We start from the raw sequence: 144179 nt of genomic DNA, 5'->3' as shown, positions 1-144179 counted from the left end.
AGGAATATCTTCAATCTTTGGCTTCGGCTCATCAATGGTAACTTGTGCCATATAAATGACACATCCTTTCTGCATGCACCTGGATGCCTTGAGCATGGACACTTGCTCCGGCAATCCATGCTGGGTGTCTCCTTGAATAGTAACTGACTCACCAGACGGAGTCTTCACTATTACTTGCTTTCTATTGCACAGAATCTGGGCTTGGTTACTCGACAACCAATCCATGCCTATCACTATGTCGAATCCAGCTAGCTTAAAGGGAAGCAAGGATAACGGGAAAGAGTGATTCCTAATGGATATAACACATCCATCTAGAACAGTCGAGGCGGTTTCTATGGTTCCATCGGCTAATTCCACCTCATATTTCACACTTAAGGTTTTAACAGGAAGGTTCAATAATTTACAAAACTTATCATCTACAAACGACTTATCGGCTCCTGAATCAAACAAGACTCTAGCAAAAACATCATTTACAAGAAACGTACCGGTAATGACGTTGTCGTCAAGGACTGCTTCCTTAGCGTCCATTCTGAAGACTCTCGCATTAGTCTTCTTCCCATCATCAACCTTCTTCGCATTCTTTGGGCAGTTGGGCCGAATGTGCCCCTTCTCGTTGCAACCAAAACAAGTTGCATCCTTCATCTTCTTGCAATCCACAACTTTATGGTCTGTGGACTTGCAGATCCCACAACGTTTCTCGAAAGACTGGGACTTAGACTCCTGCCTGCATCTCCCAAAATGATGCCTCTTACAAACTTTGCATTTGGGTTTCTCACCCGACTGATCCCCTTTCTTGAACCCCGACCCTTTCCTATGGTCGTTGTTTCCCCTGTGTCGTTTCTCAGATCTTCGTGAGGTGTCATCCTCACGTTTCCTTTTGTTTTCTTCTGAGCTCTTCATAGCTCTAAGTCTAACGACATCTTGAGTGAGGGAGAGGGATAGATCTGCTACTGATCTAAATGTAGTAGGCCTTGAAGCCTTGACGCTTGCCTTTATCTCCGGTGCCAGACCCCCAATAAATCGAGCAATCCTACGAGGCTCCGGGGTCACCAGATAAGGCACTAACCGGGATAAGGTGTTTAACGTAGTAAGATACGCTTGACAATCGAGATTCTTCATAACCAGAGACACAAAATCCGATTCAATTCTTTCGACCTCGTGCTGAGGACAGAAATTCTCCTTGATCAGTGCTACAAACTGATCCCACGTCATGCTATACAGGGCGGTCTTTCCAGCAGCTTGTAGAAGCGACTTCCACCATGCTAACGCGTCACCCTTGAACGACTGGGACGCGTACTTCACAACATCCCTATCAGCACACCCGCTGATCAACCACAGTATCCATCTCATCAATCCACGTCATACAATCGACGGCTCCCTTTTCCCCGGTGAAATCCCTGGGCTTGCAAGATACGAAGTATTTGTACGTACAGGACCTGCTGTGCGTATCATGGTTCATCTTAACTTCTTGCTTTGGGATGCTGATGTGGTTGGAGGAGTGGTTATCATCCTCAGCTTTCTTCGGCTCACTCTTTTTAGAAGGTGGCTTACTATGAGCCTCAGAATGAGTCTTGGGCTTTGCGTGCGGTTCTGTTCGGGTCCTACTCCGAGTACCACTAGATTCCCTGAATTGCCTATCCATAGCTTTGGCAACAGCGTTATCTATCAGTGCTTGCAACTCTGCACCGGTGACGTGAATCTTTGCATTATCTGAGTGTTCCCCAGAATGACTGTTGGTCTCCTCCGATTTGGCCATTGTAGCTTTAAGCTACAATAAAGGACAAGGTCTATTTAGAAACCTAACAGTATCATCGTTCTAGACGATTTATTAACCATGGTATCAAGAACCTTAACAGTTAATTTAATAAATTTCATTCAGGCTCTTAGTAGCAATCAAGGAATGAAAATACATATATTGGCACCATAGGCCTAGTCACATGGACAATTACTAAATTATAAATTTAGATTTTTATAGGATTATAAATTGTATAATTAAACAAATAATCCTTTACTAGACAGAGAGTCATAAACCACAACTGTCACTATATGACATAGTCATAACCCGTAGGTATCAAGCCATTAGTAGACTTGTGTACAGATAAAATCTGTAGATAATTTATTAAAAAGGGTGGCTTGTGTGATTCTACCGATCACGCTTAGCCAGGAATGTTAACATGTTTTCAGATGTTAACAGGGAGTTGAATCTTTTCAACCAGGTTTTACCATCAGGGTCAGGCCTGTTAATAAGGCATTCAAGCTAGGTTATACCTTACTAAGATTCTTATAAATGGCAAATCAAATAAAAAAAATTGATATTTTCCATTGTTTAAATATTATATTCATGCATATAAAAATGAGAAATTCCAATTAACCATTTCAAATTTCAAATAAAGTACTAGTACATCTTTGCCCTAAACGGGACTTTAATTCAATTAACACGAATAACATGCCCGCGCAGGGGCTAAACAACTAACAACAACAACAACAAATAAAATAAAACAAACCCACGCAGGGGTTAACAGAACAACATACCCTCGCAGGGGTAGAATAAGGGAAATATACCCACGCAGGGGTAGAGTACGGGAATAGATGTCCACGCAGGGACATGAGTAAATGAGATAACAATCAAAGGATTCAATGATCCTTCTTACTCTTACCCTTGAGTAAGTCAAACACCTTCTTGAACATACCACTGTTGCGTCGTCGATCAGCTCGCATCTCGTGTTGCAACTCACGTCGCATACTGTTAATCCCATGCAGGATTTCTTGAACCTGCGGCGGCGACATCATAGGCGCCGGTGGCGGTGGCTGGTACTGCTGCGGCTGCGGCGGCTGTGGCTGCTGGTAACCCGGAGGATAACCAAAAGTAGACTGCCCAGGAGTCCAAGTGTCTCCAAATGGACCACTAGGTGGGAGTGAGCTGTAGTTCACAGCTTGCCAATAAGGGTCTCCTGTGTAATCATAACCCTGAGGGAAAACCTGCTCGAACGGGTTAAACTGAGCTGCGCTGGCATAAGCCGGAATCGGCTCTCCATAGTTCTGCGGCGGCAGAGGCGGGATCGGTACTGAAGTGACCTCCGATACGGGATGCTGAGACTCCCCCGTCTCGGACTCCTCGGGAAGAGGCGTGTAGCGGCTGCTACCAACATGTGGAGGGGTGCCTATGCGAATCCCTCCGCGCGTAGACATACGCGCATTCCTCCTTGGCCTCTGAGGCGGAGGAGGTAAAACTGGTGGCGGCGGTGGCGACGGAGTGATCACGTCGCGCCATAGGGCCTCAGATAGGTCCTGCTGTAGAGGCGGCTGCTGCTGAAGCTACTGCTGCTGAGAGTGGTGCTGCGAGTGCACCGGCGAACCATGGCGAGACTGGAGCATCGGAGAGTTGTGGCGGCTGGGGGTGTAATACCAATCGTACTGCTTAAATCTCTCCTGAAAGCTGTCCACACCATTGTAGGGTGATCCCCTAAATGGCGACCCATCCGATATCTCGATGGGATGGTTGGGCGTACCTGACGGTGGCAGTGAAGGGTCCGTGTCTTCATCAACTTCCATCTCGTGATCACCAGGAAAGTGGTCCTCCGGTCCTAGTGGGTTATGACCCACTGGCTCATCCACAAAAGCATCAGGGTTATACAGACCCTGGTAAACTGGTGCTGGGTATTGGTGAGGTGACTGATGGAGCGGTATGTAAGATCCATGAGAACCATGGGGCCCATTCTCCGAGTGGGGCCCAAATGATTGGGGTAGTGATGGCGAAGTGCTCATAGACACCGAGTGTCTAGCCGACTCGGCGAATGATCCCCAGAGATCATTGGCTGCGGTGTGGTGCGTAGCTGACGGAGCTCGTCTGTGTGAGGGTCCTGCCTCATGATCGTGCGATGTAGCGAATCCTCCTCGACCTCTCATCCGTGGCGGCATAATGATCCTGTCAAAAATTAAACAAGTTGCACAACAAATATATAAGACAAAGCAAATAATGAAAATAAATTAAAATAAACGAAATGTTGAACATTTCCTAAGTTCTTTGTCTAGACTCGAAAATCGAGGATTGTGCAATTATGTACTGAGATTAAACACAAAGGACTAGTGTTTAATTCACTCAGCGTTGGCTCTGATACCAACCTGTCACACCCCGATTTACACATGTCACCGGTGGGCCCGGTGTGGGGTACAGTGACGTAGTTGGCATCGTCATAGACAAACACACAATATAATAATGCACAGCGGAAGCAGAATAGATACATTTCAACTTTAAATAAAGTGCAATAATAAATATCACAGTAGTTGAAACGGATCCACAGGCGGATCAAATAAAATAAGATAAAAATTGTTCAACAGATATTTGTCGTCCGAGCTTACGAGACTATAGTGGACGCTCTTAGGAAACAGTCAGCCTATTTTCGTATAGTACCTGCACTTAACCTTTTGGGAAAAATACGTCAGTTTACACTGGTAAATACAAATCAACCGACTCATTTTGAAAATGATTTAAAATTGATTTAAATGCACAAGGCATAAATATTTTTATTAACTTGGGATAATTATATAATATAAACTTGTGAACGATTTACATGCACTCGTATCTTTGGTGGCCCGGGATCTGCTGTCCGGGCTAAGAATTAAATGACACACCACATTAAAGAGTTATACACGCCGAGTGTACGCCTACACCCCGTGCTCTGGTCGTGGCCATCTCGTAAGATAATGCCAAGGATATCCGGGACACGGTCAATAACCCCCCAAAGCCTAAAGTAAGACAAGACTGTTTAAACGAGTCGCACAAGCTATTCAAGACTGTACACCCATAAGGTGCAGGACTTGTGCGCCCGATCAAGCGGTATTTTAAATACCGTACCCCAAGCCCGTATAGGGAAAATAAGTCAAAATGTATTTACCTGAGCAAGTATGTAACACAAACGGTAAGTGTGGTAGCTTTTACTGGGCCTCCTAATCTGGAACAAAGGTTTATAATTAACCTATTAGATTCCTAACGGGTCTTTTATTTAAGCCTAAGCTTTGACCGGTTAGTTTTAAGAATGATACGGTTTACGCACGATTAAGCGAAAGACCGGATAGAATGTGATTTAGACCCGACAAGTTTAAATACTTGTATAATATGGGTATACTAAATACATTCTGGATTTTGAAATAAAAATGATATCGTTAGACCCGTTTCGGTTAATTTACGCAAACTAGTTACGTAAACCGAACCGAACGCAAAAAGGGCGTTACGGGTAGCCAAAAGAATCAAATGCAAGTTTCCTGATATAATACGCTTTAAATATGATATAACATCAGTAAGTTATGTTCCATATTGCCCGGAATAAGTTTAAACTCAATTTATGCCTTAGAAGGGCATTTTGGTCATTTAAGAGATTGTAAAAGAGTTAAATTAGAAATCTGAGGTTCGGGTCTGGTCCATACAGAAAATATACTTAGTTTAACATGTTATAACAGTAGGGTATGACCCATATATCAAATTTATCATTTAAAACCAAACTATGCACCGTAGGGGTATTTTAGTAAATTCACAAGGGCTAAAACTGCCAAAACTGGAAACCTGAGTTCAAAATATTATACTTACTGTTATTATATGAAAATATGCAATTTACATCAGTAGGTATAAGTCTTATATGTTAAAAACGGGTATAACGCTTACTATGCGCTTAAAACGCTAAAAATGCGATTTAGAGCCGTTTCCGGGTTTATATATGAAAGCTGAGATTTTTATATTTCCAGAAGGCTCAAAATAATTTATTTAACATATAAAATCAGTAGGAAAAGGTTTCGGGTCAAAAGAATGTGTAAAACTCATTTTATGGCTAAAACGGTCAAAACCGACATAAGCCGAAATAATTAAGCGATCTAAGATACGATCAGCCAAAAATTAAATAAAAATCATCTAAAATCCCAAAATATTATATTACATCTGTTGGTAAAAAGTTTCGTATCAAAACGTGGCCAGAAACGGGTTCTACGCGAAAAGGGCCGTTTATGTAAATTTATAATATAGTTTTACGCTAATGGCCATAACTCACAATCTGGACCACCAACTGATCCGAAATTTTCGGTGCAAGTTTATATATTAGAAATAAAGATTTCTATCCTTTCACTTTTCCAAAAATCACGTTTTATATCAAAAAGGGCAAAATAGTCAACTTTTAAGCATAATCGGAAACATGCAATTTAATCGGCTAAGCATAGATTCAAACAATAAAAAACTCCAGAAAGTTTTACCAAAATAAAAATGGTCAAAAATACTTTCCAATACAGATCTCGAACATGCATGTACGAATCCGAATCGATAGTCTACGAAATAGTCGTTTTATAGGACTTTCGGTTCCGATTCGTATTTATACTATAGATTGTCGAGTTGATCGTGGTAAAACACATTCTTATATTCATAATAAAGCTATCTATGATGATCAAACAGATTGCATGTCATTTATTTTACCATTTAAGCTATTTTTCTCAAAAATCACTTCTGTTGACTTTTTAGAATCACGTTTGACTCGACAATTAGCATGCATGTAGTGGGATTCAGATAGTACCCTTTAGAGGGTTTGTTTCCCACATAAATACCAACATAAATCTGGTTTCAATTCGAGAAATGACTGATTGAAACTTGTTTAATCAGAAAGTCAAAGTGTGTGATCAAACAGTTTGACTTTTAGCAATAATCAAAGCAAGAACGGATTTGCGATCGAATTAGAAGCTTACCAAGGTCCTATTGATGTTAATCTAACACAAGAAATCGGCCTTGATGTCCAGGAATGCTCCAGAGGTGCTTGAGAGCTTTTGCTAAGTGAGAGCTTCTTGGTTACAATTGCAAATGCCCAAGAATGGATGAAAAATCTGATTTAAAGCTGGAAATTCAGAGGTTACTGTATCCTAGGCATGCATGGCATTTCATTGGATCAAAAGGAGGTGAAAAACAGCTGTTTACAACCCAAAATCGGACCCAAATCAACCCAGTTCGCGACTTCTGTCGCTGGGCGCTGGGTCGCGGCCCGCGTAGTACCTCAGGCGGGCGCCTGGGGTCTGCAGATCCAAACTTCGCTCAATTGTTGCAGTTTTAGTCCCTGTACTTTGGTTGCGATGATTCGGCTACTTATCTTGACCCGTAAACCCCCAAACTTGGTTTCTAGGAACCTTAGGACTTTTACCAACATGGTAATGTCCTCGGATAATTTTGCGCTCAACCGAAAAGCCATGAAATTCGACGTTGACGCTTTTAGTCCTTCAAGTACGGTTTTGGCCATAACTTTCTCATACGTTGACGAAACTTCACGAAATTTTAACCACATATTCTAGTGAGTATATTTTAGCTTCTCAAAGCTTCGGGTCTGCCAAAAGTTCACTCAGAGGTATAAATTCAACATGTTGACACTTTTGGCCCCTATAGTTTGTAATTCCTCACTTTTGTGCAATTTCCGCGTCGTATGATCCATGAACCACCCGTTTAAGGTTATAAACATTATGTAGGGTTATCATAGAGTCTATTTATCCATTGTTGACACTTTGGACCCTTATGTTCCATAGTTTTCACTGTTTGTCACTTTTAGTCCCTTTAAAGTTCATTTTCACATACCGGAACCTTATGACACGTGTCAAGACATTATTGGACGAAATTTTTCGAGGTGTTACAATTACCAAACTCCCGCGCACAAAGAAAGGTCATGATGCCATCTAGGTAGTCGTTGATCGTCTTACTAAATCAGCGCATTTCTTGCCAATCCGTGAGGATTTTTCTGCTGACAAACTTGCTAAAATCTACGTGGATGAAATTGTAGCTCGACATGGTGTACCTTTGAACATCATTTCTGACAGAGATGCTCGTTTCACTTCTCATTTTTGGAGAACCATGCAATCTGCTATGGGGACCCAACTTAATCTGAGCACAGCTTATCATCCGCAAACGGATGGTCAATCTGAAAGAACAATCCAGACTCTGGAGGATATGCTTAGAGCTTGTGTGATCGATTTTGGTGGTAGTTGGGATTCACATCTTTCGTTGATTGAATTCTCTTACAACAACAGTTATCACTCCAGCATCAACATGGCTCTTTTCGAGGCTCTCTATGGTCGAAAATGTCGTTCACCAGTCTGCTGGAATGAGATCGACGAGGCTCAACTTACTGGACCTGCCCTCATTTTAGAGACAACAGATAAGGTAAAGAAAGTTCGTGATAACCTTCAGATAGCTAGAAGCCGTCAAAAGAGTTACGCGGACCTAAAACGCAAGCCCTTGGATTTTCAAGTCGGTGATCGGTGATCGTGTATTACTTAAGGTCTCACCTTGGATTTTCACCTTGGATTTTCATGAGATCGGCGAGGCTCACCTTGGGAACGCGAAGATCAAATGAAAACTTGCACCTAGATACGTTGGACTATTCAAGATCGTCGAAAGAATCGGTAAGGTAGCCTACAGACTTGAATTACCTCCTGAACTTGGAAATGTTCATCCAACCTTTCACGTGTCCAATCTCAAGAGGTGTTTAGCTGATGAGAACCTCCACATACCGCTTGACGAAATTCGTGTTGATAAAACATTGAAATTTGTTGAGAAACTGGTGGAAATCATGGAACGTGAAGTCAAGTGGCTTAAACGCAAGCGCATTCCTTTGGTCAAGGTTCGCTGGGAATCTAAACGTGGACCCGAGTTTACTTGGGAACGCGAAGGTCAAATGAAGGCGAAGTATCCGCATCTTTTTCCATGAGTTTCCTCTAAATAAATTTCGGGACGAAATTTCCACAAGTAGGGGAGACTGTAACATTTGTGCTTGAAATAATTGTGAACAGTTCAATTATCAATAAAACAATGTTATTTGATCCCAATGTGTGTGTGACAACTCGAATTTCCAAGATTCTAATTCGCATTTATTGCACGTCCTTGTTTTGTTTAGTTGTTAATTGTGCAAATAATTGGCTATGAAATTGTATACGCTTTGGTGCAATAAACCGTAGTGTGTGATTGTACTTGGTTGTTTGTTAATTATGAAAGATTTGTCATATATATAAACTTGGTGATGAAACTGTGAAATTGTTGTGAGATGGTGTACTTGTGTAAAATATAACAATAGAGGGTGTAAAGAGTCATTAGTGAAACATAAATAATACTTAACCCTAATTTCCTTCCCTAATCATTCACTAATCATCACAAGAATCAAAAACACGTACTTTCACTTCCTCTAATCCTCTCTTTAACACCTTCTCATCATTCTTGGATTCACAAGTTCTTTGCATCAAGTTTGATTGCCAATCCATCTAGAATCGAATCAAGGTAATTGTTTAATCATTGTTTGTGATTGTTTGATTGTTATTGATCCTTGATTATGTGATTGATGTTAAAAACCCTAGTTCTCCATATATGATAGTTCTGTGGATGTTGATTGAATCATGATTATTGTGAAATAATATTGATCAGTGGTGTAATCGTATGCTTATGTCAAGATGCTTTGCATGATATAACTGTTGAATGAATTGGATGAATGATGTTCGTAATTAGGGTTTCACGATCAAGGAGAAATGAAAACGTAACTGATGGAATGATAGAACGTAACTGTTTCAATTGTGTTTGCTAGTTGCCTGAGTTTTAACCATGAAATCTTGCCCGACTTTTGAACATGTCCGAGTTTTATAAAGCGAACATTGTCTGAGTTTTATAACATTATGAATAGTCCGAAGTATATATATATATAAGACTTGAAGTCCGATCTTTATAATACACAAAAGGCCCGAGCTTTTGTATTGTTTGATGTCCGAGGTTTATAAGTAGCAGATGGCCCGAGTTTCCCTTACAATTTGACAAGTCCGAGTTTCACTATGGTAACACCTTGTCCGAGTTTATAAGAAGCTATAGGTCCGAAGTCCTTGTTATGCTTGATATCCGAGTTTTGTGTGTCAACATGAATGGCCGAGCTTTAACAATGTGGAGTCCGAGTTTCATAAACACACATATGGTCCGAGTTTTAGAAGGCCATATGGTCCGAGTTTTGTGGTAGCTAAGTGTCCGACTTTTGATTATTATATTGGTCCGAGTTTTGGGCTCCCAATCTTGTCCGAGCTTCTTATGCATAATGGGTCCGAGTTTGTTATTGTCAAGTGATCCGAGTTTGTGGCCTTCTTCCCCTTAGCCCGACTTTTGTGAAGGGACACCCCCTGTCCGAGTTTTGAGGGGGGGTGTTACTCTTATCCGACCTTTGTGGATGTTAACCTATCCGAGTTAACTCATGGGTTGTCCGATTTCCTCTGTTGAGCCTTGCTTAATGTGTTAACTTGTGTTATGAGTCCGACCTTCTTTAAAGACATCACTAATCCGAATTTCGTTGCAATGATGTTTAATATGACTTGTGTTAATGCCGATATAATCTGAGTTTACCATCTGTGTACTGTATGATACAATAACAGTATGTTGTGTTCTGTTCTGCATGATATGATACCATATGTTGTGTTCTGTTTTGCATGATATGATACCATATGTTGCTGTAATTATTGTATATTACTGTGTTTATGTGCAAACCATGTCAGATGAGTATGTAATCGATTATCACACACAGTCGATTGAACACCAAGACTTGTAAACCCTAATTGATAATTGATTTCAAACACTTACATCATATCATGTGCAATATATCCTAGGTCGTGGGTAACGGACTTAGACATTTGATAAACCCTAGAGCATAGCATACCGAGCAAACCAAGGTGAGTTCACACAGCCAAGGCATGGGGTTCCCAGGGTGGGAATGGGATTGGATTACTTTATTGTACGTACTCAGTTGATAGAACCTAACGATAAGGATACGACTAGACTAGTAACACTTATTGAACTGATCTTCGCACACCTGCCAAGGGTTGGCCGCGATATTATGACTGACTTCGCACACCTGCCTTTGGAAGGCCGCGAACTGAATTTACTAATCTCCGCATACCTGCCTGGTAGGCCGCGATACAGGTAAACCTAGTCTAGAATACACGGGATGAACATCCCCCTAGTATCTTCGCATACCTGCCTGGGAGGCCGCGATGGAAACTAATACGATACATGACATAACGAACGAACATACTACTACTCACACTAAACTATTACTGAACTGTTAACTGTGAACTCGCTCAACTAGTTGTTGATCCTCTGTTACATGCCTTGCAGGTCGTTAGATACACGGGGCTTGCACAGGGAGGAGCAGGTCGTTGTGGAGCATGGATCGTGGATGTTTTGCTAAACTTTATAACACTTAAACTTATTACATACTTTGGGTTTCATGATTATGCTTCCGCTACTTAAAAACTATGATTATGTTTTGATCACCTATCGTATTGAATGATTGGTTTATATTTATGATACTTGATATTAATTACATGTTCAATATGATTGGTGGCTTGATCCTCGTCAGTCACGCTCCCAAGTGGTGGTACTCCGCGTGTGGATTTTGGTGGGTGTGACAGATTGGTATCAGAGCCATTGGTTATAGAGAACTTGGTTTTAATATGGGAAAACGTTTTTATTAAAACCAGACTATAACCAGAACAGTGCTCTCAACGATCCACAACGACGCTTCGCTCCACGTGCAAGACTCGACATACTAGGTAATAAGGTTTATGTTTATTACCTGCTTGCTAGAACTGCATAGAACTTTGCTCATAGTATGCTTACATTACTTTGCTCACTACTTGTTATTGCTTGAGAACACCTATGTGCTTACACTCTTCTGTCATCGCACTATTCGCGAACCTTTCTCACTTATGTTGCCTTTGATGTGAAGATCAATGGCCGGACGAATTAACATGACTCAAGCCCAGCTAGAGGCTCTCGTTCAAGCTCAAGTTGCTGCGGCACTTGCAGCTGCTCAAGCAGGTAGTATACCCTGCAGTATAGACACACACTAGGATCTTTAGATCCTACATTAACTCTCGTATTTAACTTTGTCCTATTCGTGCACAATAGGTCAACACGCGCAGCAGCCTGTCTGCACATTCAAGAACTTCATGGACTGTCGTCCAAGCTCATTCAATGGCACCGAGGGGGCAGTGGGACTCCTCCATTGGTTCGAGAAGCTAGAATCTGTGTTCGAAATGTGTGAATGCCCTGAGGCTCGCAGGGTTAAGTACGCCACTGGCACTTTGGAAGGAATCGCGTTGACTTGGTGGAACGCGCAAGTACAGATCCTAGGGTTGGCAGCTGCTAACGCCACCCCTTGGAATGACTTCAAGGAATTGATCAAAAGGGAATACTGCACTCGTGAAGACATTCACAAGCTGGAAGATGAACTGTATCACTTGAAAATGACTGGGTCAGAAATCGAGGCTTATACCAAGAGGTCGAACGAGTTGGCTGTGTTGTGTCCAACTATGGTGGACCCTCCATACAAGCGCATTGAGTTGTATCTCAAGGGGTTAGCGCCAGAGATCCAGAGCCATGTGACATCGGCTAATCTTGATAATATCCAGGCCATTCAGCGCCTTGCTCATCGTATTACAGATCAGGCAGTGGATCAGAACAGGCTGCCAAAACGTATCAAGGCTGCCACTGCTGCTGTCACCACTTCTGCTACTCCCAGTGACAACAAGAGGAAATGGGAGGGGGATTCCAGCAAGGGATCAGTTTCTGTTCAGTCTCAGCAGCGCAAGACAAATGACTATCAGAATTCGAGTCAGCAATCATCTGGCAGTCAGGGGCAGGGTGGATATCGGGGAATTCACCCACTGTGTAATAAGTGCAACAGACACCACAGCGGAAGATGTCGCAGGGAACGTTGTCAAAGATGCCTCAAGATGGGTCATGAGGCTAAGGATTGTAGAAGCTCTCGACCTGCAAACCAGGATCAGCAACTTCCGCCACAAGTTCCTCAAAACCCACAGCAGCAGCAACCACAGCGTGGAAACCGGGGATGTTTCCAGTGTGGGACAGAAGGTCATTACAAACGCGATTGCCCTCAGTTGAACCAGAATCAGAACCACAACAATAACCAGGGCAACGGGAACAACAACAACAACGGGGGAAACAACAACAACAATGGCAACGAGGCAAGAGGTCGAGTTTTCGTGTTAGGACGAGGAGACGCAATGAACGATATTTGAACTTATAACTTATCTTAGGTTTTCATTATTATGTTTACGCTACTCAAACAAAGTTTGGCTCGAACATTAATCGTATTGGGTTTTATGAATTATTTTACCTACTATATTTTATGTTTGATATGATGGATGGTTTGATATTATTGAACGCACCTGCCGTATTTATGGACCTTACGAACAGGGTGTGCAAACCCTATCTTGACAAGTTCGTCATTGTCTTCATCGACGACATTCTGATCTACTCCAAGAGTTAGGAGGAGCACGAGCAGCACTTACGTCTTATCTTGGAACTTCTTCGAAAGGAGCAACTGTACGCAAAGTTTTCAAAATACGACTTCTGGCTTCGTGAAGTCCACTTCTTAGGCCATGTGGTGAACAGGGATGGGATTCACGTCGATCCATCCAAGGTAGATTCGATCAGGAACTGGCCAGCACCGCGTACACCGACGGAAATACGCCAATTCTTGGGTTTGGCGGGGTATTACAGACGATTCATTAAAGACTTTTCGAAGATCGCGCAGCCGCTTACACTACTGACACAGAAGGGTGTCACCTACCGTTGGGGAGATTCCCAAGAGACCGCTTTTCAGTACCTAAAGGATAGGCTTTGCAGTGCACCTATTCTCTCATTGCCGGAGGGCACAGATGACTTCGTGGTTTATTGTGACGCATCGATACAGGGTCTTGGTTGCGTATTGATGCAACGGGATAAGGTTATTGCTTACGCTTCGCGGCAACTCAAAGTTCATGAACGGAATTATACGACGCACGATTTAGAGCTGGGAGCTGTTGTTTTCGCGCTTAAGATATGGCGACACTACTTGTACGGTACCAGGTGCACGATTTACACCGATCACAGGAGTCTCGAGCATATTCTTAAGCAAAAGGATTTGAACATGCGTCAACGACGATGGGTCGAACTACTGAATGATTACGAATGCGCTATTAAGTATCATCCAGGCAAAGCCAATGTTGTGGCTGACGCCCTCAGTCGAAAGGACACGCTACCTAGACGCGTACGAGCCTTGCAGCTCACTATTCAGTCCAGTCTTCCCGCACAGATACGAACTGCTCAGATAGAAGCATTGAAACCCGAAAACGTCAAAGCTGAAGCTTTACGCGGCTCAAGGCAACGAATGGAACAAAAGGAAAACGGTGCATACTATGTAACGGGGCGTATTTGGGTCCCACTTTATGGCGGTTTACGAGAGCTTGTGATGGACGAAGCACATAAGTCTCGCTACTCGGTACATCCAGGGTCGGACAAAATGTACCACGACATCAGAACTACTTATTGGTGGCCTAGCATGAAGGCCCACATCGCCACCTATGTTGGCAAGTGTTTGACTTGTGCCAGAGTCAAGGTTGAATATCAGAAACCCGCAGGCCTACTTCAGCAACCCAGGATACCACAGTGGAAATGGGAAGAGATTTCCATGGATTTTGTTACAGGCTTACCCAGATCCCAGCGTGGGAATGATACTATATGGGTGATCATGGATCGACTCACCAAGTCTGCACACTTCCTGGCTATAAAGGAAACGGATAAGTTCTCCACTCTCGCAGACATCTATCTTAAAGAAGTTGTTTCGAGGCACGGGGTGCCCACCTCCATCATTTCGGATCGGGATGCACGATTCACGTTAGAGCTATGGCAAGCGATGCACAAAGCGTTTGGTTCTCGTTTAGACATGAGCACAGCATATCACCCTCAGACGGATGGGCAGTCTGAGCGCACGATTCAAACTCTAGAAGACATGCTTCGAGCGTGTGTTATCGATTTCGGCAACGGCTGGGAAAAGCATCTCCCGTTAGTGGAGTTTTCGTATAATAACAGTTATCACACCAGCATACAAGCCGCTCCATTCGAGGCATTGTACGGACGCAAATGCCGGTCACCTCTCTGTTGGGCAGAGGTGGGGGATAGTCAGATTACGGGTCCAGCGATTGTAGTGGACGCCACAGAAAAGATTGCACAGATACGACAACGCATGGCGGCAGCACGCGACCGTCAGAAAGCCTACGCGGATAAGCGTAAGAAACCGTTGGAATTTCAGGTCGGGGACCGGGTTTTACTTAAAGTCTCACCCTGGAAGGGTGTGGTTCATTTTGGCAAACGAGGCAAACTCAATCCGCGGTATGTCGGACCATTTGAGATTATAGAACGAATAGGCCCAGTAGCCTACCGATTGAACCTACCAGCTGAACTCGGTGCAGTTCACAATGTTTTTCACGTGTCTAATCTGAAGAAGTGCCTGTCAGATGAGACCCTTATCATTCCTTTTAAGGAACTCACTATCGACGAGCGGTTGTAGTTCGTCGAGGAACCAGTTGAAATCACGGACCGGGATGTTAAGGTCCTCAAACACAAGAGAATCCCTCTTGTTCGAGTTCGTTGGAACTCCCGACGTGGCCCAGAGTACACCTGGGAACGCGAAGACCAAATGAAAGAAAAGTACCCCCAGTTATTCGGAACCAATGCATCCACTACTGAGGCTGAAGCTACTACTACTGAATTTCGGGACGAAATTCCAAATCAACGGGGGGATGATGTAACACCCCAGGAAAACCAGTGAACAATACAGCTTACCTAGCTTCCTCAGTGAGTGCGTACCAAATTTCGGGACGAAATTTCGTTTAAGTTGGGGATAATGTGACAACTCGAATTTCCAAGATTCTAATTCGCATTTATTGCACGTCCTTGTTTTGTTTAGTTGTTAATTGTGCAAATAATTGGCTATGAAATTGTATACGCTTTGGTGCAATAAACCGTAGTGTGTGATTGTACATGGTTGTTTGTTAATTATGAAAGATTTTTCATATATATAAACTTGGTGATGAAACTGTGAAATTGTTGTGAGATGGTGTACTTGTGTAAAATATAACAATAGAGGGTGTAAAGAGTCATTAGTGAAACATAAATAATACTTAACCCTAATCTCCTTCCCTAATCATTCACTAATCATCACAAGAATAAAAAACACGTACTTTCACTTCCTCTAATCCTCTCTTTAACACCTTCTCATCATTCTTGGATTCACAAGTTCTTTGCATCAAGTTTGATTGCCAATCCATCTAGAATCGAATCAAGGTAATTGTTTAATCATTGTTTGTGATTGTTTGATTGTTATTGATCCTTGATTATGTGATTCATGGTAAAAACCCTAGTTCTCCATATATGATAGTTCTGTGGATGTTGATTGAATCATGATTATTGTGAAATAATATTGATCAGTGGTGTAATCGTATGCTTATGTCAAGATGCTTTGCATGATATAACTGTTGAATGAATTGGATGAATGATGTTCGTAATTAGGGTTTCACGATCAAGGAGAAATGAAAACGTAACTGATGGAATGATAGAACGTAACTGTTTCAATTGTGTTTGCTAGTTGCATGAGTTTTAACCATGAAATCTTGCCCGACTTTTGAACATGTCTGAGTTTTATAAAGCGAACATTGTCTGAGTTTTATAACATTATGAATAGTCCGAAGTATATATATATAAGACTTGAAGTCCGATCTTTATAATACACAAAAGGCCCGAGCTTTTGTATTGTTTGATGTCCGAGGTTTATAAGTAGCAGATGGCCCGAGTTTCCCTTACAATTTGACAAGTCCGAGTTTCACTATGGTAACACCTTGTCCGAATTTATAAGAAGCTATAGGTCCGAAGTCCTTGTTATGCTTGATGTCCGAGTTTTGTGTGTCAACATGAATGGCCGAGCTTTAACAATGTGGAGTCCGAGTTTCATAAACACACATATGGTCCGAGTTTTAGAAGGCCATATGGTCCGAGTTTTGTGGTAGCTAAGTGTCCGACTTTTGATTATTATATTGGTCCGAGGTTTGGGCTCCCAATCTTGTCCGAGCTTCTTATGCATAATGGGTCCGAGTTTGTTATTGTCAAGTGATCCGAGTTTGTGGCCTTCTTCCCCTTAGCCCGACTTTTGTGAAGGGACACCCCCTGTCCGAGTTTTGAGGGGGGGTGTTACTCTTATCCGACCTTTGTGGATGTTAACCTATCCGAGTTAACTCATGGGTTGTCCGATTTCCTCTGTTGAGCCTTGCTTAATGTGTTAACTTGTGTTATGAGTCTGACCTTCTTTAAAGACATCACTAATCCGAATTTCGTTGCAATGATGTTTAATATGACTTGTGTTAATGCCGATATAATCTGAGTTTACCATCTGTGTACTGTATGATACAATAACAGTATGTTGTGTTCTGTTCTGCATGATATGATACCATATGTTGTGTTCTGTTCTGCATGATATGATACCATATGTTGCTGTAATTATTGTATATTACTGTGTTTATGTGCAAACCATGTCAGATGAGTATGTAATCGATTATCACACACAGTCGATTGAACACCAAGACTTGTAAACCCTAATTGATAATTGATTTCAAACACTTACATCATATCATGTGCAATATATCCTAGGTCGTGGGTAACGGACTTAGACATTTGATAAACCCTAGAGCATAGCATACCGAGCAAACCAAGGTGAGTTCACACAGCCAAGGCATGGGGTTCCCAAGGTGGGAATGGGATTGGATTACTTTATTGTACGTACTCAGTTGATAGAACCTAACGATAAGGATACGACTAGACTAGTAACACTTATTGAACTGATCTTCGCACACCTGCCAAGGGTTGGCCGCGATATTATGACTGACTTCGCACACCTGCCTTTGGAAGGCCGCGAACTGAATTTACTAATCTTCGCATACCTGCCTGGTAGGCCGCGATACAGGTAAACCTAGTCTAGAATACACGGGATGAACATCCCCCTAGTATCTTCGCATACCTGCCTGGGAGGCCGCGATGGAAACTAATACGATACATGACATAACGAACGAACATACTACTACTCACACTAAACTATTACTGAACTGTTAACTGTGAACTCGCTCAACTAGTTGTTGATCCTCTGTTACATGCCTTGCAGGTCGTTAGATACACGGGGCTTGCACAGGGAGGAGCAGGTCGTTGTGGAGCATGGATCGTGGATGTTTTGCTAAACTTTATAACACTTAAACTTATTACATACTTTGGGTTTCATGATTATGCTTCCGCTACTTAAAAACTATGATTATGTTTTGATCACCTATCGTATTGAATGATTGGTTTATATTTATGATACTTGATATTAATTACATGTTCAATATGATTGGTGGCTTGATCCTGGTCAGTCACGCTCCCAAGCGGTGGTACTCCGCGTGTGGATTTTGGGGGTGTGACAGTGTGTTTGTTTATGTTTTACATTTTCCATGATTTGACTTTTGTTCGACTTTAACTCTACATCGCTTTCTAGAGAATTATACGCAAACTGGTGCGTAAACATACTCAGTTTAATGCGACAAATACTCCGGAATATCAAAATATACTCAACATACCTTAAATAACCTTTACATAACTTAGAAATAAGTTTTGAAGGCTTTGATATGGTAAAAACAAGTTAATTATTCGCTTACAGGGACTAAAATTGACAAACTGCGAAAGTATGCCAATTTGAACTGTAACAGACGTTCCGGAACATGACCATAAGTTAAACATAACATAAATATCCTTTACATAGCTTATAAATAGGCTTTGAGGGGTTCGGTGTGCTAAAATAAAATTTTGGATCATTCAGGGACTAAAAGTGTCAAAAAGTGCATAAGTTTGCATTTTCGCGCATAACTTACGTTCTGAATACATCCGGACATCAAAAAATGTATGTACGCATCATAATATTATGCCTTAGTGTTTGGCATAAGAAAAATCCATTCGTCGCGCATTTTAGATCGTTTTTCACGCTTGTGCGCATTCCGTCGTAATTAACCGAACATCGCGATCGTACGGCCAAACGAACCAACATCCGGCATATTTTTGAGCATGTTTCAAGTCTTCAATGTTTAAGCATCAATTTAGGGCCTTAAAGATGGCTTAACGGGCCTTAAACATGTCGGAAATGGCCTTAAACCACAACAGGGACCTAAACTATCATTTCTGGAAGTTGGTTGCAGATCAGAACTCCCAGGCGGCCCGCGTAAGCCCAGGGTGATCTCTTACGCGGCCCGTGTCAGCCTCCCAGACCAGATTCAATGTTTTTAAACAATTTGTAACACCCTTTCAATCACCCAAAGGGCAATGCCACTTGTCAAATTCTTATGGTGGGGGCAAAATAAGTTACCACAACACTGCGACAAGTGTACGGGTGGGATCGTGGCACGATATTCAAGAAACGATCCTAACGGTCTTGCATATCCTATAAATACCCCCCCCCCCCATTTTGGTTTAAAACCCACAAATCTGATCTAAAAGCTCTAAGTTGATGCCATTGCTTCATACCTGAGCTCCTGGATCAAGATTAGCTTTCGGGAACCCTTCGTAAGTGTTCTTTCGTTCTTTTATCGCTTTCTAGTCCTAAAGTCAAACTATGTTTGACTTTCTGTATTGACCAGCTTATGGTCAACACGAAGTTCGTTTGAACTTCATAACGTGAGCGTGATCACAATGGTTATAGTCCCTAGTGACTACACCTACTGATTACCACGTTATCTAGGCTCAGTGACGAGTCGTAGTTTCAGCCAACATGCGTATTCTTATGTATTTTGTAACCAAACTACTCACTGGTATCAAAACCGATTGTTTTGATACCAAACCTGTTTTGTAAACTTAGTTAAGCATGTTTTAACATGCTTAGCTCATCACTTTTAGTTTAGTGCTTATATAGGGTCGTAAGGTAAGCGATCTGAACAATCGCTTATACTTTTGAACCCGACCCATTTGGTCAATCATTAGGATCCGACCAAGCACATTAGGTGACCATAGTTATATAGGGAATAACCTCCCGAGGTTATACCTTATGGTCACAACGTTAGGCGTTCAAAACGCGTTTTACGCGAACGACGCGTTAAAGTAGCATAAGCTACCTAAACGGGTCGTAATGGGTCGTAAGCACTTAGGTTAGGTTTCATTTTAGTATGTAGGCTTTGTTAAACCATATTACACGAGTCTCTATACTTGTATGGTTTACGAACCCTCATTCTATCCAATCCTCCGATATAGGTCCGGTATATTAACATAGTTACCTATTCTAAGGTGCCATTTGATATCCGTGATCTCTAGCATTGTTTGGTTGTTATACAAGGACTTCAAAGCAATCTCAGGTGAGTACATTGAACCCCATCGTTTAAATGTTTTCAAGGTGTATATGTGAGCACATATACCCCTCTTTTACTGTTTTCAAACTGTTTTGGGGTGAAACACATGTGCCTACTTGTTACTTTCGTGCCTTTCATGCTTTTACATCATATACTTGCTATGCTCATTGGTACACTATTAGTACATGATTTACATTGCATTGTTTCGCTATGTATGTTTACTTAGCATACTTAGTACATTGTTTTACTTTACATTTCTGCTATGTATGTTGACTGATAGCATGCTAGCACATTGATTTACACGACTTTTCTGCTTTGTATGTTAACTTAGCATACTTAGTACATTGTTTTCATATAACATGTTTCACATTTGCTATGACATTTGGTTTGCACAAACGGGACTTATATACGTTCATAAACATTAGCTACGCCGCTCGGTAGTAAGTAGTGGTACCATAGGACTTGACAAATCCCATTCCTGACATCCCGGGTTTGTTTGGATGTAAGGAATGACTGAATCCGAAAACATTTCTTTTGATAACCTTGACTTAGGGTTATCCGACTGTCTCAAGGCTTGAATGTATGCGTTAACTAACCACATAAATGTTTGTATCAATGTAACATGCATTTACTTTGCAAAACATAACTTTTCGATTTATTCAAAATACTCTGTTTTGTACACTTCTACATTTGTATTATGTGATAATACTTTACTTACAATACATAACATTTGTTACACATTACTTGACTACATTTGGACTTCTTAACATTTGACTTGGTTTATACGAGGACTTTTTGACAATTGGTTTAAACAATGGATTTTATACATTGGTGGTTTGTTTAAATGATTTAAGTAACGAGACGTGTAATATGATACAAGCATGGTGGATACGCCGCTGGTACTTCCTATATATAAGTGTTTGTATGGTATTACATATAGTAGCGTTATTTGAATCATTTTAATTTAGACAAATAACATGTCACACCCCCAAAATCCACACGCGGAGTACCACCGCTTGGGAGCGTGACGTGACCAGGATCAAGCCATCAATCATATCAAACATAGCATTTAATAATAATAAAAGTCATTAAGTAGTTCATCAAGACATGATCGATGTTTCAAACCAAGCATTGTTTAAGTAGCGGAAGCATTGTTATAAACTCAAGTTAAAATACTGAAATGTCATAAGTGTCCAACAAAGTATTACGATCCTTGTCCACAACGACCGGCTCCTCTTTGTGCAAGCTCCATGTACCTAACGATCTGCAAGGCATGTAACAGAATGATCAACAAACTAGTTGAGCGAGTTCACAGTAAGTAAGTGCGTACAGTAAGTAACGGGTGGCACTACTGGGCCGATAGTAAGTTATATAGGTGGGGGCTTCCCATGTTATGTGACCACTAGACTATTCGTATTAACTACTCGTATCATCCCTGTTCTTCTTCCGAGAACAGTAGCGCGTATGGGGTGTACGTAGGTTTTACGTACGTATCCTTCATAACCGAGGATAGGAGACGCGGGGGTGTACGTGGGTTTCACGTACGTATCCTTTGTACCGAGGATAGAAGTAAGTAATGCGTACACGTAGGTTTTACGTGCGTGCCTGACATCCGAGGCAGTAATTGGCATATGACCACGTAGGTGTTATCCTAACCTACGGAACCGTCCTGACATCCGAGGATCATGGTAGGTGATAGTCTAGGAAAGCATATGTACGTTCTTAGTCAATTGGAATCTTTATCCCATTCCCACGACCCGGGAATCCCATGCCTTAGTAGGAGTGTGAACTCACCTGGGTTTGCTCGGCAGACAGTATAATGCTCAAGTATACAAGTAAGGAATCAACCACGTCCTATCATGGTTACTATGCAAGTTAGGTTCTTATGTAGCACGTTTGTATCACGTATGGTATCAAGTATAATCATGGCAAATCACATAACAGTATCAGCAGTTCATATCAAGTAACGAGTCCAAGTAGTCGGCCCAATTAACATAAGCAGTCCAATTAGCATCTATGCAAACAAGTCCAATAACATAACAGTCATAAGGTTGGGCCCGTGACAGCGTAGGCCCAAAACAGTGTGCGTGTAAATGATGGTCTCGAGTCGCAACGGAGATCTCGAGTCGCAACCGGAGATTAGGAGTCGCAACAGCTGGTTACGAGTCGCAATGGAGATCTCGGTTCATCATGGTCTGGTTACGAGTCGCAACGGGACTCGCAACCGTGGTCTCGGCTGGTGCTGTTTGTGGTCTCGAGTGGGGTTCCGACTCGCAACGAGTGATACCGAGTCGCAACCGTGTGTGTAACTGGTTTTCCTGATTTCATGCAGATCAGTTACAATCACATAATAGTTTCCAATTATACTCAACTCAATCAACAGATTTCTAACAATTCGTTTAGCATGATATCGATCAAACAAGGTATTTTATCAAGAACTCTCAAGAACCCTAACAATCATATGAACAATTCTTAACAATTCGCATGAGCATATATCATAACATTTAATCCGAATCGTCTAGCACATCTACTGATTACAAGCATTCCGATTACCATTTAACTTATATCATACCATCCGATTTCTTGTGACCCTTGACTATACACATGAGCCGATTAACATCATACAAAACACATATATCCGATTTCATGAGCAAGCCAATTACATGAACCTTATCTATCATCGACCCAATCTAATAATATCATACACAACAAGTTTCGGTATCAAGCAATCATCAACATACAAATCATAACACACAATCAATCAATACAAAATCACTAACCGGATTGGAGAAGAAACAAGGGTGATCCAAATAGAATTCTTGTGCCGTCGGGTTCCAAGCAACGAGAGGGAGAGAGAGTTTGTGTGTGTGTTGCAAAGATTGTAAAACTCAAACCCTAAGATGTGTGTATGAACATATACGTGTGAGGTGAGGGTGGGCCGAAACCTCACTTGGGCCGGCTTGTGATCTCGAGTCCCTTACATGGACCGAGTGGGTTTGCAAACAATAGTAAAGCCCAATTGATTTATGGATCGGGTGTAGTGTTGTGTGATCCAATAACGCAACATTTAAACATTTAACCGTAACATTCATTTAATCAAATAAGGTTCACATAAACACATATCGTTACACAAAGCAAGTCTAAAGTTCGAGTTGTCACATTATCCCCAACTAATTGGAAATTTCGTCCCGAAATTTGGTATGCACTCACTGAGGAAGCTAGGTAAGTTATAGCATTCACTGGTTTTCCTGGGGTGTCACATCCTCCCCCCGTTGATCTGGAATTTCGTCCCGAAATTCCGAAGTAGTAGCTTCATCCTCAGTAGTGGTAGCATTGGTTTCGAATAACTGGGGGTACTTTTCTGTCATTTTGTCTTCGCGTTCCCAGGTGTACTCTGGGCCACGTTTGGAGTTCCAGCGAACTCGAACAAGAGGGATTCTCTTGCTTTTGAGGACCTTCACATCCCGGTCCGTGATTTCTACTGGTTCCTCGACGAACTGCAACCGCTCGTCGATAGTGAGTTCCTTAAAAGGAATGATGAGGTTTTCATCTGATAGGCACTTCTTTAAGTTCGATACGTGAAAGACATTGTGAACTGCTCCGAGTTCAGCTGGTAGGTTCAACTTGTAGGCTACCTTGCCAATCTTTTCTAAGATTTCGAATGGTCCGACGTACCGCGGATTCAGTTTGCCCCGTTTGCCAAAACGTACCACACCCTTCCAGGGTGAAACTTTCAATAAAACCCGGTCTCCGACCTCAAATTCCAAAGGCTTTCTACGCTTGTCCGCGTAGGCTTTCTGACGGTCGCGTGCTGCCGCCATGCGTTGCCGTATCTGTGCTATCTTTTCTGTGGCGTCCACTACAATCTCTGGACCCGTAATCTGACTATCCCCCACCTCTGCCCAACAGAGAGGTGACCGGCATTTACGTCCGTACAATGCCTCAAATGGAGCGGCTTGAATGCTGGTATGGTAACTGTTATTGTACGAGAACTCCACCAAAGGGAGGTGCTTTTCCCAGCCGTTGCCGAAATCGGTAACGCATGCCCGAAGCATGTCTTCTAGAGTTTGGATCGTTCGCTCAGACTGCCCATCCGTCTGAGGATGATATGCTGTGCTCATGTCTAATCGTGAGCCGAAAGATTTATGCATTGCTTGCCAAAGCTCTGACGTGAATCGTGCATCGCGATCCGAAATAATAGAGGTGGGCACTCCGTGCCTCGAAACAACTTCTTTGAGATAGACGTCTGCGAGAGTGGAGAACTTGTCCGTTTCCTTAATCGGCAGGAAGTGTGCAGACTTGGTGAGTCGATCAACTATGACCCATATTGTATCGTTCCCACGCTGAGATCTAGGTAAGCCGGTAACAAAATCCATGGAAATTTCTTCCCATTTCCATTGAGGTATCTTAGGCTGCTGAAGTAGACCAGCTGGTTTCTGATATTCAACCTTGACTCTCGCACAGGTCAAGCATTTTCCAACGTACGTAGCGATGTGGGCCTTCATGCTAGGCCACCAATAAGTAGTGCTGATGTCGTGGTACATTTTATCTGACCCTGGATGTACTGAGTAGCGAGACTTGTGAGCTTCATCCATTACAAGTTCGCGTAGACCGCCATAAAGTGGGACCCAAATACGCCCCGTTACATAGTAGGCGCCGTCTGCCTTCTGTTCCATTTGTTGCCGTGAGCCGCGTAAGGCTTCAGCCTTGACGTTTTCGGGTTTCAGTGCTTCTGTCTGAGCAGCTCGTATCTGAGCAGGAAGGCTAGACTGAATCGTAAGCTGTAGCGCTCGCACGCGCCGTGGTAGAGTGTCTTTTCTAAGGGCATCAGCCACAACATTGGCTTTGCCTGGATGGTACTTGATAGCGCATTCGTAATCGTTGAGTAACTCGACCCATCGTCGTTGACGCATGTTCAAATCCTTTTGCTTAAGGATATGCTTGAGACTCCTGTGATCGGTGTAAATCGTGCACCTGGTACCGTACAGGTAGTGTCGCCATATCTTAAGCGCGAAAACAACAGCTCCCAGCTCTAAGTCGTGCGTCGTGTAGTTGCGTTCATGAACCTTGAGTTGACGAGAAGCGTAGGCTATCACTTTATCACGTTGCATCAATGCACAACCCAGACCCTGTATTGATGCGTCACAGTATACCACGAAGTCTTCTGTGCCCTCTGGCAATGAAAGAATAGGTGCGCTGCAGAGTCTATCCTTTAGATACTGAAAAGCAGTCTCCTGTGTGTTGCCCCAACGGTAGGTGACACCCTTCTATGTCAGTAGCGTAAGTGGTTGCGCGATTTTTGAAAAGTCTTTAATAAACCGTCTGTAGTATCCTGCCAAACCCAAGAATTGGCGTATTTCTGTCGGTGTACGCGGTGCAGGCCAGTTTCTGATCGAATCAACCTTGGATGGATCGACGTGAATCCCGTCCTTGTTTACCACGTGGCCTAAGGAGTGGACTTCACGAAGCCAGAAGTCGCATTTAGAAAGCTTAGCGTACAGCTGTTCCTTCCGAAGGAGTTCCAAAATAAGACGAAGATGCTGCTCGTGCTCCTCCTGACTCTTGGAGTATATTAAGATGTCGTCGATGAAAACAATGACGAACTTGTCGAGATAGAGTTTGCACACCCTGTTCATAAGATCCATGAATACTGCAGGTGCGTTCGTAAGTCCGAACGGCATAACCAAGAACTCGTAGTGACCATAGCGAGTTCTGAATGCTGTCTTAGAGACGTCCTCCTCGCGGACTCTCAGTTGATGATATCCTGACCGTAGGTCAATCTTGGAATAGTAACACGACCCTTGCAACTGGTCGAATAAGTCGTCTATGCGTGGAAGAGGATAACGGTTCTTCACCGTCACCTTGTTCAGTTCCCTGTAGTCTATACACATCCTGAACGTACCGTCTTTCTTTTTCACGAAAAGCACTGGAGCTCCCCAAGGCGAAGAGCTTGGACGAATGAAACCCTTTTCCAAGAGCTCTTGTAGCTGCTTTGACAGTTCCTCCAATTCTGATGGAGCTAGACGATATGGTGCGCGAGCTATGGGTGCTGCTCCTGGAGCGAGCTCGATCTGAAATTCGACCTGACGATGAGGCGGTAAGCCAGGTAAATCTTCAGGAAACACCTGAGGGAAGTCACGTACGACTGGTATATCCTCCAATTTCTTTTCCTTTACTGATGCGTCTGAAACAAGAGCCAAAATGGCTGTGTGACCTTTACGTAAGCACTTCTGAGCCTTCAAGAATGAGATGATGCCAACCACTGCACCACTCTTGTCGCCTTGAACTTCAAAAGGTTCCTGAACAGAACGAGGAATGCGAATAATCTTCTCGCTGCATAGGATTTCTGCCTGGTGTTGGGATAACCAATCCATCCCAATCACGACGTCGAAACTTCCCAAAACTATGGGAATGAGATCAATAGAAAAGGCTTGACCAGCTAGAATAAGGTTACAACCCTGAACTACGTGCGTGGCTTCTAGACTTTTACCGTTAGCTAACTCTACTACATGTTTGGTGGGTAAAAGTGTTGGTGCACGTTTTAGCAGTTGACACATTTTCACAGACATATAGCTTGTATCCGCACCCGAATCAAACAAAACAGTAACGTAAATATTGTCGAGGAGAAACTTACCCATAACAACGTTGGGATCGTTCACTGCGTCGCCACGACCTAGTACGAATGCACGGCCCCTTACCTCGTTGCCGTTGTTGTTTCCCCCATTGTTGTTGTTGCCATTGCCCTGATTGTTGGTGTTGTTGTTCTGGTTCCTGTTGAGCTGTGGGCAGTGTCTCTTGATGTGGCCTTCAGCACCACAATGGTAGCATCCCTTGTTGCCCTGTTGTTGGTTAGGCTGAGCGTGAGGCTGCTGCTGATTTTGGTTCGCAGGACGAAGGCTTCTACAGTCTTTGGCCTCGTGACCCGTCTTGAGGCATCTTTGACAACGACCCTTGTTACACTGACCGTTGTGGTGCTTGTTGCAGTTGTTGCACTTTGGAAGATTTCCGCGATATCCACCCTGCCTGTGGCTACCTGACGACTGCTGGTTAGGGCTTTGATAGTTGTCAGTCTTTCGCTGCTGATTCTGGGACTGAACCGAAACTGATGCTTTGCTTGAATCCCCCTCCCATTTCCTCTTGTTGTCACTGAGAGTAACGGGAGTAGCTGAAGGTGTGACTGTAGTAGTAGCGCTGGCACGCTTAGGCAGTTTATTCTGTTCCACTGCCTGATCGGTGATGCGATGAGCGAGGCGTTGGATTTCCTGGATGTTTTCGAGGTTAGCCGACGTCACGTGGCTCTGAATTTCTGGCGCCAATCCCTTGAGATACAACTCAATGCGCTTGTATGGAGGGTCCACCATAGTTGGACACAGCACGGCCAGCTCGTTTGACCGCTTGGTATACGCTTCAATCTCCGACCCAACCATTTTCAGATTATACAGCTCGTTTTCTAGCTTGTGAATATCTTCACGCGTACAATACTCTCTCTTGATGAGTTCCTTAAAATCGTTCCATGGGGTGGCGTTAGCAGCTGCCAACCCAAGAATCTGCACCTGCGCGTTCCACCAGGTTAGCGCGATTCCTTCCAAGGTGCCAGTAGCAAACTTGACCTTGCGAGCTTCAGGGCACTCGCACATCTCGAATACTGATTCTAGCTTCTCGAACCAGTGGAGGAGTCCAACCGCTCCTTCTGTGCCGCTGAAAGAGTTTGGACGACAGTCCATGAAGTTCTTGAAAGTGCAGACAGGCTGCTGCGCGTGTTGACCTATTGTGTACGAATAGGACGAAGTTAAATACAAGAGTGAATGTAGGATCTAGGGATCCTAGTGTGTGCCTATACTGCAGGGTATACTACCTGCTTGAGCTGCTGCAACTGCCGCGGCAACTTGGGCTTGAACAAGAGCCTCTAACTGGGCTTGTGTCATGTTAATTCTTCCAGCCATTGATCTTCATGTCAAAGGCGAAATAGGTGAGAAAAGTTCGCGAATAGTGCGATGACAGAAAAGCGTAAGCACATAAGGGTTCTTAAGCAATAGCAAATAGTGAGCATTGTAGTCTAAGCATACCACGAGCAAAGTTCTAAGTAATTCTAGCAAGTAGGCAATAAACATAAACCTTATTACCTAAAATGTCGAGTCTTGCACGTGGAGCGAAGCGTCGTTGTGGATCGTTGAGAGCACTGTTCTGGTTATAGTCCGGTTTTAATAAAAACTTTTTCCCGTATTAAAACCAAGTTCTCTATAACCAATGGCTCTGATACCAATCTGTCACACCCCCAAAATCCACACGCGGAGTACCACCGCTTGGGAGCGTGACGTGACCAGGATCAAGCCATCAATCATATCAAACATAGCATTTAATAATAATAAAAGTCATTAAGTAGTTCATCAAGACATGATCGATGTTTCAAACCAAGCATTGTTTAAGTAGCGGAAGCATTGTTATAAACTCAAGTTAAAATACTGAAATGTCATAAGTGTCCAACAAAGTATTACGATCCTTGTCCACAACGACCGGCTCCTCTTTGTGCAAGCTCCATGTACCTAACGATCTGCAAGGCATGTAACAGAATGATCAACAAACTAGTTGAGCGAGTTCACAGTAAGTAAGTGCGTACAGTAAGTAACGGGTGGCACTACTGGGCCGATAGTAAGTTATATAGGTGGGGGCTTCCCATGTTATGTGACCACTAGACTATTCGTATTAACTACTCGTATCATCCCTGTTCTTCTTCCGAGAACAGTAGCGCGTATGGGGTGTACGTAGGTTTTACGTACGTATCCTTCATAACCGAGGATAGGAGACGCGGGGGTGTACGTGGGTTTCACGTACGTATCCTTTGTACCGAGGATAGAAGTAAGTAATGCGTACACGTAGGTTTTACGTGCGTGCCTGACATCCGAGGCAGTAATTGGCATATGACCACGTAGGTGTTATCCTAACCTACGGAACCGTCCTGACATCCGAGGATCATGGTAGGTGATAGTCTAGGAAAGCATATGTACGTTCTTAGTCAATTGGAATCTCTATCCCATTCCCACGACCCGGGAATCCCATGCCTTAGTAGGAGTGTGAACTCACCTGGGTTTGCTCGGCAGACAGTATAATGCTCAAGTATACAAGTAAGGAATCAACCACGTCCTATCATGGTTACTATGCAAGTTAGGTTCGTATGTAGCACGTTTGTATCACGTATGGTATCAAGTATAATCATGGCAAATCACATAACAGTATCAGCAGTTCATATCAAGTAACGAGTCCAAGTAGTCGGCCCAATTAACATAAGCAGTCCAATTAGCATCTATGCAAACAAGTCCAATAACATAACAGTCATAAGGTTGGGCCCGTGACAGCGTAGGCCCAAAACAGTGTGCGTGTAAATGATGGTCTCGAGTCGCAACGGAGATCTCGAGTCGCAACCGGAGATTACGAGTCGCAACAGCTGGTTACGAGTCGCAATGGAGATCTCGGTTCATCATGGTCTGGTTACGAGTCGCAACGGGACTCGCAACCGTGGTCTCGGCTGGTGCTGTTTGTGGTCTCGAGTGGGGTTCCGACTCGCAACGAGTGATACCGAGTCGCAACCGTGTGTGTAACTGGTTTTCCTGATTTCATGCAGATCGGTTACAATCACATAATAGTTTCCAATTATACTCAACTCAATCAACAGATTTCTAACAATTCGTTTAGCATGATATCGATCAAACAAGGTATTTTATCAAGAACTCTCATGAACCCTAACAATCATATGAACAATTCTTAACAATTCGCATGAGCATATATCATAACATTTAATCCGAATCGTCTAGCACATCTACTGATTACAAGCATTCCGATTACCATTTAACTTATATCATACCATCCGATTTCTTGTGACCCTTGACTATACACATGAGCCGATTAACATCATACAAAACACATATATCCGATTTCATGAGCAAGCCAATTACATGAACCTTATCTATCATCGACCCAATCTAATAATATCATACACAACAAGTTTCGGTATCAAGCAATCATCAACATACAAATCATAACACACAATCAATCAATACAAAATCACTAACCGGATTGGAGAAGAAACAAGGGTGATCCAAATAGAATTCTTGTGCCGTCGGGTTCCAAGCAACGAGAGGGAGAGAGAGTTTGTGTGTGTGTTGCAAAGATTGTAAAACTCAAACCCTAAGATGTGTGTATGAACATATACGTGTGAGGTGAGGGTGGGCCGAAACCTCACTTGGGCCGGCTTGTGATCTCGAGTCCCTTACATGGACCGAGTGGGTTTGCAAACAATAGTAAAGCCCAATTGATTTATGGATCGGGTGTAGTGTTGTGTGATCCAATAACGCAACATTTAAACATTTAACCGTAACATTCATTTAATCAAATAAGGTTCACATAAACACATATTGTTACACAAAGCAAGTCTAAAGTTCGAGTTGTCACATAACATTTTATACAAATAACATATCTTCCACAAGACATTGCTTTACAAACAATTCCTTTTACTCAACTCATTTTACTTGGTTATTTCTTTAACCGTGTATTACTCTTTTACGTATACATATCATCTGATCTTGTCGCTTTTCATACGATTTACAAAACAAAACAATTTACAAGGTTCATGGCTGACTGTTATTAAACGTTTTCTTTAAACCCAAGTCATGAATCCTGTTTTCACAAAACCTATGTATCTCACAGGCATTTTTATGCTGACGTACCTATTTTCACATGTGTTTTCAAGAGCTTTTGCATAGAACGATGATCATGACACTAGGGCGGACCTGTGCCTTAGAGAGTTAAAACGAAGATAGAACTAGACTAATTATGTTCTGAACTCTTTATTTCCTGTTTTTGAGACAATATAACACTCTTGTTGATAAATAAAATATAACTTTGTATGCCATGGTTGTGAAACAATTAATTCTATTACAACACTCCCCGACGTTTCCGCCACGCCTGGTTGTCCCACGTGGTCGGGGTGTGACAGTTACTCATTCTTAGAACGGAGTCAGTCTTTTCTTCCTAACAAACAAATGCAATGGCACCTCCTGTGCCATCAAAATTCAATGGCTTGCAGTCCCGGAACTGTTTATAGGTGCAGCCAGTTGGAGGGTTATTTTTGGAAGTGCCACCACTGTGTTCGGAGCGGAGGGCTTCATGTCGAGCAATTGCCTGAGAGATGCATTCTTGAAGCTCAGATTCTGTCCTTGGTAACGTACTGGTGTCTATGTCTCGTCTGGGCGACATTCTCTTCTGTCAAAAGGTATGAGGTAGGTTAGACAACATTCCATAATTGTCTATAAGGTACATATCACCATAAGCAAACATGTAATCACCCAATACCACATGCATATATAATCAACAATGTATGAGCGAGGAAACAATTACTGAGCTTTCATATTGGCTTGGCATCTTGACTTATTGTTTGTAATGGAAAACAAAATGAACTCGAGGCTACATCGCCTCGGTCATACAAGTTTCATAAAGTGGTAGTTGTTCACGTAGGGGTGATAGAGAGTGTAGCGTCACTAAATCTTTTTGAATGTTATCCATCTTCACTTGCTTAAACATCGGTTCTCCAACGTCTCGTACACGGGTAGAAGTGTCAGACACGAAGTAGGCAAAGTCATGTTTCCTTCTTTATAAAGTGCTAAAGCAATAGTCTATGTATTGTTCTACCAGATAAAGGTGTGAACACCTATAGATTATTTTTGGAGGGATGGTGATCATTAACCTGACCTACAGAGTCCACCAGGATTTCCATGCACTACAAGTTGTTATTATGTGGGCCCCCGTAATAATAAATTGTCTTGCACAGTTACCCCAATTTTCTCTCGTCCAAGCAGATGATCAATCAAGGAGGGGACACTACTATCCTTATACCTTTGTCATAGAAAGGACCATTACGGTGGTCCACGCACTAACACTCGTTATCGTTACGCACGAATAGGCACGATGATTAAACTTAATAGGAATAAGGAGAATTCGTAGTATTTGGAGGGGCACCTTCAAGATGAATACTTCATCTTCCTTTTCTGGTCAAATGTGTCGTTAATCTTGCTTCACAAATGCCGCAGGGATCTCGTCCCGCTGATTAAGAAGTTGTCCAAGGTTGCCGCCTCTGCCTCGTCGTCACCACCGTAGTCAGGCACCTTCACGATCAAGAGGGAAGAGCAGCCATCTCTTACAGAAACAAGCTCAGAATCTCATTTGGTGATCACTCCAGCCATGAGCTTTGCAATGAACGCGAGGTCGATAGCTTCGTCGTGCGAGTTAAGTACAGTAATAGAGTTCGGAGTCGAAGGTATCTTGTTCACGTCAACAATTATTCCGTACGCTTATTCGTATGTATGTATCAGTAAACAACTATGTTACTTAGCATAAACAGGAATTTCGATGCATCATATCACGTATAACTCTCGTTTATCCTTTGGGGGGGGGTGGGTCATTTTCTCTTTGGCAAGCCTAACTCATGTAGATTATGCCTTAGTTGGCACCTTATTTTGGGGTATTCCCTATTAAGGTCCTTGCCTTGTCTCTTCTTTGAAAATTGTTTGACTCATGGATCTTGACACTTATGTGAATGCAATGAAAAACCTTTTTGTAAAAATGTTTTTGTGAGAGAGTTCTAGTGATTGTAGTCTAGACTCGAGAAGGAATCCAAGTTCACTACAATTGAAGCTCTGATACCAAACTGTCACACCCTGACTTTTGCGGAAGTGTATGATGTGTGACTGGTTTAATATCATTGCATTTAATCGTAATAAACAACTACATGATCAAAACGATGTTCATCCATTCATAAAATTTGGGTATTACAAACACCGGTTATTTGAGTTTTTAAAACACAACCTTCGACTAGGTTACAAACCAACAAAAGTGGATGACATCTAAACTTGAAGTCTACTTCTAGTTACGACACCCGCGCCCAAGATCCATCGTGTCACCTGAAATACATGTAATTTTGGAAAACATCAATAAAAGTTGAGCGAGTTCATGCGTTTTGTGTGAGTACTGTAATCTTGTAAATCCTTGAGAGACTCCTTTGTAAACAGGTATGAAAAGCGTGTATGAACATAAATATTTTACAAGGACTTTAAGGCATGTGAGGACATAGGGAGTACTCGTAATGAGTAGGCTTAAACCCTTGTCGATTTCCCTCGACCATGTAGAATTTCCCTTCGACTATGTCAATTTACCTTGACTATGTCAATTTCCCTTGACTATGTCGATTTCCCTTGACTATGTCGATTTCCCTCGACTATATCGATTACCCTCGACTGGGACACCGAAGCACTTAAGAAATCACATGAGGATCATGAGTGGGGCTCGGCCGTACCTGTTAGATCTAACCTCCGTCCTTAATTAAGTATTAATGGCATTTCAATATTAAGTCTATGCTCACATGATCTTGTATTTCATAGGCATTTCATACCGTTTAAGCATTCATAACATGTATTTCACCCCCGAGAGTTATAAAACAAAAAACAATTAAGAGAAAAGGGGGAGCATGAACTCACTGGTTTGCGTCTTCGGTACTCGTAACTCAAATCTCGTCAGCAAACAGGACTACCTACAATGTGCTAGGGTCTATTAGACGAGCGGGCCGTGCCTTGCCTAAGTATTCATGTTTTGAGTTACGTTTCTTTTATATCTTTAACATTATCCAAAGTTATAATTACTTGTTAAAATAATAATTATTTTAACTTTAAATTATTTTTAATTTTGGAATAACAGTTAAACAATATTTTGTAACAATACTTCTCAAGTATTTATTTTCGTATTTCCTTCCCAATGATGGGGGTTTTCTCATGTATGTGTATTCGTATTCTCGTATTTGCAGTTTCGAAAATAATATTTACCCAAAAACGTATTTATAGTTTCCGGAATATTTTGTAAGTTACGTTCTTGCGTTTGATTTCACAATATTAAGTGTGTAACTTATATATTTATTCCTTTGATATTCTTGGTATCATGTTAAGTTATATTATTTTACCCTAAAACAATATAACTATTTCACAAAGTATACAAATATTCACACAAGTGTCTTAATATATATATAGGGGAAGTGTCTTAACTTATATATGAACCTTCCACTTATTCCTTTGTATTTTTGTTACAAAAATTATGGCAAAGTTTATATTGAACACAATAGTTAAAATACACTTGTTAATATTTGCTAGAAAATATTTCTTTAAGTGTTTATATTTTTAGAAAATTTTGCCATAGTTTCCCTTGAAAATGGAGGTGTCAATGCTATCAAAACATATCATTTTCTTTTCAAAAATCAACACACAATAATCAACAATCAACCCTAAACAATATTATACTTACCAAGTGTAAAAACTATTCAATTTACATAACAACATGAACTTAATTTTTCATGAAAACTTGTAGTAACTTGGTAATGTTTTTAGTAGGTCTAGTTATCCTTTAAAGTGTGTTTATTTCTTAATAAACTTCATTCTTGAAAATTTTAGGTGTTTACAACTTGTAAACATATTTTACAAAAACGTTTCTTTATTAAACCATCTTGTTTCTCTAGTGTTTCTACACTTATTTTATCACTAAAAATAGTGTAAGTTTAAGTAAAAACCAAGATCTTCTAAAAATCACATTTTAGACTTGGTTCTTTTAGGAAAACCATTCATTATTCTTGGATCTATAAGTTTAACAACTCACTTGATTATCATTTTTCAAGAAATCATTTTATTTTCAAGTTCATGTTTACACATGAGGATGATCATCTTAATTCTTTAGATAATCATCCTCTCACTTGCTAGATCATGTGTTTAATCACAATCTAGCAAGCTCCTTATGATGATTAACATCACAATCTCAAGAAAACAACAATAAAATATCATTCATACACTAAACAACACTATTTCATCAAGATTTCATCTTATGTAAGCTTTATGTTCATGATTCATGAATATGTCTTTTAGTGTTCTTGTGATTTACAACATAATGCATCTTTTAACCAACTAAAATAGAAGTATCAAAGGGTTACAAAGATCTTACTACTAGCTCTAAGCTAAGTAAGAACACAAGATGAAAATGGAGTGGATAAAAGAAATCGGGAGAGGTCCTTGATGATCCACAAGCTTCACACCTCGTTAGACACCTTCTTACACCTTGTGAATACTTGAGATTGGATGATTGAAGTTGGATGATGATGGTGGTGTGGAGAGGGGTGTTCGGCCGAGAGGAGGGAGAGGGAGAAGGAGGTTGTGGTGTTGAGAAGATGAAGATGCTTATGCCTACTTTTAATCCCTTTAACTCTATTAACCAATGGTTCTTGTGTCTTCAATAGTACTAACAATATCTTTCACAGTCTAAGCAAGATCAAGGTAATCTTAAGAGATCTAGTGAAGATTTGGGGTGGGCCACTCCCCTTGGTGACCGTAATTGTGAAAGGGGGGGGGGGGGGTTATGTGTAAGTTTGAATGAAAATGTAAGTAGTTAGTTGGAGGTTAAGTGTAAAAGTCTAGTGTTTTAAGTGTATCATGCATTATTTAGTATGTTAGAGTGTTCGGGAACCATAACTAGCTCAGAAAAATAAAACAATGCTTCTAGTGATATTTTGGTGTTCCGGGTAATGTCCGGTTGTTCGGTTATATACCGGTTCGTTAAAGTGTCAAACTATTTCATTTAGTGTTCTTTAAGTACGCTTTTGTGACACTTTTAATTCCTAACACTTAGGGAAGCATACAGGACCATTTTGCCATAGTTTTGCACATTACTAGTTTATTAAAATGCTGAATTTTGCTGAAATATGCAGAATTCTGCACTTTGGGTGGATTTTAGGCACTTCCCGGCACTTAAACTATCACCTAGAGAAGCAGTTTTGTGGTCCTTACTTCCCTACACACTAAACTAGTGTAATACGTAGTCTCTGGCTCATACTGGGCCTCAAAATATTGTCTGTCTATGTACTGAACTTCGTCAGCATTTTTAGTTTGTCTGATAATGGTGCCAATTCTGTTCTGTGCATTATTAGAACTATATCATGTTGCACGTAGCATCGATAAAAGTCTCGTAACATGAAATGCCATTGTATGTATATAACAGTAATCAGAAATTCATTTGTCTTGTAAATTAGATCATGCACAGTTTTTAAAGCACAGATTACTGTTTAATTAGTGTACGAAATGTACGGAAAAGTGACAATTGTCACAGTTTGGCCCTTGTTCCTGTAACTCAAATCCTAGCTCGGTATTTCCCGTTTTAGTTTTACACCATTTTGAACCTTCCGACTTTTTTACTCTCAGATCGAGGTTCTCGAAATTGAAAAATCTTCATAAACTAAATCACACGTGTATATCTTGACATTTAAGAGATATACAGTCAAGAAAATCAAGAGCAATGGTGATATATATGCGGATTAGACACCAAAAAATAAACGCTCAAAAATGGCTACAATTGAAGGAGTATGTTTAGTGACGTAATCAGATTCCTAATTGATGGAGAAAGGTCTGGTGGCTAGAAAAGCTGCTTCCAGGAGGTTGTCACATGTTTATGCTCGACGATTCCATTCTTGGGTGGGTGGTTTAGCCCTTGTTCCTGTAACTCTAATCTTAGCCCGGTATATCCCGTTTTAGTTTTTCACCATTTTGAACCTTACGCCTGTTTACTCTCTGATCTAGGTTCTCTGCATTGTAAAATATTCGTAAACTAAATCATACTTGTATATCTTGACATTTAAGAGATATAAAGTCAAGAAAATCAAGAGCAATGGTGATATATATATATATATATGCGGATTAGACACCAAAAAATAAACGCTCAAAAATAGCTACAATTTATGGAATGTGTTTTGTGACGAAATCAGCTTCCTAATTGATGGAGAAAGGTCTGTTGGCAAGAAAAGCTGCTTCCAAGAGGTTGTCAAGTGTTTTTGCTCGACGACTCCATTCTTGGGTGGATGGTTTGGCCCTTATTCCTGTAACTCGAATTTTAGCTCGGTATATCCCGTTTTAGTTTTACACCATTTTGAACATACGCCATTTTTACTCTATGATCGAGGTTCTCGGTATTGAAAAATCTTGGTAAACTAAATCACATGTGTATGTTTACATTTAAAAGATATACAGTCAAGAAAATCAAGAGAAATGGTGATATATATGCGGATTAGACACCAAAAAATAAACGCTCAAAAATGGATACAATTTAAGGAATGTGTTTAGTGACGGAATCAGATACCTAACTGTTGGAGAAAGGTCTGGTAGCAAGAAAAGCTGCTTCCAGGAGGTTTTCACGTGTTTTCGCTCGACGATTCCATTCTTGGGTGGGTGGTTTGGCCCTTGTTCCTGTAACTCGAACCTTACGCCTGTTTTACTCTCTGATCGAGGTTATCGGAATTGAAAAATCTTCGTAAACTAAATCACACGTGTATATCTTGACATTTAAGAGATATACATTCAAGAAAATCTAGAGTAACGGTGATATATATGCGGATAAGGCACCAACAAATAAACACTCAAAAATAGCTACAATTTTAGGTATGTGTTTAGTGAAGGAATCAGATTCCTAACTGATGGAGAAAGGTCTAGTGGTAGAAAAGCTGCGTTTAGGAGGTTGTCACGTGTTTTCGCTCGACGATTCCATTCTTGGGTGGGTGGTTTGGCACTTATTCCTGTAACTCGGATCCTAGCTCGGTATATCCCGTTTTAGTTTTACATCATTTTGAACCTTACGCGTTTTTTACTCTATGGTCGAGGTTCTCGGAATTGAAAAATCTTCGTAAACTAAATCACATGTGTATATGTTGACATTTAAGAGATATACAGTCAAGAAAATCAAGAGCAATGGTGATATATACGCGGATTAGACACAAAAAAATAAATGCTCAAAAAATGTCTACAATTTAAGGAATGTGTTTAGTGACAGAACCAGATTCCTAATTGGTGGAGAAAGGTCTGGTAGCATGAAAAGCTGCTTCCAGGAGGTTATCAAGTGTTTTTGCTCGACGACTCCATTCTTGGGTGGGTGGTTTGGCCTTTGTTCCTGTAACTTGAATCCTAGCTCGCTATATCCCATTTTAGTTCTATACCATTTTGAACCTTACGCCTGTTTTACTCTCTGATCAAGGTTCTCTGCATTTAAAAATCTTCGTAAACTAAATCACACGTGTATATCTTGACATTTAAGAGATATACAGTCAAGAAAATCAAGAGCAATGGTGATATATATGCGGATTAGACAACAAAAAATAAACATTCAAAAAATGGATACCATTTAAGGAATATGTTTAGTGACGGAATCAAATTCTTAATTGATGGAGAAAGGTCTGGTGAAAAGAAAAGCTGCTTCTAGGAGGTCGTCATGTGTTTTCGCTCGACGATTCCATTCTTGGGCGGGTGGTTTGGCCCTTGTTCCTGTAACTCGAATCCTAGCTCGTTATATCCCGTTTTAGTTTTACACCATTTTTAACCTTATGCCTTTTTTACTTGCAGATCGAGGTTCTAGGCATTGAAAAATCTTCGTAAACTAAATCACACGTGTATATGTTGACATTTAAGATATATACAGTCAAGAAAATCAAGAGCAATGGTGATATATATGCAGATTAGACACCAAAAAATAAACGCACAAAAAGGGCTACAATTTAAGGAATGTGTATAATGACTAAATCGGATTCCTAATTGAAGAAGAAAGGTCCGTTGGCAAAAAAAGCTGCTTCCAGGAGGTTACCAGACGTTTTCACTCGACGATTCCATTCTTGGGTGGGTGGTTTGGCCCTTGTTCCTGTAACTCAACTCCTAGCTCGGTATATCCCGTTTTATTTTTACACCATTTTGAACATTCCGACTTTTTTTACTCTCTGGTCGAGGTTCCCAGAATTGAAAAATCTTCGCAAACTAAATCACATGTTTATATCTTGACATTTAAGAGATATACAGCCAAGAAAATCAATAGCAATGGTGATATATACGCGGATTAGACACCAAAAAATAAACTCTCAAAAATGGCTACAATTTAAGGAATGTGTTTAGTGACGGAATCAGATTCCTAATTGATGGAGAAAGGTCTGTTGGCAAAAAAAGCTGCTTCCAGGAGGTTGTTATGTGTTTTTGCTCGACGACTCCGTTCTTGTGTGACAACCCGAACTTTCAAAGTTAGTAGCGGGATCCTAACTCTTCGTTATTTCCCTTTGGTGTGTCGCGCTTGTATCTGTGCCTGTATGTTTTTGTATAACGATTGTGGTAGCCTTGTTAGAATTATATATGTTAGTATAATTGGATGCAATGCATATGTGTTTGTTGGATTAAGAAACCCATGGATAAACCTTAGGCCTGGCCCAAATACGGTTCCACACTATGGTTAGAACCGGCCCATATCGTTGTTTTGATTTGCAAATATAATCGGCCCACCCATTGTGGTAATTACTATATGTAGCCGGCCCAACCTATCATTGTTGTGATTAGTGTTGCAACCAGCCCAAATCCCTTGCCCACATATTTACATATTACGTGAATGATTAAGGGGGCATAGTAGAACACAAACCCTAGGCCCCTAGATTGCGACGGCAGATTTCTTCCCCTTTTTGGTCGAAGCCTTCCTCTCGAAAATCATTCCTTGTGTTTGTTCTACACACCGACAGGTTAGTAGACAATGGATAATTATTTGAGTTTCTTGTGATACTTGTTAGAATTGTAAAGTTTCTTGTGATACTTGTTAGAACGGTTGCCTTGCATGATGAATGGTAATTGGATTGGTTTAACTTATAATTGGTGTGAGCATGGTTTGGTATGATGATAAGTAATTAGGGGACAAACATCAACCTGTGCGACAGTAAATAGATCAAATAATTGTATGGTCCCTTTGTGAGTCATGTTAGTTTGATTCGATTGATACGATTATGTTAGCAATTCAATAGCAAGTAGGGTATTGGGTTATGTGTTGTATATGTAATTAATAATTAAATTGGATGTAAGAGTGGCTTAATCGGTCCAATAGAATGTGTGTAGTTTTGACTAAAAGTGGCGGCGCATGTGGGATCAAATCGAACAATATACATAGACATTTTGATGAGGAGGCTATGCATATTAAATGATAAGGTTGTCAGTAAGCATGTGGTGCATGATGTAGTGTTTGGTAATTGTGATGAGATGATGTCCGATCTGCATGTTAATAAGTGTTTGCTAATAATAAAAAAAAAAGAAGAGATATATGGTCTCACATGGTTTGGTGTAACAACTAGCACATGAGTTATCGGCCCAAGGTGTGTGGGTCACCCACTTCTGAATTAATTCAGTAATAATCATATGAATGTTTAATAGTGGCGGCCATGTGCCATGTTCTATCATTGTAGCTTTGATATGTTAGCATTGATTTAATCAAATAAAGGGGATTGTATCAGTGAAGTCTCATGTGTATAGGTTAGGTAGTGGGCTAGTAGAAGTAGATACCAGAACCCTTCAGTGAATGCAGTTCGCTAACTAGTGATCGGCCAAATCAAAGAGCCTAGAAACCTAGTACTTGTCAGCCATGATCTGAAGAATCATCAGGCTTTAATAATGACCAGAGACTTGTCCTTTAACATGTCAAATTGTGACATCATGCCACTATTTTGGTTCAGTTAATTCTCGCTCAGTTTTGAGCATATGCTTTGGGCCGCACAACAGTTACAATAGACCGAAACCGAGCCCAGTTACATCATCACACACGGAACCGAATTGGGCCTGTTGTACAATCGATTGAACTATGCTACCCACTGATAGGAATGCACTTGGGCCGAGTGTTTGGTTAGAAGTAATTAGTGAACTGCATGGTTAAAGCTAACTGGGCCGAAACAGTATAGTAGTGTAACTGCCTGGTCGAGTCGCGGGCCTGTTGTACAGTCGGATGGTGCATGTTTAAATTGTTATCTTGATGCTACTGGTAGATTATGGTGTAATTGGTGTGTATAAAAGTTGTGTATAAAAGTTCATGTGCTAGATAAACAACATTTAAATGCGTTATATATAGTACACCACTTCTAGTTGTTATGTGTTGCATGGTTGTGAATGTGATCATACTTGGATACGAGCCTAATGTTAAGTGGAATCAATAATATAGGACGTGGTTGACCATCTTTAATTCAAGAACCTTTTGTGTATCTTACCGAGCAAACCAAGGTGATTTCAATGCATTTTCTCAAGCATGCGTCCCAGTGGTTTGGGGACAACTGGTAAACATTTGGAAGGGAAACATTGGGTAAACAACTTAATTGGTTTTGGTTATTGCCTGGAGGGCAATGGGGTAATTAGTTGATAGCGCTATTAGGTGGGAAACCTCACACCGGGCCGTAAGGACGGGTGTGAACTAATTATCTGGGTATGGCTATGGTTGTTAGAGGCACACTCCTCGGATACATATGGGCACACTCCCTAGGGTATCTAACGAAGGCAACATAGCAATCGGTCGTTAAGAGGTACCCACTCCCCGGATACACATGGGCACACTCCCTAGGGTATCTAACATGAGCAACATGGTAACGCAACATTGAATCGCATTAACATACATCTGGTAACAAAACACATTAACAAAACCTTGAACTCACCAGCGTAGTCTGACACACTTGTTTGCATGCTTGTAGGTCGTTAACCTTGGAACAGGGACTTGCTATCTGGGAGTGCTGGAGTGGTCATGGATCGAGACTCTTGGATTCACTTATAAACAATACCTTGATTTTGATTATTATTATGAAACGATTGCTAAACGACTACATGCTTCCGCTACACAACTTTTGAGAATTGATATCATGTTGACATCTTATTTTAGTAATTAATGTCATGACTTATTTAAATATTTATCATTGGTTCAATGTGATTGGTGGCTCGAACTCTGATGCGTAACACGCCTCGCGGGGTTTCCGCAGGTGGAATTTTGGGGGTGTTACAGTTGGTATCAGAGCCACTGGTTATAGTGAACTAGGTTTTAAAACGTTTTTGTAAAACCAGACTATAACCGAACACCTTCGAAAATCGATCATGACACTCAGCTCCAGATTGCAAGGTTCGTCTTTCATACACTCATTGTACTATGTAATTAGTGGACACTTACATATGATATTGCATGCTGGTGCACGTTAAACACGATAGTATGAACTTACGTATCCCTTGCACGTGTTATATGACTGATAGGGTGGTAATTCCCTAAACATTCGTGACTTATGTTATGTGATGCTCTTTGTTTACTATTCGAGTTGGGGGAACCATTCGACATGAGTTAGGAGGAGCTGAGATGAGCATGCAAATCACAATATTATTGTGGGTGCACACATAATAATAATGTGGGGTGCATGCGAGTCCCAGTGAGGCTTAACAAGTGAAGGAGGGGTTCCGCTCTGTTAATTGATCAGTGTGAAACGTAACAAACTAATAGGAGTCATAACAGTGATCGTCTCCTACTCGAATGTGACTTTCTCACCTCTCTCTGAATCCTTTTGAATCGCAATGTTGTCGAGTATTACTTGAACGTCCCTTTGAACGCCTAGCGAACTGTGTAGAATGCTAGGTGCTTGTACGAATGTCCCTGAGTGGATGATGCAGCGTTAATGATTGGTTTATACCCATTTTCTTTTCCCCTCACTCCTCTTTGTTGTTGGAACTCAATGTACTCACGTCTCAGACCCTGAAGGGCGGTCACACCTACAACACTCTGGAAACATACCGTGTTTTACTCAGTTAACTTGTAAGAACGATGGGCATAAGGGTAAATTTAGTACTCTACCGACTTCAGCATTTGAATGACCCCAATTATTGACAATGAACATCAACGATTTGACTCCAAACGAATCCTTAATTCTAGTCAGCAACTTATGGGAGCCGACTTTTATGAATCAATCGAAACATAAACGATGACAATCGACCAGAATGTGGACTGTGTAACTTCCAACACAACGAGTAGCACCCTGGAACTTAGCACGAAATATGAAGAGATGGACATCGTTGGTGAAGGATCGTAGAGTCCTGTTTCGAGCAACAACATTAGAAGCAACAACTATCGTTACATCAAGGTACTTGTAATAGTAGCTTACAGTATGGAAATGAAGGTGCCTACGACATGTAATGGCAGTTGATAATTCAAAACGACAACAACCAAGGGAGCGATGACAGTATGGTAGAAATCCGTGTGATTGTAACAATAACACCGGCAGTGGTGCTCGCGAAAGGATATTTAGGATTGACGTGGGCGACGACAGGACAATAACAACATGGAAGTTTGGGTGGATAGCAAATCGCTTCGGCTCGATTCCGTTTAACCCTGATGTTTCTTGAAACCAAACCTGTTATGAAACCGGCTGATGGCAGGTCAGCGGAAACCGCATATGTTAGTTGGGATGCAAACTCGATATTGCGAGGGACAGACATTCGACACCGGTGTTACCTCTGCTATCCTTGGCAGTTACGGCGCAATAGTTAGTGTTGGTGGGTTATTAGGACATATCGCCCGGACGTACCCTATGAGAAGAAATTTAGCGTCACTATATACTCTAAAGTACCAGAGTGGTGAAAAGATTAGCATCATGTCAGTAATGACAGCCTCGAAAGCGCCTATGGAAGGAGGACCTCACTGTATTAGCAACTATATCTAATGATCAGACTAAGTAAGATAGGATCAAGGACCCACCAATTGTTGTGACTCATCTCAAAGTGCAATTCGAGGAATTTTCAGGTCTACTACCACAACTATTAGTCAGAAACTCAGTGATCTCACGATTAGAGGGAGCTCCGAATACTCCTACGCTTACCGCCTTACACCAGAAGGGTTGCAAGAACTGTGTAATCTACTACGAGAATTGTTGCACAAGAGTTTGTTGGACCTAATTCTCACTTTGGGAAGCCCCAGTTATATCCGTGAAGATAGGCCTTTTTGTGTGTACGTACCAATTATCGAGCACCCATCGAGACGACAGTTGAGAACCGTTTGCCGCGGCCATGTATCGAGAACCGAACGACTAGTTACAAGAGACGAGCTTTCATTCGAGGGTTAAATTGCGAGCGCATTATTATCAAATGGAAATCCAAGGGAAGAAAGTTCTTAAAGAAGCTTACCAGACGCAATTCGGCCATACAACTTTGCACTCCAAGACCTTTAGAGCAATCATCACACCAGCAGCCTCATAGATCATGTGAACCGACCGTGCTATTGGGTGACATTTTGAACCCTTTTCAGAGGGAAAGCAACAACATGGACAACTTTTTATCCTATTTGGGAGGTCCTGATGGAGGAGCCACATCACGCGAAGTCTTGATAAATGTAGCTTCTGAATTCGAGAGGTACCTTTTGGGTAATGTAATCAACAAAGTGGGAATGCACGTGAATCTCGCCAAGATGCATCCTGTTAGAAACTGACCGACACCGAAGGTTCCTTCGGGGATGCAGCAACTCCTTGGCCTTGCTAGATACTATCGCAGCTTACTCACCTGATACTTGAAGGTTGCACAGCTTAAATCTCTTTAGTGCCGCAGTGTGTCGCGTTTGTGGAAGACAAAACAGCGAGGCGTCTTTTCAGCTTTTGAATTCCAACCCTACAACTCACTGAGCATCATCTTTACCCGAGGGTGCGGGTGATTTAGTGGTATACCACGATGGTCCGAATCAGAGTCCCAGTTACACGTCGACGCAACACGAGAGAGTAACGACTTACGTACTGAAATTACAAAGAAGAACTGCATGACACACAACTGGTGGTGGAAACCGTGGTCTTTGGAGTTACACGGAGGCATTACTTGGACGGTACCAAATGCGTTACTTAGACCGATCACAAGGGCCTTCCGTGTACTCTGGTTTCGAAAGAGCTAAATCAGTAAATGACATCGTTGGATGGAACTTCTGGGTGGATTACGACTGTGGAACCTGAACGTGTATGGACTTTGCAGCTCGCCATCGACTCTAACCCACCTGACCCAACTCGTTCTGTACAAACTAGGGAACTAACGGGAGAAAATTTTCAAGTTGAGTCCATGCGGGGCATGGAAGAGCAACCTTGGTGAAACGAACGATATACATCAACTCATAGAACGACTATAAATCTCATTTCACAGCAACGGTAGGGAAGTTGTGGTTAGCAAAACACACCGGCTTCGAAAATTCTATTCAATTGGATTTTAAAGAAAGATGTTTGGTCATGTAAATCTTGTACTGATGATTGGGCATGAAAACCCGTCTAACAATGTATGGGTATGACTCTTGACTTTGGGAAAAGTCAAGGCGAAGTATAAGAAACTGGCAACACCTATGTGGAAGATGGGAGCAGACTGCTATGAATGCTGCCACTAGTCTATTTACAACTCGAAATGGAAACACAAACAGTAACGATCGTTGATCGCCGAATGTGACTAGCACACCTCCTTGCAGTCAAGGGAACTGATGAGTCTTCTCAGCTTGTGAAAATTTCTCTGGAAGAGACGGATTATAGGCATGAGATGCCAACTCCTATTACCTATTGGACTATACCTAATTTAAGGCGGGCATGGCGCACACCTTTGACTCACGTCTTGACATGAACATTACTTATTACTGTAAGACAATCGAACAAAGTGACGAACCATCTGAGCACACGAAGGCATACTGTAAGTATGTGCATAACTGACTTTAGTAAACGTTTGGGAAGGACACTTATCTTGGGGAGAAGCTCTAATGCAGCTGCACCATGATAGTATGCATACAGCCCATGCTGAGGCATAACCTGGACAGTAACTCTAATCTCCTTGTTGGACTAATGCAGTCGACAACGTAATCGCAGGTCCAGGACCTGAGCTCAAAACTCTCGAATATTGCTTAGATCGGAAATTGTTTGATGGCAGCGCATGAGCGCTAGGAAAGCTGATTAGCTTAGGAAACACTGGGAGTTTGTTGTAGGCAAACGTGTCATAATCGAAAGCATCCCCCTGGGGGGGGTGCGGTATGCTATAGAAAACATGGCAAGCTTACTTTACGACGCGTGAGACATTCGGATTACTGGAACAAACGGTGACTTGGCTCACAAACTCAGGCTAATTGATGAAACGGGATAACTATCGTAATGGTATGTATGCCCTAGGTTTAAGGCAGTGGTTGCCCGATGAAACCCTGGTGATACCCTTACCGGAATTTGAGGTCATCGGATCAGTTGTATATATCAGGGAATCTATCAAAAGCATGGGCTAAGAAGTCAAGGTTCGCTAGCATGGGTCATATGACAATCGTGAGGGCTTGTTAAACTTCAATATGTGGACTGAAGTTCACATAGGAACGGACGAATATGTTAAAACTTCAGTGTTCTCAATTGTTCAAGGGATTGAATCAACTCTTGATATCACTGGTGAATTTCGGGACGAAATTTCTTTCAAGTTGGGGATGATGTGACACCCGACTGATTTCACGATTTTGTTTCTACAATTTGGTTTACGTAGTGTCTGCATAGTTATCTGGATGATGGGTTATTGTGTGTAATGCTTGATTATTATGTGTGTGGTGTTGCATATAGTTTAATTTGAGTTTCTATCGTTTCACTCCTCTGTATTGCTTGTCAAATTTCGGGACGAAGTTTCTTTCAAGTTGGGGATGATGTGACAACCCGAACTTTCAAAGTTAGTAGCGGGATCCTAACTCTTCGTTATTTCCCTTTGGCGTGTCGCGCTTGTATCTGTGCCTGTATGTTTTTGTATAACGATTGTGGTAGCCTTGTTAGAATTATATATGTTAGTATAATTGGATGCAATGCATATGTGTTTGTTGGATTAAGAAACCCATGGATAAACCTTAGGCCTGGCCCAAATACGGTTCCACACTATGGTTAGAACCGGCCCATATCGTTGTTTTGATTTGCAAATATAATCGGCCCACCCATTGTGGTAATTACTATATGTAGCCGGCCCAACCTATCATTGTTGTGATTAGTGTTGCAACCAGCCCAAATCCCTTGCCCACATATTTACATATTACGTGAATGATTAAGGGGGCATAGTAGAACACAAACCCTAGGCCCCTAGATTGCGACGGCAGATTTCTTCCCCTTTTTGGTCGAAGCCTTCCTCTCGAAAATCATTCCTTGTGTTTGTTCTACACACCGACAGGTTAGTAGACAATGGATAATTATTTGAGTTTCTTGTGATACTTGTTAGAATTGTAAAGTTTCTTGTGATACTTGTTAGAACGGTTGCCTTGCATGATGAATGGTAATTGGATTGGTTTAACTTATAATTGGTGTGAGCATGGTTTGGTATGATGATAAGTAATTAGGGGACAAACATCAACCTGTGCGACAGTAAATAGATCAAATAATTGTATGGTCCCTTTGTGAGTCATGTTAGTTTGATTCGATTGATACGATTATGTTAGCAATTCAATAGCAAGTAGGGTATTGGGTTATGTGTTGTATATGTAATTAATAATTAAATTGGATGTAAGAGTGGCTTAATCGGTCCAATAGAATGTGTGTAGTTTTGACTAAAAGTGGCGGCGCATGTGGGATCAAATCGAACAATATACATAGACATTTTGATGAGGAGGCTATGCATATTAAATGATAAGGTTGTCAGTAAGCATGTGGTGCATGATGTAGTGTTTGGTAATTGTGATGAGATGATGTCCGATCTGCATGTTAATAAGTGTTTGCTAATAATAAAAAAAAAAAAGAGATATATGGTCTCACATGGTTTGGTGTAACAACTAGCACATGAGTTATCGGCCCAAGGTGTGTGGGTCACCCACTTCTGAATTAATTCAGTAATAATCATATGAATGTTTAATAGTGGCGGCCATGTGCCATGTTCTATCATTGTAGCTTTGATATGTTAGCATTGATTTAATCAAATAAAGGGGATTGTATCAGTGAAGTCTCATGTGTATAGGTTAGGTAGTGGGCTAGTAGAAGTAGATACCAGAACCCTTCAGTGAATGCAGTTCGCTAACTAGTGATCGGCCAAATCAAAGAGCCTAGAAACCTAGTACTTGTCAGCCATGATCTGAAGAATCATCAGGCTTTAATAATGACCAGAGACTTGTCCTTTAACATGTCAAATTGTGACATCATGCCACTATTTTGGTTCAGTTAATTCTCGCTCAGTTTTGAGCATATGCTTTGGGCCGCACAACAGTTACAATAGACCGAAACCGAGCCCAGTTACATCATCACACACGGAACCGAATTGGGCCTGTTGTACAATCGATTGAACTATGCTACCCACTGATAGGAATGCACTTGGGCCGAGTGTTTGGTTAGAAGTAATTAGTGAACTGCATGGTTAAAGCTAACTGGGCCGAAACAGTATAGTAGTGTAACTGCCTGGTCGAGTCGCGGGCCTGTTGTACAGTCGGATGGTGCATGTTTAAATTGTTATCTTGATGCTACTGGTAGATTATGGTGTAATTGGTGTGTATAAAAGTTGTGTATAAAAGTTCATGTGCTAGATAAACAACATTTAAATGCGTTATATATAGTACACCACTTCTAGTTGTTATGTGTTGCATGGTTGTGAATGTGATCATACTTGGATACGAGCCTAATGTTAAGTGGAATCAATAATATAGGACGTGGTTGACCATCTTTAATTCAAGAACCTTTTGTGTATCTTACCGAGCAAACCAAGGTGATTTCAATGCATTTTCTCAAGCATGCGTCCCAGTGGTTTGGGGACAACTGGTAAACATTTGGAAGGGAAACATTGGGTAAACAACTTAATTGGTTTTGGTTATTGCCTGGAGGGCAATGGGGTAATTAGTTGATAGCGCTATTAGGTGGGAAACCTCACACCGGGCCGTAAGGACGGGTGTGAACTAATTATCTGGGTATGGCTATGGTTGTTAGAGGCACACTCCTCGGATACATATGGGCACACTCCCTAGGGTATCTAACGAAGGCAACATAGCAATCGGTCGTTAAGAGGTACCCACTCCCCGGATACACATGGGCACACTCCCTAGGGTATCTAACATGAGCAACATGGTAACGCAACATTGAATCGCATTAACATACATCTGGTAACAAAACACATTAACAAAACCTTGAACTCACCAGCGTAGTCTGACACACTTGTTTGCATGCTTGTAGGTCGTTAACCTTGGAACAGGGACTTGCTATCTGGGAGTGCTGGAGTGGTCATGGATCGAGACTCTTGGATTCACTTATAAACAATACCTTGATTTTGATTATTATTATGAAACGATTGCTAAACGACTACATGCTTCCGCTACACAACTTTTGAGAATTGATATCATGTTGACATCTTATTTTAGTAATTAATGTCATGACTTATTTAAATATTTATCATTGGTTCAATGTGATTGGTGGCTCGAACTCTGATGCGTAACACGCCTCGCGGGGTTTCCGCAGGTGGAATTTTGGGGGTGTTACAGTTGGTATCAGAGCCACTGGTTATAGTGAACTAGGTTTTAAAACGTTTTTGTAAAACCAGACTATAACCGAACACCTTCGAAAATCGATCATGACACTCAGCTCCAGATTGCAAGGTTCGTCTTTCATACACTCATTGTACTATGTAATTAGTGGACACTTACATATGATATTGCATGCTGGTGCACGTTAAACACGATAGTATGAACTTACGTATCCCTTGCACGTGTTATATGACTGATAGGGTGGTAATTCCCTAAACATTCGTGACTTATGTTATGTGATGCTCTTTGTTTACTATTCGAGTTGGGGGAACCATTCGACATGAGTTAGGAGGAGCTGAGATGAGCATGCAAATCACAATATTATTGTGGGTGCACACATAATAATAATGTGGGGTGCATGCGAGTCCCAGTGAGGCTTAACAAGTGAAGGAGGGGTTCCGCTCTGTTAATTGATCAGTGTGAAACGTAACAAACTAATAGGAGTCATAACAGTGATCGTCTCCTACTCGAATGTGACTTTCTCACCTCTCTCTGAATCCTTTTGAATCACAATGTTGTCGAGTATTACTTGAACGTCCCTTTGAACGCCTAGCGAACTGTGTAGAATGCTAGGTGCTTGTACGAATGTCCCTGAGTGGATGATGCAGTGTTAATGATTGGTTTATACCCATTTTCTTTTCCCCTCACTCCTCTTTGTTGTTGGAACTCAATGTACTCACGTCTCAGACCCTGAAGGGCGGTCACACCTACAACACTCTGGAAACATACCGTGTTTTACTCAGTTAACTTGTAAGAACGATGGGCATAAGGGTAAATTTAGTACTCTACCGACTTCAGCATTTGAATGACCCCAATTATTGACAATGAACATCAACGATTTGACTCCAAACGAATCCTTAATTCTAGTCAGCAACTTATGGGAGCCGACTTTTATGAATCAATCGAAACATAAACGATGACAATCGACCAGAATGTGGACTGTGTAACTTCCAACACAACGAGTAGCACCCTGGAACTTAGCACGAAATATGAAGAGATGGACATCGTTGGTGAAGGATCGTAGAGTCCTGTTTCGAGCAACAACATTAGAAGCAACAACTATCGTTACATCAAGGTACTTGTAATAGTAGCTTACAGTATGGAAATGAAGGTGCCTACGACATGTAATGGCAGTTGATAATTCAAAACGACAACAACCAAGGGAGCGATGACAATATGGTAGAAATCCGTGTGATTGTAACAATAACACCGGCAGTGGTGCTCGCGAAAGGATATTTAGGATTGACGTGGGCGACGACAGGACAATAACAACATGGAAGTTTGGGTGGATAGCAAATCGCTTCGGCTCGATTCCGTTTAACCCTGATGTTTCTTGAAACCAAACCTGTTATGAAACCGGCTGATGGCAGGTCAGCGGAAACCGCATATGTTAGTTGGGATGCAAACTCGATATTGCGAGGGACAGACATTCGACACCGGTGTTACCTCTGCTATCCTTGGCAGTTACGGCGCAATAGTTAGTGTTGGTGGGTTATTAGGACATATCGCCCGGACGTACCCTATGAGAAGAAATTTAGCATCACTATATACTCTAAAGTACCAGAGTGGTGAAAAGATTAGCATCATGTCAGTAATGACAGCCTCGAAAGCGCCTATGGAAGGAGGACCTCACTGTATTAGCAACTATATCTAATGATCAGACTAAGTAAGATAGGATCAAGGACCCACCAATTGTTGTGACTCATCTCAAAGTGCAATTCGAGGAATTTTCAGGTCTACTACCACAACTATTAGTCAGAAACTCAGTGATCTCACGATTAGAGGGAGCTCCGAATACTCCTACGCTTACCGCCTTACACCAGAAGGGTTGCAAGAACTGTGTAATCTACTACGAGAATTGTTGCACAAGAGTTTGTTGGACCTAATTCTCACTTTGGGAAGCCCCAGTTATATCCGTGAAGATAGGCCTTTTTGTGTGTACGTACCAATTATCGAGCACCCATCGAGACGACAGTTGAGAACCGTTTGCCGCGGCCATGTATCGAGAACCGAACGACTAGTTACAAGAGACGAGCTTTCATTCGAGGGTTAAATTGCGAGCGCATTATTATCAAATGGAAATCCAAGGGAAGAAAGTTCTTAAAGAAGCTTACCAGACGCAATTCGGCCATACAACTTTGCACTCCAAGACCTTTAGAGCAATCATCACACCAGCAGCCTCATAGATCATGTGAACCGACCGTGCTATTGGGTGACATTTTGAACCCTTTTCAGAGGGAAAGCAACAACATGGACAACTTTTTATCCTATTTGGGAGGTCCTGATGGAGGAGCCACATCACGCGAAGTCTTGATAAATGTAGCTTCTGAATTCGAGAGGTACCTTTTGGGTAATGTAATCAACAAAGTGGGAATGCACGTGAATCTCGCCAAGATGCATCCTGTTAGAAACTGACCGACACCGAAGGTTCCTTCGGGGATGCAGCAACTCCTTGGCCTTGCTAGATACTATCGCAGCTTACTCACCTGATACTTGAAGGTTGCACAACTTAAATCTCTTTAGTGCCGCAGTGTGTCGCGTTTGTGGAAGACAAAACAGCGAGGCGTCTTTTCAGCTTTTGAATTCCAACCCTACAACTCACTGAGCATCATCTTTACCCGAGGGTGCGGGTGATTTAGTGGTATACCACGATGGTCCGAATCAGAGTCCCAGTTACACGTCGACGCAACACGAGAGAGTAACGACTTACGTACTGAAATTACAAAGAAGAACTGCATGACACACAACTGGTGGTGGAAACCGTGGTCTTTGGAGTTACACGGAGGCATTACTTGGACGGTACCAAATGCGTTACTTAGACCGATCACAAGGGCCTTCCGTGTACTCTGGTTTCGAAAGAGCTAAATCAGTAAATGACATCGTTGGATGGAACTTCTGGGTGGATTACGACTGTGGAACCTGAACGTGTATGGACTTTGCAGCTCGCCATCGACTCTAACCCACCTGACCCAACTCGTTCTGTACAAACTAGGGAACTAACGGGAGAAAATTTTCAAGTTGAGTCCATGCGGGGCATGGAAGAGCAACCTTGGTGAAACGAACGATATACATCAACTCATAGAACGACTATAAATCTCATTTCACAGCAACGGTAGGGAAGTTGTGGTTAGCAAAACACACCGGCTTCGAAAATTCTATTCAATTGGATTTTAAAGAAAGATGTTTGGTCATGTAAATCTTGTACTGATGATTGGGCATGAAAACCCGTCTAACAATGTATGGGTATGACTCTTGACTTTGGGAAAAGTCAAGGCGAAGTATAAGAAACTGGCAACACCTATGTGGAAGATGGGAGCAGACTGCTATGAATGCTGCCACTAGTCTATTTACAACTCGAAATGGAAACACAAACAGTAACGATCGTTGATCGCCGAATGTGACTAGCACACCTCCTTGCAGTCAAGGGAACTGATGAGTCTTCTCAGCTTGTGAAAATTTCTCTGGAAGAGACGGATTATAGGCATGAGATGCCAACTCCTATTACCTATTGGACTATACCTAATTTAAGGCGGGCATGGCGCACACCTTTGACTCACGTCTTGACATGAACATTACTTATTACTGTAAGACAATCGAACAAAGTGACGAACCATCTGAGCACACGAAGGCATACTGTAAGTATGTGCATAACTGACTTTAGTAAACGTTTGGGAAGGACACTTATCTTGGGGAGAAGCTCTAATGCAGCTGCACCATGATAGTATGCATACAGCCCATGCTGAGGCATAACCTGGACAGTAACTCTAATCTCCTTGTTGGACTAATGCAGTCGACAACGTAATCGCAGGTCCAGGACCTGAGCTCAAAACTCTCGAATATTGCTTAGATCGGAAATTGTTTGATGGCAGCGCATGAGCGCTAGGAAAGCTGATTAGCTTAGGAAACACTGGGAGTTTGTTGTAGGCAAACGTGTCATAATCGAAAGCATCCCCCTGGGGGGGGGGGTGCGGTATGCTATAGAAAACATGGCAAGCTTACTTTACGACGCGTGAGACATTCGGATTACTGGAACAAACGGTGACTTGGCTCACAAACTCAGGCTAATTGATGAAACGGGATAACTATCGTAATGGTATGTATGCCCTAGGTTTAAGGCAGTGGTTGCCCGATGAAACCCTGGTGATACCCTTACCGGAATTTGAGGTCATCGGATCAGTTGTATATATCAGGGAATCTATCAAAAGCATGGGCTAAGAAGTCAAGGTTCGCTAGCATGGGTCATATGACAATCGTGAGGGCTTGTTAAACTTCAATATGTGGACTGAAGTTCACATAGGAACGGACGAATATGTTAAAACTTCAGTGTTCTCAATTGTTCAAGGGATTGAATCAACTCTTGATATCACTGGTGAATTTCGGGACGAAATTTCTTTCAAGTTGGGGATGATGTGACACCCGACTGATTTCACGATTTTGTTTCTACAATTTGGTTTACGTAGTGTCTGCATAGTTATCTGGATGATGGGTTATTGTGTGTAATGCTTGATTATTATGTGTGTGGTGTTGCATATAGTTTAATTTGAGTTTCTATCGTTTCACTCCTCTGTATTGCTTGTCAAATTTCGGGACGAAATTTCTTTCAAGTTGGGGATGATGTGACAACCCGAACTTTCAAAGTTAGTAGCGGGATCCTAACTCTTCGTTATTTCCCTTTGGCGTGTCGCGCTTGTATCTGTGCCTGTATGTTTTTGTATAACGATTGTGGTAGCCTTGTTAGAATTATATATGTTAGTATAATTGGATGCAATGCATATGTGTTTGTTGGATTAAGAAACCCATGGATAAACCTTAGGCCTGGCCCAAATACGGTTCCACACTATGGTTAGAACCGGCCCATATCGTTGTTTTGATTTGCAAATATAATCGGCCCACCCATTGTGGTAATTACTATATGTAGCCGGCCCAACCTATCATTGTTGTGATTAGTGTTGCAACCAGCCCAAATCCCTTGCCCACATATTTACATATTACGTGAATGATTAAGGGGGCATAGTAGAACACAAACCCTAGGCCCCTAGATTGCGACGGCAGATTTCTTCCCCTTTTTGGTCGAAGCCTTCCTCTCGAAAATCATTCCTTGTGTTTGTTCTACACACCGACAGGTTAGTAGACAATGGATAATTATTTGAGTTTCTTGTGATACTTGTTAGAATTGTAAAGTTTCTTGTGATACTTGTTAGAACGGTTGCCTTGCATGATGAATGGTAATTGGATTGGTTTAACTTATAATTGGTGTGAGCATGGTTTGGTATGATGATAAGTAATTAGGGGACATACATCAACCTGTGCGACTAGGATGACAGTAAATAGATCAAATAATTGTATGGTCCCTTTGTGAGTCATGTTAGTTTGATTCGATTGATACGATTATGTTAGCAATTCAATAGCAAGTAGGGTATTGGGTTATGTGTTGTATATGTAATTAATAATTAAATTGGATGTAAGAGTGGCTTAATCGGTCCAATAGAATGTGTGTAGTTTTGACTAAAAGTGGCGGCGCATGTGGGATCAAATCGAACAATATACATAGACATTTTGATGAGGAGGCTATGCATATTAAATGATAAGGTTGTCAGTAAGCATGTGGTGCATGATGTAATGTTTGGTAATTGTGATGAGATGATGTCCGATCTGCATGTTAATAAGTGTTTGCTAATAATAAAAAAAAAGAGATATATGGTCTCACATGGTTTGGTGTAAAAACTAGCACATGAGTTATCGGCCCAAGGTGTGTGGGTCACCCACTTCTGAATTAATTCAGTAATAATCATATGAATGTTTAATAGTGGCGGCCATGTGCCATGTTCTATCATTGTAGCTTTGATATGTTAGCATTGATTTAATCAAATAAAGGGGATTGTATCAGTGAAGTCTCATGTGTATAGGTTAGGTAGTGGGCTAGTAGAAGTAGATACCAGAACCCTTCAGTGAATGCAGTTCGCTAACTAGTGATCGGCCCAATCAAAGAGCCTAGAAACCTAGTACTTGTCAGCCATGATCTGAAGAATCATCAGGCTTTAATAGTGACCAGAGACTTGTCCTTTAACATGTCAAATTGTGACATCATGCCACTATTTTGGTTCAGTTAATTCTCGCTCAGTTTTGAGCATATGCTTTGGGCCGCACAACAGTTACAATAGACTGAAACCGAGCCCAGTTACATCATCACACACGGAACCGAATTGGGCCTGTTGTACAATCGGTTGAACTATGCTACCCACTGATAGGAATGCACTTGGGCCGAGTGTTTGGTTAGAAGTAATTAGTGAACTGCATGGTTAAAGCTAACTGGGCCGAAACAGTATAGTAGTGTAACTGCCTGGTCGAGTCGCGGGCCTGTTGTACAGTCGTATGGTGCATGTTTAAATTGTTATCTTGATGCTACTGGTAGATTATGGTGTAATTGGTGTGTATAAAAGTTGTGTATAAAAGTTCATGTGCTAGATAAACAACATTTAAATGCGTTATATATAGTACACCACTTCTAGTTGTTATGTGTTGCATGGTTGTGAATGTGATCATACTTGGATACGAGCCTAATGTTAAGTGGAATCAATAATATAGGACGTGGTTGACCATCTTTAATTCAAGAACCTTTTGTGTATCTTACCGAGCAAACCAAGGTGAGTTCAATGCATTTTCTCAAGCATGCGTCCCAGTGGTTTGGGGACAACTGGTAAACATTTGGAAGGGAAACATTGGGTAAACAAGTTAATTGGTTTTGGTTATTGCCTGGAGGGCAATGGGGTAATTAGTTGATAGCGCTATTAGGTGGGAAACCTCACACCGGGCCGTAAGGACGGGCGTGAACTAATTATCTGGATATGGCTATGGTTGTTAGAGGCACACTCCTCGGATACATATGGGCACACTCCCTAGGGTATCTAACGAAGGCAACATAGCAATCGGTCGTTAAGGGGTACCCACTCCCCGGATACACATGGGCACACTCCCTAGGGTATCTAACATGAGCAACATCGTAACGCAACATTGAATCGCATTAACATACATCTGGTAACAAAACACATTAACAAAACCTTGAACTCACCAGCGTAGTCTGACACACTTGTTTGCATGCTTGTAGGTCGTTAACCTTGGAACAGGGACTTGCTATCTGGGAGTGCTGGAGTGGTCATGGATCGAGACTCTTGGATTCACTTATAAACAATACCTTGATTTTGATTATTATTATGAAACGATTGCTAAACGACTACATGCTTCCGCTACACAACTTTTGAGAATTGATATCATGTTGACATCTTATTTTAGTAATTAATGTCATGACTTATTTAAATATTTATCATTGGTTCAATGTGATTGGTGGCTCGAACTCTGATGCGTAACACGCCTCGCGGGGTTTCCGCAGGTGGAATTTTGGGGGTGTTACACTTGGGTGGATGGTTTGGCCCTTGTTCCTGTAACTCGAATCCAAGCCCGGTATATCCCATTTTTTTTACACCATTTTGAACTTTACGCCATTTTTAGTCGCTGATCGAGGTTCTAGGCATTAAAAAATCTTCGTAAACTAAATCACACGTGTATATGTTGACATTTAAGAGATATACTGTCAAGAAAATCAACAGCAATGGTGATATATATGCAGATTAGACACCAAAAATTAAACGCTCAAAAATGGCTACAATTTAAGGAATGTGTTTAGTGACGGAATTAGATTCCTAATTGATGGAGAAAGGTCTGTTGGCAAGAAAAGCTGCTTCCAGGAGGTTGTCAGGTGTTTTCGCTCGACGATTCCATTCTTGGGTGGGTAGTTTGGCCCTTGTTCCTGTAGCTCAAATCCTAGCTCGGTATATCCTGTTTTAGTTTTACACCATTTTGAACCTTACGCCTTTTTAACTCTCTGATCGAGGTTCTCGGCATTGAAAAATCTTCGTAAACTAAATCACACGTGTATATGTTGACATTTAAGAGATATACAGTCAAGAAAATCAAGAGAAATGGTGATATATTTGCGGATTAGACACCAAAATATAAACGCTCAAAAAATGCTACAATTTAAGGAATGTGTTTAGTGACGGAATTTGATTCCTAAGTGATGGAGAAAGCTCTGGTGGCAAGAAAAGCTGCTTCCAGGAGGCTGTCACGTGTTTTCGCTCGACGATTCCATTCTTGGGTGGGTGGTTAGGCCCTTGTTCCTGTAACTCAAATCCTAGCCCGGTATGTCCCATTTTAGTTTTACACCATTTTGAACCATACGCCTGTTTTACACTCTGATCGACGTTTTCGTCATTTAAAAATCTTCGTAAACTAAATCACATGTGTATATCTTGACATTTAAGAGATAAACAGTCTAGAAAATCATGAGCAATGGTGATATATATGCGGATTAGACACCAAAAAATAAACACTCAAAAAATAGGTACAATTTAAGGAATGTGTTTAGTGACGGAATCAGATTCCTATTTGATGGAGAAAGGTCTGGTCGCAAGAAAAGCTGCTTCCTTGAGGTTGTCACGTGTTTTCTCTCGACGATTCCATTGTTGGGTGGATGGTTTGGCCTTTGTTCCTGTAACTCGAATCCAGCTCGTTATATCCCGTTTTAGTTTTTTAATGCCGAGAACCTCGATCAGAGAGTAAAAAAGGCGTGAGGTTCGCAATGGTGTAAAACTAAAATGGGATATACCGGGCTAGGATTCGAGTAATAGGAACAAGGGCCAAACCAACCACCAAGAATGGAATCGTCGAGCGAAAATACTTGACAACCTCCTGGAAGTAGCTTTTCTTGCCACCAGACCTTTCTCCATGAATTAGGAATCTGATGCGGTCACTAAACACATTCCTTAAATTGTAGCAATTTTTTGAGTGTTTATTTTTTGGTGTTTATTCCACATATATATCATCATTGCTCTTCATTTCTTGACTGTATATCTCTTAAATGTCAACATATACACGTGTGATTTAGTTTACGAAGATTTTTCAATGCCGAGAACCTCGACCAAAGAGTAAAAAAGGTGTAAGGTTCACAATGGTGTAAAACTAAAATGAGATATACTGGGCTAGGATTCGAGTTACAGGAACAAGGGCTAAACCAACCACCAAGAATGGAATCGTCGAGCGAAAACTCTTGACAACCTCCTGGAAGCAGCTTTTCTTGCCACCAGACCTTTCTCCATCAATTAGGAATCTGATGCTGTCACTAAACACATCCCTTAAATTGTAGCCATTTTTTGAGTGTTTATTTTTTGGTGTTTAATCCGCATATATATCACCATTGCTCTTCATTTATTGACTGTATATCTCTTAAATGTCAACATATACACGTGTGATTTAGTTTACGAAGATTTTTCAATGCCGAGAACCTCGATCAGAGAGTAAAAAAGGCGTAAGGTTCACAATCGTGTAAAACTAAAATGGGATATACTGGGCTAGGATTCAAGTTACAGGAACAAGGGCCAAACCAACCACCCAAGAATGGAATCGTCAAGCGAAAACACTTGACAACCTCCTGGAAGCTGCTTTTCTTGCCACCTGACGTTTCTCCATCAATTAGGAATCTGATGCCGTCACTAAACACTTTCCTTAAATTGTAGCCATTTTTTGGTGTCTAATTCGCATATATATCACCATTGCTCTCGATTTTCTTGACTGTACATCTCTTAAATGTCAACATATACACGCGTGATTTAGTTTACGAAGATTTTTCAATGCCAAGAACCTCAATCAGAGATTAAAAAAGGCGTGAGGGTCATAATGGTGTAAAACTAAAATGGGATACAACGTGCTAGGATTCGAGTTACAGGGACAAGGGCCAAACAAACTGTGACAACTCATATTTCCGAACCTATCTTTGTACCTTGATGTGTCGAATGTAAACATTATGTGACTGTGAATTGGATGATTAAATGGAATGTGATGTTATTGAATGTTATGTGAATATGTGTTGTACTTTTTTATATGTATGTATTATCACACTAAACGAACCAAACCGCACAACATAAATGAAACGCAAAACATCCACCCGATCGCACAAGCCCTTTGGGTCGTGTTACTTACATCCGAATCATGGGCAGCCCATTGAGGGTTCGGCCCACTCCTTCTTTGGATCGCATAACACATGGTGAGGATGTTTACTCCTCATTTGTCACAACAACACTATCACACACAAAACCCTAGCTTCTCTCTCTCTCCTTCTCGCTCAAACTCGTGGCAGCCGGACTTGCTTCCTCGAAGACTCTCTTGTTCGTTATTCGGATCACCTACTTCTAACCGGTTAGTGTGTGATGTTGTTTAAGTTAATGGATGATGTTTTGATTATGCATGATTACATGATTAATCGGATGTCTTGCAATATGTTGTTTTGATGTTTGTTAAGTTGATAATAAACCGAATGATTGTAATCGGCTGTGATATGAGTTATATTGATGGATAATCATGTGCTAGGATCTAGGATCGATGAGATAATAATCGGTCACAATATGTTCATAATCGGATGTCGTGGTTAGTAGGAATCATGCTAGAAATAAGGATTATGAGCTGATTGTTAATTGTGATAGATGTTATGTTGTCATTGTTCATATGATCATATTAGGGTTCATACAAATTCATGAATTATTTGCTTAATTTGATCGATACTAGATTAAATTGGAAATAGATTGGATGTTGATTGGTGATCACAAAAAATAGGAAATTGGTTAATTGTGTTGACCGAATAATTGTGAATATGGTAACTGTTGAAATTGATTTTACACAATAAAAGGGGAATAAGTTAATGTTCATAGTGATCGGATGATTAACCGATCGCACAAGAGTCCTTGGTCGCACAAGGACAAGTGAAGCGCACAAGATCATGGGCCACACGGATCGCATAAGCTGCTCCACTATTGGGCCTTAGGCCCAATCCCAATCGCACAATGATCTGGATCGCACAAGATTAACTGGACCGCACAAGTGACGTGTTGGTTTAGTTAATCGGATCGCACATGTTGTATGCTTGCTTAAACTGTTGGGCCGGATGGTATATTGGGTTGGGCTCGTCCGTTCGTACAAGACCAGTCGGATCGCACAAGGCTTTTATGGGCCGAGTATGTTATGTGTGGGACCTCTCTTCTGTTGGGATTAAGTATAGTTGGGCCGGGTCTATGCGGATCGCATAACATGTTGTGGATCGCACAACATGTTGGGCCGATTACTATTGGGCTATTTAACCTATGTGAAACCAATGTGCATTACTTGATTCAAAACCTGACTTGTATGGTAACTCTGTTAGGACGTGATTGACCACCTTTAGTTCAAGAAACCCTCTTTGTGTATCTGCCGAGCAATCCAAGGTGAGTTCACACAGCCAAGGCATGGGTTCCCGGGTTGGGAATTGGGTTGGAATGTTTGATATGGAATAATTACTCGTACTTACGCAATCACTAGACTATAGACCATCGTCCTCAGGATAGTCAGGACACTTACGTAAAACCTGCGTAAACTAGTATCTGCCATTGTCTCCCGGGTCGGGAGGACACTTACGTAAATCCTGCGTAACCTAATACCCACTACTGTCTTCCGGGTCGGAAGGACACTTACGTAAATCCTGCGTAAACCCCACGCGTACCACTGTCCTCAGGGAAGGGCACTCACGTAAATCCTGCGTGACCTTGTACGTATTCCTGTTCTCGGTTAAAGAAGAACACATGGTTGCAAATAGTCTAGTAAGTACCATAATGGGAAGCCTCCATTATAAAGGATAAATGTGAGAATCCCTCACCAGTAGTATATACTTGTATGGGAAGCCCCCACTAGATGAACATACGCATTATTAATACGAACTTACTTTCTGTGAACTCGCTCAACTAGTTGTTGATTATCTGCTGCATGCCTTGCAGGACCTTAGGTACATTATGGAGCTTGCACAAGGAGGAGCAGGTCGTTGTGGGCAAAGGATCGTTATTTGAACACTTATGATATTTCACACATTAACACTTATGTTTGGGTTTACTTAAATGCTTCCGCTATACTTAACTATGTTGGTTTGATAAACACCTTTCGTATTGATGGATAACTATTACTATTTATTTACATGTTCAATATGATTGGTGGCTTGATCCTGGTCATGTCACGCCTCCAAGCGGTGATACTCCGCAGGTGGATTTTGGGGGTGTGACAGATTGGTATCAGAGCCATTGGTTATAGAGAACTCGGTTTTAATATGGGAAAACGTTTTATTAAAACCAGACTATAACCAGAACAGTGCTCTCAACGATCCACAACGACGCTTCGCTCCACGTGCAAGACTCGACATCCTAGGTAAGATGGTTTATGTTTATTACCTGCTTGCTAGAACTATATAGAACTTTGCTCGTAGCACATAGATACACATGACTTTACTACATGAGAATACCTACGTGCTTACGCTTTTCTGTCATCGCCCTACTCGCGAACCATTCTCACTTACGCTACTTTTACAATGAAGATCATGTCTGGACGGATTAACATGACTCAAGCCCAGCTAGAGGCTTTCGTTCAAGCTCAAGTTGCTGCGGCACTTGCAGCTGCTCAAGCAGGTAGTATATCCTGTAGTCATAACTTACACTAGGATCTTTAGATCCTACACTCCTAAACTAGCCCTTGTATTTAAACTTTGCCCTATTCGTACACAATAGGTCAACCAGCGCAGCAGCAAGTTTGCACCTTTAAGAACTTCATGGACTGTCGTCCAAGTACTTTCAGCGGCACAGAGGGGGCAGTGGGACTCCTCCACTGGTTTGAGAAACTAGAGTCAGTTTTCGAAATGTGTGAATGCCCTGAGGCTCGCAGGGTGAAATACGCCACTGGCACGCTAGAAGGAATAGCACTAACTTGGTGGAACGCCCAAGTTCAGATCTTAGGGTTGGCAGCTGCGAACGCCACACCCTGGAACGAATTCAAGGAACTTATCAAGCGTGAGTTCTGCACAAGGGATGATATCCACAAGTTGGAGAATGAGTTTTATCACTTGAAGATGACGGGGTCAGAGATAGAAGCTTACACTAAGCGATCGAACGAACTGGCTATTTTGTGTCCTACCATGGTAGACCCTCCGATCAAGCGCATCGAGTTGTACCTCAAGGGTCTAGCCTCAGAAATTCAGAGCCATGTTACATCGGCTAACCTCGAAAACATTCAGGATATCCAGCGTCTTGCTCATCGCCTCATGGATCAGGTAGTGGAACAGAACAAGTTGCCCAAACGCATCAGTGCTACCACTTCAGCCGCTACTCCCACTACACCCAGTGACAACAAAAGAAAGTGGGATGGGGATTCTAGCAAAGGTTCAGCAACAGTTCAATCTCAAGCTCAGCAGCAGAAGACTGATCACTACCAGAGTCCCAGTCAGCAATCCTCTGGTGGCCATAGACAGAGAAGGTATCAAGGGTTTCACCCTAAGTGTCACAACTGCAACAGGCATCACAGCGGCCAGTGCAACAAGGGTCGTTGCCAAAGATGTCTCAAGATGGGTCACGAGGCCAAAGACTGTAGGAGCCCACGGCCTGCAAATCAGAACCAGCAACCGCAACAACCGGCTCCACAGAACCCACAGCAGCAGCAGCCACAACGTGGAAATCGGGGATGTTTCCAGTGTGGGGCTGAAGGTCATTTCAAATGCGACTGTCCTCAACTGAACCAGAACCAGAATCGCAACAACAATAACCAGGGCAACGGGAACAACAACAACGGGGGAAACAACAACAACAATGGCAATGAGGCAAGGGGTCGAGCTTTCGTGTTAGGACGAGGAGATGCAATGAACGATCCCAATGTGGTTATGGGTAAGTTTCTCCTCGACGATATTTATGTTACTGTTTTATTTGATTCGGGTGCGGATACAAGTTATATTTCTGTGAAAGCCAGTAAATTGTTAAAACGTACATCAACACCCCTAAACACCAAACACGTCGTAGAACTAGCAAATGGTAAGAGTTTAGAAGCCACGCAAATAGTCAAGGGTTGTAGTATTGTCTTAGCTGGTCAAGTTTTCTCCATCGACCTTATTCCCATAGTCTTGGGAAGTTTTGATATCGTCATAGGGATGGATTGGTTATCCCAACATCTGGCAGAGATCTTGTGCAGCGAGAAGATTATTCGCATTCCCCGTTCTGGTCAAGAACCTCTTGAAGTTCAAGGCGACAAGAGTGGTGCTGTGGTTGGCATCATCTCTTTCTTGAAGGCTCAGAAGTGTCTGCGGAAGGATCACACCGCAATCTTGGCACTCGTTTCGGATGCATCAGTGAAGGAAAAGAGACTGGAGGATATTCCAGTTGTACGCGACTACCCTCAGGTGTTTCCTGAAGACTTACCTGGCTTACCGCCTCATCGTCAGGTCGAATTTCAAATCGAGCTCGCTCCAGGAGCAGCACCCATAGCTCGCGCACCGTATCGTCTAGCTCCATCAGAATTGGAGGAACTGTCAAAGCAGCTACAAGAGCTCTTGGAAAAGGGCTTCATTCGTCCAAGCTCTTCGCCTTGGGGAGCTCCAGTACTTTTCGTGAAAAAGAAGGATGGTACCTTCAGGATGTGCATCGACTACCGTGAACTCAACAAGGTGACGGTGAAGAACCGTTATCCCCTTCCACGCATAGACGACTTATTCGACCAGTTGCAAGGGTCGTGTTACTACTCCAAGATAGACTTGAGGTCCGGTTATCATCAGCTGAGAGTCCGGGATGAGGACGTCTCCAAAACCGCATTCAGAACTCGTTATGGCCACTACGAGTTTCTTGTCATGCCGTTCGGGTTAACGAACGCACCTGCCGTATTTATGGACCTTATGAATAGGGTGTGCAAACCCTATCTTGACAAGTTCGTCATTGTTTTCATCGACGACGTCCTGATCTACTCCAAGAGTCAGGAGGAACACGAGCAGCATCTACGCCTTATTCTGGAACTCCTACGGAAGGAACAGTTGTACGCTAAGTTCTCGAAATGCGACTTCTGGCTTCGTGAAGTCCACTTTCTAGGCCACATAGTGAACAAGGATGGGATCCATGTCGATCCATCCAAGGTAGACTCGATCAGAAACTGGCCTGCACCACGTACACCAACGGAAATACGCCAATTTTCGGGTTTGGCGGGGTACTATAGACGGTTTATCAAGGATTTCTCAAAGATTGCTCAGCCGCTTACGCTACTGACACAGAAGGGTGTCACCTACCGTTGGGGAGATCCCCAGGAAACTGCTTTTCAGCACCTAAAGGATAGACTTTGCAGTGCACCTATCCTCTCTTTGCCAGAGGGCACAGATGACTTCGTGGTTTATTGTGATGCATCCATTCGGGGACTTGGATGTGTGTTAATGCAGCGCGACAAGGTTATTGCTTACGCTTCACGCCAACTTAAGAATCATGAACGGAACTACACGACGCACGATTTAGAGCTGGGAGCTGTTGTTTTCGCGCTTAAGATATGGCGACACTACCTGTACGGTACCAGGTGCACGATTTACACCGATCACAGGAGTCTCGAGCATATCCTTAAGCAGAAGGATTTGAACATGCGTCAACGGCGATGGGTCGAGTTACTGAACGATTACGAATGCGCCATCAAGTACCATCCAGGCAAAGCCAATGTTGTGGCTGACGCCCTCAGTCGGAAAGACACTTTACCTCGGCGCGTGCGAGCGCTACAGCTTACGATTCAGTCTAGTCTTCCAGCACAGATACGAAATGCTCAGGTAGAAGCATTGAAGCCCGAAAATGTCAAGGCTGAAGCCTTACGCGGCTCACGACAGCGGTTAGAACAGAAAGCAGACGGCGCCTACTATGTAACGGGGCGTATTTGGGTCCCACTTTATGGTGGTCTACGCGAACTTGTGATGGAAGAAGCGCACAAGTCTCGCTACTCGGTACATCCAGGGTCGGACAAGATGTACCACGACATCAGAACTACTTATTGGTGGCCTAGCATGAAGGCCCACATCGCTACTTATGTCGGCAAGTGCTTGACCTGTGCGAGGGTCAAGGTTGAATATCAGAAACCAGCGGGTCTACTTCAGCAGCGTAAGATACCTCAATGGAAATAGGAAGAAATTTCCATGGATTTCGTTACAGGCTTACCTAGATCCCAGCGAGGGAATGATACCATATGGGTGATCGTGGATCGACTCACCAAGTCTGCACACTTCCTAGCTATTAAGGAAACGGATAAGTTCTCCACTCTCGCAGACATCTACCTCAAAGAAGTTGTTTCGAGGCACGGGGTGCCCACCTCCATCATTTCGGATCGGGATGCACGATTCACGTCAGAACTATGGCAAGCAATGCACAAATCTTTCGGCTCACGATTAGACATGAGCACAGCATATCATCCTCAGATGGATGGGCAGTCTGAGCGAACTATTCAAACACTAGAAGACATGCTTCGGGCATGCGTTATTGATTTCGGCAACGGCTGGGAAAAGCATCTCCCTTTGGTGGAGTTCTCGTACAATAACAGTTATCACACCAGCATACAAGCCGCTCCATTCGAGGCATTGTACGGATGTAAATGCCGGTCACCTCTCTGTTGGGCAGAGGTGGGGGATAGTCAGATTACGGGTCCAGAGATTGTAGTGGATGCCACGGAAAAGATAGCACAGATACGACAACGCATGGCGGCAGCACGCGACCGTCAGAAAGCCTACGCGGACAAGCGTAGAAAGCCATTGGAATTTCAGGTCGGGGACCGGGTTTTACTTAAAGTCTCACCCTGGAAGGGTGTGGTACGTTTTGGCAAACGGGGCAAACTAAATCCGCGGTACGTCGGACCATTTGAGATCATTGAGAAAATAGGCAAGGTGGCCTACAAGCTAAACCTACCAGCTGAACTCGGTGCAGTTCACAATGTCTTTCACGTGTCGAATCTGAAGAAGTGCCTGTCAGATGAGACCCTTATCATTCCTTTTAAGGAACTCACTATCGACGAGCGGTTGCAGTTCGTCGAGGAGCCAGTTAAAATCACGTACCGGGATGTGAAGGTCCTCAAAAACAAGAGAATCCCTCTTGTTCGAGTATGTTGGAACTCCAAACGTGGCCCAGAGTACACCTGGGAACGCGAAGACCAGATGACAGAAAAGTACCCCCAGTTATTCGGAACCAATGCAACCACTACTGAGGCTGAAGCTACTACTGCGGAATTTCGGGACGAAATTCCAGATCAACGGGGGGAGGATGTGACACCCCAGGAAAACCAGTGAACGATACAACTTACCTAGCTTCCTCAGTGAGTGCATACCAAATTTCGGGACGAAATTTCTTTTTAGTTGGGGATAATGTGACAACTCATATTTCCGAACCTATCTTTGTACCTTGATGTGTCGAATGTAAATATTATGTGACTGTGAATTGGATGATTAAATGGAATGTGATGTTATTGAATGTTATGTGAATATGTGTTGTACTTGTTTATATGTATGTATTATCACACTAAACGAACCAAACCGCACAACATAAATGAAACGCACAACATCCACCCGATCGCACAAGCCCTTTGGGCCGTGTTACTTACATCCGAATCATGGGCAGCCCATTGAGGGTTCGGCCCACTCCTTCTTTGGATCGCATAACACATGGTGAGGATGTTTACTCCTCATTTGTCACAACAACACTATCACACACAAAACCCTAGCTTCTCTCTCTCTCCTTCTCGCTCAAACTCGTGGCAGCCGGACTTGCTTCCTCGAAGACTCTCTTGTTCGTTATTCGGATCACCTACTTCTAACCGGTTAGTGTGTGATGTTGTTTTAGTTAATGGATGATGTTTTGATTATGCATGATTACATGATTAATCGGATGTCTTGCAATATGTTGTTTTGATGTTTGTTAAGTTGATAATAAACCGAATGATTGTAATCGGCTGTGATATGAGTTATATTGATGGATAATCATGTGCTAGGATCTAGGATCGATGAGATAATAATCGGTCACAATATGTTCATAATCGGATGTCGTGGTTAGTAGGAATCATGCTAGAAATAAGGATTATGAGCTGATTGTTAATTGTGATAGATGTTATGTTGTCATTGTTCATATGATCATATTAGGGTTCATACAAATTCATGAATTATTTGCTTAATTTGATCGATACTAGATTAAATTGGAAATAGATTGGATGTTGATTGGTGATCACAAAAAATAGGAAATTGGTTAATTGTGTTGACCGAATAATTGTGAATATGGTAACTGTTGAAATTGATTTTACACAATAAAAGGGGAATAAGTTAATGTGCATAGTGAGCGGATGATTAACCGATCGCACAAGAGTCCTTGGTCGCACAAGGACAAGTGAAGCGCACAAGATCATGGGCCACACGGATCGCATAAGCTGCTCCACTATTGGGCCTTAGGCCCAATCCCAATCGCACAATGATCTGGATCGCACAAGATTAACCGGACCGCACAAGTGACGTGTTGGTTTAGTTAATCGGATCGCACATGTTGTATGCTTGATTAAACTGTTGGGCCGGATGGTATATTGGGTTGGGCTCGTCCGTTCGTACAAGACCAGTCGGATCGCACAAGGCTTTTATGGGCCGAGTATGTTATGTGTTAGACCTCTCTTCTGTTGGGCTTAAGTATAGTTGGGCCGGGTCTATGCGGATCGCACAACATGTTGTGGATCGCACAACATGTTGGGCCGATTACTATTGGGCTATTTTACTCGCACAAGTTGAATACACTGTTTGACTGTTATGTGTTTACCATGATATTCACATGTTCGTACTGTGTTAACCTATGTGAAACCAATGTGCATTACTTGAGTCAAAACCTGACTTGTATGGTAACTCTGTTAGGACGTGGTTGACCACCTTTAGTTCAAGAAACCCTCTTTGTGTATCTGCCGAGCAATCCAAGGTGAGTTCACACAGCCAAGGCATGGGATTCCCAGGTTGGGAATTGGGTTGGAATGTTTGATATGGAATAATTACTCGTACTTACGCAATCACTAGACTATAGACCATCGTCCTCAGGATAGTCAGGACACTTACGTAAAAAATGCGTAAACTAGTATCTGCCATTGCCTCCCGGGTCGGGAGGACACTTACGTAAATCCTGCGTAACCTAATACCCACTACTGTCTTCCGGGTCGGAAGGACACTTACGTAAATCCTGCGTAAACCCCACGCGTACCACTGTCCTCGGGGAAGGGCACTCACGTAAATCCTGCGTGACCTTGTACGTATTCCTGTTCTCGGTTAAAGAAGAACACATGGTTGCAAATAGTCTAGTAAGTACCATAATGGGAAGCCCCCATTATAAAGGATAAATGTGAGAATCCCTCACCAGTAGTATATACTTGTATGGGAAGCCCCCACTAGATGAACATACGCATTATTAATACGAACTTACTTTCTGTGAACTCGCTCAACTAGTTGTTGATTATCTGCTGCATGCCTTGCAGGACCTTAGGTACATTATGGAGCTTGCACAAGGAGGAGCAGGTCGTTGTGGGCAAAGGATCGTGAATGCTATTTGAACACTTATGATATTTCACACATTAACACTTATGTTTGGGTTTACTTAAATGCTTCCGCTATACTTAACTATGTTGGTTTGATAAACACCTTTCGTATTGATGGATAACTATTACTATTTATCTACATGTTCAATATGATTGGTGGCTTGACCCTGGTCATGTCACGCCTCCAAGCGGTGATACTCCGCAGGTGGATTTTGGGGGTGTGACACAAACCACCCAAGAATGGAATCGTCGAGCGAAAACACTTGACAACCTCTCCTGGAAGCAGCTTTTCTTACCACCAGACCTTTCTCTATCAATTAGGAATCTAATACCATCACTAAACAAATTCCTTAAATTGTATCCATTTTTTGAGTGTTTATTTTTTGGTGGCTAATCCGCATATATATCACCATTGCTCTTGATTTTCTTAACTGTATATCTCTTAAATGTCAACACATACACGTGTGATTTAGTTTACGAAGATTTTTCAATGCCGAGAACCTCGATCAGAGAGTAAAAAAGGCGTAAGGTTCACAATCGTGTAAAACTAAAATGGGATATACTGGGCTAGGATTCGAGTTACAGGAACAAGGGCCAAACCAACCACCCAAGAATGGAATCGTCGAGCAAAGACACTTGACAACCTCCTGGAAGCAGCTTTTCTTGCCACCAGACCTTTCTCCATCAATTAGGAATCTAATCTGATGCCGTCACTAAACACATTCCTTAAATAGTAGCCATTTTTTGAGTGTTTATTTTTTCGTGTCTAACCCGCATATATATCACCATTGCTCTTGATTTTCTTGACTGCATATCTCTTAAATGTAAACATATACACGTGTGATTTATTTCACGAGGATTGTTTTAATGCCGAGAACCTCGATCAGAGAGTAAAAAAGGCGTGAGGTTCACAATGGTGTAAAACTAAAATGGGATATACCGGGCTAGGATTCAAGTAACAGGAACAAGGGCCAAACCAACCACCAATAATGGAATCGTCGAGCGAAAACACTTGACAACCTCCTGGAAGTAGCTTTTCTTGCCACCAGACCTTTCTCTATCAATTAGGAATCTGATGTCGTCACTAAACACATTCCTTAAATTGTAGCCATTTTTTTGTGTTTATTTTTTGGTGTCTAATCCGCATATATATCACCATTGCTCTTGATTTTCTTGACTGTATATCTCTTAAATGTCAAATATACACGCGTGATTTATTTTACGAAGATTTTTTTAATGCCGAGAACCTCGATCAGAGAGTAAAAAAGGCGTGAGGTTCGCAATGGTGTAAAACTAAAATGGGATATACCGGGCTAGGATTCGAGTAATAGGAACAAGGGCCAAACCAACCACCAATAATGGAATCGTCGAGCGAAAACACTTGACAACCTCCTGGAAGTAGCTTTTCTTGCCACCAGACCTTTCTCCATCAATTAGGAATCTGATGCCGCCACTAAACACATTCCTTAAATTGTAGCAATTTTTTGAGTGTTTATTTTTTGGTGTTTAATCCACATATATATCATCATTGCTCTTCATTTCTTGACTGTATATCTCTTAAATGTCAACATATACACGTGTGATTTAGTTTACGAAGATTTTTCAATGCCGAGAACCTCGATCAGAGAGTAAAAAAGGCGTAAGGTTCACAATCGTGTAAAACTAAAATGGGATATACTGGGCTAGGATTCAAGTTACAGGAACAAGGGCCAAACCAACCACCCAAGAATGGAATCGTCGAGCGAAAACACTTGACAACCTCCTGGAAGCAGCTTTTCTTGCCACCAGACGTTTCTCCATCAATTAGGAATCTGATGCCGTCACTAAACACTTTCCTAAAATTGTAGCCATTTCTTGAGTGTTTATTTTTTGGTGTCTAATCCGCATATATATCACCATTGCTCTCGATTTTCTTGAATGTACATCTCTTAAATGTCAACATATACACGTGTGATTTAGTTTACGAAGATTTTTCAATGCCGAGAACCTCGATCAGAGATTAAAAAAGGCGTGAGGGTCATAATGGTGTAAAACTAAAATGGGATACACCGGGCTAGGATTCGAGTTACAGGGACAAGGGCCAAACAAACCACCCAAGAATGGAATCGTCGAGCGAAAACACTTGACAACCTCTCCTGGAAGCAGCTTTTCTTGCCACCTGACCTTTCTCTATCAATTAGGAATCTAATGCCATCACTAGACAAATTCCTTAAATTGTAGTCATTTTTTGAGTGTTTATTTTTTGGTGGCTAATCCGCATATATATAACCATTGCTCTTGATTTTCTTAACTGTATATCTCTTAAATGTCAACATATACACGTGTGATTTAGTTTACGAAGATTTTTCAAGGCCGAGAACCTCGATCAGAGAGTAAAAAAGGCGTAAGGTTCACAATCGTGTAAAACTAAAATGGGATATACTGGGCTAGGATTCGAGTTACAGGAACAAGGGCCAAACCAACCACCCAAGAATGGAATCGTCGAGCGAAAACACTTGACAACCTCCTGGAAGCAGCTTTTCATGCCACCAGACCTTTCTCCATCAATTAGGAATCTAATGCCGTCACTAAACACATTCCTTAAATTATAGCCAATTTTTGAGTGTTTATTTTCTGGTGTCTAATCCGCATATATATCACCATTGCTCTTGATTTTCTTGACTGTATATCTCTTAAATGTCAACATATACACGTATGATTTCTTTTACGAAGATTTTTTTAATGCTGAAAACCTTGATCAGAGAGTAAAAAAGGCGTGAGGTTCACAATGGTGTAAAACTAAAATGTAACATTCCGGGCTAGGATTCTAGTAACAGGAACAAGGGCCAAACCAACCACCAAGAATGGAATCGTCAAGCGAAAACACTTGACAACCTCCTGGAAGAAGTTTTTCTTGCCACCAGACCTTTCTCCATCAATTAGGAATCTGATGCCGTCACTAAACACATTCCTTAAATTGTAGCCATTGTTTGAGTGTTTATTTTTTGGTGTCTAATCCGCATATATATCACCATTGCTTTTGATTTTGTTAACTGTATATCTCTTTAATGTCAACATATACACGTGTGATTTATTTAACGAAGATTTTTTTAATGCCGAGAACCTGGATCAGAGAGTAAAAAAGGCGTGAGGTTCACAATGGTGTAACACTAAAATGGGATATACCGGGCTAGGATTCGAGTAACAGGAACAAGGGCCAAACCAACCACCAAGAATGGAATCGTCAAACGAAAACACTTGACAACCTCCTGGAAGTAGCTTTTCTTGCCACCAGACCTTTCTCCATCAATTAGGAATCTGATGCCGTCACTAGACACATTCCTTAAATTGTAGCCATTTTTTTGAGTGTTTATTTTTTGGTGTCTAATCCGCATATATATCACCATTGCTCTTGATTTTCTTGACTTCATATCTCTTAAATGTCAACATATACACGTGTGATTTATTTTACGAAGATTTTTTTAATGCCGAGAACCTCGATCAGAGAGTAAAAAAGGCGTGAGGTTCGCAATGGTGTAAAACTAAAATGGGATATACCGGGCAAGGATTCGAGTAACAGGAACAAGGGCCAAACCAACCACTAAGAATGGAATAGTCGAGCGAAAACACTTGACAACCTCCTGGAAGTAGCTTTTCTTGCCACCAGACCTTTCTCCATCAATTAGAAATCTGATGCCGTCACTAAACACATTCCTTAAATTGTAGCCATTTTTTGAGTATTAATTTTTTGGTGTTTAATCCACATATATATCATCATTGCTCTTCATTTCTTAACTGTATATCTCTTAAATGTCAAAATATACACGTGTGATTTAGTTTACGAAGATTTTTCAATGCCGAGAACCTCGATCAGAGAGTAAAAAAGGCGTAAGGTTCACAATGGTGTAAAACTAAAATGAGATATACTGGGCTAGGATTCGAGTTACAGGAACAAGGGCCAAGCAAACCATCCAAGAATGGAATCGTCGAGCGAAAACACTTGACAACCTCCTGGAAACAGCTTTTCTTGCCACCAGACCTTTTCTCCATCAATTAGGAATCTGATGCCGTCACTAAACACATTACTTAAATTGTTGCCATTTTTTGAGTGTTTATTTTTTGGTGTCTAATCCGCATATATATCACCATTGCTCTTCATTTATTGACTGTATATCTCTTAATGTCAACATATACACGTGTTATTTAGTTTACGAAGATTTTTCAATGCCGAGAACCTCGATCAGAGAGTAAAAAAGACGTAAGGTTCACAATGGTGTAAAACTAAAATGGGATATACCGGGCTAGGATTCGAGTTACAGGGAAAAGGGCCAAACCAACCACCCACGAATGGAATCGTCGAGCGAAAACACTTGACAACCTCTCCTGGAAGCAGGTTTTCATGCCACCAGACCTTTCTCCATCAATTAGGAATCTGATGCCGTCACTAAACACATTCCCTAAATTGTAGCCATTTTTTGAGTGTTTATTTTTTGGTGTCTAATCCTCATATATATCACCATTGCTCTTGATTTTCTTGACTGTATATCTCTTAAATGTCAACATATACACGTGTGATTTAGTTTACCAAGATTTTTCAATGCCGAGAACCTCGATCAGAGAGTAAAAAGACGTAAGGTTCACAATCGTGAAAAACTAAAATGGGATATACCGGGTCAGGATTCGAGTTACAGGGAAAAGGGCCAAACCAACCACCCAAGAATGTAATCGTCCAGCGAAAACACTTGACAACCTCTCCTGGAAGCAGGTTTTCTTGCCACCAAACCTTTCTCCATCAATTTGGAATCTAATGCCGTCACTAAACACATTCCTTAAGTTGTAGCCATTTTTTAAGTGTTTATTTTTTGGTGGCAAATCTGCTTATATATCACCATTGCTCTTGATTTTAGTGACTGTATATATCTCTTAAATGTCAACATACACACGTGTGATTTAGTTTACAAAGATTTTTCAATGCCGAGAACCTCGATCAGATAGTAAAAAAGACGTAAGGTCCAGAATGGTGTAAAACTAAAATGGGATATACCGGGCTAGGATTCGAGTAACAGGAACAATGGCCAAACCAACCACCAAGAATGGAATAGTCGAGGGAAAACACTTGACCACCTCCTGGAAGTAGATTTTCTTGCCACCAGACCTTTCTCCATCAATTAGGAATCTGATGCCGTCACTAAACACATTCCATAAATTGTAGCCATTTTTGAGTGTTAATTTTTTGGTGTTTAATCCACATATATATCATCATTGCTCTTCATTTCATAATTGTATATCTCTTAAATGTCAACATATACCCGTATGATTTATTTTACGAAGATTTTTTTAATGCCGAGAACCTCGATCAGGGAGTAAAAAAGGCGTGAGGTTCGCAATGGTGTAAAACTAAAATGTGATATACCGGGCTAGGATTCGAGTAATAGGAACAAGGGCCAAACCAACCACCAAGAATGGAATCGTCGAGCGAAAATACTTGACAACCTCCTGGAAGTAGCTTTTCTTACCACCAGACCTTTCTTCATCAATTAGGAATCTGATGCCGTCACTAAACACATTCCTTAAATTGTAGCCATTTTTTGAGTGTTTATTTTTTGGTGTTTAATCCACATATATATCATCATTGCTCTTCATTTGTTAACTGTATATCTCTTAAAAGTCAAAATATACACGTGTGATTTAGTTTACGAAGATTTTTCAATGCCGAGAACCTCGATCAGAGAGTAAAAAAGGCGTAAGGTTCACAATGGTGTAAAACTAAAATGAGATATACTGGGCTAGGATTCGAGTTACAGGAACATGGGCCAAACCAACCACCAAGAATGGAATCGTCGAGCGAAAATTCTTGACAACCTCCTGGAAGCAGCTTTTCTTGCCACAGACCTTTCTCCATCAATTAGGAATCTGATGCCGTCACTAAACACATTCCTTAAATTGTAGCCGTTTTTTGAGTGTTTATTTTTTGGTGTTTAATCCGCATATATATCACCATTGCTCTTCATTTATTGACTGTATATCTCTTAAATGTCAACATATACACGTGTGATTTAGTTTACGAAGATTTTTCAATGCCGAGAACCTCGATCAGAGAGTAAAAAAGGCGTAAGGTTCACAATCGTGTACAACTAAAAAGGGATATACTGGGCTAGGATTCAAGTTACAGGAACAAGGGCCAAACCAACCACCCAAGAATGGAATCGTCGAGAGAAAACACTTGACAACCTCCTGGAAGCAGCTTTTCTTGCCACCAGACCTTTCTCCATCAATTAGGAATCTGATGCCGTCACTAAACACTTTCCTTAAATTGTAGCCATTTTTTGAGTGTTTATTTTTTGGTGTCTAATCCTTATATATATCACCATTGCTCTCGATTTTCTTGACTGTACATCTCTTAAATGTCAACATATACACGTGTGATTTAGTTTACCAAGATATTTCAATGCCGAGAACCTCGATCGGAGAGTAAAATAGGCGTGAGGGTCACATTGGTGTGAAACAAAAATGGGATACACCGCGCTAGGATTCGAGTTACAGGGACAAGGGCCAAACAAACCACCCAAGAATGGAATCGTCGAGCGAAAACACTTGACAACCTCTCCTGGAAGCAGCTTTTCTTGCCACCAGACCTTTCTCTATCAATTAGGAATCTAATGCCATCACTAAACACATTCCTTAAATTGTAGCCATTTTTTTGAGTGTTTATTTTTTGGTGGCTAATCAGCATATATATCACCATTGCTCTTGATTTTCTTAACTGTATATCTCTTAAATGTCAACATATACACGTGTGATTTAGTTTACGAAGATTTTTCAATCCGAGAACCTCGATCAGAGAGTAAAAAAGGCGTAAGGTTCACAATCGTGTAAAACTAAAATGGGATATACAGGGCTAGGATTCGAGTTACAGGAACAAGGGCCAAACCAACCACCCAAGAATGGAATCGTCGAGCGAAACACTTGACAACCTCCTCGAAGCAGCTTTTCTTGCCACCAGACCTTTCTCCATCAATTAGGAATCTGATGCCGTCACTAAACACATTCCTTAAATTGTAGCCATATTTTGAGTGTTTATTTTTTGGTGTCTAATCCGCATATATATCACCATTGCTCTTGATTTTCTTAACTGTATATCTCTTAAATGTCAACATATACACGTGTGATTTAGTTTACGAAGATTTTTCAATCCGAGAACCTCGATCAGAGAGTAAAAAAGGCGTAAGGTTCACAATCGTGTACAACTAAAAAGGGATATACTGGGCTAGGATTCAAGTTACAGGAACAAGGGCCAAACCAACCACCCAAGAATGGAATCGTCGAGAGAAAACACTTGACAACCTCCTGGAAGCAGCTTTTCTTGCCACCAGACCTTTCTCCATCAATTAGGAATCTGATGCCGTCACTAAACACTTTCCTTAAATTGTAGCCATTTTTTGAGTGTTTATTTTTTGGTGTCTAATCCTTATATATATCACCATTGCTCTCGATTTTCTTGACTGTACATCTCTTAAATGTCAACATATACACGTGTGATTTAGTTTACGAAGATATTTCAATGCCGAGAACCTCGATCGGAGAGTAAAATAGGCGTGAGGGTCACATTGGTGTAAAACAAAAATGGGATACACCGCGCTAGGATTCGAGTTACAGGGACAAGGGCCAAACAAACCACCCAAGAATGGAATCGTCGAGCGAAAACACTTGACAACCTCTCCTGGAAGCAGCTTTTCTTGCCACCAGACCTTTCTCTATCAATTAGGAATCTAATGCCATCACTAAACACATTCCTTAAATTGTAGCCATTTTTTTGAGTGTTTATTTTTTGGTGGCTAATCAGCATATATATCACCATTGCTCTTGATTTTCTTAACTGTATATCTCTTAAATGTCAACATATACACGTGTGATTTAGTTTACGAAGATTTTTCAATCCGAGAACCTCGATCAGAGAGTAAAAAAGGCGTAAGGTTCACAATCGTGTAAAACTAAAATGGGATATACAGGGCTAGGATTCGAGTTACAGGAACAAGGGCCAAACCAACCACCCAAGAATGGAATCGTCGAGCGAAACACTTGACAACCTCCTCGAAGCAGCTTTTCGTGCCACCAGACCTTTCTCCATCAATTAGGAATCTGATGCCGTCACTAAACACATTCCTTAAATTGTAGCCATATTTTGAGTGTTTATTTTTTGGTGTCTAATCCGCATATATATCACCATTGCTCTTGATTTTCTTAACTGTATATCTCTTAAATGTCAACATATACACGTGTGATTTATTTTACGAAGATTTTTTTAATGCCGAGAACCTTGATCAGAGAGTAAAAAAGGCGTGAGGTTCACAATGGTGTAAAACTAAATTGTAATATTCCGGGCTAGGATTCGAGTAACAGGAACAAGGGCCAAACCAACCACCAAGAATGGAATCGTCAAGCGAAAACACTTGACAACCTCCTGGAAGTAGCTTTTCTTGCCACCAGACCTTTCTCCATCAATTAGGAATCTGATGCCGTCACTAAACACATTCCTTAAATTGTAGCCATTTTTTGAGTGTTTATTTTTTGGTGTCTAATCCGCATATATATGACCATTGCTCTTGATTTTCTTAACTGTATATCTCTTAAATGTCAACATATACCCGTGTGATTTATTTTACGAAGATTTTTTTAATGCCGAGAACCTCGATCAGGGAGTAAAAAAGGCGTGAGGTTCGCAATGGTGTAAAACTAAAATGGGATATACCGGGCTAGGATTCGAGTAATAGGAACAAGGGCCAAACCCACCACCAAGAATGGAATCGTCGAGCGAAAATACTTGACAACCTCCTGGAAGTAGCTTTTCTTGCCACTAGAGCTTTCTCCATCAATTAGGAATCTGATGCCGTCACTAAACACATTCCTTAAATTGTAGCCATTTTTTGAGTTTTATTTTTTGGTGTTTAATCCACATATATATCATCATTGCTCTTCATTTGTTAACTGTATATCTCTTAAATGTCAAAATATACACGTGTGATTTAGTTTACGAAGATTTTTCAATGCCGAGAACCTCGATCAGAGAGTAAAAAAGGCGTAAGGTTCACAATCGTGTACAACTAAAATGGGATATACTGGGCTAGGATTCAAGTTACAGGAACAAGGGCCAAACCAACCACCCAAGAATGGAATCGTCGAGCGAAAACACTTGACAACCTCCTGGAAGCAGCTTTTCTTGCCACCAGACCTTTCTCCATCAATTAGGAATCTGATGCCGTCACTAAACACTTTCCTTAAATTGTAGCCATTTTTTGAGTGTTTATTTTTTGGTGTCTAATCCTTATATGTATCACCATTGCTCTCGATTTTCTTGACTGTACATCTCTTAAATGTCAACATATACACGTGTGATTTAGTTTACGAAGATATTTCAATGCCGAGAACCTCGATCAGAGAGTAAAAAAGGTGTGAGGGTCACAATGGTGTAAAACAAAAATGGGATACACCGCACTAGGATTCGAGTTACAGGGACAAGGGCCAAACAAACCACCCAAGAATGGAATCGTCGAGCGAAAACACTTGACAACCTATCCTGGAAGCAGCTTTTCTTGCCACCAGACCTTTCTCTATCAATTAGGAATCTAATGCCATCACTAAACACATTCCTTAAATTGTAGCCATTTTTTTGAGTGTTTATTTTTTGGTGGCTAATCAGCATATATATCACCATTGCTCTTGATTTTCTTAACTGTATATCTCTTAAATGTCAACATATACACGTGTGATTTAGTTTACGAAGATTTTTCAATGCCGAGAACCTCGATCAGAGAGTAAAAAAGGCGTAAGGTTCACAATCGTGTAAAACAAAAATGGGATATACTGGGCTCGGATTCGAGTTACAGGAACAAGGGCCAAACCAACCACCCAAGAATGGAATCGTCGAGCGAAACACTTGACAACCTCCTCGAAGCACCTTTTCTTGCCACCAGACATTTCTCCATCAATTAGGAATCTGATGCCGTCACTAAACACTTTCCTTAAATTGTAGCCATTTTTTGAGTGTTTATGTTTTGGTGTCTAATCCGCATATATATCACCATTGCTCTTGATTTTCTTGATTGTATATCTCTTAAATGTCAACATATACACGTGAGATTTATTTTACGAAGATTTTTTTAATGCCGAGAACCTTGATCACAGAGTAAAAAAGGCGTGAGGTTCACAATGGTGTAAAACTAAAATGAGATATACTGGGCTAGGATTCGAGTTATAGGAACAAGGGCCAAACCAACCACCAAGAATGGAATCGTCGAGCGAAAATTCTTGACAACCTCCTGGAAGCAGCTTTTCTTGCCACCAGACCTTTCACCATCAATTAGGAATCTGATGCCGTCACTAAACACATTCCTTAAATTGTTGCCGTTTTTTGAGTGTTTATCTTTTGGTGTTTAATCCGCATATATATCACCATTGCTCTTCATTTATTGACTGTATATCTCTTAAATGTCAACATATACACGTGTGATTTAGTTTACGAAGATTTTTCAATGCCGAGAACCTCGATCAGAGAGTAAAAAAGGCGTAAGGTTCACAATCGTGTACAACTAAAATGGGATATACTGGGCTAGGATTCAAGTTACAGGAACAAGGGCCAAACCAACCACCCAAGAATGGAATCGTCGAGCGAAAACACTTGACAACCTCCTGGAAGCAGCCTTTCTTGCCACCAGACCTTTCTCCATCAATTAGGAATCTGATGCCGTCACTAAACACTTTCCTTAAATTGTAGCCATTTTTTGAGTGTTTATTTTTTGGTGTCTAATCCTTATATATATCACCATTGCTCTCGATTTTCTTGACTGTACATCTCTTAAATGTCAACATATACACGTGTGATTTAGTTTACGAAGATATTTCAATGCCGAGAACCTCGATCAGAGAGTAAAAAAGGTGTGAGGGTCACAATGGTGTAAAACAAAAATGGGATAGACCGCGCTAGGATTCGAGTTACAGGGACAAGGGCCAAACAAACCACCCAAGAATGGAATCGTCGAGCGAAAACACTTGACAACCTCTCCCGGAAGCAGCTTTTCTTGCCACCAGACCTTTCTCTATCAATTAGGAATCTAATGCCATCACTAAACACATTCCTTAAATTGTAGCCATTTTTTTGAGTGTTTATTTTTTGGTGGCTAATCAGCATATATATCACCATTGCTCTTGATTTTTCTTAACTGTATATCTCTTAATTGTCAACATATACACGTGTGATTTAGTTTACGAAGATTTTTCAATGCCGAGAACCTCGATGAGAGAGTAAAAAAGGCGTAAGGTTCACAATGGTGTAAAACTAAAATGAGATATACTGGGCTAGGATTCGAGTTACAGGAACAAGGGCCAAACCAACCACCAAGAATGGAATCGTCGAGCGAAAATTCTTGACAACCTCCTGGAAGCAGCTTTTCTTGCCACCAGACCTTTCTCCATCAATTAGGAATCTGATGCCGTCACTAAACACATTCCTTAAATTGTAGCCGTTTTCTGAGTGTTTATTTTTTGGTGTTTAATCCGCATATATATCACCATTGCTCTTCATTTATTGACTGTATATCTCTTAAATGTCAACATATACACGTGTGATTTAGTTTACGAAGATTTTTCAATGCCGAGAACCTCGATCAGAGATTAAAAAAGGCGTAAGGTTCACAATCGTGTACAACTAAAATGGGATATACTGGGCTAGGATTCAAATTACAGGAACAAGGGCCAAACCAACCACCCAAGAATGGAATCGTCGAGCGAAAACACTTGACAACCTCCTGGAAGCAGCTTTTCTTGCCACCAGACCTTTCTCCATCAATTAGGAATCTGATGCCGTCACTAAACACTTTCCTTAAATTGTAGCCATTTTTTGAGTGTTTATTTTTTGTTGTCTAATCCTTATATATATCACCATTGCTCTCGATTTTCTTGACTGTACATCTCTTAAATGTCAACATATACACGTGTGATTTAGTTTACGAAGATATTTCAATGCCGAGAACCTCGATCAGAGAGTAAAAAAGGCGTGAGGGTCACAATGGTGTAAAACAAAAATGGGATACACCGCGCTAGGATTCGAGTTACAGGGACAAGGGCCAAACAAACCACCCAAGAATGGAATCGTCGAGCGAAAACACTTGACAACCTCTCCTGGAAGCAGCTTTTCTTGCCACCAGACCTTTCTCTATCAATTAGGAATCTAATGCCATCACTAAACACATTCCTTAAATTGTAGCCATTTTTTTGAGTGTTTATTTTTTGGTGGCTAATCAGCATATATATCACCATTGCTCTTGATTTTCTTAACTGTATATCTCTTAAATGTCAACATATACACGTGTGATTTAGTTTACGAAGATTTTTCAATGCCGAGAACCTCGATCAGAGAGTAAAAAAGGCGTAAGGTTCACAATCGTGTAAAACTAAAATGGGATATACTGGGCTAGGATTCGAGTTACAGGAACAAGGGCCAAACCAACCACCCAAGAATGGAATCGTCGAACGAAACACTTGACAACCTCCTTGAAGCAGCTTTTCTTGCCACCAGACCTTTCTCCATCAATTAGGAATCTGATGCCGTCACTAAACACATTCCTTAAATTGTAGCCATTTTTTGATTGTTTATTTTTTGGTGTCTAATCCGCATATATATCACCATTGCTCTTGATTTTCTTAACTGTATATCTCCTAAATGTCAACATATACACGTGTGATTTATTTTACGAAGATTTTTTTAATGCCGAGAACCTCGATCAGAGAGTAAAAAAGGCGTGAGATTCACAATGGTGTAAAACTAAAATTGGATATACCAGGCTAGGATTCGAGTAATAGGAACAAGGGCCAAACCAACCACCAAGAATGGAATCGTCAAGCGAAAACATTTGACAACCTCCTGGAAGTAGCTTTTCTTGCCACCAGACCTTTCTCTATCAATTAGGAATCTGATGCCGTCACTAAACACATTCCTTAAATTGTAGCCATTTTTTTAGTGTTTATTTTTTTGGTGTCTAATCCGCATATATATCACCATTGCTCTTGATTTTCTTGACTGTATATCTCTTAAATGTCAACATATACACGTGTGATTTATTTTACGAATATTTTTTTTAATGCCGAGAACCTCGATCAGAGAGTAAAAAAGGCGTGAGGTTCGCAATGGTGTAAAACTAAAATGGGATATACCGGGCTAGGATTCGAGTAACAGGAACAAGGGCCTAACAAACAACCCAAGAATGGAATCGTCGAGCGAAAACACTTGACAACCTCTCCTGGAAGCAGGTTTTCTTGCCACCAAACCTTTCTCCATCAATTAGGAATCTAATGCCGTCACTAAACACATTCCTTAAGTTGTAGCCATTTTTTAAGTGTTTATTTTTTGGTGGCTAATCTCCATATATATCACCATTGCTCTTGATTTTAGTGACTGTATATATCTCTTATGTCACACCCCCAAAATCCACCTGCGGAGTATCACCGCTTGGGAGCGTGACATGACCAGGATCAAGCCACCAATCATATTGAACATGTAGTTAAATAGTAAAAATTATCCATCAATACGAAAGGTGTTTATCAAAACCAACATAAGTAATGTAGCGGAAGCAATTATATAAAACCCAACATAAGTATTAATTTGAAATGTCATAAGTGTTTAATAAGTAATCACGATCCATCCGCCCACAACGACCTGCTCCTCCTTGTGCAAGCTCCGTTAGTACCTAAGGTCCTGCAAGGCATGCAGTAGAGAGTCAACAACTAGTTGAGCGAGTTCACAGAAAGTAAAAGCGTAACAGTAAGTTCATGAGTATCAAGTGGCTCCACTGGGCCAATATAGGTTTCTATTGGTGGGGGCTTCCCAAATATTAATCCACTAGACTATGCGTAACCATATGTGTTCTTCACAACCGAGAACAGTAATACGTACAAGTTTACGCAGGATTTACGTAAGTATCCTTCACAACCGAGGATAGGGTACGTGGGGGTTTACGTAGGTTTTACGTAAGTGCCTGACACAACCGAGGCAGTAGTAATTATCCGTTCACGCAGGCTTTACGTGAGTATCCTTCACAACCGAGGATAGCGAGTAACTTAGTTATACGTAGGTTTTACGTATGTGTCCTGCACAACCGAGGACGATGGTTTGGTAGTCTAGTAACAGTGTCCGTATGAATCTATTCAACCTTATCCTTATCGATCCCATTCCCAACACCCCGGGAATCCCATGCCTTGGTAAGAGTGTGAACTCACCTTGGATTGCTCGGCAGATACACAAAGAGGGTTTCTTGAACTAAGGGTGGTCAACCACGTCCTAACAGGGTTACCACACAAGTCAGGTTTTGACTTCAAGTAATGCACGTATGAATCACATAAGTTAGCAAATAACGTGCACGTAATAACCATAGCGAACCCGTATAACACGTAAACAGTCAATGAGCACAACGAAACTATACTTGTGCGTTTTAATCATTAGCCCAAATGTAATCGGCCCAACATAAAAGAAGTCCAATATCATATATGATCTAATAACAATGCGGCCCTAATAGCATGCAACCAACTTGTGCGGTCCGGTCGATCTTGTGCGACCCGGACGGGTTGTGCGATCCAATCAAGCCCAACCCCAACATGTTGACCGGCCCAAACTGTTAACCCAAGCTTACCACTTGTGCGATCCAATGATGCCTTGTGCGTCTGATATCACCTTGTGCGAGTGAGGGTCTTGGGCTTTAAGGCCCAATTGACGTGATGAGTCCAACAGTGAACAACAAAATAACTTGTGCGATTCCGCAAGCCTTGTGCGGTTGGCAACGTCTTGTGTGATTGGACTTCTTGGACGACCAAGAAGTCTTGTGCGACCGAGTTTGTGCGAATGGCCTCTTGTGCGATCAAGAGGCCTTGTGCGGTTGGACTTGTGTGAAACCGAATTTATGCCAAACAGTTATATTGTTTCCATATTTCAAGCAATATTGTTACTATAGCCAATTAATTTCGGTTGACCAAATTATCAATTAACACCATATCAACAAATCAGTTAGCAAAATATCGATCAAGCAGGGCAAGTTTTAGGCTATCTCATAAGAACCCTAATCCAATCATATGAACAATATTCTCATGAACAACCATCTATCCGTTTATATGGACATGTAACCGTGAAATCAACATAACCCAATGCGCATACTTGAGCCAACCATCATGAACAACATTATCACAATTCGAATTAGATAACATCACAGTAGTTTAACAAGCATCATCAAATTGGTTCTTGGTTATTCTCATGCAAATCCAATTTTACAAGATTATCACAAACTAGTTTACAACATCAATCATATATCATCTAAGACATGTGAAATCAATAATCATATATCATCTAACACTAACCGAATGGAAGCAAGTGATCCAAACCACGAACAAGAAGGTCTTCGGGATGGAGGATCCGGTTGCCGCAAGTTAAGCGAGAAGGAGAGAAAAGCTAGGGTTTTTTTGGTGTGTGAGAATGATTTTGCCAAAAGTGTGAGAAATTACTAACACCCTAGGGTTATGTGTAAGGTAGGTGGGCCGAAACCTACATAGGCTGCCCATAAGGAGCCGCGTCCAAAAGTAAAGCCCAAGTGGGCCGAGTGGGCTTGTGCGGTCGAGCGGTGTTGTGCGTTTGGGCTGGTTTGAATATATACACATAACACACATACGTACATACTAGCATTCAACACATCAAAGTTCATATAATCGTAAAACGTTCACATACGTTACACAAAGTGGGTCCGAAATGCGAGTTGTCACATTATCCCCAACTAAAAAGAAATTTCGTCCCGAAATTTGGTATGCACTCACTGAGGAAGCTAGGTAAGTTCAATCGTTCACTGGTTTTCCTGGGGTGTCACATCCTCCCCCCGTTGATCTGGAATTTCGTCCCGAAATTCCGAAGTAGTAGCTTCAGCCTCAGTGGTGGTTGCATTGGTTCTGAATAACTGGGGTACTTTTCTGTCATCCTGTCTTCGCGTTCCCAGGTGTACTCTGGGCCACGTTTGGAGTTCCAACGTACTCAAACAAGAGGGATTCTCTTGTTTTTGAGGACCTTTACATCTCGGTCCGTGATTTCAACTGGTTCCTCGACGAACTGCAACCGCTCGTCGATAGTGAGTTCTTTGAAAGGAATGATAAGGGTCTCATTTGATAAGCACTTTTTCAGATTCGGCACGTGAAAGACATTGTGAACTGCCCCGAGTTCAGCTGGTAGGTTCAATCTGTAGGCTACCTTGCCGATTTTCTCAATGATCTCGAATGGTCCGACATACCGCGGACTTAGTTTGCCCCGTTTGCCAAAACGAACTACACCCTTCCAGGGTGAGACTTTAAGTAATACCCGGTCCCCGACCTGAAATTCCAAAGGCTTTCTACGCTTGTCCGCGTAGGCTTTCTGACGATCGCGTGCTGCCGCCATGCGTTGTCGTATTTGTGCAATCTTTTTTGTGGCGTCCACTACAATCTATGGACCCGTAATCTGACTATCCCCCACCTCTGCCCAACAGAGAGGTGACCGGCATTTACGCCCGTACAATGCCTCGAATGGGGCGGCTTGAATACTGGTGTGATAACTATTATTGTATGAGAACTCCACCAAAGGGAGGTGCTTTTCCCAGCCGTTGCCGAAATCGATGACGCATGCCCGAAGCATGTCTTCAAGAGTTTGGATCGTTCGCTCAGACTGCCCATCCGTCTGAGGATGATATGCTGTGCTCATGTCTAATCGTGAGCCGAAAGATTTGTGCATCGCCTGCCATAGTTCTGACGTGAATCGTGCATCCCGATCCGAAATGATGGAGGTGGGCACCCCGTGCCTCGAAACAACTTCTTTAAGATAGACGTCTGCGAGCGTGGAGAACTTATCCGTTTCCTTTATAGCCAGGAAGTGTGCAGACTTGGTGAGTCGATCCACGATCACCCATATGGTATCATTCCCACGCTGGGATCTGGGTAAGCCCGTAACGAAATCCATGGAAATTTCTTCCCATTTCCATTGAGGTATCTTAGGCTGCTGAAGTAGGCCAGCTGGTTTCTGATATTCAACCTTGACTCTCGCACAGGTCAAGCATTTTCCAACGTACGTAGCGATGTGGGCCTTCATGCTAGGCCACCAATAAGTAGTTCTGATGTCGTGGTACATTTTGTCCGACCCTGGGTGTACCAAGTAACGAGATTTGTGAGCTTCGTCCATCACAAGTTCGCGTAGACCGCCATAAAGTGGGACCCAAATACGCCCCGTTACATAGTAGGCATCGTCTGCCTTCTGTTCCATTCGTTGTCGTGAGCCGCGTAAGGCTTCAGCTTTGACATTTTCAGGTTTCAATGCTTCTACCTGAGCATTTCGTATCTGTGCTGGAAGGCTAGACTGAATCGTAAGTTGTAGCGCTCGCACGCGCCGTGGTAAACTGTCCTTCCGACTGAGGGCATCAGCCACAACGTTGGCTTTGCCTGGATGGTACTTGATGGCGCATTCGTAATCGTTCAGTAGTTCAACCCATCGTCGTTGACGCATGTTCAAATCCTTTTGCTTAAGGATATGCTTGAGACTCCTGTGATCGGTGTAAATCGTGCACCTGGTACCGTACAGGTAGTGTCGCCATATCTTAAGCGCGAAAACAACAGCTCCCAGCTCTAAATCGTGCGTCGTGTAGTTCCGTTTGTGAATCTTGAGTTGACGTGAAGCGTAAGCAATAACCTTGTCGCGCTGCATTAACACACATCCAAGTCCCCGAATAGATGCATCACAATAAACCACGAAGTCGTCTGTGCCCTCAGGCAAAGAGAGGATAGGTGCACTGCAAAGTCTATCCTTTAAGTGCTGGAAAGCAGTCTCCTGGGGCTCTCCCCAGCGATAGGTGACACCCTTCTGTGTCAGTAGCGTAAGTGGCTAAGCAATCTTTGAAAAGTCTTTAATAAAGCGTCTGTAGTACCCCGCCAAACCCAAGAATTGGCGTATTTCCGTTGGCGTACGTGGTGCAGGCCAGTTCCTGATCGAGTCCACCTTGGATGGATCAACATGGATCCCATCCTTGTTCACTACGTGGCCTAGAAAATGGACTTCACGAAGCCAGAAGTCGCATTTCGAAAACTTAGCGTATAGTTGTTCCTTCCGTAGGAGTTCCAAAATAAGGCGTAGGTAGTGCTCGTGCTCCTCCTGACTCTCGGAGTAGATCAGGATGTCGTCGATGAAAACAATGACGAACTTGTCAAGATAGGGTTTGCACACCCTGTTCATAAGATCCATAAATACGGCAGGCGCGTTCGTTAACCCAAACGGCATGACAAGAAACTCGTAGTGGCCGTAGCGAGTTTTGAATGCTGTCTTGGAGACGTCCTCTTCCCGGACTCTCAGCTGATGATAACCTGACCTCAGGTCTATCTTCGAATAGTAACACGACCCTTGCAACTGGTCGAATAAATCATCTATGCGTGGAAGAGGATAACGGTTCTTCACCGTCACCTTGTTCAGTTCCCTGTAGTCTATGCACATTCTGAACGTACCGTCTTTCTTCTTCACGAAAAGTACTGGAGCTCCCCATGGCGAAGAGCTTGGACGAATGAAGCCCTTTTCCAAGAGCTCTTGTAGCTGCTTTGACAGTTCCTCCAGCTCTGATGGAGCTAGACGATATGGTGCGCGAGCTATTGGTGCTGCTCCTGGAGCGAGCTCGATTTGAAATTCAACCTGACGGTGAGGCGGTAAGCCAGGTAAGTCTTCAGGGAACACCTGAGGGTAGTCGCGTACAATTGGAATACCCTCCAATTTCTTTTCCTTTACTGATGCGTCTGTAACGAGTGCCAGAATGGCAGTGTGCCCCTTTCGTAAGCATTTCTGAGCCTTCAAGAAAGAGATGATGCCAACCACAGCACCACTCTTGTCGCCCTGGACTTCGAGAGGTTCTTGACCAGAACGTGGAATACGAATGATCTTTTCGCTGCATAATATCTCTGCCTGATGTTGGGACAACCAATCCATCCCTATGACGATGTCGAAGCTTCCCAAGACTATGGGAATAAGGTCGATGGAGAAAACTTGACCGGCTAAGTCGATACTACAACCCCTGACTATCTGCGTGGCTTCTAAACTTTTACCATTAGCTAGTTCTACGACGTGTTTGGTGTTTAGAGGTGTTGATGTACGTTTTAACAATTTACTAGCTTTCACAGAAATATAACTTGTATCCGCGCCCGAATCAAATAAAACAGTAACATAAATATTGTCGAGGGGAAACTTACCCATAACTACGTTGGGATCGTTCACTGCGTTGCCCCGACCTAGTACGAATGCACGACCCCTTGCCTCGTTGCCGTTGTTGTTTCCCCCGTTGTTGTTGTTGCCATTGCCCTGATTGTTATGGTTGTTGTTCTGGTTCCTGTTTAGCTGAGGACAGTGCCACTTGAAGTGACCTTCTGCCCCACACTGAAAACATACTTTGTTGCCCTGTTGCTGATTCTGCTGTGCCTGTGGCTGCTGCTGGTTCTGGTTCGCAGGACGAGGGCTTCTAAAATCCTTAGCCTCATGACCCATCTTGAGGCATCTTTGACAGCGACCCTTGTTACACTGGCCACCGTGGTGTCTGCCGCAGTTGTTGCACTTTGGGAGGTTCCCTCGATATCCGCCCTGCCTGTGACCACCTGAGGAATGCTGGCTGGGACTCTGATAACTGTCAGTCTTCCGTTGTTGGGCCTGAGACTGAACTAAAGCTGATCCCTTGCTGGAATCCCCATCCCATTTTCTCTTACTGTCACTGGGAGTAGTAGGAGTAGCTGAAGTAGTAACGGTAGCAGTAGCGCTGATACGTTTAGGCAGTTTGTTCTGATCCACTGCCTGGTCTGTGATGCGGTGAGCGAGGCGTTGAATATCCTGGATGTTATCAAGATTAGCCGAAGTAACATGGCTCTGGATCTCTGGCGCCAACCCTTTTAGATACAACTCAATGCGCTTAATCGGAGGGTCCACCATAGTTGGACACAGTACGGCCAGTTCGTTTGACCTTTTGGTGTAAGCTTCAATCTCTGATCCAGTCATCTTCAGATGGTAAAACTCATCCTCCAGCTTATGGATGTCTTCCCGAGTACAATACTCCCTCTTGATCAGTTCCTTGAAATCATTCCAGGGTGTGGCGTTAGCAGCTGCCAACCCTAGGATCTGAACTTGGGCGTTCCACCAAGTTAGTCCTATTCCTTCTAGTGTGCCAGTGGCGTATTTCACCCTGCGAGCCTCAGGGCATTCACACATCTCGAACACAGACTCGAGCTTTTCAAACCAGTGGAGGAGTCCAACTGCCCCCTCTATGCCGCTGAAAGTACATGGACGACAGTCCATGAAGTTCTTGAAAGTGCAGACAGGTTGCTGCGCGTGTTGACCTATTGTGTACGAATAGGACGAGATTAAATACGAGAGTTAATGCAGGATCTAAGGATCCTAGTATGAGTCTATACTGCAGGGTATACTACCTGCTTGAGCAGCTGCAAGTGCCGTAGCAACTTGAGCTTGAACGAGAGCCTCTAGCTGGGCTTGAGTCATGTTAATCCGTCCAGACATGATCTTCATAGTAAAAGTAGCGTAAGTGAGAGTGGTTCGCGAGTAGGGCGATGACAGAAAAGCGTAAGCACGTAGGTGTTCTCATGTAATAAAGTCATGTGTATCTAAGCGTAATGCGAGCAAAGTTCTAAGCAGTTCTAGCATGCAGGTAAAAAACATAAACCATATTACCTAGGATGTCGAGTCTTGCACGTGGAGCGAAGCGTCGTTGTGGATCGTTGAGAGCACTGTTCTGGTTATAGTCTGGTTTTAATAAAAACGTTTTCCCCTATTAAAACCAAGTTCTCTATAACCAATGGCTCTGATACCAATCTGTCACACCCCCAAAATCCACCTGCGGAGTATCACCGCTTGGGAGCGTGACATGACCAGGATCAAGCCACCAATCATATTGAACATGTAATTAAATAGTAAAAATTATCCATCAATACGAAAGGTGTTTATCAAAACCAACATAAGTAATGTAGCGGAAGCAATTATATAAAACCCAACATAAGTATTAATGTTAAATGTCATAAGTGTTTAATAAGTAATCACGATCCATCCGCCCACAACGACCTGCTCCTCCTTGTGCAAGCTCCGTTAGTACCTAAGGTCCTGCAAGGCATGCAGCAGAGAGTCAACAACTAGTTGAGCGAGTTCACAGAAAGTAAAAGCGTAACAGTAAGTTCATGAGTATCAAGTGGCTTCACTGGGCCAATATAGGTTTCTATTGGTGGGGGCTTCCCAAATATTAATCCACTAGACTATGCGTAACCATATGTGTTCTTCACAACCGAGAACAGTAATACGTACAAGTTTACGCAGGATTTACGTAAGTATCCTTCACAACCGAGGATAGGGTACGTGGGGGTTTACGTAGGTTTTACGTAAGTGCCTGACACAACCGAGGCAGTAGTAATTATCCGTTCACGCAGGCTTTACGTGAGTATCCTTCACAACCGAGGATAGCGAGTAACTTAGTTATACGTAGGTTTTACGTATGTGTCCTGCACAACCGAGGACGATGGTTTGGTAGTCTAGTAACAGTGTCCGTATGAATCTATTCAACCTTATCCTTATCGATCCCATTCCCAACACCCCGGGAATCCCATGCCTTGGTAAGAGTGTGAACTCACCTTGGATTGCTCGGCAGATACACAAAGAGGGTTTCTTGAACTAAGGGTGGTCAACCACGTCCTAACAGGGTTACCACACAAGTCAGGTTTTGACTTCAAGTAATGCACGTATGAATCACATAAGTTAGAAAATAACGTGCACGTAATAACCATAGCGAACCCGTATAACACGTAAACAGTCAATGAGCACAACGAAACTATACTTGTGCGTTTTAATCATTAGCCCAAATGTAATCGGCCCAACATAAAAGAAGTCCAATATCATATATGATCTAATAACAATGCGGCCCTAATAGCATGCAACCAACTTGTGCGGTCCGGTCGATCTTGTGCGACCCGGACGGGTTGTGCGATCCAATCAAGCCCAACCCCAACATGTTGACCGGCCCAAACTGTTAACCCAAGCTTACCACTTGTGCGATCCAATGATGCCTTGTGCGTCTGATATCACCTTGTGCGAGTGAGGGTCTTGGGCTTTAAGGCCCAATTGACGTGATGAGTCCAACAGTGAACAACAAAATAACTTGTGCGATTCCGCAAGCCTTGTGCGGTTGGCAACGTCTTGTGTGATTGGACTTCTTGGACGACCAAGAAGTCTTGTGCCCGAGTTTGTGCGAATGGCCTCTTGTGCGATCAAGAGGCCTTGTGCGGTTGGACTTGTGTGAAACCGAATTTATGCCAAACAGTTATATTGTTTCCATATTTCAAGAGATTTTTGTTACTATAGCCAATTAATTTCGGTTGACCAAATTATCAATTAACACCATATCAACAAATCAGTTAGCAAAATATCGATCAAGCAGGGCAAGTTTTAGGCTATCTCATAAGAACCCTAATCCAATCATATGAACAATATTCTCATGAACAACCATCTATCCGTTTATATGGACATGTAACCGTGAAATCAACATAACCGAATGCACATACTTGAGCCAACCATCATGAACAACATTATCACAATTCGAATTAGATAACATCACAGTAGTTTAACAAGCATCATCAAATTGGTTCTTGGTTATTCTCATGCAAATCCAATTTTACAAGATTATCACAAACTAGTTTACAACATCAATCATATATCATCTAAGACATGTGAAATCAATAATCATATATCATCTAACACTAACCGAATGGAAGCAAGTGATCCAAACCACGAACAGGAAGGTCTTCGGGATGGAGGATCCGGTTGCCGCAAGTTGAGCGAGAAGGAGAGAAAAGCTAGGGTTTTTTTGGTGTGTGAGAATGATTTTGCCAAAAGTGTGAGAAATTACTAACACCCTAGGGTTATGTGTAAGGTAGGTGGGCCGAAACCTACATAGGCTGCCCATAAGGAGCCGCGTCCAAAAGTAAAGCCCAAGTGGGCCGAGTGGGCTTGTGCGGTCGAGCGGTGTTGTGCGTTTGGGCTGGTTTGAATATATACACATATCACACATACGTACATACTAGCATTCAACACATCAAAGTTCATATAATCGTAAAACGTTCACATACGTTACACAAAGTGGGTCCGAAATGCGAGTTGTCACATCTTAAATGTCAACATACACACGTGTGATTTAGTTTACGAAGATTTTTCAATGCCGAGAACCTCGATCAGAGAGTAAAAAAGACGTAAGGTTCAGAATGGTGTAAAACTAAAATGGGATATACCGGGCTAGGATTCGAGTTACAGGAACAAGGGCTAAAACAACCACTCAAGAATGGAATCGTCGAGCGAAAACACCTGACAACCTCCTGGAAGCAGCTTTTCTTGCCACCAGATGTTTCTCCATTTATTAGGAATCTGATGCCGTCAGTAAACACATTCCTTAAATTGTAGCCATTTTTGAGTGTTTATTTTTTGGTGGCTAATCCGCATATATATCACCATTGCTCTTGATTTTCTTAACTGTATATTTCTTAAATGTCAACATATACACGTGTGATTTAGTTTACGAAGATTTTTCAATGTCGAGAACCTCGATCAGAGAGTAAAAAAGGCGTAAGGTTCACAATCGTGTAAAACTAAAATGGGATATACTGGGCTAGGTTTCAAGTTACAGGAACAAGGGCCAAACCAACTACCCAAGAATGGAATCGTCAAGCGAAAACACTTGACAACCTCCTGGAAGCAGCTTTTCTTGCCACCAGACCTTTCTCCATCAATTAGGAATCTGATGCCGTCACTAAACACATTCCTTAAATTGTAGCCATTTTTGAGTGTTTATTTTTTGGTGTCTAATCCGCATATATATCACCATTGCTCTCGATTTTCTTGACTGTACATCACTTAAATGTCAACATATACACGTGTGATTTAGTTTACGAAGATTTTTCAATGCTGAGAACCTCGATCAGAGAGTAAAAAGGCGTGAGGGTCACAATGGTGTAAAACTAAAATGGGATACACTGGGCTAGGATTCGAGTTACAGGGACAAGGGCCAAACAAACCACCCAAGAATGGAATCGTCGAGCGAAAACACTTGACAACCTCTCCTGGAAGCAGCTTTTCTTGCCACCAGACCTTTCTCTATCAATTAGGAATCTAATGCCATCACTAAACACATTCCTTAAATTGTAGCCATTTTTTGAGTGTTTATTTTTTGGTTGCTAATCCGCATATATATCACCATTGCTCTTGAATTTCTTAACTGTATATCTCTTAAATGTCAACATATACACATGTGATTTAGTTTACGAATATTTTTCAATGCCGAGAACCTCGCTCAGAGAGTAAAAAAGGCGTAAGGTTCACAATCATGTAAAACTAAAATGGGATATACTGGGCTAGGATTCGAGTTGCAGGAACAAGGGCCAAACCAACCACCCAAGAATGGAATCATCGAGATAAAACACCTGACAACCTCCTGGAAGCAGCTTTTCTTGCCAGCAGACCTTTCTCCATCAATTAGGAATCTGATGCCGTCACTAAACACATTCCTTAATTTGTAGCCATTTTTTGAGTGTTTATTTTTTGGTGTCTAATCCGCATATATATCACCATTGCACTTGATTTTCTTGACTGTATATCTCTTAAATGTCAACATATACACGTGTGATTTAGTTTACGAAGATTTTTCAATGCCGAGAACCTCGATCAGAGAGTAAAAAAGGAGTAAGGTTCACAATGGTGTAAAACTAAAATGTGATATACTGGGCTAGGATTCGAGTTACAGGAACAAGGGCCAAACAAACCACCCAAGAATGGAATCGTCGAGCGAAAACACTTGTCAACCTCCTAGAATCAGCTTTTCTTGCCACCAGAGCTTTCTCCATCAATTAGGAATCTGATGCCATCACTAAACACATTCCTTAAATTGTAGCCATTTTTTGAGTGTTTATTTTTTGCTGTCTAATCTTCATATATATCACCATTGCTCTTGATTTTCTTGAGTGTATATCTCTTAAATGTCAACGTATACACGTGTGATTTTGTTTACGAAAAATTTTCAATGCCGAGAACCTCGATTAGAGAGTAAAAAAGGCGTGAGGGTCACAATGGTGTAAAACTAAAATGGGATATACCGGGCTAGGATTCGAGTTACATGGAAAAGGGCCAAACCAACCACCCAAGAATGGAATCGTCGAGCGAAAACACTTGACAATCTCTCCTGGAAGCAGCTTTTCTTGCCACCAAACCTTTCTCCATCAATTAGGTATCTAATGCCGTCACTAAACACATTCCTTAAATTGTAGCCATTTTTTAAGTGTTTATTTTTGGTGGCTAATCTGCATATATATCACCATTGCTCTTAATATTAGTGTCTCTATATCTCTTAAATGTCAACATATACACGTGTGATTTAGTTTACGAAGATTTTTCAATGCCGAGTACCTCGATCAGAGAGTAAAAAAGGTGTAAGGTTCACATTGGTGTAAAACTAAAATGGGATATACCGGGCTAGGATTCGAGTTACAGGAACAAGGGCCAAACGAACCACCCAAGAATGGAATCGTCAAGCGAAAACACTTGACAACCTCCTAGAAGCAGCTATACTCGCCACCAGACCTTTCTCCAACAATTAGGAATCTGATGCTATCACTAAAGACATTCCTTAAATTTTAGCCATTTTTTGAGTGTTTATTTTGTGGTGTCTAATCCGCATATATATCACCATTGCTCTTGATTTTCATGACTGTATATCTCTTAAATGTCAACATATACACGTGTGATTTTGTTTACGAAGACTTTTCAAGGCCGAGAACCTCGATCAGAGAGTAAAAAAGGCGTAAGTTTCATAATGGAGGAAAACTAAAATGGGATATACCGGGCTAGGATTCGAGTTACAGGAACATGGGCCAAACCAACCATCGTCGAGCAAAAACACTTGACAACCTCCTGGAAGCATCTTTTCTTGCCACCAAATCTTTCTTCCTCAATTAGGAATCTGATGTTGTCACTAAACACATTCCTTAAATTTTAGCCATTTTTTGAGTGTTTATTTGTTGGTGTCTAATCCGCATATATATCACCATTGCTCTTGATTTTCTTGACTGTTTATCTCTTAAATGTCAACATATACACGTGTAATTTAGTTTTCGAAGATTTTTCATTGCCAAGAACCTCGATCAGAGAGTAAAAATGGCGTGAGGTTCACAATGGTGTAAAACTAAAATGGGATATACCGGGCTAGGATTCGAGTTACAGGAACAATGGCCAAACCAACCACTAAGAATGGAGTCGTTGAGAGAAAACACTTGACAACCTCCTGGAAGCAGCTTTTCTTGCCACCAGACCTTTCTCCATCAATTAGGAATCTGATGCCGTCACTAAACACATTCCTTAAATTGTAGCCATTTTTTGAGTGTTTATTTTTTGGTGTTTAATCCGCAAATATATCACCACTACTCTTCATTTCTTGACAGTATATATCTTAATTGTTAACATATACACGTGTGATTTAGTTTACGAAGATTTTTCAACGCCTGGAACCTCGATCAGAGAGTAAAAAAGGAGTACGGTTCACAATGGTGTAAAACTAAAATGGGATATACCGGGCTAGGATTCGAGTTACAGGAACAAGGGAAAAACCAACCACCCAAGAATGGAATCGTCGAGAGAAGACACCTGACAACCTCTTGGAAGCAGCTTTTCTTGCCACCAGACCTTTCTCCATCAATTAGGAATCTGATTCTGTCACTAAACACATTCCTTAAATTGTACCCATTTTTTGAGTGTTTATTTTTTGGTGTCTAATCCACATATATATCAGTATTGCTCTTGATTTTCTTAACTGTATATCTCTTAAATGTCAACATATACACGTGTGATTTAGTTTACGAAGATTTTTCAATCCGAGAACCTCGATCAGAGAGTAAAAAAGGCGTAAGGTTCACAATCGTGTAAAACTAAAATGGGATATACCGGGCTAGGATTCGAGTTACAAGAACAAGGGCCAAACCAACCACCCAAGAATGGAATCGTCGAGCGAAAACACCTGACAACCTCCTGGAAGCAGCTTTTCTTGCCACCAGACCTTTCTCCATCAATTAGGAATCTAATGCCATCACAAAACACATTCCTTAAATTGTAGCCATTTTTTAATGTTTATTTTTTGGTGTCTAATCCGTATATATATCACCATTACTCTTGATTTTCGTGACTGTTTATCTCTTAAATGTCAATGTATACACGTGTGATTTAGTTTGTTGGTGCATACGTCTGTCGACTTCGTCTTGTATCGAGTCTTGTATTAGAATTGTTAGATCAGGGCACACAGTACGAGAAAAATAGGGTTTGTGTGTGAAAAGGTAATTTCGCACGAAATTAGCAGTAGTAAATTCCGCACGAAATTAGCAGTGGCTAATTTTGCACGAAATAGAACATGCTAATTCTATGCGAAATTACCCAACTATATATACCCTAGATGCGAAATCATTTGTAATGAAATTAGATTCCGGTACCGAAGTATTGCCGACGTGTCGTTTGATCTGTAATCCTGTCAAATCAATAAATCAAGACAATTAGAAGTGAATCAAGCTGTTTCCAAGTCGATTCATTAGTTTCCGCTTCTTGAATTGATTAGAACTCTTCCGAACGACTTGTTTGGTTGTGAAAACGATCCTACAAGTGGTATCAGAGCTCAGGAGGAAGAGTTCTTGCCAAAACAGCCATAATTTCTGACTTCTACACCTTCTTTTCAAAATTCACAAGTTTTAACGGTCAAAATGGATTGAATTTCATACATGTCATGCGAAACAGTGTTTTAATGAATCCTTGAAAGAACTGGACTTAAATTTGATCTAAAATTGATAAAATTGATAATTTCGCTTGAAAATGTTTTCGGATTAAGTGACGTCAACACTATTTCGTACGGAATTACCTGCTTGATTTCACGCGAAATTAGCTAATTTCCCTCGAAATACATAATTTCGCATCAAAGTGTAATTTCGTTTGAGAGTTTCACTCGAAATTAGATAATTTCGCACGAAATTGGCATTCAGTTTGATAATCTCGCACGAAATTACATATTTCGTTTGAAAGTGTGCTATTTCATACAAAATCAGTTATTTCGCACCAAAGTGGTTATTTCGCTTGAAAGGGTGTTTTCGTTTGAAAGCTGATTTCGTTTGTGTCTGATAATTTTGCACCAAGTGATTTCGTTTGAACTCTTATTTTGTGTGAACATTCATTGTTGTTTGAACTTTGTTGATGTCACACCCCGACCACGTAAAACAACAAAAGGTGGCGGAAACGTCGGGGAGTGTTGTAATAGAATCATTGTTTCATAACACATGGAAAATTGAAATGTTGTTTTATTGATTAAAAGAGTTACAATGTCTTAACAAACAGAGAAGTAAAACAAAATTTAACTAGTCTTGCATCTTTTATTGTCACTAAGGCCTCGTCCAATCCTATGTGAGCATGCATCAATATCATCATCAAGTATCATCAACTACTGTACCTGAAACACATGTGAAAATACCTCAGCATAAAATGCCGGCGAGTACATAGGTTTTGTGAAAATAGGATTCATGACTTAGGTTTAAGAAAATGTTCAATGAAAACTTGTCATGAATCCAGTTTAAGTGTTTGCTTTTATAAAATGTTTGAAAAGCGATAATAAGGTATATGATATGTAAAAGAGTAATGTAAGGTTAAATGAATAACCAAGTAAAAATGAGTTTGTATAAAATAAGTTGTTTATAAAACAATGTCTTGTGAAAAAATATGTTACATGTCTAAACTGAAATGATTTAAACAACGCTGCGATATGTAATATCATACAAACACTTATATATAGGAAGTACCAGTGGCGTATCTACCATACTTGTATCATATTACACACGCCTCGTTACTTAAATCACTTTACCCAAACAAACCACCAATGTAAAATGTCTATGTTTAAACCAATTGCTAAATGTATTGAATAATATGTCAAATGTTTATGTCAAAATGTAAATCATGTAATGTATAACCCATGTCAAAAATGTTTATGTGTCAAATGTAAATCATGTAATGTGTAACCAAAATGATATGTATGGCTAGCGAAATGCATCAACTAAACCATAGGTGAAAATGCAGAAAACAAAGTATTGAAGTAAAACTTGGTTTAAATCAAAGTTATGTTTTGTGGAAATGCATGCTATACTGATACAAACATCTATGCGGTGTTGTGAAAATGCATACATTCAAGCCTTGCGACTGTGGCGATAAACCCCTAAACGAATTTAAAGGTCTATCTATGTAAATGTATATCGAATTCGGTCATTCCTTCCATCCAAACATACCTAGGATGTCAGGAACGGGAGTTGTCAATTCCTATGGTACCACTACCTAGTAACGAACGGCCTGATCAATGTTAATGAATGTATATTGTCCCATTTAAACAAACCAAATGTCATACCAAAATGTAAGCATGTGATGTGATGTGAATGTACTAAGTATGAACTAAATGAACATACATAGCATGTGATGTGATGTAAAACAATGTACTAGTATGATGAACATGCATAGCATGAAAAGGTAATGTAGATCAAATGTACTAAGTATGATGAACATACATAGCATGTGATGAAAAACAATGCACTAGGTATGCACTAAATGGACATACATAGCGTGAAATGTAATGTAATGTAAATCAAATGTACTAAGTATGCAACAAAGGACATACATAGCAAAATCATAATGAAATCATGTACTAATAGTGTACTAGTGAACATAGCAAGTATATGATATAAAAACATGAAAAGCATGAAATTAACAAGTAGGCACATGTGTTTCACCCCAAAATGTTTGAAAAATAGTAAAAGAGGGGACTATGTACTCACTTGAGGGTGCTTAGGAGTCTTGAACAACAACCAAGCAAAGCTAGAGGGATCACGGAATCAAACAGCACCCTATATAGATAACTACATAAATAAACGGACCTATCGGAGGATCGGGTAGTACGAGGGTTCGTAAACCAAATTAGTGTGGCAACTTATGTAATATGGTTTAACAAAGCCTACATACTAAAACGAAACCTATCCTATGTGCTTTTGACCCGTTACGACCCGTTTAGGTAGCTTATGCTACTTTAACGCGTCGTTCGCGTAAAGCGCATTCGGACCACTTAACTAGTCCTATGACAAGTAAAATATGCCTTAACATGTCTAATATAGTTGCCTAATCAGTTTAGATGTCAAAATTTAGGTTACATATGCTTAAAATGAATTTATGCGTAAAAAGGGTATTTTGGTAATTTACCTAAGGCATATAAACTACCTATCATACAACTACTTAAACGAAGTGACCATAAGGTATAACCTCACAAAGTTATTCCCTATACAACTATGGTCACATAAAATGTTTGGTCGGACCCTAATGATCGACCAAATGGGTCGGGTTCGAAAGTATAAGCGATTGATTAGATCGCTTACCTTTACGACCCTAAACAAGCACAAATCTAAAAGTGACGAGCTAAACATGCTAGAACATGTTTAGTTAAGTTAGAAAACAGGTTTGGTATCAAAACAAACGGTTTTGATACCCTAGAGTAGTTTGGTTACAAAATACGCGAGAAAATGCATTTTGGCCGAAACTACGACTCGCCACTGAGCCTAGTTAACGTGGTAATCAGTAGGTATAGTCACTAGGGACTATAACCATCGTGATTACACTCACGTTATGAAGTTCAGCCGAACTTCACGTTGGCCATTGACTGGTCAAAGCAGAAAGTCAAACGAAGTTTGACTTTAACGTTAAAACGAAAGAAAAGGATGAAAGAATACTTACAGAAGGTCCCCGTAAGATTTGATCCGATTCTCTCTCAAGTAGGAAGCATATACTTCCACTTAGAGAGCTTGAGTCAGATTCAAATGTGAGGAATGAATGAAAACATGGTGGGTATTTATAGTTTTTGCACAACCGTTAAGATCGTTCATCGTAAAACGAGCTTCGATCTCATCCGTACAAATGTGCCCATGCTTTTGTGAAACCATGGGAGCCCATAGTTTCATTAAAACCATGTGCAAATGAAGGGAACAGCTGTAACAAGATGGAATTTAGATTTTTCATTTTGGTCCCTTCCTAAGATAACTATGGCAGATTGTCAATTTTGGTCCTTGAATGTGCAAAACATGGTTTTTGATGCATTTTTGACACGTTTAATCCCCGTTAATCCCATTTCAAGGCTCTAAAATGAAGTTAACATATAGGGAACATGAAACATGCTCAAAAATATCTCGGATGTCGGGTCGTTTGGTCGTACGGTTGCGTTGTTCGGTTAATTACGACGAAACACGAACAAATGCGAAAAACGATCCAAATTACGCGACGAATGGAATTTTATCATGCCAATGACTAAAATAAAATATTTTAATGATTACATAAAGTTTTGGATGTCCGGATGTATTCAGAACGTAAGATATGCGCGAAAATGCAAACTTATGCACTTTTTGACGCTTTTAGTCCCTGAATGACCAAAAAGTTTATTTTAGCACACCGAACCCCACAAAGCCTATTTCTAAGCTATGTAAAGGATATTTAGGGTATTTTTAACTTATGGTCATGTTCCGGAATATTCGTTACAGTACAAATCGGCATACTTTCACAGTTTGTCGAAATTAGTCCCTGTAAGCGAACAAACTTGACTTCGCCACACCAAACCCTCCAAAACTTATTTCTAAGTTATTTAAAGGTTATTTAAGGTATGTTAAGCCTATGTCACTATTCCGAAGCATTTGTTGCTTTAAACTGGTTATATTTATGCATCAGTGCGCGTATAACCTTCCAGAAAGCGATTTAGAGCCCGAAATCGAACAAGAATTGATATGTGCAAATGATACACATATTTTTAAAAATCCCAAGTATGAAATACAATAATTCATTGGTTTGGTATTTGTTTGATGGTTGAAGTGACACAGGTGTCACAGTCTCCCCTACTTCAGGAAATTTCGTCCCGAAATTTATTTAGAGGAAACTTGTGAGAGCTAGAAACATGGAGTTGTAAAGATCAAACAGCACTAGTTAGAGTCCTAAACTTCTAGTAGCTTTGAATAACATCATGCTTGCAATGTGAGAGGGACACTTATATACAAGTACATACAGTGTTATTGGTGCGTCCACTGTACCTCCATTACATTGTTCACATTTTGTTATTATCGTCACTATCGGTTCTTACACATAATAATTTTTTTACTGGGTTTCTTTGCACTGAATTTCATAATTATGTACGCATCCATAATTACGGAATTCCTTGCATAGTTTACACAGTGTATTTTATAATGTGTAGGGGAGGAAAATAATGAACGAGCCTGTGATGATTGTGACTAGACCATACTGGAGTCCTTTTTAATTGAGTCAATAAATGATCTCTAGACCGCCAAGGAGTCTTTTCAGGTTTATATCATCACATGTCATTCTTAACCAGATTCTAAATCAATCCTTTGACTAGACCACTCTAAGGGTCTCTTTTTGAATCATGGAATGGTACTACCTAATCCAAGGGTCTTGACTATCACGTAGAAGCCCAATAAAGATTTAAGGTAGTACCTTTTTGAATATCCTACTACGAATCCCTCATATGAAGATATGAAAGGTTCTACGAGGATTTGGATAACGAATATCCAGAGTACACAAAAACACAAAATGCATAAACACATAATTGTTTAACTTGATTTTAAATTTGTTATCATTTTGCTAATTGCGCACAAGTATTTAAAGCACAATAGGAATCCATTCCGTGGATTTCATTTGGTACTTTAAACATTTTCAAGAATCTAACTATGAAGATAGAAAGATCTTCAAGAGGAAATTCGATTTCGATTGTAAGGAACTGAAATGTTCGAATTAAGGTACACAAGGAATCCAATTAAGGATTCTGATTTGAATGACAATTATCCACAAGGATCTAATTGTGAAGATAAAAAGATCCCATATGGATTTTAGGAATTGAAGATGTTTTGAAACCTTGCACTGGATGTGCTTAAGTCAAAACATGAAGTAAAAATGCTTATGAAATTGAGATGCTAGATATGCCAAGGCGACATATGAAGCGGAATTTGAAGGTTAAGTCAATGTATGAGGAAAATACTTTGAAAACTATGCATGGGGTTCTAATATGTGTTCAATGTTTTTGGAAACCTTATATATAATACTTTTGAAATCATAAAGTAGGTGTATTAGGTAGGTATATTTATAAAAATGTTTTAAAATCATGCGAGATGAATTTTGAAATTATGTATAAGGTTTTTGAAAACATGAATGATGATTTTGAAATCATGTACTTGATATAAGTAATTATACTGTATTAATAACATTTTGAATTCATGAAGGTTGTTTTTGAAAATATAGGCAGTGTTTTTGAAATCATGCATTTGATATGTTAAGTAAATACACTATATTAAAAATGTTTCTGAACTATATATAAAATGTTTCTGAAATCATGAAGGTTGTTTTGAAAACTTATGTTATGCATGTTAATAAATCAGAATGTAATGGGTATGAGTTTTGAATATACCCTTAGTTATCTAACCAAGGATTCAAAGGCACAGATGCGCAAAAAGCATGATTACTCAAAATTTCGCTTTATTTCTTGTACTTTGTCTCCTAGAATGAAACGAGTACTTAAAATTTTCTAGGAAATCATGAGCAATCACTTGAAAGGGAGAATCACAAGCGTAGTTTGTAAAGAGCATAGTTCCTTGATGTAGGTATCATAGGGAAATGCCATATACACATGTAACTACATTTGTATATCAGAATTGCGAACAACGACTTTTATTTATGAACAAAACAGATTGTTTCACAATACAAGAAAACAAAAGAAACAAAGGAATAAGACAGCAACATCTTTTGCTCGGCCAAATGCTTATCCAAGGGTTGGATTTGCATTGACAATCTTCGGGCGTTTGTTCCTGAAATGGCTCATCTCACCACAGTTGTAGCAAGTACCAGACGGGAAACGAGCTTGAGTAGGGTTGACTTGGAGTTGGGTAGCAGCAAGGTTTGCAACAGCTTTGTTTTGGATAGCAAAGCGGCATATGTTAATCAAATGTCCCAACCGTCCATAGTAGGTACATTTGGAGCAGGGTATGAGGTTTAAATGATGACGGTTGCATCGCTTGCACCATGGGGCAGCTCCCAAGTACGGCTTCCTAGCTGGTGGCGTCACTACCTGGCTAGGTCCCGCTTGATTAGGTGTAACTGCTGCGGGTTTCTTTGAAGCCTTACGCTTTCTTGATTTTGGTGCAGGCCTGACTTCTGCTTCCTTCGGTGACTCTTGAGTGGCTCCATTTTTGAGATGAGACATGGCAATGCCTAGATCCACAGGCTTCAGTATCACTTCGCCTATTTGCTGGGCAAATTTGGCTGTTTGCTCGGACATTTGACCGTTGTTGAGATGAAGAGACATTCTAGAAGAAAACGAAAGACATAGGAAGCAACAAATGAAATGTTATCGGATAAACAAAACAGAAAGGCAATGCATACGAATTGCGATCATTTGTTTGTTACCTAAGGCAAACAAATGAGACGGTGACAAATCAAAGCAAGCGGGTCATAATAATGTATCGCTAAAGACATGCTTGCCTATAAGTGAACACTCACCCCAAGAGTTCCCAGGTAAGAGTGACTGGTCCGATACTGCGGATTTTTACGAACACTCTAGCCTTAGACAGAAAACTCAGAGTACAGACGTTCACCCTTCCAGTTTGCACGTGTTCACATTATAAGACCCAAACTTTGACGAGATTTGAAGACTTAGAGGGTTCAAAACCTTATAATAAATCATCCTAGAACAGATGATTGCTTTTCAAAGTGGTTTTGAAATTTATGTTCTTGTTGTGGTTGTCGCCTAAGGATAGGTGACGGTATTGTTTTATGACTAAACGTAAGTAAACTCGCGTTAGGGTCCTAGGAAGGTTATAGACTAGGTCAAAGCATTACTAACAACCTAATTCCCTATAACCATGAGCTCTGGTACCAACTTTTCTGTCACACCCCGACCAGGTAAAACAACAAAACGTGGCGGAAACGTCAGGTAGTGTTGTAACAGAATCATTGTTTCATAACACATGGAAAATTGAAATGTTGTTTTATTGATTAAAAGAGTTACAATGTCTTAACAAACAAAGAAGTAAAACAAAATTTAACTAGTCTTGCATCTTTTATTGTCATTAAGGCCTCGTCCAATCCTATGTGAGCATGCATCAATATCATCATCAAGTATCATCAACTATTGTACCTGAAACACATGTGAAAATACATCAGCATAAAATGCCGGCGAGTACATAGGTTTTGTGAAAATCGGATTCATGACTTAGGTTTAAGAAAATGTTCAATGAAAACTTGTCATGAATCCAGTTTAAATGTTTGCTTTTATAAAATGTTTGAAAAGCGATAATAAGGTAGATGATATGTAAAAGAGTAATGTAAAGTTAAATGAATAACCAAGTAAAAATGAGTTTGTATAAAATAAGTTGTTTATAAAATAATGTCTTGTGAAAAATATGTTATATGTCTAAACTGAAATGATTTAAATAACGTTGCGATATGAAATATCATACAAACACTTATATATAGGAAGTACCAGCGGCGTATCCACCATGCTTGTATCATATTACACACGCCTCGTTACTTAAATCACTTTACCCAAACAAACCACCAATGTAAAATGTCTATGTTTAAACCAACTGCCAAATGTATTGAATAATATGTCAAATGTTTATGTCAAAATGTAAATCATGTAATGTATAACTAATGTCAAAAATGTTTATGTGTCAAATGTAAATCATGTAATGTGTAACCAAAATGATATGTATGGCTAGCGAAATGCATCAACTAAACCATAGGTGAAAATGCATAAAACAAAGTATTGAAGTAAAACTTGGTTTAAATCAAAGTTATGTTTTGTGGAAATGCATGCTATACTGATACAAACATCTATGCGGTGTTGTGAAAATGCATGAAAAGGTAATGTAGATCAAATGTACTAAGTATGATGAACATACATAGCATCTGATGTAAAACAATGCACTAGGTATGCACTAAATGGACATACATAGCGTGAAATGTAATGTAAATCAAATGGACTAAGTATGCAACAAATGACATACATAGCAAAAACATAATGAAATCATGTACTAATAGTGTACTAGTGAACATAGCTAGTATATGATATGAAAACATGAAAAGCCTGAAAGTAACAAGTTGGCACATGTGTTTCACCCCAAAATGTTTGAAAAATAGTAAAAGAGGGAACTATGTACTCACTTGAGGGTGCTTAGGAGTCTTGAACAACAACCAAGCAAAGCTAGAGGGATCACGGAATCAAACAGCACCTTATATAGATAACTACATAAATAAACGGACCTATCGGAGGAACGGGTAGTAATAGGGTTCGTAAACCAAATTAGTGTGGCAACTTATGTAATATGGTTTAACAAATCCTACATACTAAAACGAAACTACGACTCGTCACTGAGCCTAGTTAACGTGGTAATCAGTAGGTATAGTCACTAGGGACTATAACCATCGTGATTACGCTCACACTATGAAGTTCAACCGAACTTCGCATTGACCATTGACTGGTCAAAGCAGAAAGTCAAACGATGTTTGACTATACCGTTAAAACGAAAGAAAAGCATGAAAGAATACTTACAAAAGGTCCCCGCAAGATTTGATCCGATTCTCTCTCAGGTAGGAAGCATATACTTCCACTTAGAGAGCTTGAATCAGATTCAAATGTGAGGAATGAATGATAACATGGTGGGTATTTATAGTTTTTGCACAACCGTTAAGATTGTTCATCGTAAAACGAGCTTCGATCTCATCCGTACAAATGTGCCCATGCTTTTGTGAAACCATGGGAGCCCATAGTTTCATTAAAACCATGTGCAAATGAAGGGAACAGCTGTAACAAGCTGGAATTTAGATTTTTCATTTTGGTCCCTTCCTAAGATAACTATGGCATATTGTCAATTTTGGTCCCTGAATGTGCAAAACATGGTTTTTGATGCATTTTTGACACGTTTAAGCCCCGTTAATCCCATTCAAGGATCGTATAGGGAACATGAAACATGCTCAAAAATATCTCGGATGTCGGGTCGTTTGGTTGTACGGTTGCGTTTTTCGGTTAATTACGACGAAACAAGAACGAATGCGAAAAACGATCCAAATTATGCGACGAATGGAATTTTATCATGCCAATCACTAAAATAAAATATTTTAATGATTACATAAAGTTTTGGATGTCCGGATGTATTCAGAACGTAAGATATGCGCGAAAATGCAAACTTATGCACTTTTTGACGCTTTTAGTCCCTGAATGACCAAAAAGTTTATTTTAGCACACCGAACCCCTCAAAGCCTATTTCTAAGCTATGTAAAGGATATTTAGGGTATGTTTAACTTATGGTCATGTTCCGGAATATTCGTTACAGTACAAATCCGCATACTTTCGCAGTTTGTCGAAATTAATCCCTGTAAGCGAATAAACTTGATTTCGCCACACCAAACCCTCCAAAACTTATTTCTAAGTTATTTAAAGGTTATTTAAGGTATGTTAAGCCTATGTCATTATTCCGGAGCATTTGTTGCATTAAACTGGTTATATTTACGCATCAGTGCACGTATAACCTTCCAGAAAGCGATTTAGAGCCCGAAATCGAACAAGAATTGATATGTGCAAATGATACACATATTTTTAAAAATCCTAAGTATGAAATACAATATTTCATTGGTTTGGTATTTGTTTGATGGTTGAAGTAACACAGGTGTCACAGTCTCCCCTACTTCAGGAAATTTCGTCCCGAAATTTATTTAGAGGAAACTTGTGAGAGCTTGAAACATGGAGTTGAAAAGATCAAACAGCACTAGTTAGAGTCCTGAACTTCTAGTAGCTTTGAATAACATCATGCTTGCAATGTGAGAGGGACACTTATATACAAGTACATACAGTGTTATTGGTGCGTCCACCGTACCTCCATCACATTGTTCACATTTTGTTATTGTCGTCACTATCGGTTCTTACACATAATAATTTTTTTTACTGGGTTTCTGTGCACTGAATTTCATAATTATGTGCGCGTCCATAATTACGGAATTCCTTGCATAGTTTACACAGTGTATTTTATAATGTGTAGGGGAGGAAAATAATGAATGAGCCTGTGATGATTGTGACTAGACCATACTGGGGTCCTTTTTAATTAGAGATTTTAAGGGATGGCAGAATCGGTTTGAGAATTGGGTGCAAGCTAATAAGTTTGACGCATGGTGTTCATTAGAGAAAGATTACGAGAAACCGAAAAATGAACGTGGGCTTGAAAAAGCTTTTTGTGACTTTTCAGAGAATGATAAATTGAAATATACAAGTGAAAAAAATGATGATCAGTATTCTTCAACAAGCGATTAAAGAAGATTTCTTTATTTTGCTCCAACATGAAGGTACCGCTAGATCAATTTTGACGGCGTGGATTCAAAAGTTCAAAGGGAGTGCAGATATGATAAAGAATAAAAAGGCTTTACTTAAGAAATCATTTGACATGTTTGTAGCTTTTGAACATGAAATAACAAAAATGACCATTGATAGATATTGTCATCTTGTTTTGGAAATGGGAAGATTGGACATAAAGAAAGACGACGATGAATGGGTTGATAAACTAGCTGATGCATTACCACAGCAGAAATGGGGAACTTATTTGTTGATTCTAAAAGACATGAGAAAATCTGAGAATATGAATCTGGCACAATTTATTCAGAAGATTGAATAGCACGAGTTGGATATACAGAAAACGGCAATCATGAAGAATCCAAATGCTCAACAAGATGTCAGCTTGTACTACAGAGGAAACAAATTTGAAGTTACTCCAAGCCCAAAGATCCAAACTGGTTTCAGTGCTGATAGTTTTTCTGGAATGAAGGGTAGTACTGTGACTCAAAGTGGTGGACCTTCATCTACGTATTCAAGCTTTGATCCAAATCTTACAACACCAAGTCCTCAATGACAGAATTCTACAAATCTGCAGTGTAACGTTACCTTAAACATTCAAAATGGTCAAAATCTTTCTCCTGAAATAGCTAAGCAACACATGGCATCACTCGTTGCTATGTTGGAATCATATGAAAGTTTGATTGGTGGCAAAATTGGAAATCCGATGCTTACCAAAAAAGATTATGACCAGATTGATGCTGAGGAACTTGAGTTGATGGATGTAAAGTGGTGAGCCAGTGCTGTTCGAAGGGTAGAAAAGTTTCAACAAATCACCGGAAGAGATGACTTTAGTGAATTATTGAAGAAAAAGAGAAAAGAGCTTGTTATGGTATAATTGACCAAGACGATGAAAAGGTGGCAGAGGGATTTAGCTGGGATAAATACATTCCACCTGGTTCAGGTCTTGTTGCTAGAATTCTGGAAGAAGATGAAGTCAAATCTAGTCCGAAAGGATACCGATTTTTCCAGATTTTGGAAGTGATGTAGATACCGATGATGAAGAAGAATATATTAACAAAGCTAGAAAGGGTATTGATCCTGATAGTTTTAATTTGTTTTTTGCAGATAAAGTTGAGATGCTGAATGAGAAGAAGATTGCCAGATTGAAGAAAGAGCTGGAACAAGAAAAATAACTAATGAAAAGGCAAAGATGGAAGGTGAAGAAGCAAATAGTGGATCAGTGACTGAGAAAGTGATAGAAAAAATCGTTGAAGTGGAGAAAGTGGTAGAAAAAATTGTCGAGAAATAGTCGAAGTTGAGAAACTCGTTGAAGTTGAGAAAGTCGTCGAGGTAGAAAAAATTGTTGAAGTTGAAAAGATAGTTGAGGTCATTAAACCTTGTTAGAAATGTTTAGAATCTTGCAAAGATTGTGATGAAAAGGATAAGAAGATCACTGAACTTGAAAAGTTGAAAGAGAATTTGTTGTCTGATGTGAAGTATGTGAAGGAGTCATATGATGTTTTGAACAGGACGGTTGATGGTTTGAACAAAACAAATTGAGAAGTTGATGCTGCTATGACAATGATGAGCTCAACATTAATGACAAAGCAGAAAGTCATCAATGAGTATATTGAAGACTGTGCTAAGCTGAAGAAGGATTTGGAAATTGAAAAAATTGAAAGTGAAAGAATCAAACGTTTGTTGTTGAGTTATACAACGTGTGATTATTTGATTGACAGAGTTTATCCTAGTGTTGCAGGTCTTGAAGCTTTTCAAGATAAAAAGACAGAAGACACGGATACTGGTAAGAAACAAAGTGCCAAATATAACAAGTGTCCGCCCCCGATCTATGAAAGTTATTCTCCCAAAAAGCCAAATGAGGAACGTTTAAATAAGGCTCTCAACATCAAGTTAAAGTCTGAAACCATTGATGAGTTACCAGATAACAATGATGTCACATTTACAGTGTCTGACACTGATCATGAGTCTGAGTTGTTAAAGAAAGTGGTCGATCAGGTGTTGGATATGGATGAAGAGTCAAATTCAGAGTCTAAATCTGAAAGTCCGAGTTCGTCAAAAAAGAGTCCGAGTTCATCAGTCAAGCGGGTTTACAATAAAGAATTTCTGTTATCAAAATCTAATTTGAATGATGGACCAATCAAGTGGCATATACTTTGAATGATTCAGACAAATTATATTCTGATGAGGAATTCCCAATAAGAAGTGTCAAAACTGAAAAAATTAAACAGGTTTTCAAGTTGACAGAAATTAATATTTCTGAAATAAAAGATTTAAATCTTTCCAGAGAATCTAAAAAGTACACTTCAAGAATTAAATAAAGAGTAAACAAGAAAATGGGTTACAATTCTAGTTATGGTTTTCAAAAGAGACCAAACCATAATGGTAATTACAAAAAGAAGGGTTTAGGTTTCATTTTCGCAGAAAATCATAAAAATGAGAAAAATTGTAAACCAAAAACAAAATTTGTTGCAGGAGGAATTTCTGAAGAAGAGCAGAAGAAACCATTCTAGAGACAGTCAAATCGAGAGTTTCTTGCTGAGAAGAGAAAGAATATGATGATGAGATCCGAACAGAGAGTTAAGAAAAGAAAATGCTTCAAATGTCACAAGATTGGACACATTGCTTTGAATTGCTAGCAGTCCAACAATTCAAAACAGGGAGTTTCTTCTAACTCTGAAGTGAGAAGGAAATGTGTTGATAAATCAGAACAATTAAAAGAAAAATTCAAAATATTTTGATAAATCAACTTTTGAAGTTGGTGAAACTTCAAAACGTTTTTACAAAAGAAAAGTCGATGAAAACAAACAAAGATGGGTTGTAAAATCTGAGAGTAGTTCTGACAATGAATCTGATTCCATAAAATCAGAGGAGTTATTTGTTGAGAAAAAGAATGAGAATTCCGTTCCAGAGTTGAACGATGAAAACTTTCCACCATTAAGGGCAGAAAATCTGAAATCAAAAGGTAGGTTTGAGATTTCAGATCAATTCTTTACTGAAAAGAGAGAATTTGATACTGAAAAAGCTTTTAATGGAAATGTTAAACATATTTTTGGGAAGATGGTTGATGGGAAGGTTAAAGGCGCAAATGAATTCTATGAATCGAAAAGATGGTGGGATAGATGTGTGTCAAAATCACCCAAGGCTGGTCAGGCTTAGGTGACTGGATTTTCTACTTAAATCCTGACTTGCCGGAGCTCCCAAGTGGGTAATCGTGGAGCATGACTCGACATCATTCTTAAAGAAATTGTTTTGAGAAAAATTCTTAAGATTGTTAAATTTTGTGCCAAGTGTGACTTGCCAGAACTCCCAGGTTGGTAAGTGTGGAGTAGGAATGGGCATCTTTCTACATGTGGTATTGAATTCTTCAAATGGTAGAAAAGTGGGTTGTTACCTACAAGTGGTTAATCAAGGTCATTCATTTGAACTTGATTTAACTTTCTTTCAAATGGTGATAGAACAAAGTGATGATTATAACCCCAACCTTCAAGTGGTTTATAAAATCAGTAAAACTTATTTTCCGGAAAAACCAATTTGATTAAAACAAAGTGTTTTGAAATCATAATGGGAAAATAGTTTGTTGTAAGGGGGAGTTCTGATTGTTTATGCCAAGAGGATGGCGAATTGAAGCAATTCGAATCAGTTGTCACGTTACTTGTATAGTTTGTTTTCAAATTTTCTTTAGATGGTTTTGAATTTTAGGGGGAGTAAGAAATTTCAGAAAATCCAAAAACATTAGAAAAGTTGAAAAATCTAAAAACATGACAAAATGAAAAAGAGTTTTGTTGTGAAAAAGAGGAAATGATAGTACATCAGTGGACTATCACAACACGCTAAAAAATTGAAAAGTTCAAATATGATAAACGGTCTCACTGCGGATATGCAAGTAGGTTTTTATACATTTAGTAGATTGTTTTCGAGATATGAACCTAAAATATCAAATACTTACTTATATCGTGGGGAACATCTCTCAGATATATGGGTAACCCCCGAAATCTTGTTTGAAAGATTTTCTATTTTTGACATACTATGTCTTTGTGCATGGTGATATCTGGGGTATTATACCAGGACTTCTGATTTTGCGGGAGCAATAGCCTAGTCCTCGTATAATACTTTGCATATGCTTTAATCTTAAAGCCAACCCTTAGCATAAAAAAATGATGAAACATTGAAAAATGCTAATCATGTGCTGTTGAAGAAAAGATCCCCAAACGGGACACACCTAAAGACGAACTGTCATCTCTTTGTATGAACAGAAGTTCTAGCCTGAGCTCTTACGGTCTCGCATTAACCCATTTACAGATATCATTAGTGTACATTCACCTGTAAGACTGAATATAGAAATATGGATACGGGAGTATATTCTGAGGTGGGATACGCGAATAAGTTTAAGTGCTTAAAACATTAATCTTGTATCTTGGAATAATTGAACTTTGTGTGAAAATTTAAGTGATTCTGAATACTGACAATCTACGTGAATCGTTTAGAACTTAAAATGTTTAAAAGCTTAACGGTGTTAGTGATTTGTCTCAAAAACTGATATGATCCTCTTACACAAACTAACAAAAATATTGTCTGTAAATATTTTTTTTAAATTGTATTTCTTTATAGCCAAAAATCCAAAAAGATTTTCAGAGTATTTTAGCATAAATTTTTTTGAAAAATACAAAAAGATTTTCGATAACTGATGATGAAAAGCTGATTTTCAAAATTCCAAATGCTAAACATGACGAACAGGTTTGGGAAGAGTTTGTTTGAAAGTTATATTTACAAGTGGTCATCAGATATTGTTAAATGTTAAATCATTTTGAGCGTTGCTTCTACAAGTGGTAATCAAAGAATAAAATTTATCAAATTGTTAAATTTGTAAATCTTATTGTGAGGTAGAGGATGTGCAGGTTAGCCAGGATTCTGATTCTGAGAAGAGAGCCAAGTCTCGATCCTGATTCTGTGAAAGCTAGTCTACAATCCCAGCACAACTCAAGGGGGAGTTTGATAGTAAAGGGGAGTCTGAAGATGCAAGAGATTGATAGATCAACATCCGAGGGGGAGATTAGTTGATAAAGAGAAGAGACAGAGATTGAGGATACTTATACTGTCAGATATTTTGGAAGAAGCCCAAAGACTGATAAAGACTGAAGTTTGTGAAGACTCGACACTGAAGACTCGTCAACTTCCGATGGGGAGTCTGTTGGTGCATACGTCTGTCAACTTCGTCTTGTACCGAGTCTTGTATTAGAATTGTTAGATCAGGGCACGTAGTACGAGAAAAATAGGGTTTGTGTGTGAAAAGGTAATTTCGCACGAAATTAGCAGTAGTTAATTTCGCACGAAATTAGTAGTGGCTAATTTCGCACGAAATAGCACATGCTAATTCCATGCGAAATTACACCACTATATATACCCTAGATGCGAAATCATTTGTAACGAAATTAGATTCCGGTACCGAATTCCTGTATATCTCTTAAATGTCAACATATACACATGTGATTTAGTTTAAGAAGATTTTTCAAGGTCGATAACCTCGATCAGAGAGTAAAAAAGGCGTAAGGTTCACAATGGTGTAAAACTAAAATGGTATATACCGGGCTAGGATTCGAGTTACAGGAACAAGGGCCAAACCAACCACCCAAGAATGGAATCGTCGAGCGAAAACACTTGACAACCTCCTGGAAGCAGCTTTTCTTGCCACCAGACCTTTCTCCGTCAGTTAGGAATCTGATGTCGTCACTAAACACATTCCTTAAATTGTAGCCATTTTTTGAGTGTTTATTTTTTGGTGTCTAATCTGCATATATATCACCATTGCTCTTGATTTTCTTTACTGTATATCACTTAAATGTCAACATATACACGTGTGATTTAGTTTATGAAGATTTTTCAATGACGAGAACCTCGGTCAGAGAGTAAAAAAGGCATAAGGTTCACAATGGTGTAAAACTAAAATGGGATATACCGGGCTAGGATTCGAGTTACAGGAATAAGGGCCAAACCAGCCACCCAAGAATGGAATTGTCGAGCGAAAACACTTGACAAACTCCTGGAAGCAGCTTTTCTTGCCACCAGACCTTTCTCCATCAATTAGGAATCTGATGCCGTCACTAAACACATTCCTTAAATTGTAGTCATTTTTTTAGTGTTTATTTTTTGGTGTCTAATCCGCATATATATCACCATTGCTCTTGATTTTCTTGACTGTATATCTATTAAATGTCAACATATACACGTGTGATTTTGTGTACGAAGATTTTTCAATACCGAGAACCTCGATCAGAGAGTATAAAAGGCGTAAGTTTCATAATGGAGGAAAACTAAAATGGGATATACCGGGCTAGAATTCGAGTTACAGGAACAAGGGCCAAAGCAACCACCCAAGATTGGAATCGTCAGCGAAAACAGTTGACAACCTCCTGGAAGCAGCTTTTCTTGCGACCAGACCTTTCTCCACCAATAAGGAATCTGATGCCGTCACTAAACACATTCCTTAAATTGTAGCCATTTTTTGAGTGTTTATTTTTTGGTGTGTAATCCGCATATATATATATCACCATTACTCTTGATTTTCTTGACTGTATATCTCTTAAATGTCAACATATACACGTGTGATTTAGTTTACGAATATTTTTCAATGCCGAGAACCTCGATCAGAGAGTAAAAAAGGCATACGATTCACAACAGTGTAAAACTAAAATCGGATATGTCGGGCTAGAATTCGAGTTACAGGAACAAGGGCCAAACCAACCACCCAAGAATGGAATCGTCAAGCGAAAACACTTAACAACCTCCTGGAAGCAGCTTTTCTTGCCACCAGACCTTTCTCCATCAATTAGGAATCTGATGCCGTCACTAACCACATTCCTTAAATTGAAGCCATTTTTTGAGTGTTTATTTTTTTGTGTCGAATCTGCATATATATCACCCCTACTCTTGATTTTTTTTACTGTATATCTCTTAAATGTCAACATATACACGTGTGATTTAGTTTACGAAGATTTTTCTGTGCCGAGAAACTCGATCAGAGAGTAAAAAAGGCGTAAGGTTCACAACGGTGTAAAACTAAAATCGGATATACCGGGCCAGAATTCGAGTTACAGGAACAAGGGCCAAACCAACTACCCAAGAACGGAATCGTCGAGCGAAAACACTTGACAACCTCCTGGAAGCAACTTTTCTTGCCACCCGACCTTTCTCCATCAATTAGGAATCTGATGCCGTCACTAAACACATTCCTTAAATTGAAGCCATTTTTTGAGTGTTTATTTTTTTGTGTCTAATCTGCATATATATCACCATTGCTCTTGATTTTCTATACTGTATATATCTTAAAAGTCAACATATACACGTGTGATTTAGTTTATGAAGATTTTTCAATGCCGAGAACATCGGTCAGAGAGTAAAAAAGGCTTAAGGTTCACAATGGTGTAAAACTAAAATGGGATATACCGGGCTAGGATTCGAGTTACAGGAACAAGGGCCAAACCAGCCACCCAAAAATGGAATTGTCGAGCGAAAACACTTGACAACCTCCTGGAAGCAGCTTTTCTTGCCACCAGACCTTTCACCAACAATTAGGAATCTGATGCCGTCACTAAACACATTCCTTAAATTGTAGTCATTTTTGAGTGTTTATTTTTTGGTGTCTAATACGCATATATATCACCATTACTCTTGATTTTCTTGACTGTATATCTATTAAATGTCAACATATACACGTGTGATTTTGTGTACGAAGATTTTTCAATGCCGAGAACCTCGATCAGAGAGTAAAAAAGGCGTAAGTTTCACAATGGAGGAAACCGAAAATAGGATATACCGGGCTAGGATTCGAGTTACAGGAACAAGGGCCAAACCAACCACCCAAGTTTGGAATCGTCGGGCGAAAACACTTGACAACCTCCTGGAAGCAGCTTTTCTTGCGGCCAGACCTTTCTCCACCAATAAGTAATCCGATTTCGTCACTAAACACATTCCTTAAATTGTAGCCATTTTTTGAGTGTTTATTTTTTGGTATCTAATCTACATATATATCACCATTACTCATGATTTTCTTGACTGTATATCTCTTAAATGTCAACATATACACGTGTGATTTAGATTACGAATATTTTTCAATGCCGAGAACCTCGATCAGAGAGTAAAAAAGGCGTAAGGTTCACACTGGTGTAAAACTAAAATCGGATATACCTGGCTAGAATTCGAGATACAGGAAAAAGGGCCAAACAAACCACCCAAGAATGGAATCGTCAAGCGAAAACAGTTAACAACCTCCTGGAAGCAGCTTTTCTTGCCACCAAACCTTTCTCCATCAATTAGGAATCTGATGTCGTCTCTAAACACATTCCTTAAATTGTAGCCATTTTTTAAGTGTTTATTTTATGGTATCTAATCCGCATATATATCACCATTGCTCTTGATTTTCTTCTCTGTATATCTCTTAAATGTCAACATATACACGTGTGATTTTGTTTACGAAGATTTTTCATTGCCGATAAACTCGATCAGAGAATAAAAAAGGCGTAAGGTTCACAATGGTGTAAAACTAAAATCGGATTTACCGGGCTAGAATTCGAGTTACAGGAACAAGGGCCAAACCAACTACCCTAGAATGGATCGTCGAGTGAAAACACTTGACAACCTCCTGGAAGCAGCTTTTCTTGCCACCCGACCTTTCTCTATCAATTAGGAATCTGATGCTGCCACTAAACACATTCCTTAAATTGAAGCCATTTTTTGAGTGTTTATTTTTTTGTGTCTAATCCGCATATATATCACCATTGCTCTTGATTTTCTTGACTGTATATCTCTTAAATGTCAACATATACACGTGTGATTTAGTTTACGAATATTTTTAAATGCCGAGAACCTCGATCAGAGAGTAAAAAAGGCATACGGTTCATAATGGTGTAAAACTAAAATCGGATATGTCGGGCTAGAATTCGAGTTATAGGAACAAGGGCCAAACCAACCACCCAAGAATGGAATCGTCGAGTGAAAACACTTGACAACCTCCTGGAAGCAGCTTTTATTGCCACCCGACCTTTCTCCATCAATTAGGAATCTGATGCTGCCAGTAAACACATTCCTTAAATTGAAGCCATTTTTTGAGTGTTTATTTTTTTGTGTCTAATCCGCATATATATCACCAATGGTCTTGATTTTCTTGACTGTATATCTCTTAAATGTCAACATATACACGTGTGATTTAGTTTACGAATATTTTTCAATGCCGAGAACCTCGATCAGAGAGTAAAAAAGGCATACGGTTCACAACGGTGTAAAACTAAAATCGGATATGTCGGGCTAGAATTCGAGTTACAGGAACAAGGGCCAAACCAACTACCCTAGAATGGAATCGTCGAGTGAAAACACTTGACAACCTCCTGGAAGCAGCTTTTCTTGCCACCCGACCTTTCTCCATCAACTAGGAATCTGATGCCGTCACTAAACACATTCCTTAAATTGTTGCCATTTTTTGAGTGTTTATTTTTTGGTGTCTAATCCGCATATATATCACCATTACTCTTGATTTTCTTGACTGTATATCTCTTAAATGTTAACATATACATGTGTGATTTAGTTTACGAATATTTTTCAATGCCGAGAATCTCGATCAGAGAGTAAAAAAGGCATACGGTTCACAACGGTGTAAAACTAAAATCGGATATGTCGGGCTAGAATTCGAGTTAGAGGAACAAGGGCCAAACCAACCACCCAAGAATGGAATCGTCAAGCGAATACACTTAACAACCTCCTGGAAGCAGCTTTTCTTGCCACCAGACCTTTCTCCATCAATTAGGAATCTGATGCCGTCACTAACCACATTCCTTAAATTGAAGCCATTTTTTGAGTGTTTATTTTTTTTGTGTCTAATCTGCATATATATCACCATTGCTCTTGATTTTCTTGACTGTATATCTCTTAAATGTCAACATATACAGGTGTGATTTAGTTTACGAATATTTTCAGTGCCGAGAAACTCGATCAGAGAGTAAAAAAGGCGTAAGGTTCACAACGGTGTAAAACTAAAATCGGATATACCGGGCCAGAATTCGAGTTACAGGAACAAGGGCCAAACCAACTACCCAAGAACGGAATCGTCGAGCGAAAACACTTGCCAACCTCCTGGAAGCAACTTTTCTTGCCACCCGACCTTTCTCCATCAATTAGGAATCTGATGCCGTTACTAAACACATTCCTTAAATTGAAGCCATTTTTTGAGTGTTCATTTTTTTGTGTCTAATCTGCATATATATCACCATTGCTCTTGATTTTCTTTACTGTATATATCTTAAATGTTAACATATACACGTGTGATTTAGTTTATGAAGATTTTTCAATGCCGAGAACCTCGGTCAGAGAGTAAAAAAGGCGTAAGGTTCACAATGGTGTAAAACTAAAATGGGATATACCGGGCTAGGATTCGAGTTACAGGAACAAGGGCCAAACCAGCCACCCAAAAATGGAATTGTCGAGCGAAAATACTTGACAACCTCTTGGAAGCAGCTTTTCTTGCCACCAGACCATTCACCAACAATTAGGAATCTGATGCCGTCACTAAACACATTCCTTAAATTGTAGTCATTTTTGAGTGTTTATTTTTTGGTGTCTAATACGCATATATATCACCATTGCTCTTGATTTTCTTGACTGTATATCTATTAAATGTCAACATATACACGTGTGATTTTGTGTACGAAGATTTTTCAATGCCGAGAACCTCGATCAGAGAGTAAAAAAGGCGTAAGTTTCACAATGGAGGAAAACGAAAATGGGATATACCGGGCTAGGATTCGAGTTACAGGAACAAGGGCCAAACCAACCACCCAAGTTTGGAATCGTCGGGCGAAAACACTTGACAACCTCCTGGAAGCAGCTTTTCTTGCGACCAGACCTTTCTCCACCAATAAGTAATCCGATTTCGTCACTAAACACATTCCTTAAATTGTAGCTATTTTTTGAGTGTTTATTTTTTGGTGTCTAATCTGCATATATATCACCATTACTCTTAATTTTCTTGACTTTATATCTCTTAAATGTCAACAAATACACGTGTGATTTAGTTTCCGAATATTTTTCAATGCCGAGAACCTCGATCAGAAAGTAAAAAAGGCGTAAGGTTCACAATGGTGTAAAACTAAAATCGGATATACCTGGCTAGAATTCGAGATACAGAAAAAGGGCCAAACCAACCACCCAAGAATGGAATCGTCATGCGAAAACACTTAACAACCTCCTGGAAGCAGCTTTTCTTGCCACCAAACTTTTCTCCATCAATTAGGAATCTGATGTCGTCTCTAAACACATTCCTTAAATTGTAGCCATTTTTTAAGTGTTTATTTTATGGTGTCTAATCCGCATATATATCACCATTGCTCTTGATTTTCTTCTCTGTATATCTCTTAAATGTCAACATATACACGTGTGATTTTGTTTACGAAGATTTTTCATTGCCGAGAAACTCGATCAGAGAATAAAAAAGGCGTAAGGTTCACAATGGTGTAAAACTAAAATCGGATTTACCGGGCTAGAATTCGAGTTACAGGAACAAGGGCCAGACCAACTACCCTAGAACGGAATCGTCGAGTGAAAACACTTGACAACCTCCTGGAAGCAGCTTTTCTTGCCACCCGACCTTTCTCCATCAATTAGGAATCTGATGCTGCCACTAAACACATTCCTTAAATTGAAGCCATTTTTTGAGTGTTTATTTTTTTGTGTCTAATCCGCATATATATCACCATTGCTCTTGATTTTCTTCACTGTATATCTCTTAAATGTCAACATATACACGTGTGATTTAGTTTACGAAGATTTTTAAATGCCGAGAATCTCGATCAGAGAGTAAAAAAGGCGTGAGGTTCACAATGGTGTAAAACAAAAATGGGATATACCGGGCTAGGATTCGAGTTACAGGAACAAGGGCCAAACCAACAACCCAAGAATGGAATCGTCAAGCGAAAACAGTTGACAACATCCTGGAAGCGGCTTTTCTTGCCACCAGACCTTTCTCCATCAATTAGGAATCTGATTCCGTCACTAAACACATTCCTTAAATTGTAGCCATTTTTTGAGTGTTTATTTTTTGATGTCTAATCCGCATATATATCACCATTGCTCTTGATTTTCTTGAGTGTATATCTCTTAAATGTCAACATATACATGTGTGATTTAGTTTATGAAGAATTTTCAATGTCGAGAACCTCGATCAGAGAGTAAAAAGGGTGTAAGGTTCACAATGGTGTAAAACTAAAATGGGATATACCGGGCTAGGATTCGAGTTACAGGATCAAGGGCCAAACCAACCACCCAAGAATGGAATCGTCGAGCGAAAACACTTGACAACCTCCTGGAAGCAGCTTTTCTTGCCACCAGACCTTTCTCCATCAATTAGGAATCAGATGCCATCAATAAACACATTCTTTAAATTTTAGCCATTTTTTGAGTGTTTATTTTTTGGTGTCTAATCCGCATATATATCTCATCATTGCTCTTGATTTTCTTAATTGTATATCTCTTAAACGTCAACATATACATATGTGATTTAGTTTACGAAGATTTTCAATGCCGAGAAACTCGACTAGAGAGTAAAAAAGGAGTAAGGTTCACAATGGTGTAAAACTAAAATCGGATATACCGGGCTAGAATTCGAGTTACAGGAACAAGGGCCAAACCAACCACCCAAGTATGGATTCGTCGAGCGAAAACATTTGACAACCTCCTAGAAGCAGCTTTTGTTGCCACCCGACCTTTCGCCATCAATTAAGAATCTGATGCCATCACTAAACACATTCCTTAAATTGTATCCATTTTTGAGTGTTTATTTTTTGGTGTCTAATCCGCATATATATCACCATTGCTCTTGATTTTATTCACTGTATATCTCTTAAATGTCAACATATACACGTGTGATTTAGTTTACGAAGATTTTTCAATGCCGAGAACCTTGATCAGAGACTAAAAAAGGTGTGAGTTTCACGATGGTGTAAAACTAAAATGGGATATACCGGGCTAGGATTCGAGTTACATGAACAAGGGCCAAACCAACCACCCAAGAATGGAATCTTCTAGCGAAAACACTTGACAACCTCCTGGAATCAGCTTTTCTTGCCACCCGGCCTTTCTCCGTGTTGGTCCCCTATTCGTATGGATCTTCACAGAATTGTCAATCCAATCAAGAGTGCGGAATCCTCTTGATCAGAATATCACAGAAACGAGTAGTAATCAACAATTCACAATCAAACCGGGTTTCTATTGATTATCAATCTCACGACTTACAATCAATTAAACCCTAATTCGTCTAAGCACAAGCTCTCACAAAAATCCTCTCTCAAAAACGTTTTGGCTGATTTTTCTAAACCCTAAAGCCTGGCCCTGTTTATATAACACAAGGTTTGCTACTTAGGCTAGGTCAAAACCTCATGGGCTGCGAATTGGTGTAAGCCCAATTCGCCCCATACACCCAATTTGTGTGGGTTTGGTTAGCCCAAACATTACAACTAACTATTACAAAGCTAAACTCGCTAACCGTTTATCGTTTAACTAATTACAAAATATCCAAAGACCAAATCTAAGCTGTTGTCACAGAATATGCACCAACAAACTCCCCCTTGACAATTGCTTCATAAAATAACTTTATCTTCAGTCTTCTTGCAATCTTCAAGTAGTCTTGCACTGTCTTTGGTCTTTGGATAGCTTCAGCTTCAATAGCTTCTGTCAGCAACAGACTCCCCCTAAGCTGATGCATCCAATCACCAAATCTTCAAAACGTTAGCACTCGAGTAAAACTCCAGTTCAGCATTTGTAAAGCAATCTTCAAATTCTTCAATCTTTGTCTGCAATGTAGAAAGGAGGTTCTACCATGCATCCAATCAAACTCTCATCTTCACAGCAACTTCTCAGCAACATACTTCTTCAATCTGTATACTATAAAACAAACATCTCAAGAAACCATAAGAATTTTTCAACGAAGTTAAATAAATTATTATTTTTCAAGAGATAGTTAAACTATATCACAGATTAAGCATTTTCCAATTTTATCACCAACACGCAAAACTTTTATCCAACACACAAGAACCTGCAAGATTTAAAATTTTGAACTCACTTTCTAACACTGTCTCCCCCTATCAGTAACAATTCCTCCAAGAATAATAGTTTTCTGTACATTAAGAAGTTTAAACAGAAAAAGACACTATTTTTGGATTTTTATATTTTCTGAAAGCAAGTAAATACAAAAGCAATAAACACTCTATTTTTTTGTGAGAATCACTGGTAAGAAGATCATATCAGCACAATCAAACTGTTTCACACTATTAGATAATTCTTATATTTTTTTTTATGAAAAGCAGTCCAAGACGATTACCAGTATGTTTGTCCACTTAAACAAAATGCATGAACATTTCAAGTACCATTACCGTATGATACGTTAAGGTAATTTTATTACTGATATATTAGTGTGTCCCACTTCAGGATATACCCCCGCGATCAAGGTATGCACAAAGATTCATCGTAGTAGGTGAGTATACTGAATTCATCCATTTTGTTTTTCAACGTTTAGATAATTGGTGATCAGGTTAGTACTTCCGTACAGCAAACAGACCAAAATATCTAACGAGGGCTATGACAAATACCATTTTTTGGTACGATTTATGCATTTTGCACATATCTTTAATGACTCTCTAGGAGAGCTTCTTCATTTATGGGATTTGGCATTTTTTTTTGCTCTTTTAAGATATCCTGGTTGTGCCTAGGTCAGCATGAATCTGGATGCAGCAGAAGGACAACCCTGATATCCCCAGATGAAATAACAGTATAAAGACCCAAAACCTAAGATTTTGGCAATCTATCAACGCAAGATTTAAGGTCATTAAACCATACACCACTGATGTGTTCCCCACTCATATTCAGTTCGTTTAGGTTTATATCACATTGGTAAGTTGATTATTTCATGCTTTTTGCCTACTGGTACATCGTATGAGGAAGCTGCTATCACACTTAAGCAATTTAGGTTCAATTTCAGTGTGACAGTCTAACTTGCTGTTGTACTATCATTTCTTCTTTTTCACACAGTGTAACTCATTTTTGATTTTCAATTTTTTTTATGTTTTTGATTTTTTAGTGTTTTTGTATTTTTTTTGTTTTTTAAGAAAAGCAGTAAAATATTTACAAAATTCTTATGAAAAACCAGTTATTCAGGATTCCTCATCCCGTTGAGTTCGACTAAATATTCAAAGCGAGCCCTGTCAAATGCTTTAGTATAAAGATCTGCCAGGTTATCTTGTGTATCGACTCGATGAAGTTCAATTAGTTTCTCTTTCAGCCCTTTGAACTTCATTTTAAATCATTTAATATTCACATGTCCATCATCATAATTTTCGAATTTTGTCAACAATCTCACATCCCCCGTCATGTGCCTAGAGCAGCCACTATCAACATACCATAAGTTGATAATCCTCCTTAGTAACTCCTGCACATACCAACTAAGAACTTAGTTAGATTGGGGGAACCAAGCCTTAATGGTCTTGGGTCGTCCAAATTCACCAACCACTGGAACATCCATCCAATATCCATTACTCCTAACTGGAGTCTTGGATCTCCGACCTGTTGATGGAATTTGATTTTGATTTCCACTAGGTCTTTGGTCCTGAGGGTTCCTATATGTGTTTGGACAATTTGACCTTTGAAAATTTTGATTCCAAGAAGCTTGATTGTTATAAAGCCATTGTTATAAAAAGTTCGACCACCATTATTTTGGTACTTATTTTGATATTGGCATTGACTTCTGAAATTATTAGAATTATAATTGTTCATTCTTGGTGAATTGCTTCTAGGTCTCTCATATCTGCCTGGTGGAGATTTAGGCTGAAATCGTGGTTGATTTCTTTGAAAACGAGGAACTTGTGGAGTTCCTTTTTCAGCCTTATCTACACCGATAGCAACATTCTCTGGTTGTTTAGGAGCAAATTTCTTTGGAGAATTTGAGCCTTTCTCCTCACTATCACCTTTCTTCTCTGGTGATTTCCCTCTTTGTTTTTCACTAATTTGTGCTTCACTCTTTTTGTTAGGACAGCAACTAGCTACATGTCCTTTGGTGTGACACCTGAAGCACGATCTCCTTTTCAAAGACTTCTTAGCTGGAGTCTTTGAGGTAGATCCCTCATCAGATAATGATGATGCCTTGGATGAATCTTGTTCAGTTTGCCTAATTTCAGATATTTCTTTGTTTTTATTTTTAGCAAACTCTACATTTGATTCATTTTCAATAACAGTTGTTTTGTTTTTCATATCACTACCTTGAACAAAATTAATCTTTTTAACAAAAGTTTGATTTTTACTCTTAGGAGGTGAATTTTTCTTTTTCAAAGGTTCCCTGTTATTATTCTTCTTAGCATCATCACTCTCAGACCCCTCACTTTGACTTGATGCGAAACTACTTGGTGCAGTTGACATAAAGTCTGTTAGCTCATCTTCATCAGGCAAGAATGAATAGTCATGACTAAGAGGAGATGGGACTTCATTAAAGCCCTGGAAGCCCACACTGGTCTTGTCATTACTCTTCTTTAACCCACCCATCATGTGTTTCATTACAAAAGACGAATCTCTGAATTGAGTTAATTTCTTTTCAAGTTCAACAATTTTGAGTTGTGCATCTGACAACTCTTTGCATTTTTCTGAAATCTCTTTTGTTTTCTCAGCCATCATGTCATGAGCTAAATCTATTACTTGAAGTTTTTCATTTAACTTGCATGTTAAAGCTTCAATTTCACTTTCATAACCTTTTATCTTCTTCAAGTATACAGATTCGTTTCTTTTAGCAAAAAAGTTTGACTCTTTTATGTTCGACATCTCACTTACCAGACTTTGGTTTTATGTTAACAACCTGTCAACCTCACCCTGTAATTCACGACATCTTAAAGACACAGAATTAGATTGTACCTCTTCCTCATGAACTTCTGTAGTTTGATCAGCAATAACCTGTTCAGCTTCACTCTCTTTCTCAACTTTAGCATCTACTTTTGCTTCAGCATTCTCCACTTTAGCTTTAGCATCGTTCACAATAGTTTCAGCCTCATCAACTGGCACTATCTCCGCCATGAATGCCTGAGTGGCTCCCTCATTATCTTCCAGATGAACACTGCAATCATATGAACCATCTCGTGCTGTAGAGCTCAAAGATTTATTCTTTTTGACATCTGCATTTCCCTGATATCGCTTTTCTAATGCATCCCACATATCCTTTGAATTAGTGTACTTATTAAAGGTATGCTTGATGCCATCAGGTAAGGACATATTGATAGCAGCTAAGGCTCTCTTCAGCGTCATACATCTTTTTATCATTCTCTTGCATGTTCACATAGTCTGTTCTACGTGGTTTGCCCTCAAAATCGTGTGTTGGGTTTGTGTACCCATCTACAATATAGATCCACATGCGTGCATCCTGATATTCAATGAAGGATTGGAACCTGTCCTTCCCTATAAGATAATTCTCCACCTTCATCATCTTAGGTGCATTCAAATTTGTCAGGTTCGACATTTTAACGCAACAGACTGGTAAAACCGTACAAAATATCTCCGAAAACAGTGGTTACCAAATTACACCTTTAGAATCGTCTCGAAAAGACGAATCAAATGATATATAATGTCGAAAACCGAATTCGGGATTTTTTTTGTCCTTGGAATGCAAGGAATTCAACGGTGCAGACGGTTCTGTTAAACGAGCTATGGATCACTTTCTATTCACGAAAACGTGAATTTTTTCTTACGCTTGCCAAAAAATATTCCACCACTTGTTAAATACTCTACTAATTTCGCTGGGCAGTCAGATTAATTTCGCTGGTCAGTTTATTGATCAATTTCGCTGAACAGGTTAATTTCGCTGGTTATTTTAAATTCGATGGTCAATTTCGCTATTACGACGACTGGTGAAGTCACCGATCACCGTAATAATTTCGCTGAGGAAAATTATACGGTTACCAAAGTCTCCTTTGGATTTAACTTCGCCGGTCACAGAGATATTAAGTCCCAAATTCGCTGGTCAGTTAAATATGCTAGTCCAATCTGCGAATTTGTTAACTTCGCCAGCCAGTAAATACGGAAATTCAATCTTTTTCAAAAATCTGAGATTTTCCAGATTCTATCAACACTTTCCTGCAGAATCGAAACAACAAAAATATCAGTAATTTTCGAAAACCAGTGAGAAACAGAACGAAGAACATGAAGAACACGAAGAACAATCTTCGAATCTTCAAGCCTTTCCAACCAAAATCCTTCAAACAATCTACCAAGAACTGTCCTGGAAACCTGCAAATCAGCAAAACCTAACAAACAAACTGATCAAACACAAACAAAATCGTAGAAAATTATCAGAACTCAAAAAATTTCAAAACCCTAATTTTTCAGGTTTCAACATTTCGAAAATTTTCACCCAATCTGTAGACACAATTCTGAACCAAGCTTCAACAGCCTAATGCTCTGATACCAATTGTAGGTTCCCTTGATGTATGGATCTTTCACAGAATTGTCAATCCAATCAAGAGTACGAAATCCTCTTGATCAGAATATCACAAAATGAGTAGAAACAGAAATTACTTTCAAACCGGATCTTTATTGATTATCTATCAAACTGATTACAATCAATCAAGATCCCTAACAACCAAAATTTCGTCCAAGCCTATTGCCTCTCACGAAATTCCTCACAAACACTGTTTTTACTGATCAATCTAAACCCTAATGCATAACCTTGTTTATATAACACAAGGTTGCAACATTAGGCAAGGGTTTACTACATGGGCTAAGCCCAATTCGTCCCCCCTAGACCCAATTGGGTTTTGTTTCGCCCAAACTCTATAATCTCACCAATACAAAGCTAAACCCGCTAAGTGTTTATCGTTTAACTAATTACAAGATATCCAAAGACCAAATCTAAGCTGTTGTCACAGAATATGCACCAACAAACTCCCCCGTAACAATAGCTTCATAAAATAACTTTGTCTTCAGTCTTCTTCCAATCTTCATGTAATCTTGCACTGTCTTTCGTCTTTGGATAACTTCAACTTCAATAGCTTCTATCAGCAACACTCCGTCAATTAGGAATCTGATGCCGTCACTAAACACATTCCTTAAATTGTAGCCATTTTTTGAGTGTTTATTTTATGGTGTCTAATCCGCATATATATCACCATTGCTCTTGATTTTCTTCATTGTATATCTCTTAAATGTCAACATATACACGTGTGATTTAGTTTACGAAGATATTTCAATGCTGAGAAACTCGATAAGAGAGTAAAAAAGGAGTAAGGTTCACAATGGTGTAAAACTAAAATCGGATATACCGGGCTAGAATTCGAGTTACAGGAACAAGGGCCAAACCAACCACCCAAGTATGGATTCGTCGAGCGAAAACACTTGACAACCTCCTGGAAGCAGTTTTTCTTGCCACCCGACCTTTCTCCATCAATTAGGAATCTGATGCCGTCACTAAACACATTCCTTAAATTGTATCCATTTTTGAGTGTTTATTTTTTGGTGTCTAATCCGCATATATATCACCATTGCTCTTGATTTTCTTCACTGTATATCTCGTAAATGTCAACATATACACGTGTGATTTAGTTTACGAAGATTTTTCAATGCCGAGAACCTTGATCAGAGAGTAAAAAAGGCATGAGGTTCACGATGGTGTAAAACTAAAATGCGATATACCAGGGTAGGATTCGAGTTACAGGAACAAGGGCGAAACCAACCACCCAAGAATGGAATCGTCGAGCAAAAACACTTGACAACATCCTGGAAGCAGCTTTTCTTGCCACTAGACCTTTCTCCATCAATTAGGAATCTGATTCCGTCACTTAACACATCCCATAAACTGTAGCCATTTTTTCAGTTTTTATTTTTTGGTGTCTAATCCGCATATATATAACACAATTGCTCTTGATTTTCTTGACTGTATATCTCTTAAACATCAACATATACACGTGTGATTTAGTTTACGAAGATTTTTCAATGCCGAGAGACTCGATCAGAGAGTAAAAAAGGCGTAAGGTTCACAATGGTGTAAAATTAAAATCGGATATACCAGGCTAGAATTCGAGTTACAAGAACAAGGGCCAAACCAACCACCCAAGAATGGAATCGTTGGGCCAAATCACTTGACAACCTCCTGGAAGCAGCTTTTATTGCCACCCGACCTTTCCCCGTCAATTAGGAATCTAATGCCGTCACTAAACACATTCCTTAAATTGTATCCATTTTTGAGTGTTTATTTTTTGGTGTCTAATCCGCATATATATCACCATTGCTCTTGATTTTCTTGACTATATATCTCTTAAATGTCAACATATAAACGTGTGATTTAGTTTACGAAGATTTTTCAACCCCGAGAACCTCGATCAGAGAGTAAAAAAGGCGTGAGGTTCACAATGGTGTAAAACAAAAATTGGATATACTGGGCTAGGATTCGAGTAATAGGAACAAGGGCCAAACCAACCACCCAAGAATGGAATCGTCGAGCGAAAACACTTGACAACATCCTGGAAGCAGCTTTTCTTGCCACCAGACCTTTCTCCATCAATTAGGAATCTGATTCCGTCACTAAACACATTCCTTAAATTGTAGCTATTTTTTGAGTGTTTATTTTTTGCTGTCTAATCCACATATATATCACCATTGCTCTTGATTTTCTAGACTGTATATCTCTTAAACGTCAACATATACACGTCTGAATTAGTTTACGAAGATTTTTCAATGCCGAGAAACTCGATCAGAGAGCAAAAAAGGCGTAAGGTTTACAATGGTGTAAAACTAAAATCGGATATTCCGGGCTAGAATTCGAGTTACAGGAACAAGGGCCAAACCACCCACCCAAAAATGGAATCGTCAAGCGAAAACACTTAACAACCTCCTTGAAGCAGCTTTTCTTGCCACCTGACCTTTCTCCATCAATTAGGAATCTGATGCCGTCACTAAACACATTCCTTAAATTGTAGCCATTTTTTGAGTGTTTATTTTTTGGTGTCTAATCCGCATATATATCACTATTGCTCTTGATTTTCATGACTGTATATCTCTTAAACGTCAACATATACACGTGTGATTCAGTTTACGAAGATTTTTCAATGCCGAGAAACTCGATCAGAGAGTAAAAATGGTGCGAGGTTCACAATGGTGTAAAACTAAAATGGGATATATCGGGCTAGGATTCGAGTTACAGGAACAAGGGCCAAACCAACCACACAAGATAGAAATCGTCAAGCGAAAACACTTGACAACATCCTGGACGCAGCGTTTCTTGCCACCAGACCTTTCTCCATCAATTAGGAATCTAATTCCATCACTAAACATATTCCTTAAATTGTAGCCATTTTTTGTGTGTTTATTTTTTGGTGTCTAATCTGCATATATATCACTATTGCTCTTGATTTTCTTGACTGTATATCTCTTAAACGTAAACATATACATGTGTGATTCGGTTTACGAAGATTTTTCAATGCCGAGAAACTCGATCAGAGAGTAAAAAAGGTGTAAGGTTTACAATGGTGTAAAACTAAAATCGGATATACCGGGCTAGAATTCGAGTTACAAGAACAAGGGCCAAACCAACCACCCAAGAATGGAATCGTCGAGCGAAAACACTTAACAACCTCCTTGAAGCAGCTTTTCTTGCCACCTGACCTTTCTCCATCAATTAGGAATCTGATGTCGTCACTAAACACATTCCTTAAATTGTAGCCATTTTTTGAGTGTTTATTTTTTGGTGTCTAATCCGCATATATATCACTATTGCTCTTGACTTTCATGACTGTATATCTCTTAAACGTCAACATATACACGTGTGATTCAGTTTACGAAGATTTTTCAATGCCTAGAAACTCGATCAGAGAGTAAAAATGGCGCGAGGTTCACAATGGTGTAAAACTAAAATGGGATATATCGGGCTAGGATTCGAGTTACAGGAACAAGGGCCAAACCAACCACACAAGATTGAAATCGTCAAGCGAAAACACTTGACAACATCCTGGAAGCAGCTTTTCTTGCCACCAGACCTTTCTCCATCAATTAGGAATCTAATTCCATCACTAAACATATTCCTTAAATTGTAGCAATTTTTTGTGTGTTTATTTTTTGGTGTCTAATCCGCATATATCTCACTATTGCTCTTGATTTTCTTGACTGTATATCTCTTAAACGTCAACATATACATGTGTGATTCGGTTTACGAAGATTTTTCAATGCCGAGAAACTCGATCAGAGAGTAAAAAAGGGTTAAGGTTTACAATGGTGTAAAACTAAAATCGGATATACCGGGCTAGAATTCGAGTTACAGGAACAAGGGCCAAACCAACCACCCAAGAATGGAATCGTCGAGCAAAAACACTTAACAACCTCCTTGAAGCAGCTTTTCTTGCCACCTGACATTTCTCCATCAATTAGGAATCTGATGCCGTCACTAAACAAATTCCTTAAATTGTAGCCATTTTTTGAGTGTTTATTTTTTGGTGTCTAATCCGCATATATATCACTATTGCTCTTGACTTTCAGGACTGTATATCTCTTAAACGTCAACATATACACGTGTGATTCAGTTTACGAAGATTTTTCAATGCCGAGAAACTCGATCAGAGAGTAAAAATGGCGCGAGGTTCACAATGGTGTAAAACTAAAATGGGATATATCGGGCTAGGATTCGAGTTACAGGAACAAGGGCCAAACCAACCACACAAGATTGAAATCGTCAAGCGAAAACACTTGACAACATCCTGGAAGCAGCTTTTCTTGCCACCAGACCTTTCTCCATCAATTAGGAATCTAATTCCATCACTAAACATATTCCTTAAATTGTAGCCATTTTTTGTGTGTTTATATATTGGTGTCTAATCCGCATATATATCACTATTGTTCTTGATTTTCTTGACTGTATATCTCTTAAACGTCAACATATACACGTGTGATTCGGTTTACGAAGATTTTTCAATGCCGAGAAACTCGATCAGAAAGTAAAATAGGCGTAAGGTTTACAATGGTGTAAAGCTAAAATCGGATATACCGGGCTAGAATTCGAGTTACAGGAACAAGGGCCAAACCAACCACCCAAGAATGGAATCGTCGAGCGAAAACACTTAACAACCTCCTTGAAACAGCTTTTCTTGCCACCCGACCTTTCTCCATCAATTAGGAATCTGATGCCATCACTAAACACATTCCTTAAATTGTATCCATTTTTGAGTGTTTATTTTTTGGTGTCTAATCCGCATATATATCACCATTGCTCTTGATTTTCTTCACTGTATATCTCGTAAATGTCAACATATACACGTGTGATTTAGTTTACGAAGATTTTTCAATGCCGAGAACCTCGATCAGAGAGTAAAAATGGCGTGAGGTTCACAATGGTGTAAAACTAAAATGGATATATCAGGCTAGGATTCGAGTTACAGGAATAAGGGCCAAACTGTTTGGAAACTTTATTTGTAAGTATTGAAGAAAATCTCAATCAACTGGATCTCTGAAGAAGATAACAGTCCTGAAGAACACAGCAAGATGAAGAAAATCAGTTGGGACAGCTGAAAAGCAAAGTATCTACTACAAAGAATCTCAAGTTGATAAAGAGTTGATTTGGATTATCAGAGAAGGTCGTTTCTGATGGATCTGAGGATATTTCTGATGAAATATCATCAGTTTCTGACAAATTCTGATCATTAAACTTTCTGATGATTTGTTCACCAGAATTTCTGATGAAGTGGCTTATCAGAAATTCGGATGAAAGTCCCACTTGTCTAAAATCATAACTCTATCCTGCCACCCATGACCGAAGCATGACATTATTGGTTTTCATGATTACAAATATAACTTGAACGATGGATTCAATGAATATGTCAAATTGCTACTTTATGCAGGACTTATTGCATGAACAAACAATTGTTTATTCATGTCCACGGCCGTCTATAAATAGAAGGCTCGAGAGGCAGAAGAAAATTGAGTTTGAAGCTTAGCATTCACATACAAACACCCAAACTCCACTGCTCTTCTCACCCATAGAAATCAAGATTCATTTGTATTAGATAATAATCTTACAATCACCTTGTTAAACTAATTTGTTTCAAAGTGATATAAACTTGATAATTCTGTAGGTCTTGTTTCTTGAAAGTCTGATTTCCATTTCCGCACATCTTTTTTCACATATACTGAAATCACTTGCCATATTACGAAAAAAAAAGAAGTTGTTAAGGCCATACTGGGTCCAACAATTGGTATCAGAGCTGATTGAATAAATTATTTTCAAACGATCAATCGCTCTTCTTCTTTTTTTCTAAATATGGCCAACTTTCAAACCTGGAATAATGCTTTTAACATTGGTTCTATGTCCAAACCTCTGACTCTGGTCAGAGAGGAATACCCACAATGGAAAATCAGGATGGTCAATTTCCTTAATGGTCATGACCGAGCTCTGTGTCAATCCATTGAAAGGGGTCCACATATACCAATGACTGAAATACCAGCAATTCCAGCAACTGACCAAACACCAGCAATCCCTGCCTCCCGTGCTCCCAAAAGTGAAATAAACTGGAGCGCGGAAGACAAGGATCTGGTGGTTGGGGATGAAAGAGCAAAATCACTCTTAATAATGGCCATCCCTAATGACATATTTTAACAAGTTGATGCTTGTGCATCAGCCAAGGAAATATGGTATCAGTTGGAAAATCTTTGTGAAGGAGGAGAAAGGATGAAGAGAAACAAGAGAACAAACATCGTCTCATCCTATGAAAGGTTTAAAAGTTTACCTAATGAAAAGTTAAATGACACATATCAAAGGTTCACAAAACTTTTAAACGAGCTAAAGAAATTTGGAATAACTAAATCAAATGATGAAAGAAACATAAAATTTCTTGATGCTTTGCCTAGAGAATGGAGAAGTCTCATAATGACTTTGTCCTCAACCTTAGAACTAGGAAACATGAGTCTTCATGACTTATATAACATCTTGATCCCCAGAGAGGAAGAAATATTTGAAGAAACCATTCAAAGAGGGGGATCTTTAGCTCTTATCTCTAACTCACAAAGACAAACAACTTCCAATGATCCACAACCATTAAACAACTAGGCTTTTGAAACTTCTGATTCATCATCAGATTTTTCAGCCTTTGCTGATGCAATAGCACTGCTCACCAAAACATTTGAGCAAAGGTTGAGGGGAGGAGGCCAGAGGTACCAGAGGAGTGATAGAAGGAGGATGGATGATAGATCTAAATAAGATGTTAGATCTAAGGATAAAGGAAAGGCTGAGGTGGTGTGTTACAAGTGCAAGCAAAAAGGTCATTATGCATCTGAGTGTAAGACCAAGAAGCTGAAAGATGTTGCTTACTATGAAAAGAAGCTTGAGGAAGCTAAGAAGCAACAACAGCAAGTCAGTATAATTGCTGGAACAGATACATGGCTATCTGATGATTCTTCTGATGAAGAAGAAGAAGAAATGGCTAACTTTTGTCTCATGGCACTTTCTGATGACATACCAGAGACTTCAGGACAACAGGTAAGTTTAGACAATCTTGATCTTGAACACAAGCTAAATGAGCTCATGTCAGATTTTTTAAACTTGTAAGTTAAACACCAATCCGATGGTAAAAAATCTGATGAGTTGCAGAGGACCTTGAATAAAATCATTCTTAAAAACCAATTACTGATAGAACAAAGTTTAGATCAAAGAGCTAAAATTGAGTTCTATGAAAATGAGAGAAGAGATCTTTACAAGAAAATCAATGATAAAGAAATTAATGTAAGAGGCTTTCAAGAAGCAAAAGAATTCATTAATTTCATAGAGTCCACTCCAAAGAACAAAGGAGAAGGGTTGGGTTATGTAAGAACAAACAATAACAAACCTACTGTCTTTGTAAAAGCTACTCAACAGACTTCTGATAAAAACTTATCAGAATCTGATTCTGAAACCTGCAAATCAACATGTTCTGAATACTCCTTTGACAAGCCAAATTTTGAGCCAAAAAGAAGTGAATACAGTCAAGAGTTTGTAAAAACTCCAGAAGCAGTTCACTCATATTTTCAAAACTATCCCTTCATTCCATCACAAGAAGGAAAATTAGAAATTTCTGATGATTCCTGTATGTGTGTTGAAATACTGAAGCTTGTTCAACACCATCTCCAAAAGAAAAACAAAAATTCTGTTAATGGCTCAGCATTCAACAGAAATTCTGATGAAAGGTCATCTAGAAGAAATAATAAAACCAGAATATCATCAGAAAGTGTACCCAAGCATGCCTGGGTACCTAAAACCCTCTAATCATTTCATTTCAGGACCATCATGTGCAGCAGATCTAGTACTGCAACTCAGGAAGCTCCAAGCACATGACTGGAGATAGGAGCTTACTCAGCAACTTTGTCTCAAAGCTGGGTAAAATGGTGAACTTTGGAAATGGATTGAAAGGAAGGATAATGGGATACGGATGTATCAGGTATGGATGTTTGACCATTGAGAGAGTAGCTTATGTTGAAGGCTTAAAGTATAATTTGCTGAGCTGTGGTCAATTCTGTGACAAAGGTTTTCAGGTAACATTTTTATCAGAAAATTGCTTGCTAATAGGAATGGATGATAATAAAATATATTTGAGTGGAAAAGGATAAGACGATCAATCTATTACTTTGACTTCAAAGAAGAAAATGGACATCCTAAACTATATTTATTTTCAAAAATTAACAAAGGAAGTAGTTGGTTGTGGCCTAAAGGATTGGCTCACTTAAATTTCAAAAACCTAAACATATTAGCAAGTAAAGGTCTGGTAAAAGGGTTACCTTTCATATCCTCTAAAAAGGATAAAATTTGTGATGCTTGTAAGATGGGAAAGTCAAAAAGAAGCTCTCACAAGTCAATTTCTGAATCTTCCATTACACAAAATTTGGAACTTTTACACATGGATTTATGTGGACCCATAGGTACAGAAAGTTTTTCTGGAAAGAAATATATACTAGTAATAGTTGATGATTTTTCCAGATATACATGGGTTGAATTTTTGAGAAAGAAAAGTGAAACACCTGATTTGATCATTATTTTTATAAAGAAAATTGAAAATCTGTTAAAACTAACAGTAAGAAGAATCAGATCAGACAATGGGACAGAATTCAAAAATTCAAAAATTGAAAGCTTTCTTGTAAACAAAGGAATCTCTCATGACTTTTCTGCTCCCAGAACCCCTCAACAAAATAGGGTTGTTGAAAGAAAAAATAGAACCTTAGTAGAAGCTGCCAGAACAATGCTTGCATATGCCAAGATGCCCTTTCACTTTTGGGCAAAAGCAATTGCAAATGCATATTTTACTCAAAACAGGACTCTCATCAACAAAAGGCTAAACAAAACACCCTACAACATTATAAATAATAGAATTCCAGGTGTAAAATTTTTACACACATTTGGTTGTAGATGTTTTGTTTTCAATGATTTTGAAAACCTCAAAAATTTTGACAGAAAAGCAGAAAAAGGTATTTTTCTTGGATATTCTTTGTCCTCAAAAGCTTATAGAATTTTTATTCTTAATACAAGGACAATCAGAGAAAGTTTATATGTCTCATTTGATGACTCATCAGAGACTGAAGTTTCTGATGAATACATGAAAGAAATAAACTTTTCTGACAAACAAGAAAATTATGAGCATCTCTTTGAAATGATATCAGAAGATTTTTTAGAACATGATAAAGCTTGTACATTTAAATCATCAGAAATATCATGTACTAACCCTGAAGAACAAGTAAATAGCACAACAGAAAATCAAAATTCTAGTGCTTTACATGAAACAGAGATAACTGATCAAGGGGAAAATTCAAATCCATCAGAACCAACAATTGTTCAAAACAGGTTAAGGTGGATCAAAGGGCATGTTCATTCTGATATCATTAGCAATCCAGTTGATGGTGTAAGAACAAGATCTGCAACCGCACAGAATGTGCATATGCTGGGTTCTTAAGCACAATAGAACCCAAATCTACCAAAGAAGCTCTGAATGATCCAGATTGGATACAAGCTATGCAAGAAGAGCTGGATCAATTCGAAAAGAGCAAGGTATGGGATCTGGTACCCAAGCCCAAAGACAAGTATGTCATAGGCTCAAAATGGGTATACAAGAATAAATCTGATGAAAATGGCATAATCTCAAGGAACAAAGCAAGGTTAGTAGTCAAAGGTTACTGTCAACAAGAAGGTATTGATTATGATGAAACCTTTGCACCAGTAGCTAGATTAAAAGCTGTAAGAATTTTTCTTGCTTATGCTGCATCCAAGGATTTCAAAGTTTATCAAATGGATGTGAAATCAGCTTTCTTAAATAGTAAAATTGAAGAAGAAGTTTATGTGCAACAACCTGAAGGCTTTGTTGATCCAAAATTTCAAAATCATGTTTATAGATTAAATAAAGCCTTGTATGGATTGAAGCAAGCTCCTAGAGCCTGGTATGAAACATTATCAAACTTCTTACTCAATTCTGGATTTACCAAAGGTACTATTGACACCACACTTTTTCTCAAAACACACAAAAATCATACTTTGTTGGTTCAGATATATGTTGATGACATTATATTTGGATCAACAAATGAAAAATTTTGCAAAAAGTTTCAAAAATTAATGACCAGCCATTTTGAAATGAGCATGATGGGTGAATTAACCTTTTTCTTAGGGTTAGAAGTCAAACAAAGAATTGATGGAATATTTTTGAGTCAATCAAAATATGTCAAAACAATTCTACAAAAATATTCACTTGAAAACTGCTCTGTTTCAAAAACTCCCATGGCAACAGGGAACAAATTAGATTCCGATAAAGATGGAATAAGTGTAGATATTAAAACCTATAGGGGAATGATAGGGTCATTGTTATACTTAACTGCAAGTAGACCAGACATTATGTTTGCTACATGCTTTCTTGCCAGATATCAATGTGACCCTAAAGAATCTCATTTAAAAGCTGTGAAAAGGTTTTTCAAATATCTAAAAGGCACTCCAGAACTTGGTCTCTGGTATCCAAAGGATACAAACCTTGAATTAATTGCATACACAGATGCAGATTATGCAGGGTGTAAGATTGACAGAAAAAGCACATCTGGTGCCTGTCAAATCTTGGGGGAAAAATTGGTATGTTGGGCAAGCAAGAAGCAAAACTGTGTTGCCACATCAACAGCAGAGTCAGAATATGCTGCAGCAGCAAGCTGTTGCTCACAAGTGCTGTGGATGCAAACTCAACTGAAGGACTATGGAGTAAATCTGACAAAAATACCAACTTTGTGTGATTCAAAGAGTGCAATCGCAATAACAGAAAATCCAGTTCATCACTCAAGAACCAAACACATAGATGTCAGATGTCATTTCATAAAAGATCATGTGGAGAAAGGTAACATTGAAATGTATTTTGTTCCAACTGAAAACCAAATTGCTGATATATTTACAAAACCTCTTGAAGAAAAGAGACATAATTTTTTGATCAACAAACTTGGCTTGGTCAACATAAGAGATGAAAATGTTTCAGAAATAAAAGCAAAACAAAATGAAAACCAAATTGATAATCACCAAGTTACTGAGAATGAAAGGACAATTAAACAAAATTCTGATACAGAAATTGATCTATCTGATTTCAGAAGATTTAATAAATCATCAATAAAATGTGATGATTTACCAGAAATTCTGATTTATATCAGGAACTTTTGTTTAATTGTACATAATAATCAGTAATCATCAAAAGTTCATATCTTCATACATATTCCATTTGTATAAATTTAAATTTCTTTTATTTTTATTTATTTTATTTTATTTAAAAAAAAGGGAAACATTGATGACATGCATGAAGATAAAATTAAATTCAAAGAATTCAATCGTCACAAATGATTTTTCACAAAAAGATTTTTTTTACATGCAACGTCATTCGGTTATAAGGAGTTTAACAGAAACACGTAAGCACCAATATCATTAGGAGCTATGAAAGTTGCCGCCCACCTATTGAATGCTTACTCACATAAAAGGCTTAGTAGACTGTCATATTCACTGCAATAGATATCGTCTTAAATGAAGAGAAGAATTTTTTTTTGTTAATATGAAACTATCACTTTCACCTATAAATATTAACAGATATTAACAGTCTGAAAAAGACATTCTTCACAAAATCTTCTCTTCAAAAGCCTACCATCAGAAAACTTCTTATTTCAAAATGAACCACCCAAAATCAATGGAATCCAACCAATTCCCTCTCAAACTTTACGAACATCATAATCTCAGACTAAGATCCAACTTAGAAGGACCTGCATGGGAGGACTGCAGGTTTGTATACAATATGGTCATGAGAAGTCCCTTGGGCTTTGCCATATCTACACATGTCACCATATATCCAGAACTTCTTCAGGAGTTCTGGTGGAATGCTCAAGTTGTTATGAGTGGCACTTCTATGTGGATAAGAAGTGAGGTTATGGGGGCAGAGATCACCCTAAAAGAGGAAACACTCAGAGACGTCCTCAAATTGGGTGATTATCGAAAGATCAGCATATTGGAAAAGGCAGAGGTGCAACGAACCTTGACTGAAATGGGCTACAACTCAAACAATGTGTCAAGGCAAATTTCCAAATCTGGGTTCATACCACCTTTTCAATATTTGGTAACACAGCTAAGTGTCTACTTTTCGAAAAAGACTGGACACTTTAATGAGTTGTCTTACAGGATGATGGAAGTGGCACATGCTATTGTATAGGAAAAACCTTACAATTATGCTAAGTTTCTCATGAGAGACTTAGAAGGAAACGTCCATGACCGTAATCCTTTTCTGATCTACCCTCGTTTCGTAACCAAAGTAATCACAAGTCAGCTTGACTTTTGTGGTGTGAGAAGTTGTTATACAAGAGCTGAAATGGCACTTCAAGAAAACTTAAGAGTTGCTTCCCTGGTTCCATCAACGTTTCATACAGGAAGAATAACCAGTCTCTGGTTATATGTGAAGTGCATGTATAACGTGTTAAATGAAGAGGATGAGTAGTTAGGTCTATCGGTGTTTGTTTTTGCATGTTTAAGTTTTTTTTGTTTTGTGTGTGTTCTAACCCACTTTTGTTCAGTAATATATTCAGTTTTTCTTAATTGAATGTTAGTTATATATGTCAATAGGTCCAGGGGGAACTAAGAAAACTTGTCTGGTGATAACAAGGAAAATCTGGTAAGAATCAAATGAAATATGATATGATGTGATAAATCATCAGAATCTGATAAAATTTATCAGAAACTTCATTAAAACATCAGAATTTGATTCAAATTCACCAGATAAAACTGAGAAAATTTGATACAAAACATCAAAAGTAATTTTTTAACAAAACAGGAAGGATTGGTTGCTTAAAAAAATTTTTTTGTGAATCTTAACCAAGGTCGATCAGATACAAAGAAACTTAAAAAAAATAGATTATTTTTAGATATGTTTCTTTCAATTCTTTTTCTTTTTCTGAGGACTGGAACAAGCTATTTGAAAGAGACTTCTTGATACACCAGAACAAAGGTGTGAAGATCACAAGGTAAAGGTAAGAAATTTATCAAACTCCACTCGTTCCCTCTCATCTTTTAAAAAAAATTTGTTTGATTCAGATTCCTATAAATGAATCAAATGTCTTCTGATGATATATATATATGAGAAAAATCAACTCTTTAAACATTTAGAGATCTTTCAATATATATCATTAAAAGGACAACATGGGAAAACACTCAACTGAAGAAAAGGATTTTGATTGGACCAAATCTAAAATCAAATATGGGGTCCCACATAAAAAGGTACAAGTTGGATACTTTTGTTTATCTTTTAAAAATCGTTGAAATCTCTAAATTGTCTTGAATGAGATATACATTAAATTAGAGATAAACCAAAGGTTTTTCAAAAACGGTTGCTTCTTTAAAAGATTAAAACATCATTAAGGTGTCATAAAACACCTTGAATACAAACAACCCATGAAAAACACTCAAAAATCTCTGTCTCAACTCACTATAAATATCCCCTACAACACAGAGACGTCCATCTTCAATCTCCAATCTCAAAACCCGAAAAACCCTTCTCAAAAGCAAAAACCCAAATCCTAAATGGCTGCCCCCAACAACAGTCCACCTCCAGCTGAACACTCTGTTCCTTTAATCACTGAGGCTGAATATCTCCCTTTGAAGAACAACAATGAAGCAATGAACACCAATATCGAACAATATGATGTAAAGTGTCAAATTCTCATTGAATTTCTGATCAGAAGCCCAATAGCTCATGCTCTTACAAAGACCAAAGAGGTACCAGAAAGACTGCTACAACAAGTTGTAAAAACTCTCGAAGCTCATAGTACAGATATGGAGCTAACAACACATGTATGGGAAGATACACTACAACAAAAATGGCTTTTTAGGACCTTTTTTGTGGGACGCTTGTAAAAGTGGGTCCTAAAAAACTATTTAATAGGACTAATGAACTTTTGTAGTCCTTTTATAATATACTATACTAAACTGGTGTCCTAAAAAACGATTTAATGGGATGGATGATTTTTTGGGGTCGTATTATCATATAATTTAATAGGACACTTAAAATGTAGATCCTAATAAAGTACTTTATAAGACATTTAATTGTTTGTGTCCTATTATGTGGTACTGTATTAGGACACTTGATCATCTAGGGTCCTATTATAACATAACTTAATAGGACAAGTTGTAGTTAAGTCATAAATGTTCAGTGTTATAGGACCCTTTCTAGTCGAAGTCCTATTAGAACTTAACTTAATAGGACACTTGACACTTGGGTCTTATAGCTTTAAATTTTATAGGACGCTTAATCATTGTGGTGTTATTATAATACACCGTAATAGGACACTTGATATTTGAGTCATAAAACATTAGTTTTATAAGACGGTTATTCGTTAGAGTTTTATTATAATATAACTTAAAAAGACACTTGACACTTGGGTCTTATAAATTTAACCTTTATAGGACGCTTAATCATTGTGGTGTTATTATAATACACTATAATAGGACACCTGATATTTGAGTCATAAAACATCAGTTTTATAGGACGCTTATTCGCTAGAGTTCTATTATAACATAACTTAATAGGACACTTGACACTAGGGTCTTATAACTTTAACCTTTATAGAACGCTTAATCATTATGGTGTTATTATAATACACCATAATAGGACATTTGATATTTGAGTCGTAAAACATAACTTTTATAGGACGTTTATTCGCTAGAGTTTTATAATAACACTAGGTTATTGACCCGTGATTACACGGGATGGTAGTAAACAAACAATAATTTTGAAACTAAAGTTTCATCATTCATCCTGCTACATTCATTTCCACCCTGGGTTGTAGTTTTCTCTGGTGGTGAGTGGTGGTGGTGGTGAGTGGTGGTGGTGGTGAGTAGTGGTGGTGGCCGGAGAGTGGTGGTGGTGAGTGGTGGTAGCCGGTGGTGGTGGTGTGAGTAGTGGTGGTACAGAGCTTGGACCCAAATGATCTAGTTGGTGGTACAGAGATTCGACTAGAATGGTGTGAGGTAAACTTTCAAGTACCAATAAAAAAGGATGAAAACTTGGTAAGATCATTGTAACATCCGACAAAATGGGCTCACAAAATCCGACCCGTTTTGAAATTTTCGAGTCCTACATTTTTTTTTATATGTAACCCTTCTCGATCAGAATTGTCGTATAAAACGCTCTATAAGTTATACGTATATATATGACCCGAGCCGTTTGTAATTGGACTCTTGTGAATAAATACAAATGAAATTTTTATTTTATTTTATTTAACCCTTATTTAATTATTAGAAACAATGGTTAATTATTTTGTTTTAAACATAAACATATATGAATTTAACAAGGTTAAATGTGAAGGGCCATTTGTGTTACTTTTGAAACATGTAAACCTTTTTATATAAAAAGAATCCTTACTAATGATTTTATCAATAATAATAGTTATTACTTTTAAAGTTACACAAACTAACATTTATATTTAAGTTAGAATTAAAAAAAGGGGAGTTAAGTTTATATCAAAGGTTCTCAAAAATGGGACTCATAAAAAAAATTAATATAGATCCTACAAACTCCAAGAAGCATTCTCGCCATCCTGTGTTCAAGTATATTTAAACTCAAAAAAAAAGTTTGTTAAGGTTTGTTTTATCGAAAAAAAGTGACGTCACGGAATCAATAGTTCCAAATCCCAAATTTTTTGCTCATTAAACCTTTCCTTCAATTGTCTACGGTATTTTTTTTCTTTTCTTTTCAAGTAAACTGCCATTTTGGTCCCTGTGGTTTGGCCAGTTTTGCCACTTTAGTCCAAATCTCAAACCTTTTACATTTGGGTCCCTGTGGTTTGCATTTTGTTGCCATTTTGGTCCAAAATTCAAATCAGGTCAGATTTTCAAAACAGAACCTGTTATTTTGTCTTTATGGTCAGGGTTATTTTAGTCATTTTGGTTTTATTATATAGTCAACGTCTGCCTCTCTCTCTTCTCTCTCTCAACATCTGCCTCTCCCTCTTCTCTCTCTCAACCTCTCCTCTCTCTCGAACAGTGGGATGCTAAACTTTCTGGTACAATTCCGGCGAGCTCGGTGGCGGTGGTGTCATAACCGTGGTTGGTGGCGAGTAAATCGGAGTTGAACATGGGTGGGAGGTCGTAGACGTAGATTGTGCCGTCAGTGCAGAGGTTGTCGTGGGTTGGTGGGAGTAGTGGTTGTGGCGGCGGTGAGTGGAACAGAAGAGGGTGATCTGGATGAGGAAAAGGGAGAAGATGAAGAGGGAGATTAGAGGGTGTGAAGTGATTTGAGAGTGGATAGAGTGAATAATGGTTTTGGGTTTGTTGAAGGTGAGCATGGTGATTTTTGCCGATGAAATTCTCGCTGGAACCCTAGCTTCATCTCCGGAACATTAACCTGGTAAGTGAAATTTAGATATGTTTGGTATGAATTTGGGTGGGTTAATGGCTGATGAGTTTTAGGGTTTTGTGGTTTGTGATTGATTGTAGTGGGGGAGTAGGTGGTGATAGAGGGCTGATGGCTGATGAGTTTTAAGGTTGATTGATTTTGGTGTTAGGGTTGAAATGAAGAAGTTGGTGATAGAGGGTCTGGGTTTTATTTTCTGGTTGAAATGAAGAACATGGTTGATTGATTATGATTTTATTATTTTTAATCAATAATCAGTTATAATAAATCTACAATGACTAAAATACCCCTGAGGATAAAGACAAAAAATCAGGGTTCAGGTTGGGGAATCTGGCCAAATTTGAATTTTGGACCAAAATGGCAACAAAATGCAAAGCACAGGGACTCAGATGTAAAAAGTTTGAGATTTGGAATAAAGTAACAAAACTGGCCAAACCACAGAGACCAAAATGGCAGTTTACTCTTTCTTTTAATTTGGAAACCATCCAATTTATTACAATCACATAACTAAAAAATAATAAACTTCCTTTTTAGCAAAGGGATGTGCATAAATACATGAACTCAAACATCATCCCAAAACCTTTACACTCGATCGAAGTTCCGTTTTCGTTGCACTAAGTAATTCGTCGGACACACCACGGCACCGGAATTTCCTTCTTCTCGTCGGAAAACGCTTGAACCCGTTTAACCTTCACCGTTGTCGTCTCCGACCATCTTGTATCCCATTCCTTACTCTCCTAATCGGTACGTTTTCTATTGCGCATTTTTCTTATTACTAACCGTCGAATCATACCGGACTTTAGGACGATTAGAATTAGGATTTCATGGGGATTGATTTGGAAAACCAACTGAAATTTTTGTATAGACTCACAAGCCCGTTTTGGATCTTTTAAGTTTTCTATTGCGCATTTTTCTTATTACTAACCGTCTTGATGCATGGCCCTCTATTAAGTTTCTTCGGTATTTGTTTTTTGGTGTTAAGCAGATTTTTTTTGAAGATAAAATATGATAAGCAAAAAAAACTGCCTTTAGTGTTGAATTAAACTTACAAAAAATACTTATCGTTAATTTAACGATTTTTTTTTTGTTATGACATATATTTATTTAACTTATGATTATTTATTTATCCTGGGGCATTTTAGTTATAAAGGAATAGTTAGTTTCTAAGATTTACTCTACTATTATGTTTACAAAGCAGAGAACATAGTTCAAGCCTATGAGAATTACTTAGGCTGACCAAATTTTAACATCTTAACTATAATCCATTTAACCTAGCTTATTAAATTGTTTAGGAACCAAATTAATTTCTTTATATATACTATAAATCTATTTAAGTCTATTGAGTTTCATGTTCATCAAACGTACAAATCTAATCAAATGGATTTATAAAAACTATTGTTGACCCAAATTTCTTTTACACATGAAACAGATATAAATACAAGGTTGATGATAGCTACTTGAGAAGACACAAAGGATTATGCCTTAGAATAATTAAATCAAGACTATGTTATCTTTTGTATTTTGAATATTGTATGGTTTCATTGGAACAATTATTTGGTTATGTGAGACAAACTAATATTGATGATAATAAATATTCAAACTTTAAATAATGGTCAAAGGCTATGGAACAATCATATCGTGCTCCGTGCCATATCCGCTACAGGTCGGGGTGTGACAACCATATGGTTTATTTTCTACAATT

The sequence above is a fragment of the Helianthus annuus genome, chromosome 12 (assembly GCF_002127325.2).
Source record: "Helianthus annuus cultivar XRQ/B chromosome 12, HanXRQr2.0-SUNRISE, whole genome shotgun sequence".
NCBI lineage: Eukaryota > Viridiplantae > Streptophyta > Magnoliopsida > Asterales > Asteraceae > Helianthus > Helianthus annuus.
The sequence above is the reverse complement of the archived record's forward strand: the minus strand, read 5'-3'. Positions refer to the sequence as shown.